General features: G+C 40.5%; 1 protein-coding gene across 3 annotated transcripts; it reads left to right on the top strand.

The window, feature by feature from the left end:
* Positions 1-76958: 76958 nt before the first annotated feature.
* TRIQK (triple QxxK/R motif containing) lies at positions 76959-119559 on the top strand. Of its 3 annotated transcripts, XM_080646377.1 has the most exons (6): positions 76965-77084; positions 82590-82749; positions 96585-96666; positions 108130-108215; positions 116170-118875; positions 118934-119559. In XM_080646377.1, exons 3-5 carry the CDS (start codon positions 96606-96608, stop codon positions 116281-116283), a joined length of 261 nt encoding a protein of 86 aa, XP_080502503.1. In that variant the 5' UTR covers positions 76965-77084; positions 82590-82749; positions 96585-96605; the 3' UTR covers positions 116284-118875; positions 118934-119559. The 3 variants fall into 3 exon arrangements, with proteins under 3 accessions (XP_080502504.1, XP_080502503.1, XP_080502505.1); XM_080646378.1 differs by lacking the exon at positions 82590-82749 and having other exon boundaries at positions 76959-77084; XM_080646379.1 differs by lacking the exons at positions 76965-77084; positions 82590-82749; positions 118934-119559 and adding an exon at positions 77478-77504 and having other exon boundaries at positions 116170-116300.
* Positions 119560-144179: the final 24620 nt, after the last annotated feature.

Raw genomic sequence — 144179 nt, 5'->3', positions numbered from 1 at the left:
GAGCCAGACCAGTTGCTCTTGCCCGACGTCTCCCCCCCAACATCTGCCGCGCAGCTGGAGAGCTGAGGACGTGATGATTTCCATTGCCTGTCCAGCGAGGGTGGCTGGAAACTGCGACCCGTTCCTGGTGGATCAGGTTATCCCCCTCTGATCCATCCTGCCACAGAAAAATCCCTGGCAACGTCTTGTGTGTCTTTAATAGATTTTATGTGACATTTCCCGAGTATTTTACATCCACGTCTGAAGCTTCCCTTGGTAAAGCATAATAAGTGAGCACTTCATCTCCATTTTCTGGAAGGGTAAAATGATACAACAGCAGGCTCAGTGAGGAATAAATCTGCTACGACGTCATGCATGGCCCCCAGATGCTCTTTCCTCTGTCCCCACCTCCCCACAGCTCTCATATTTCTTGTCCACTGTTTTCTCTCTACAACAATGGTATGATTTTTCAAAGCATGTCCTTTATCAGCCCTTTGCTGCCAGGAAATAACACTACGGGGCGGGGGGGAGGGGGGATGGGAATATCGCAGAAGGTTGCATGGTTTCATGTATGCAGCCGTGGTGACTACAGGGTGGTCTTCCTTTCCTTCCTGAGTGGTCCAACGCTTCCTGAGGTTACCGTGGCCCTCTTGAGTTCCGCTGGGGCTGCACACCACTAATCTGGTACAGCCTGGCTCTGAAATGTCCATCTCCTGAGGTTTCCATCTTTTCTGTTTCATTTTGCACGACTTACTTCCCTTCCCCGCCCCACTCAGCCCCGCACATCACACTCTACAACTTTGCCCCTAAGCAGACTAAACAGCTTTCAGTTAAACTGAAATAAAACCTTTATTATTCCCATTTCTTTCGTGCTGGACCAGCTTAAGCGAGCAAATGTAAAACCCCTTTTCTGCTAGGCGAGGCCTACCCAAAAGCAGGCTACTGAACCAAATAATCAGAAATAAAGGCAGTGCACCCTAGATTGTCCACCTACATGTCTGTGACCACAACCGGAGTCCTTTTCAAAACAAACAACAAACAAAAAGCCCTTACTATTTAGAAAAAGCTCTGGGAAATGTTTTCATACACTATTACATTATTTGATAAGTAAACTGTTTTCCTGTCTCTACTTGACCAAGAGGAAAAGAGGAGGCAGGGATTGAAAGCAGGAAATACTAGTATAACAAGGGTCTTTTCTCGAGGGGTTTTCAGTAAGGTTACAGAGCAATTCAAAGATTAGAGGGAGGTATGGACAGCCATGATCTCAGACAAACCCTGGATGCCAACAGAGGCTCCTGACAAGGTAGAAATGTAGGTTTATATAGGAAACCATTTCTGCCTCGGAGTATCCTATATAATAAAAGGCTAATATGCAAATTGACCTAACGGCAGAACGACCAGTTGTCATGACGTGCACTGACCACTAGGGGGCAGATGCTCAATGCAGGAGCTGCCCCCTGGTGGTCAGTGCACCAGGAGCCGGGCTCACGGCTGGCAAGCACAGTGGCAGTGACAGGAGGCTCTGCCGCCTCTGCGGCAGCGCTAAGGATGTCTGACTGATGGACCACTCTGCAGGACCTGGGTGGCCCTGGGAGGGCACTGCTGCTTCAGCGTTTCACAGGAAGAGGCGGGCACAGCTCTCCTTTATTTTCTTATTCAGTAGGAAGTCCCTTTTACAATCCCTCCGTCAGGAAAGGTGAAAAGTCTATGCCATCTTCTTTCATTGGCAGCCCACGATTTCTCAGGTTACACCAGTTCTGGGTAAACGTAGAGCCACTCTAACAGTAACAGACATCTGCCAGTGTGGGACCTTGAGCCTCTTATTTCCCGCAAATGATTCCTAGGCTTTCTCTGCAAGTAGGTTTCATCAAACACCTGCTGGACAGTGTCATTGAGGAGGAGGTAGGTCCTCCCCATTTCACTAGACAGTCAGACTGCTGCTGCTCATTGTGGCTACTCAACAAATATTTGCCAAATACTTACGCTGTGTCAGAAACTGTGCTAAAATTAGAAAATCAGTGACTGTGACACAGCCTTAACCTGGGTGCCTTGTTACACTTTGGAAACCTACCTGTTTACTTTGGAAGTGACTACTGTTTATGAAAATGGGGGGGGGGGGTTAAGTTATCAGTCCACAAATACTAAAGTATGGGGATAAGAGGGTAGTTATGTACATAAATAGGCAGAATAATTAGGCTACAATGACAAGTTGCCTGTCCATTCTTAGACTTGCCAAGTCTCATCTACCAAACCATTGCAGGCAACATGATGCCTTAGTTTCACTGTGGCCAAAATAATACTCTCATTTTTTTCCAATCAAAAGTGAGAAAAAGAAAGTGTTTTAGAGAATATTAATTGTAAAACTTCTTTGTAAAGGAGAAAAAAGAAAGGTGTGATCTTCTCATTTGAAGGATGACATAATGGCTCTGGCATTTATCCTGTTATATTGGTGATCCTTTTAGCTGTATTTACATTTTCATTGCCCAGAAGCTGTGGAACCAATTGATTTAAAAAAAATATATACATTCTTATTGATTTCAGAGAGGAAGGAAGAGAGAGAGAGAGAAACATCAATGATGGGAGAGAATCATTGATCGGCTGTCTCCTGCACGCTCCCCACTGGGATCCAGCCCAGGCATGTGTCCTGATCAGGAATCGAACCGTGACCTCCTGGTTCATAGGTCAACGCTCAACCACTGAGCTAAGCCAGCCAGACTGAACCAATTGATTTGTTTAAAAATGTTTGCAACTCTGCAAACATAGTTGACTATTTCCCAAGTTGAACCAGGGGTCCTCAAACTTTTTAAACAGGGGGCCAGTTCACTGTCCCTCAGACCGTTGGAGGGCCGGACTATAGTTTAAAAAAAAAACTATGAACAAATTCCTATGCGCATTGTGGGCCTGGGTCGAGTCGGCTGCTAAGCAGGACAGGCAGCGGCACCCGGCGGGCCGGATAAATGTCCTCGGCGGGCCGCATGTGGCCTGCGGGCCGTAGTTTGAGGATGCCTGACTAACCCTTCAAGTGGCGTCAGTCCTATTGCTGCTGTGAGCCCTCACCTTCGCTCTTCCTCAGGGACCACACAAATTAGGAAGGAACTAGCTGCTGGAAAGAGTGACACGGGTGACTTACGACCAAAAGTATCCCTCAAACTAACTTCAGAAAATACTTTCCCCTGAATTACAAATGAAAAAAAAAAAGTTTGTATAGGCATATAAGTCTAAAAAGTACTTCATTTTTTAATTTTAGATGGTATATGGGGGTAGGGGGAGGATCAGTTCTTTAAGGTGATTTATGGCAATAAAACCTCAAGAGAAATGTGGACAGAAGGCCTTGTCCAAGTTTCAGAAACTAGTTGCAGGAAGAACTCGGTATCTGATCTGCTTGAGCAGGTTGGAGTTTGCTACCAGCTCTCTATGTCTATGAGGTTGGAGATGAGAATACTGTTTCTGGGCTGAGTGGGTGGTGTCTCTCTTCAGAGGCTGTGTCCAAGAAATGACAGTCACAGGGGCAGTGGAAGTTGGGGTCCTGCTCCCTTGTGTCTTGTAGGGCAGAGGTTGTTTTGATGAAAGTGAGGAAACTGTGTGTGTGTGTGTGTGTGTGTGTGTGTGTGTGTGTGTGTGTAGGGGGAATTGAAAAATAGGTCGAGAAAGAAAAATCCTGTGAAAATTATATTATCACTAATTTTGTAATTTTTTCTTTATTGAGTCTATATTTCCTGAATGACTTTATAACATTATATAACCCTAATGTAACCCAAACTTGCTCATTTTTAATTTAGCTTAAAGTTATGCCTTGGGTATGGAATACCCAAGATTCATGGAACAGGTTCATTTGCATTCAAGTCCTTAGGATGTGTAGCATTTGTGGCTTAAAAAAGTTCTCCATCTACCAGAATTTTGAGAGAGTAGTAGACTCAGCACTTCTCAGATGGCTTAGCTCCTAGGAGGAGGATGGGTGGTTGAGGGCAAGATGCTATTCTGAATTGCCCGAGATACCACAAAAAGCCACGGACTGCGAAGTCCACTCATCGGGAAGGGTCTTAGCTGCTGAGGGTCCAGGACAGATGGCTCCCTTCCCTGTCAGGAGGGCAACGTCTTGGAACTATTTCACTTACAGGTGGGACTTAAAAACACCCAATAAATAAGCAAACAGAAGAAACTAATGTTTGCCAGAAGAGGAGGGGGGTGAGGTATGGGTGAAAAAGGTGAAAGGGATTAAGTAATAATAAAAAAAGTCAACGTGATGTACAGCGTAGGGAATAGAGTGTGGAATACTGTAACAACTATTACATGTAATAATGATCAGATCGGCATTAGACTTATTGGGGTGATCACTTCATAAGGTATGTATGTGTCTAATCTCTAGGTTGTACACCTGAAACTAACAGAACATAGTATGTCACTGTAATTACAACATACATTTAAAAATATTTTTTTAAAAGAGAAGCATGAGGTCTTCTCAGGATATTGTGGAGGCTTAATTGGCTGTGCTCAGCGTACAGCTGAGATAGGCTCCACGCCAACCGTGTAATGTAAATAGTACCAGGCAGGCAGGGGCTGTAATTACCTGGTTTTGGCTCCTCGGCTTTCCACCATGCTAATTGCTGTAGAGTTTATAACACGCATAAGAAGAAAAAAAGAAAGGATAACATTGAACATCCAGACAGAATGCAAAAATTAGAGAGAGAGAGAGAGAGAGAGAGAGAGAGAGAGAGAGAGAGAGAGAGAATGCTTTTTACTTTAAGAATGATTCCAGAAAACCCCAATGGCATGGGTGAAATATTTTGAATATATTATTTTTCTCACATGAACAAATGATTTCTTTAGAGAGTGTGGAAAGGCGGGAGGGAGAGGTAGAGAGAGAGAGAAACATGGATGTGAGAGAGACACACTGATTGGTTGCCTCCTGCACATGCCCCAACAGTTGTATAAGTCAGCTTATAAACATATACATAAATGATACATTTAAAACATTCCAAATGGTAGTTTTAAAAAATTGTTCACCGCTTTGAAAGATCTTTCATATTGAAAACAAACATTTCTATTCTCATTATATTGAAAGATGAGTACAAATTATCTGCCTAAATGCTTTTATTTAAAGTTTGTATTATTCAAACATATACATTAGCAGAAAAAAACTAGTATAATAAACTTCCATGTACCCATCATCTAGCTTCTATAATTATCAACACTTCGCCAATCATGCGTCATCTATCCCCCATAGTTTTTCTTGGAATATTCTAAAGCACAAACATGCAACCCAGGTCTGTGCCCTTGACTAGGAATTGAACCTGTGACCCTTAGGTGCCTGGGGTGACACTGTAACCACTGAGCAACAGTGGCCAGGGCTAACTATCGTTTTAATGGCCATCATGACACATCGCCTTCTCTTGCTTCTTGAATCATCTTTCCTGTTCTCATGCTCTGAATTCCTCTCCTAGCCTCTCATGTTTTAGTACGTGGCTTCTGTTCTTTTCCAGATCTTTCCTTTGTTGAACATATCTAGCTTTGAAACCAGCTTTAGCTTTGGTAGCTAGCTTTATTTCTGGCTCTGATCTTGTTTTTCAATTATTACCTTTTATCTCTCCTACTGCCTAATGGACATTTCTAAGTATTTTGCTATTATCTTAAAACCAACAAGTTTATGATTAATTTATCATCCTCACCTCCCCCTTATCCCAGTCCTGGTTTCTTCTCTGGCTTCTATTAATAAACTCACGATATTCCCAGGTTCTCAGCCTCAAAACGAAGAAAAGTGTTGACTCAGTCCTCTTTATCTCTTATTGTCAGTCATACGTCCTCCGTCTCCTTTGTGTCTTTCCTTCTGTTTCTTCCCCTTTTCTAAATGCCACCCCACAATTCATCTGACAACCGAACTTTTACATTGAACCGTACGAAGCTGCCACTTTCTTTTTTTTTTTGGTCAACATGATCGAGAATGGCAATTTCAAATGGTTCATTCTAACCCAGTAGCTGCTCAGAGATGTCTACTTGGATTTATGGGGAATTAATAAAGTTTGGATTCCAGTCCTTTACGAAACTGCTCAACCTTGTCTTAAGTCTCGGTATTGGAAGCGTTTTCTGGTATTCCCAAGGGCATATAAAGATCTTGGTTTTCCAGCCATGCCGACATAGTTCCGGCATTCCTGTGGCCCTGTATCCCACCTACCCCCCAACAACCGTACCCCCAGTTTCCTGGCAGGAGGCCCTGAGACTATATTTTCATGATACTGCTTCAAACACTTTTTGCAAGTAGCAGTGGAATACATTTTTAATCAGCCAGTCAGAGCTTTGATACCTGCACTTTGTTGACTTCTGCCAGAAGGAAAAGCTCGTATAGGGAGGGGCTGCGACTCCGTTTGTTTTGCCCTCGGCTCTGGCAGTCGGCTGGCCTTCAGGGCACAGCTTCAGGCCCATCTGTTCACCAAGCTTTTGCCTGATGGACATGGAGAATCGCTCAGGTGAGGGGGCCCCTTAGATTATCTTCCCTTTGTATGTGTAACCGGAGACCCCTAGTGCTGCCTCCTCCTCCAAGCGACCTCAATAGACACATTCATAAACGATGTTTTCTGTAGCAGTTCTATCTGTTCTCATAACTTCTTCCTCAAATCCTTTGTGAAACAAGTCAGCTTCCAAACATATACATAAATGATACATTTAAAACATGCCAAATGGTGGTTTTAAAAAATTGTTCACCGCTTTGAAAGATCTTTCATATTGAAAACAAGCATTTCTATTCTCATTATATTGAAAGATGAGTACAAATTATCTGCCTAAATGCTTTTATTTAAAGTTTGTATTATTCAAACATATACATTAGCAGAAAAAAACTAGTATAATAAACTTCCATGTACCCATCATCTAGCTTCTACAATTATCAACACTTCGCCAATCCTGCGTCATCTATCCCCCATAGTTTTTCTTGGAATATTCTAAAGCACAATAATCCATTTAACCTATAAATATTTTAGTATATGTAGCTAATGGAACACAGCATATAAAGATATAGCTACTATGTTATTTTCACACCTAAATGTTTAATAGCAATTATTCATTTCGTTGAAATGCCCAGTTCACAATTCAAATTTCCCAGATTATCTTAAAGCCCCACAGACTGCAAATAGTAAGTCTCTAAAGCCCCTTTTACTTGTTAGCAATGTCCCACCACTCTCTTTCCTCTGCCATTGTTTCATCATTTATCCAACAGCTCTTCCCACTCTCTGAATTTGACTGATGACTTAATTTTTTAGGTGAAAATATTTTGTGGGTGATGCTATAGATTTGCTATTTCCTCATAGTAGGAGGCATATAAGATCTATTTGTTCCACTCAGTGTTGCTAAAATGAATCAGAGGAATTGTCAAGACCTCCATTTCTCATACTTTTCAAAGGAAGCTTTAAGTGTGTACATAATGAACTGTACCTCCCGATTCAACAGATCTTTCCAGAACACAAACTTCAGAGCCCGGTGCTCAGCACTCAAGGACAATTGAGAAACCTAGGAAGTCCAACACTGAGCATTTGCCTTTAAGAGATTTATACCCCCTATAAGAGAGGTAGGGGACAAAGATATGCATGAGACTGAGCAGGCAACATTGTAAGCCTTAGAAACCAGTACAAGCAAGGCACCATGTGATCAATAGAAGATTAAAACATATATATACATATATATACATATATGTGTATATATTTATTGATTTCAGAGAGAGGAAGGGAAAAAGAGAGAGAGAGAAACATCAATGGTGAGAGAGAATCATTGGCCAGATGCCTCCTGCATGTCTGCTACTGGGAATCGAGCCAGCAACCCATGACCTTATGGGTCGATGCTCAGCCACTGAGCATCACCGGCTGGGCGTTTATAGAAGACCTTTACAGATGCTGTTTGGTGTAGAACCGTGGTCGGCAAACTGCGGCTCGCGAGCCACATGCAGCTCTTTGGCCCCTTGAGTGTGGCTCTTCCACAAAATACCACGGCCTGGGCGAGTCTATTTTGAAAAAGTGGCATTAGAAGAAGTTTAAGTTTAAAAAATGTGGCTCTCAAAAGAAATTTCAATCATTGTACTGTTGATATTTGGCTCTGTTGACTAATGAGTTTGCCGACCACTGGTGTAGAATTACACAAATGAGAGAAAGAAATGGTGTCGGAATACAAAAATGGGAGAGGGAAATCACAGAGCAACAGGGGACATGAAAATTTAAATCTAGGTGTATTTAGTTTCAGAAGGTGGTCTCTCAACTGCAATTCTAGTTTTACCTTCGAACACACGATGACAATGTTTCTCCTTTCTCATAGCCACACACAGTTCTTTCTCCCGTTTTTGTATTCCCATTTCCCCGGAAGAAGTGCCTCTGAGCTAGAGGGAAAGGGTTTGCAGGACTTGCCCGCAGAGAGAAGAGAAGAGACAGGGTACCTAAAATGACCTCGCTGAAGACAAGCGGGAGACAAAGCACAGCGGGTTCTGGGGACAGTTTGTCCCATTAATACCATTTTCTCATTAACTCTGAACCTGGAGAGGTACCTGTGTGTGAAGGAACCCCGCGGGGATCCGTAATGACTGGCTCTGTCGTAGTTAAATGCACTTGGTGTCAGGGCCCCAGGCTGCATAGGACGGCTGAGAGGTGACTTCATTGGGAACAGTGGTTTTCAAACTTAGCGAGCCGGTTAAAAGGAGAAAAGTAAGAGATTTTCTTTCTGGCAGAGGCAAGTAAACAAAGCATCGATGCAAAGTGTCTGGGGGAAGCCTGGGAATTTACACTTTTTACAAGCACCCTGGATGCAGGTAGTTCAAGAACTACGTTTTGAGATATACGACCCAGGAGAAGGACTGTACAGGGGAAGAGCAGGTAGTTTGCTTCAGGAGCACACAGGAATTGCCTGATGAGGATGATCTTAGCATTTATATGCCAGGAGCCACGCTGAGCTGCCCACGTGCTCTTTCCCACTGAATTCCCGCCGTGGTACCCAAAGAGGCAGGCACTGTTTGTATCCCCGTTGCACCAGCGAGGCAGCCAATCAGAGACAATGTTCCTCCTCTTCCATGGCCACGTACAAGCTCTTGGTGTCACAGGCTTTACTGTCTCCTCTGGCAAAGGATCATGTTTTCGTTTGCTTGCTTGCACGTTAGGAAAAGAAGACTCCAGGATCTGACAAGAACCTACATTCTCAGGTGAAAGGTGTGAAATGAATGAGAGGTCACAGGCCGAAACCTCCGCCAGCTGCTCTGTTCCCGCCTCAGCCCCCGCAGATGTGCCAGTCTGTTGTCCCTTCTACTTGCAACAGGAGAGATGGCATGATTTCTGCAGGGGCTCAGTAGACAGTCCAAACTGCAGTGTTTCCAAAGATTAAGCTTGCTTTTCTCACACATGGCTTTTAAAGAGATGGAGCCGGGGGTGAAAACTGGAACTATTTTAAGAAATAAAATACAATTTTATATTTATATGATGTTTATAAAATACTTTATGGCATATGTATACATATATATGCCATAAAGTATTTCATAAAATACTTTAAAATGTATTCTATACTTTCATTGGGTGGAAGCTAAAAAGAAGAGAAAGGAATCCTGCACCTTTGCAAACATCTTAAGTTCCAAATAAGTGTTTAATAAGACTTTCTGTGATGTCAGTATCTGGGAGGTTGTGGGGGGAGTTGAATTACTCGTGGTAACTTCAGCCCGTAATTGGTTTTATTTATTTATTTTTTATTATTTTTTTTAATATATTTTATTGATTTTTTACAGAGAGGAAGGAAGAGGGATAGAGAGTTAGAAACATCGATGAGAGAGAAACATCGATCAGCTGCCTCCTGCACACCTCCCACTGGGGATGTGCCCGCAACCAAGGTACATGCCCTTGACCGGAATCGAACCCGGGACCCTTCAGTCCGCAGGCTGACGCTCTATCTACTGAGCCAAACCGGTTTTGGCCCGTAATTGGTTTTAAAATGTACCTCCGATAAAGATAACAGGGAAAAAAAGAGCCATACAGACTTGCTGGGTTGCTTGGCTTGAAAGAAACGCTTATCAGATTTACTTAAAGCAAATCATTACTTTATACAGGTACCATGTATTCTTGGTATCCAGTGAAATGCACAGGAGTTTAGGAAAGTCACTGATTTCTCAAGATGGGTTGGGTTTGCCCTTTATGTCTAATGGGAAGATGGCATTGAACCTTCTGATTCTGGCACCCCCATGCAGAGAAATACACTTTAACTACAAAACAGCATGTTCTGAGTCTGTGTTTTCTCTGGATAGTAGTAGCAGGAACACAGTGTTCATTTAAATTAAGCCAGTTCCTCCGATAATAACAAAGTAATTAAAGAAGCCACCAAGGAAAAAGAACCAATTTATTTGAATCCTGTTCATAAAAACTACAGCAAGAGCCTGGAGGTACTAAAGCATGTGGCTAGGATGGCAGATTGATGATGCTTTAAAATTCTGCGTGGAATGCATCTTGATATTAATTCAGAGGAGTATTCCTCATCTGAAAATAATACAAGATGCAAAATATTTTATCCTTCTTAAGAGAAATGACATTCTATTAAAATACCTAGGTAAGAAGTTGTCACAGAGCTTCAAGTCCACTTGACCTCTAGTAATACCTTAACATAAGAAAATTTCAATGTACTCATATTTTTTTACATTCCCATTAGAATTGAGGGGCCGCTGTCTTTAATGCTGGCAAGAGTTTGAAATTCATACTGCTTTATCCTCAGTGTTATTAACTGAATCACAAGGATATATTTGGAGGCCTCCACGAGGTTTCTATTTTTTGTCGGTAACAAAAACCTACATGGAGTTGAAGATGTGTCACATATTTCCACATTGCCGTTAGACACTGAAAGCGATTTACAAGGAAAAACACACGAGTGAAATACCTCTCGCTTTTATACTCGATAGATGCAGCAGCAAAACATTAATTCTAGGCCCTCACAGCACAATTTGTCGCCGTGCATTTTAGCAGAATGGCTGCTCCTTTGTGCAAAGCAGCGCTCTGCCACCTTTCACTTCTCCCCCTGAAACACGGGTCACGTGGACGGCATCTGTCGGTGAAGGAAGCAGAAAAAAAAGCAGATACATTGTAGGGTCTATTGACTAAAAGATGGCAACCCTGTCTTTCAAGAACAACTTATAGAATAATATTAATTTTTTTTTTAAAATATATTTTATTGGTTTTTTACAGAGAGGAAGGGAGAGGGATAGAGAGTTAGAAACATCGATCAGCTGCCTCCTGCACACCTCCCACTGGGGATGTGCCTGCAACCAAGGTACATGCCCTTGACCGGAATCGAACCTGGGACCCTTCAGTCTGCAGCTCTATCCACTGAGCCAAACCGGTTTCGGCTAGAATAATATTAATTTTGAGGAACTTGAACTGAACTAACTTGAGAGAGAAAAAATATCCTTAAAATATCCAACTTACCCATTAATAAAACGAAAAACAAAAAACTTAAAACTATTCCATGTCCATACAGTAATATAAATGGACCTCAGCTCCTTGTTATAACCAGTGAAGCAGAAAGAAAAGCCGATAGGAAAAAAAATTATACATGGAAATGAAGTAGAGAGAGGGGAAAAGTGAAAAGAAGGGTTGTGGCATGGACAAATGGAACAAAAGAAGAAGGATAATGGGACTCAAATTGTGAAGAAATAAATCTAAGAGGAAGAGGACCCTCTCACGGGGCAGGAAGAATTCAGTGCACCTTCTCAACCAGCCCCCTGCTCCCTGCAACTCCATTTCCTGAATCCCATTTGCCATCATCTGTGCGATTGATGGCCCCCCTTTGAGATATTAAACTCTTCATCTTCTGAGTCTCTCCTGCCGACTGGCTTGCTCAGTCAGAACCTGTATCCAGCCCCTCCTTCAAGCAAAGTGTGACAGAAGGAAGACTTTTCAGAAGTTTGACCTAAACGCTGTGTTTTACCTATGGAACTTTTTCCATTTTAGTGGGTCACATTGTTATCTTAAATCAGGAACAGTTAAGACATTTATTTAAAAAAAAACAAAAAACAAACCAACAACAACAACAACACACACACACACACACACACACACACACACACACACACACACACAATTGCCCCAGTTAACATTGCCGCAGTTAACATAAAATTCAACGAAGCACAGACCTAATATGGTTGCCTGCTCATTCTCTAACACTTTTATACATGTTGAGGGTTTGAATTTTGTAGCTATTTTACTAAAAGAAGTATTATGCTGGAGATCTCTCAGTTTTCTGGAAGTAATGTGTGTTGACTTACAAACGTTCATAAGAAAGAGCTTGGAGGGCCAATGCTCTTGTCATTTCTGATTCAGTGTACTGGGGCTGCCTTGGTTTTCTGCATCCTAGGACAGTGGCTACATCCACCATGGAATAGATAAGCAAACGGAACAATCTGCTATGCTCCTGAAGATTCTGATGAAACAACATTATGCTGTGCAGGCATGTCAACGTTCTCTTGTTGCTAAGAAAGAAAATTACAGAAATAAGCATACCAACCTTTAATGTCTCAGTTGAGAGAGTTAAGAGCTATATTTTTTAAGACTAAGGGAGGGAAAAAAATCCCAGAGCCTTCAAAAGAAGCTCCTGAACAATTAAACAATGTTCATGAGTTCTCTTTTCTGAATGATATAATCAATCAAATTCTACTAAGTTCAATGAGCTGTACTAGATTCTGGGGACTGAAAATTGAATTTATACATACTCCCATGAAGGCTTATAGAGAGAGAAACTCTGGAAGAATGTCTATACACCAAAAAAAAAAAAAAATGGTAACTGTTACAACTATTACTTCTCTAGGATAGAAAGAAGACAATTAGGTAGAATAGTACTCATTTGAATCTGTATTTTTTAGCATTTATTATATGCATACATTACTATCATTTGTTCATTCACTCATTTGTTCAACAAGGATTTGCCCTAGCAACTTGACTTCTTTAATTAACCAAATCAGCTTCCTTCTCAATTAAACTGCAGAATCAATAAAGTAAAAATTAGCATCAGACCATTATAATGACTCAAGATTTAGTTCCCTGTCAAAACAATTCAAGAGCTTGAGGATGGTTCTTTTATGTTGTGCATCTCTGTTGCTAGGAAATGAATTTGAACTGAAGAAATCTGGACCAAACATCAGACCCTCTGACTTAAAAGTGGAAGACATTCCATCTTATCTGTTTAATAGGTTTCACTTTGGTATTTCCAAATCAAGCAAGTATCACCTCAGGGAAAGAACAGCACACCCCGGTTAACTTGTGTGTGTGCTTGGATTTGAATGCTAGAGTGCTTTATTGGAAGAATGAGGGTGAGAAACCAGTTATGGTTACACAAGCTTCAGGAGGTTGAGGTCCTTAATACAGGTTGGGTGTGGTTTGTATATTTTAATCTTACCTTAAGTACTAGCTCAATAGTTTTTGTTTCAAAAATATATATATAGTGGTTTCTACTACCCGGTTACCCTTCAGTTGCTTGGTGCTTTAAGAATTCAGATGCTCTGCAATATAATTTCAATATCTGAATTAATTTGAATAGGAAGAACAGTTAAATATGGATTGTTCACAGATTATTTCAAAAGGCAAGACCTTATTATTGCCAGCCCACATGTCACTAGCTGCTGAGTGACACCACGCATCACATTAGATGGAAATTAAAGGAGAGTTCCTTTGTTGTAAATTAATTCATATACTCTTGGGAAATTAGGACACACAGCAGATGTAAAGCAGCCTTTAATCCAAGTCCCAGTGTGAACAGTGCAGAAGAGAGAGGTGGCAGGAGTTCGGGGGCTAAGAGACTACAACGGTGCCAAAGATTAGACGAGAATATCCTGTTTCCTGGGTCAGGTTGGACCATTTTTATTGGTTCCCAGACACCAGGTTACCTCTACAGTGTTGAACACTCTCCTTCTTTCTCATTTACTGAAGTTGGAGTGGAGGCTGACCTTAGCCAGGGCCTTCTTGGTTTAAAACACTGGGCCTTCACCTCACAGAGGCACTGGTTCCCAGGCTGTTCCTCTGGGGAGGCCTGCCTACTAAGTGCAGGATTCCTGTGGGGCAAGACCCTTGGCGGGTTGTAGAAGGATTATTTGTAGACTTTCTGAAAAGTCTCTAGCCTGGCCGGCATGGCTCAATGGTTGCGTGTTCATGGATGAACCAGGAGGTCACGGTTCAATTCCCGGTCGGGGCACATGCCCGGGTTGCAGGCTGGATCCCCAGGGTGGGGTGTGCAGAAGGCAGCCGATCAATGATTCTCTCTCCCTCTCCCTTCCTCTCTGACATTAATAAAAATATATTTTAAAAAATAAGAAGTCTCTGAGTCTGGCCCATTCAAAGGTACACGTTTCTCGCAGACAAAGAAGCCTTTGCGGCCTCGGTCTGCAAGGGAGCACTGTCTTCCCATGTCCCTCGGGAAGCCTCCTTCCCCTCTCCAGCTGCCTCCACACGAGCTGGCGTCTGCATGAGCCTCTCGCATGGGCCCGGCCGGCGGTGATAGTGCTGCTTTGCTGCTTCTCCGGAGCTGCTTGCTGGATGGTGCGTCTCCAAGGCAGTGCCTCCAGATTTCCAATCGCGTTCTATCAGCCCCATCACAGCATAATCCCACTTGGGTGCAAAATTAGCAGCCGCATCATATTTTACTTTTCGTTTCTAATTGGCAACCATCACGTGCTTTTATTAAACTCTTCCAATCAAGCCTTCCCAGCATCAGACATTCGGCTTATCACGGGGCCCACCTGCAGCCGGCTCTCCTCCTGTCTCTTATCAGCAAAGCCCCGTACTCTCTCCGCTGCCTGCTTTCCCGTTTTGTTTACGGGCGCCTTCACACCCCACCACTCAGCCCTCAGGGTATTTAGGTAAATTCTATTCCAGAGCCGCCCTCTTCCCTTCATCGGTCGCTACTTGGCAGGGATCAGTGAGTACTTGTGTCTTCCTGTCTACAAAGTGATCACAGCATTACCGTTATTCCAACGTTTTCTTGTTTTTCTGGGTCTCTCTCTTGTTTGACCTCTTCTTCATGATGCCTCCTCTGACTCCCCACCCCCGCCTACTCTTTAATCAAGTTTGCAAAGCCTTTTCTAATCCTCAATTAATAATAATTAAAAAACATACAATAATTGCTTACAAATACCTGCCCCGAAGAACCCCACTTTTTTATTAATTGGTATGTTTCTCTGGAGACGGTATTGAGTAATGAGAAAAGACAGGGGTTTTGGCATGGAACAGAGTTGGTCCTGTCGTTTTCTAGGCGGATAAATCTGCTGCTGGGAGCCTGCCTTGGTCTCAGTTTCCTCATCTCCCAGGTGAACTGATCATGCCTGCTTTTGAGGAAGAGGGTTACCTGAGCTCTGAGGTGAGGCCTCTGAGACTTGTGTTTACTGTTGGCTAACCCTTCAAGGTTTAGCAAGTGATTTTGTTTGCTGTTTGTTTTAACAGTCAAGTAGACCATAGACTAAGAAAGTTTGGAGGGATGAAAAGTGAATAAAATGATATGTGAGTTGAGGAGTTTATCTATAGTAATAAAAGCATAATATGCTAATTAGACCAGACAGCTGAACAACCTTCCGGACGACCTTCCAGATGTCCTTCTGGATGACCTTCCAGACAAAGCCGGGGTTGTGAGGGCTGAGCCCCTTGCACAAATTTCATGCATCAGGCCTCTAGTATATATATATCCTCACCGAGGATATTTTTCCATTGATTTTTAGAGAGACGAAGAGAGAAGGAATGATAGAAATATCGATGTGAGAGAAACACATCGATTGGTTGCTTCCTGCATGAGTCCCTGACCGGGGCCCAGGTTGGGGAGGAGCCTGCAACCGAACCGAGGTACGTGCCCTTGACCCGAATCAAACCAGGGACCCTTCCGTCGACAGGCCAACGCTCCACCCACTGATACAAACCAGCTAGGGCTGGAGGACTTCTTAATGGAATGAATTAAGATCAGAAGAAGCAAAGTCAAAACCAGATCTAAGAGAAAAGGTCAATTATGAAACAGGCTTGTAATTGACTTAAACTTCCAATACATTGTAACAGAAAAGAAATAGCGCCTTCTAGTAGTAAAGTCATACAGCTGATTACTTGCCCCTATTTCTCCTCCTCTTTACTGGGTATGTCCCCCTTCAGAAAGCATACAATTAACAGTAATATTATCAACAGTAATGTAATTAATATTAGTGAAGCAGTCTGAGGCAATAAAGTGGCATAGGAAATAAAAATGGTATCCATGCAATATTCATATTACATTTAATAACTATTTAAATATTTATAAATTATCTTACATTTTGTATTTGTGAAATGCTTCACAACCACTTTTTATTAATTATTACATACCACTTATCCCTTGGCACTCAGGTTTCCAGATGCAGCACTGCTGGGGTTTTATTTTTTATTATTCTTAAAGAAACATTTAGCTTTATCAAGCATTTTCCTAAGTTCTCATATCTAAAGTATTGGGTCACATAGAAAACCATTTTTTAATCATAACAGAAGTAGACATTGTTTTTGCATCATCTAATACCGTTCTTTTACAGCTCAGGACAGTGAAATGACTCATCCAAGGTCACAGAGCTAGTCCTGTTAATGGCTGGGCATATAGAAGTCCTGATTAGCTTAATCCTTGGATGGAAACCAGAAAACTGTAGCTGTGCTAACTGGAATATGTAGAACTAGAATTTCATGACCAAATCTGAGCGACATGCTTACATTTTCCCAGAGTTTGAATAAATCAGTCCTGTGTGACTAGAGTAGCACCTACAACTGCCGAAGGTTAGGTTCACTGAAGCCATGAATGTTTTCATACGAAATGCGCTTTCTGGTATAGGTTCTGATGCCATGAAATGGGGATCACTCATGACTTTCCCCAACTGCCTGTGATCTCCAGTGCCTTTGTTTGTGCTTTAATAGAATATGCATTACTAGAGGCCCGGTGCATGAAATTCATGCACTCGAGGGAGGGGGGTTCCTCAGCCTGGCCTGCACCCTCTCACAGTCCGAGAGCCCTCAGGGAATGTCCGTCTGACAGTTTAGGCCCACGGGGAGCGGGCCTAAGCTGGTAGTTGGACATTCTTAGCGCTGCCACGGAGGCGGGAGAGGCTCCCACCATCGCTGCTGTGCTTGCCAGCCACGCATTGACCACCAGGGGCATCTCCTGCGTCGAGCGTCTGCCCCCTGGTGGTCAGTGCACGTCATAGTGACTGGCCGTTCAGTCGATTTGCATATTAGCCTTTTATTATATAGGATGTGATCGATGTCTGTTTCACGTTCATCTCTCGTTAACATCTTCTGACCCCTTATAACAGCAGCCACTCTCGGAAGGTTATCAAGTCATCTCAATCTTGGAAGGTTGACATCTGCCTTTGCCCTTGGTTACTCTAGAAAATATCAGACATTAGAGGAAGGGGAATAAAAGGCATGATCAGTAAGTGAATAAAATAATAAACATTAAAAGGCAAGACTAGAATGAGACTTGAAGATTTGTTGATGTAACAATAGCTAAGAGCAATCTTTCTCTGCTGCAGAAGGCCACCCTATAGTCTCACCAGACTTTCCTGTGACTGCAGTCACATTTCTTAATTTACCCTTTTTGAAATATTTAGGTCACATCTACTCTCCATCTTAGATGCAAGAAATCAGAGGCCCCTGAGTAATTTTCACAGAAATCAAATGGGATGTCGCTTATGGGGTGGAGGCCAGGATTACTGACCTTTAATTTGAACTCAAGTAACCTTAAGTTCTTGAGGGTAGAGGGAATAAGAAATCTGGATGGGGACAATCAGTTTCCCACATACAATTTGGTGTTCCTTTGCTGATGGGCTATTTCTGCTAATAATGATCTATTTTAATTTTTTAAAAAAGCTAATTTTTGAATTTTGGGGTGCTTCAAAATGCTATGCACTTTACTGATCCTTTATTAGAACGCTGTGAAGTGGGTTGGGGTTTTTTTTCCATAGTATCTTCTTATAACCCTTTATATTTCTGTGGTGCCCGTTGTCACTTCTTATCTTTCATTACTGATTTTATTTATTTGGGTCCTCTAGATTTCTTGATGAGCCTGGTTAATAGTTTATGTATGTATTTTTTATCGCTTCAAAGAATCAGCTCTTGGTTTCATTGATCTTTTATATTGTTTTTCATACTCCATTTATTTCTACTCTGATGTTTATTATTTTTATGTCCCCGTGTTACAGGAGATTGGTTTATCTAACTTAGGCTATAAATATGAAAAAGTTACAAGATGGTAGGAATACAAAAACAAGCATTCACCATTGAACTTTCCTGAAACGGTTACTGAAGGCTGAGACAGCATTGGAAGTGCTGGCACTGTGGGCAGCAAACCCATTAGGCTTCTTCTCAAACTGGGGTCCTGAGATGACTTGCGTTAGAATGACCTGGGGGGACCAGAAACATGAACATGCTAAGATTCAGGTCATATGCAAGCTTAAACTTGCAAAGTATTGGCCCACGCAAACATGGCATTGAAACTGTAAACCCCCGAACAGCTGCGGTCAGGAGGGACGTTGAATGTTGCCTCGCAGAAAGCATTGTAACTTCGGTCACTGGCATCAGCGAGGAGGATTGTTGTTTCTAACATGAGATTCAATCTAAAAGACTTGCTCCTGGTCCAAAGCTTACTTCCATCGCTGCATCACATTCAGGAGAATAAAGAAATACCGTGACAGAGCTATGGTTACAAAGAGAGACAAGCGAGTGATGGAGTGTACCCACTTCTATGGTGCTTTATTATCCCCTGCGGCCACAGCGCGGTCCTGGTTAGAGAGACTTCGATTCTCAAAGAGCTGTGACCCAGTAGCTCTAACCCAGGAAAAGAAACAGAACGTTGCCAATACCTCAGACACCCTCTCCCCACCCTTGAATGGCTCTTCCCCATCACCATCTCCTAACTTCCTCCCCACCACAGGTGACCACAAACCTGCCTGCCATGGTAACTACTTTCTGCTTGTTTTGGATGATGTTACCACCTAAGCAGTCATCCCTCTCCCCAGGAGGCAGGGTAGTGGGAAGCTAGGCAAATCCCTTGACAAGTGGAATAAGGGAAACTGAGACATAATAATTAATCAAGGCCAAACGGTCTGAGCATCTATAGTCAGCTGATGAGCCACAAGGTTTTATCTTCTCTAACAAGGACACTTAAGAGCAAATGGTTTACACATTCCAGACAATTCTGGGATGGAACAGTCTCAATCTGGGTCCCTCTTCAATAATATTTTTTTTAAAATATGTTTTATTGATTTTTTACAGAGAGGAAGGGAGAGGGATAGAGAGCCAGAAACATCGATGAGAGAGAAACATCGATCAGCTGCCTCCTGCACACCTCCCACTGGGGATGTGCCCACAACCAAGGTACATGCCCTTGACCGGAATCGAACCTGGGACCCTTTAGTCCGCAGGCCGACGCTCTATCCACTGAGCCAAACCGGTTTCGGCTTCAATAATATTTTTGATGATATTCTTTAACAATGAAAATAACCAGAAAATAACCCCTGACCCCTCTATATGCACATTTTGATGAATCAACGTACTGAAGGACACACCTGAAAAGTTAATGGATATTCTGTTAAGACCACACCTGAGACCTCTCCTAGGGTTCCGGCTGCCCCGAGAAAGATAAAAAGCCTGGAGACAAGGAGCCATGATGTGTTCTTGCTGGAGCACACCCACACCTTGAATCTCTTCTGTTTTTCTCTAACCTCTAAGGCAGTGGTCGGCAAACTCATTAGTCCACAGAGCCAAATATCACCAGTACAACGATTGACATTCCTTTGGAGAGCCACATTTTTTAAACTTAAACTTCTTCTAACGCCACTTCTTCAAAATAGACTCGCCCAGGCCGTGGTATTTTGTGGAAGAGCCACACTCAAGGGGCCAAAGAGCCGCATGTGGCTCGTGAGCCGTGGTTTGCTGACCACTGCTCTCCGGGATCCCACAAGACTTGCAACTAGGGGAGCAGTGGGCAGCGGCTGCTCTTCCCAGGCTAACCTCCTGACGCTGTCTCCAAGGCCCCCCTGTTGTCTGACTTCCCAGTGAGCGCACTTCTTTTACTGTGACTGGCAAGGATGCAGACAAAGGGGAACCCTAGTGCACTGCTGGGGAGAATGCAGACTGCTGCAGCCTCTGTGGAAAACAGTATGCAGTTTCCTTATAAAATTAAACATGGAACTGTCATTTGATCTAGGAATTCCACTTCTGTGAATATAGCCTAAGAATCCTGAAACACCAGTCATAAAGAATATATGCACCCCTATGTTCATAGCATTATTTACAATAACTAAGATCAGGACACAGCTCGAGTGCCCACCAGTAGATGAGTGGATTTAAAAGCCGTGGTACATTTACCAGGGGTCCTCAAACTTTTTAAACAGGGGGCTAGTTCACTGTCCCTCAGGCCATTGGAGGGCCGGACTAAAGTTTAAAAAAAAACCTATGAACAAATTCCTATGCGCACTGTGGGCCCGGGACGAGCTGCCTGCTAAGCAGGACAGGCAGCGGCACCCGGCGGGCTGGATAAATGTCCTTGGCGGGCCGCATGTGGCCCGCGGGCCGTAGTTTGAGGATGCCTGATTTACACAATGGAATACTATGCAGTCATAAAAAAGAAGGAACTCTTACGCTTTGCCACAGCATGGATGGACCTGGAGATTATGATGCTAAGTGAAATAAGCCAGTTAGAGAAGGATAAATATCACATGATCTCACTTATATGTTGAATCTAATAAACAAAATAAACTGATGAGCAAAATAGGTCCAGAGGCATAAATGCATGGAACAGAATAACATATCTCAGAGGGGAGTGTGGTGGGTAAGAGATTAGCCAAAGAGTATATATGAATATATGTATAACCCGTGGACACAGACAATAATGTGGGGAAGGGTGGAGACTGGGTGGAGGGTGGCAAGGGGGGAACATTGGAGATATCTGTAATACTGTCAACAATAAATTTATTAAAAATAAAAAGTATTTAGATTGATTTCCTGTGGTTTCTTTAAATATTTGAGTAATTTAAAAAACTGATAACTAACCCTAAAGAATTTGATATAGAAATGATTATGAAGGTCAGATTTACACATTAGATAACAAACAAATGCAATTATATTTGAAAATCTATTAATGGTTCATTGAGTTCATAGATCAGATCATTAGACTGTTGTTCATTCATGATAATCTCTGGGTGTGTGCTATGCCTGTGTGTGTATTGTGTGTGATGGAAAAGTCACAGCTTTTTAATTTTTAAATGACTTAGGATCAAGTAGAGTTGAGTGTATATTTTGTTGTAACATTTTTTGTATTTTTCAGTTTGAATATGTACAATAATTTGGCTTTTTCCAATTTCTCGCTTGTAAATAACAACATTTTCTGAAGTGCAAAAGCTAACACTTCACTCAAAAGCTCTCAGCTTTTTCAAGAAGAAACATGTTTACAAAGATTAATAGCCTAGAAATACCCTTATTAAAAAAAATTGTCAGCAAAACTTTTCTTTATAATCACTAACTTGCTTTTATTACGGAGTAATTTGCCACTCGATGAATAAAATAGGTTATTTTTACTGTAAGATTATTTGTTGCTATTTTGATATAACAGCAAAATAAATGGGGTGACTAAATTTGCCATCTCCTCATAGTTACTATATCCCTATAATATATTCACAGTGTCCCAACAATGCATCTGTGAAATTACACGCATCGATTGGCCCCTGATACAGAAAATTTTAGAATGAACCTAGGAGGGACCCTCCTTGTCTGCCTGTGTAACTGGAGATTACACGCACTTAGCTCTTCTAGCCCGAAGCTCTTGATGTTCTTTGTTCATCACTCAAGACAATGGCGAGTTATTGTCAGAATTCTGCTGTAGTTGGGGAAGGGACTCACTAACCACAGTAGTCGGAGGGAGGTGAGAATTCTCTCCAGCCTAGTGAGTCTGGGAAAGTTTCCAATCCTGCAGTGCTATAATAAAGCCCAGAAGCAAACCGGATCTTACAATGTAGGTGACATTAAATTATACTTGGAGGTTCACGGACAACGTTCTTCTCAAGAAACTCATTGCAAGAAAACATTTATTTCCCCAAACTGGTTAAATTCTACATAGATTTTTAAAATTCCTTTCAGTTAAAGTTCTCACTTTTTCAGAGAAAATTATAACAAAATAATAAGTCCATATTATTATTAAGAAGAGAACTTTTGTGATATAAATATTCTACAACCATCTGGGAAAACAAATGCATAATTAAAAAGTGTAACTAAACTAAACGTTGTTATTGATGTTACTAAAATTGATGAGCTTGTGCTCTCAGATTTGAAAACTTAAGTGTTTTTCTTGCTCAAATGGGGGATATTTTAAACTTTATGATTAAAAGTCAATCACAAACTATCATCAATATTTTCCAACCCACAATCAGACAATTTATTCAGGATGGTTTTACGCATTTTTTTCTGTTGTATAGAAAATTGAAGTCGAGGGGTCCTCTACTTCATTTATCAAAGATATTTATTTTCTTCTAGGGAAAACATTTGTGAAAATTATTTTATATCCGATTATTTTTTCACTTTAATATATTTTGCATTTAGACTTGCTACAGTTTTAGAGTTGTAAATCACACGTGCTCCTCCTCCTTCTTCTAGCAAGTTTTCTTCTCTCTTTTTTCTGCAGTATATTTTTATATGATTATTTCCTGTAACCCCCTTCAGGTAATTAACTGGGATTTTCTTCTTAGCATAAATTTTTTAACATAAGACCTTATTCTTCCTTTACAATGAGTGTTTTCTTTCTTTTTCCTCCTTTCATCTTTTTATAATTCTGTAGCCTTTTACCTAAGTGATGCAGCCCCAATTTTTCTGTGCTCTATTGTCTTTATACACTATCTAAACTATTTTAACTTGTTTTGAACTCATTACACTCCCTGATCTTCCTCCTAACTGTTTGATCAGCCCATCAAAATTTACTTATTGAATATGAACAGTAGTGTTGATAGGAGATGATTCCCAATATAACCTTGCTTAGTGAGATAAGAAAAATGCACACCAAGTCATTAAAAAGCATCAATTAATTAAATACTAAATGATAGTGGAAATTCCCAGAGAGTCAACATGTTTGTTGTGCCAAAAGTGCTTTTCTAGAAAAATTGCTCAAAAGTAATTTTTTTTTCTACAATTTATCACTTTTTAATGCCATGGGATCTGACTATCCTGGTCTACAACTGATCGGGCCAAAACCTCTACCTGAGCCAGCTGCAGGCTAACACGAGACATCCACGGGAGGTCAGCAGGGGGCCTGGCATGAACTCTGCCCCACGGAACATCCCATATGAACTTCTACATTGAACACAATCAGCTTCTTCCTTTTGTGGCGTTGGATACAGAATATATGGGGGCATTTTGGAAATTACAACAGCGGTAAGAGAGAAACAGAATGAAAGAATTAATTACCAATGGGAGGAAAGCAAAGTCTCCCATCCCAAATGATGCCTTTTTGGGATATTAATTATTTTAAGCTGATAATTTTGGAGAAACAATAGACTCAGGAAACACCTTGGACCTCCTCCTGAACTGCCTAAAAGGAATTTAGATAGAGGACCTGAGAAAGGGAGATTATATATATATATATATATATATATATATATATATATATATATACCATCATTTTCTGGGAGTGAGAATTTCATGGAGATTCAGAAACACAACTGCATTGTGGAGTTGTTGCTAAAATGTGTTATTGGGTAAAAGATGTCTATAAAAAGAAACCAGAGTCTTGAAATAGATGATTAATCTATCACTGTGATTATTGTCTTGACTCATGAAAAGACAAAGGAGTGAATAGAGTTGCATGTAGCCATGTAGGAGTCAGGGTGGGAAGTGTTAGATTTTTTTTCTCCTTATTTGAAAACATGAATCTCACCCTCCATGGTCCATGCAGACATTGGAGAGTCTGAAAGGTGCAAAGGACCCTTGTACTATAGATATACTAGAGGCCCAGTGTACGAAATTTGTGCATGGGGGTGGAGGGCCCTCAGCCCAGCCTGCACCCTCTCCCAATCTGAGACCCCTTGGGGGATGTCTGACTGCCAGTTGAACATCCCTTTCATAATCCGGGACCATTGGCTCCTAACTGCTCACCTGCCTGCCTGCCTGATCGCCCCTAACTGCTCACCTGCCTGCCTGATTGCCCCTAACCACCTCTGCCTTGGCCCCTGCTGCCGCAGCTTTGTCTGGAAGGACGTCCGGAATGACGTCTTGAAGGTCGTTCAGCTGTCTGGTCTAATTAGCATGTTATGCTTTTATTATTATAGATATGTCCATATCCTATGTCTCCTACTGGATTTTATGGTGCAAAGCAAGGACCATTGCGTTCTCTATGCTGTCCTGCATAGAGAAAAACCTCAATAAGTAATTATTCAATAAATAAATATTAGGATCTTCTCCCTGTTAAATATTAGCAGTTAAATCAAGGTGAAAGTATTCCAATCCTCCTACTCCTTGTTATCACAATTAAATTATTTCTAATATGTATAAATATCTATGACCTCATAGTTTCAGAGGGTGATGCTCAACTTTGGCCACACATGAGAATTACCTGGAGACATTTAAAAACCTCTGATGTCTGGATCCCATCCCTAGAGTTTCTGAGAGTTGACTAGAGATTCTGATTTAGTTCAGCCTGAGCCTAAATTTTTTTTGTGTGTTTTTAAAACATCTTTCCAAATGAGTGTAATGTTAAGCCAAAGTTGGGAACAAGTATGGAAGAACAACAATGGCAAATAGACAACAGAATTTAATACTATAAATTACTTATGGGTGAAAACCCTGTGGAGAACATAAAGATAAGCAAAGCCTCAAGAAATTTACCCGTTGGGACATGTGTGAATATTATCACCACCGTCATCAATACAAAGAATGTATAAAGTGTTATTATCACCTACTAGGTCTTGAGTTAAAAAGATGCAAAGATTCGGTCATTTTGCATCTTTAAGTGACTATTTTAAGGCATTGGTTATTGTCCCTCACACTGCAAAACATACAAAGTTTCTTCAAAGAAATGGAGGTGGAAAAAACCCAAGTATTCTTCCACCAGTAAATTTATGTAAAAAGAGTAAGACAGCCACCTCTCAGACCCAAAATGTCAAGCTTGTAAAAATAGTATTCTTGGGAATTATATTTGATCATTTGTTAAATATGGGGATATAAAATGTAGAAATCCATGTGTAATGCTTCAAATCCCTAATCTGGTTTAAAAGGTCAGTTGAACCCTAAAAGGACTTGACATTTTACCTTTAAAAGTCTGACTTTTGGACGTAAGAGTTAACATTTCAGCCTGAATGACCCGAAGGATAAATACAAAGCTGGTTTCAATTGAACTATTTAGAAAGCAGGGGATCTTCTAATTTGTAAGATAGCATTCAGAGAGCTTTTCCCATTAAGAACTCAATCGACTGAAAAATTATTTCCTTGGATATTCCACAATCTTCCAAGGCTTGTGTAAATTTTACGCAGGAGGTGGGCAGTGTTTGAGGCTCAAGATATAAAACACCATGGTACAAAGGAAGAAAAACACCTTATGAGCCACAGAAAACTGCTAAACCTGTAAGCTATGAACATTACCTCTATTTACCAGCTTCTCCTTCAGGTGAAGCACAATTCACATACTAGATATTGATTATAGTTTCATTTCTTCAATGGCTGTTTCAAATGATCATTATCATCAATTAATGTTTATTGATCAAGTAACTATTTTGTCCTTTTGTGTGGTTTAGACTAAAAGATCACTCATGTGAACACAATCAAGGCTTAGAATTGTAATTCTAGAAATACTTTGTGTGTGTGTGTATAAAGCATAAAACAAAACTTAGATCAAGATTTTGGGGGACAATGTTAGTTCTGTGATATCATTTAAAAATAAAATTTAATTTTTTACCTCATTGATAAGGTTAGCAAGTATTCTTTCAACAAGTAAAAATGTAGGGAAAATGAACCAAATATGATGGTCATCTTCAGAAAATTCATTTTATAAAATAAAAATGGAGTTCTGAAGAGTTGGAGTTTCTTATCTATAGGGACACTTCATTTTTTTTTTTTTTAGGCCAGTAAAGTGCATTTAATGAACTAGAACAATACCTTAAAAATAGAACAAAGGTAATTATGATGACAAAAGTGAGAATGTCAGTGTAATTCATTTGATTTCTTTTAAAAATATTTTTACTGAATTATTTTTAAATTACAGTTGACATATAATATTACACTAGTTTCAGGCATGTAACATGAGGATTAGACATTTATATACCTTACAAAGTGATCACCTGTCTGGCAGCACACATAGTTATTGCTATATTATTGACTATACTAGAGGCCCGGTGCATGGATTCATGCACTGGTGGGGGTGTGTAGCTTGCGGGGATGGCCCACTGTGGGAGCACCGCTCATCCCAGTCAGCTGAGCGGCTGCGGACCCTGAGTGGCTGCTGAATGAGGAAATTAGTCTGAGCTGATATTTCAGGGTAATGTTTTGTGTTTGGGGTAATGTGTTTTGTTTTTGGGGTAATGTGTTCTGTGTCCTGGAGGAACTTGGAGGAGAGCTTTGCACCCCAAAGCCACTCAGTGAATGTCCTTGATGTGTGATGCCAGGCCAGTGACACCATCGGGGATGTTCAGAGCAGCTGTGCTCCAGAATCCTCAGCCATCAGGGCAGCCTCCCCAGGGGGTCCACAGTGACATCCCCTCTTGCCATTCGCCTATGCCAGCTCCCCACACTCTTTCTAGAACACACGTTAGAGAGCCTGCATCAGCTGGTAGGGTCAGGCCAGAGTCTGGATTGTCTCAGGTATTTGATAGGTGCAGAAACTTGGCCTCACCCTGGGCCTGCAGGAGCAGCCGCTCATCCCAGTCAGCTGAGTGGCGCTCCCACTGTGGGAGCACACTGACCACCAGGGGGCAGCTCCTGCATTGAGCATCTGCCCCCTGGTGGTCAGTGCGCGTCATAGCGACTGGTCGACCGGTCGTTCTGGTCGTTCCGCCATTTGGTCCCTGGGCTTTTATATATATAGATTCCCTATCCTGTACTTTAAACCCCTGTGGCTGTTTCTTTTTTTTTTACTTGCAATTTGTACTTCTTAATGCCTTTTACCTAAATCGAGGCTTCCATGAAAGTATTTTCAAGGATTATTTAAGTACAGATCAGACTTTCAGACATGTTTGTCTCTTACTCAGAGATTCGCCTAGGCTACCAAGGAAACATTTCTTTCTTCTTACTTAGCATCATGTCCCTGTTGGAAGAGAAGTCCGAGATGGTCAGGATCTAAGGTAGGTTGCTCAGATCTCATGAGATAATAGAATTTTCATATTTTCACGTTTTTTTGTTAGCAAATGATTATTTATTGAAAATATACTATATACAAATCCTTGTGTACTAACTGGTTGATAATACAAAGAAAACGTAAACACAGCCTGCCTATAATGTGATTTCCCTAAATTGCCAATGCTTTATAACTTCCACTTTTTTTTTTTAATTGTAAACTCTATTAATCTGGCAACAATTTATATAAAAAGGCTTGTAGAAAACTATAATCTTTCAAGCATGGAAACTACTAAATAATAATTTGTAGGGAAAAAATGCAAAGTCTTGAGTTGTTGGCCATGTGAGACTGTTCTAAATTTTTATGTTTGTATTGTTATATTTTCAGCTGTACAATGCCATAGGGGTAAGAGTGAAGATGGAGTATTGTGCTTTTTCTAAACGCTAGTGAGACAACCATGAATGTTGTTGCTGAATTCATATTTTCCAAGACCCTATTCAATGAAAACTGAGCTACTCATCTAATAATGATGAGGAAAATTCACAGGCCAGTGTCATGTCCTTCATGGGACTCAGTAACAAGCATAAAGGATATTAAAGTTCAGATGCTGGGATAGGAGGAAGAATGACAGGTGTATAGAGGTGCTATGCTCTTCTTTTATTTCAGGCTTTGAAAATGCATGTAACAGTGCTAAAGGGAGGAACAGGTTGCAAATAAATCCCTAGAAATAAATTGGACTACAGCACATCAGGTTCTGTTTTAAAAAATAATTATGTCAAATTCAGTCAACAGAAGTAAAGTCATTTTAATAGAACATTATCACAGGATCAATGTCTCTAACTTAGAAAAAAAATCACCATTTTCCTTTCACTGTGACACTTATTTTTGATAAATGCTTTTGCTTTGCCTCAATATTAATTTCTCAGCCAGGTACTATTATACTGTGACAACCTTCTATTCCATTGTCATTGTGTCAGGTTATTTAAAAGGATTATAGGTAGATATATTTGCCTTTAGAATGCAAAGAAATAAATGGCTTTCCTATTTCTTATTTATCTAGAGTACTTAATTTCAGAGAATGGATCTAGTGATAATTACTACATGTTTACAATGGTAGGAAACTGAAACATATGTTTATAATAGTACAATAAGTAGTTATGAATTGTTTTATTCTAAAAATATAGGAATTTAGTAACCATTAGTAAGATTACTCTATTTATTAAAATCGGAAAATAACCCATTATCTCTTTGAGTAATCTGATCATATCTCTTAGGTAATATAAACAGGTATTAGAATTCTGTCTTACAATTGTAGAGCAAATAGTCAATTTTTATCAGTGATATATAGTTTCTACATAATAAAGTTTTTCCATTGTGTTTCCAACAATTTCAGCAAAGAAGAGAATAAATACAATATGAAACAACCCTCAAGGTACTGCTTAGTGTGTATCTGAAAGTTGTAGTAAACTAAATAATTGAGAGATGTGACAAATGTTTTGATCCACAAATAGTTTTGGGGTTATGTTCTGTTATGTACTTGAGAAAAATGAGCAAGAATAACATTGAGTTATGCTGTCAAAATCTATTCAACTTTTGAAACAACTTAAAACAAAGAAAAAAATTCATAGTCAGAAGATTTGCAAAAATTTTTAAATTTAACCGTAATGGTGATGAGGATGTGAGGAAATATAAACTCAGATATATAGTTTGAAATTTAAATTTGAGAAATAATTTGGAGAGTAATTTGGCAAGGCATAATATAGTTGAATATATACATACTATTGAATATTCTATATAGGTTAAAATAAATTAACTAGATTTATACATTTCAACATTAATACATTAAAAAAAACAGGTATAAAACACTTTGCTGAAGGATAACTACAATAGAAATACTATTTAGTTAACTTTTTAAACCGTGCAAAATAGTACTTCTTAATCTCTTTTACCTAAATCAAGGCTATAAGTTATTTGTGGAGACATTTTTTAAAAATAGCTTGGAATGATGCATACATATAATAAAACATCCTAACTTTGGAATAATGGTTATTCCAAGTTCTCAGGAAGAAAGAGATAGTGTAATTGGTGAGGATAAAGGAATTTCAATGTCATTTTAATGTTTATTCCTTAAAGAGAAAGGTTTTTAAGGGAATAAAGTAAAGTATTAATATTTCTAATTCTTTGTTGTGAATACATGTTGTAAGTTTTAAAAATTACTATTTGCTTTTTTCTTTATGTTTTAAATACGTTTGATACTAAAAAGCACCATATTAGTAAAATGTACAACTTGCATCTTTTTACATACACCCACCACCAGTAAGTTATCCAGGTTAAGTATTTTTATTTGTTTATTCTTTCATTAAATATTCACCGAATAACTGTATTTCTCTTATTTATAATTGGTGATCATTCTTCTATGCTCAAGAATAGTAGCTTCACTTAGTTAAGAAATGCATTATTCTATTCTAACTAAAATATTTTTCTTATCTTTGCTCATTTAATTTATTGAACTAGAGCTTTGCTAAGAACTAGAAGTTACACTAATACAAAGCTAGGCTCCTTCGTGTCTATAAGGTTCATTTAGGATGAATAAGTGGTCTCTAGGATGATTTCTGGAGTATCAGAAAGAATTTCAAAGAACATGAGCTACTTAAAAGAGGATGGCTAGCATATATTTTGCTGTAATAATGTAACCACCTACTAACACAAGTCATTTCCCAGAAGAAATGACATTTTAATATAAAAACTATACTAATATGGGCCTTTAAACTAAATGCACTTAGCTTTTTGATAAACTTGCTACATTGTCCTTCTTATTTATATGTTACTATGAACCTGTGAAAGTTCTACCATGTACCAGCCCTTGAAAACTGCTACCCTCAATGATCCCCATGCTGTTGACCTTGTGTAACCATATGGAATGTGTGAAATATTGGGAAATAGATATATTTTTTTCTGAAAGCTTATTGCTGGTTTAATAGGGACTTCCTCTCTTAATCACTGATACAAGTTGCTATAATGCTTGCATGTATGCTTATCAGTGAAGGGAGATGAATTTGAAGTGAATATGTATTTTTAAAAATATATGATTCACTCAAAAGTTAACATGGACACTGATTAACACTTTGCTTGTTGTAAGACCTGTACATTGTCTCTCTGTCATGCACAATGCTAACAATAAAGCCAAAAGGAGAAGAACAGGTGGAATCCACATTAGGTGTGAAGTTCCTTGTGCCCTAGTATCTGCACTGAGCTCTATCCAGAATCCAAGAACCAGTGTAAACTCTCTTGGAAAAGACCCTAATGGTCAGAACGGTGTCCCTACTGCACCTGGATGGACGCGCCTCTGACACAGACATGCATTAAGGCCTTCAGAGCCGTGGCCCCACAGATAAGCTTGTTTCCAACAGAATCATTTGTCTCGTTGTATTTAAAGAATATAAATATTCTTCCTCTCCCCCATGAAACCAAGCTTTCAATAATTAGGAAAATTAGAGTGGTCTCTTGACATGTCCCTGCTTGTTTTCTGTTCTATAGGTGCTTCGAAACACCCTTGGAAAGTTACAGGTTGTGCATAACACGTAGAGCAACAGGACCCATAGACTCTTGTTTATTCTCTTTCATTGGGGTTTCCGAAACCTGATGGAAAGCTGTGGAATTTCAGGGGCATGACAGTCATAATCCTTAATTCAAACAATGCAAACAATGGTAAAAGCAGAAGGAAGCGCATTCCAAACATCTTAATAAAAATGTGGCAGGTATATAATATGCAAGACTTAAATGTCTTTGTAAAGGGCCGACACTAAAGCAGCCGTTCACGTCTGATCCTCTGCCTCTTCCAGATGTGGTAGGTCGGGGTGCTATCAGGCACTTGGTCCAGATGCATTTCATTCCGAAGCACTTATGCTCAAGAACTTTTTAAAGTTTGGCTGGTACTGTTTTATTCATTGACTCATGTTTAGATTAGAGGAACAAATGATCAAGCTGAAACTCATTCCGAAACAAAATTCCTTTCCTCCCACAATAGAGTACAGAAACCAAGCTGCAGCCTTTGCATTTTTCGCCATCTGGCCCACAGTGTGGGATGATATTAGTAGCATGTCGGGAAATTCTTTCCCCTTCTCTCTTCAAGAAACAAAAAATAGGAAAAGAAAAAAAATATAATCCCAATCTATAGTATGAAGAGTATTAAATGAAACATCTGTCTCACTAAATGAGTAGATGAACTTTGCAGGCTTCAAGCTGCTGGCATTCATCAAGTACATGTTTTCATTGCTGAATGCTGTAAATTTTCAAGATGGTGACATGAAATTGACTTACTATTTTATTGAAATCTCAAAATGTTTTATTTTTTTGTCTTTTTTTTTTCTCCTTTGATAACCTTGTTCTTTCTTAAAAATATTTTTTATTGATTTCAGAGAGGAAGGAGAGGGAGAGATAGAAACATCAATGATGAGAGAGAATTATTGCACCCTCCCTACTGGGGATCGAGCCTGCAACCCAGGCATGTGCCCTGACCAGAATCAAACCTCAACCTTCTGGTTTACAGGTGGATGCTCAACCACTGAGCCTCACCAGCAGGGCTGATAGCCTTATTTTTTATGAAAGGCAATGCCCATTGAAATGGTGAGAGGTTGCTGAGATTCTAGTCAAGCTGAAGCCATTGAATAATTAAAGAGAAATTACATAATAATATCTGCCAAGAGCTAACACAAACCTTTTGCTAATACCAAACTAGAATCTTAGTTGCTAAAAGAGCCAATAAAAGCGTCAGAGAATTTAGGCAAATGTCATGAAAAAGAGCCAAGATGAAGCTTCAAATATTTTAAAGGAAAGACACTTTTAAAAAATACATATCTGCTTGATGGATGATCATACACGCGACTAAATTCAGTACTGTTTAGTGAATACAGATAAAAGGGAGAGTGTCTCTCAAAGTCCTTCTAAAATATTATCACTTTGGACAAAATATTGCATAGCCCAGTTAGGGATTTGAGCTTTATTAAGGACTAGAGGCCCGGTGCACGAATTTATGCACAGGGTGGGGGGCGGGGGAGGGGGAGGGGAGATGGACCCCACAAGGTTGGCCGGCAGGCCTCCATCTAGCTGTGAAGATGTGCTGAGGTAGCGGCAAGCAAAGACCACAGACAGAGTGCTCCAAAACGGCCTGAACACCAGCTACGCTCCTAGGCGGAAATACAGCTTTCCTTCACTGCCCACGTGGGCCGCCTCCCTCTCCCGGGGGCGGAGTTGCTGACAGACAGACAGGTTGTCTCTCCTACCTCAGCCGCACATTTTCTTGGGGCTTCGCCCCCAAGCATGATAGGTAGCTGACTTCGGCCTGTGGTGGCACACCACCATAGGAGCGCTAGCCAATCAGTGATTGGGAGCCTGGAAAGGCGCAGGGCCGAGCTGGAAGTGGCTGACGGGGGCAGAAGGGCGAGCGACACGGTGCGATGGCAGAGGTAAGGTGGCGGTGCTTACTTTATGTCTTTGCTGTTAGGCGGCTGCCTTGCCCCTTCTGCCCCCTCCAACCTGCTGCTCTGTCTTGATCAGTATTGGGGTCACTGTCCTCCTACAGGCTTTCCGGACCCAGATTCTCCAGTGCCCAGAGCCTTAGCTGGGGTGAGGGACCGAGGGAGGTTGGCTGGCCGCTGGTCGTGGGAGGTTGGCTGTGGGAGTGCACTGCCCACCAGGGGACAGCTCCTGCATTGAGTGGCTGCACCCAGGTGGTCAGTGCACATCGTAGCAACCAGTCATTTGGTTGTTTGGTCGTAATGGTCACGTAGGCTTTTATATATATACTAGAGGCCTGGTGCACAAATTTGTGCATTGGCGGGGGTGGGGGGGCCCCTCAGCCCGGCCTGCACCCGCTCACAGTCTGGGAGCCCTTGGGGGATGTCTGACTGATGGCTTAGGCCTGCTCCCCACAGTCGGACATCCTTAGTGCTGCGGTGGAGGCATGAGAGGCTCCTGCCACTGCCGCTGCACTCGCCAGCCATGAGCCTGGCTCAGGGCTTTTGGCTGAGCAGTGCTCCCCCTGTGGGAGCTCACTGACCACCAGGGGGCAGCTCCTGCATTGAGTGTCTGCCCCCTGGTGGTCAGTGCACAACATACGACCAGTTGTTCCATTGTTCAGTCAATTTGCATATTAGCCTTTTATTATATAGGACTAGTAGCCCTGCACACGAATCTGTGTGCCAGTAGCTTGCTGCCACCCTCCGGTAGCTCTCTGCCCGCTGCCCCACCCTCCTGTAGCTCCTCCTGCCCCGTCCTACCCCCCCTCATAGCTTGCTGCCCTGCCCCCTCCTGTAGCTCTCTGCCACTCACTTGTAGCTCGCTGCCCCACTGTCCTGCTGATCTGTGATCTGGTCATTATGTGGTCGGTCATTACGCTTCACAGTGTAACGACCATTTGCATATTACATCTTTATTATATAGGATAGATAAGTCTTAGTCTAAGTTTCAAGTTTCTTTTTTTCCTCCATACAAATACCATATTTTCTCTATCAACTCTAATGTCAATACACCAAACACATTTTTTAAACTTGTGCCAATATTCATAACTCACAAATATTTACTCAGCTATCCCTCTAGAAAGACTGGAAAACTTGCACTAATATTGAAAACAACAACACTATATAATAAAGAGCTAATATGCTAATTAGACTGAATAGCAGAACAACTGTCCTGATGAAGCCGGGGCTACAAGGGCCGGCTGGGGCTGTGAGGGACTGAGAGGGCTGGCCAGGGCTGCAAGGGCCAGCTGAGGCAGCCGGGGTTGTGAGGGCCGAGCCCCTTGCATGAATTTCGTGCATCGGGCCTCTAGTTACCATATATGGTCTAGAGAAGAAATTTAAAGCAAAATGATGAGAGAGAATCATTGAATGTAGAGAAGCTGACCTGCCAACTAATTTCCAATGAAATATAATTTTCTGCAGAAGACTGGTATTTTATTGATTGCATTTTTCCAGAGTCTACTGCTGTCATATTATTCCTACCTTGTCTTTAGATAAGGGGGTGTGGATCTCATTTCTACTGCCCTACTTCCTTCTTTCCTTTCTTTTCACCTTCCTTCTCCTTTCTGCCTGCTTTCCTTTCTCCCTCCCTCCCTTCCTTCCTTCCCAAAACACCCTCAGTCCTATAGATGATATAGATAAGTAAACAAGCAAATATAACGCAGGGTGAAATGGGCTGCGATGGGAATAATTAAAGGCTGTGGAAGTGCATACGAAAGGAGTTTAAGTCACAGGGGTCAGAGGAGGCCTCTAGAAATAAGCAGCATCTAAACAGGGACCCGAGAGACCCATGAGTTAGCCAGTAAAGGAGAGAAGTGGACGAGCAAAGGTTCCAGGCAAAGGTCTAATTCAAAGGAACAGAATTCAGAAAGAGCATGAATCATTGTGAGACTAATAAGCAGTTCAATGCAATTTTAACATGTGGTGTGAGTGGAGATATGGCATGAGATAAGTTTAGAAAGCCAGCCACCTAGGGATGGGGTGAGAGGTCGGACAAGCTATGCTATCCAGAGTTTATTTGTTTGTTTGTTTCAGAGAGCAGTTAACAGACATTGGAGGCTATAGTTGTGGTACTATAGTAAGAACACTTCTCAGTCATTGTAAATGCTATTCCATTCCAACCTGGCCTCTAGTGGTACGTCTCAGAGAAGGTCAAGGATACTAATTTGGATGCTATTTATTTAGAAACTCTTCCCATAACTAGTTTGACTATTAAGATTATTCTTATAGTTGCCGTAGTTTGGGGAAATGTGGAACTTCATTTTCTGAATCCCTTTCAAGTTAGTGATGAGGAATAAACTGATATACCATGTGCAAGCTATGCTAAAGAGTTTGGGTCACACTTTCTTTTCATCACTACCACTCCATCCCCCATCACTTCTTCTTTGGGTCATTCACATTTCTGATTCAACTTTACTAATTTTCACATGGTCGACAGCAGTAAATTCTAACATTCTTCTAGAGCATATTCATTTTTCAAGATAAAAGTTTTGTCTGTTTTATGGAATACTGTATTCTTAGTGCCTAGAACAGTGAGTGACCAGAACACAATTATAGCTATTGAATGAATGAATAAAATTTAACATAAACATTGGAATGGAAGATAAATGCATTCTTCACACTATCTGTAAAGAACTTCTGACTTCAATAAGAACAAAAAATGCACAGTGTATAAATTGTTGTTTTTAGAAAATAAATAAAAAATAATATGCATAATTTCTTTATTTTTATTGTTGACACTATTACAGATGTCCCCACATCCACTCCACTTTGCCCACCCCCACTTAGCCCCCAACGCCCCCCCCTTCTCTCTGGCCATCTCCACTCTGTTGTTTGTGTATAGGCTATGCAGACATGTTCTCTGGCTAATCTCTTTACCTTCTTTCATCCAGTCCCTCCTCTCCCATCCCTTCTGACCTCTGTCAGTCTGTTCCATGTAGCCATGCTTCTGTTTCTATTGTGTTTGTCAGATTATTTAGTTTATTAGATTCCACATATATGTGAGATTATATGGTATTTGTCTTCCTCCGACTGGCTTGTTTCACTTAGCATACTACTCTCCAGGTCCATATTGTTGCAAAGATAAGAGTTCCTTCTTTTTTACGGCTGCGTAATATTCCCTTGTGTAATTGTAGCACAGCTTTTTTATTGACTCACCTACTGATAGGCACTTGAGCTGTTTCCAGATCTTGGCTATTGAAAATAACACTGCTGCCCTGACCGGTTTGGCTCAGTGGATAGAGCATCGGCCTGCAGACTGAAGGGTCCCAGGTTCAATTCCAGTCAAGGGCATGTGCCTTGGTTGCGGGCACATCCCCAGTGGGGGGTGTGCAGGAGGCAGCTGATCGACGTTTCTCTCTCATCGATGTTTCTGGCTCTCTGTCCCTCTCCCTTCCTCTCTGTGGAAAATCAATAAAATATTTTTTTTTTTTTAAAAAAGAAAATAACACTGCTGTGAACATAGGGATGCATATATTCTTTCAAATTGGTATCTCGGGATTCTTAGGGCATGTTCCCAGAAATGGGATTGCTGGGTCAAAAGGCAGTTCCATTTTTTATTTTTTGAGGAAAGTCCATACTGTTCTCCAGTGGCTGCACCAGTCAGCATTCCCACCATCAATGTCCTAGGGTTCCCTTTTCTCTACATCCTTGCCAACACTTGTTTGTTGATTTATTGCGAGTAGCCTTTCAGGCAGGTGTGAGGTGATAGTTCACTGTGGTTTTAATTTGTGTGTCTCTGATGACTAGTGATGAGCATTTGTTCATGTCTGTTGGCCCTCTGTATGTCCTCTTCGGAGAAGTGTCTGTTTAGTTCCTCTGCCCATTTCTTAATTGGATTGTCTTCCTGGTGTTGAGTTACATGTTTTGGAAATTAACCCCGTATCAGATGTATCATTGGAGAATATGTTCTCCCATACAGTGGGATCCCTTTTCATTTTGTTGATGGTTTCTTTTGCCTTGCAGAAGCCTTTTAGTGTGATGTAGTCCCATTTGTTTATATTTCCCTTTGTTTCCTTTGCCCTAGGAGACAAAATTGGCAAAAATATTGCTACGAGAGATGTCTGCAAAAGTATAATTTTATAAACATGTGTGGCTTTTGAAATATAACATTCTTAGTCAATTCTTAATAGTAACATAATAAAATAATACATATTTACAAATTTAATATTTTGAAAAATAATCCATATGATGTGACTCAAATGGGAACAGAATATTAAGTTGTTAAGGAAAAAAATGTTCAATTTTTTCAATCCCTCTGCCAGTCATTATTCCCTTCCAGTTACTAGAGTTAGAGAACACCCCTGATAGTTGCTCCCTGCAATATTAATGCTTCTCTAACAGCTTACACACATAATATTAGGTGCTAAATATTTCACTAAGGGCATAGTTTCTTAGCATGCTTCAACCAAGTGGCTCCTGCTTCAATCATTTGTCTGCAAGATGCACGGTGAGAACCCTCTTCTTTGTACGGGAATTTTCCTGTGTAGTTTGCATGGGTATCACAGAGTGAGGGGCTTGATATGAATTTGTTTCAGTTGGAAAGAGCTCTGCCAAAGAAAACGCACAGGGAGTTGTTTGCATAGTGCATACAACATTTTTTTTGTGTGTGTGTTAAATATGGCTGCACCTGTGTAAACACAAACTTTATTTCCAAGAAGGATCCTTGCAGCTGCAGAGCTTTCAGCTGTAGCCAGAGCAGCTATTTTTATTGTATCACGTGATCTGTATGGAATAGGTTTTGGTCAGCTGTCAATCTCAAAACTCAAATAAGAAGGTTCATTTATTTTAATGTGGACATTTTACTGTAGTTTTTCCAAAACCTTCATAGGAGGTTGACTTTATTTTCTATTTATGTTTCATATGGACTTACTATCAAAGTTAAAATTAATCAGGGAACAATGTTTTCAGTCATGCAACGTACATCAGAGAGAGCAGTTTTTCTTCATCCATTCGTTCACTCATTCATTCTTCCTTCACTTGTATGTTCTTGTATTTGGTCCAAAGTATAGCCAAGAACTATGGTAATGTTACAGATGACTTGATGCAGACCTTATTATTCTTTCCCCCAAACAAGTGCACTGTTATTGATGGAGCAAACTCTAATTACAGAGCAAAATTATCGTCATGAGATACCCCAAGCACAGAGAGAACATTCTTTTCCTTACAACACTGCTGAAGTGTGGTAGGCAGTTAGACAGACATGAGCAGAGCAAGGACAGTGGGCCAGGTGCACAAGGTCACCAGTGTGAACAACACTAGGTGCCTCGAAATTGGTAAAATAAGGGAAACAGACCTTGACAATCCCCCTTCCCTGTAAGCTGCCCCCCTCCCCAAGCATATCTCTGGTCATGTGGTTTAGACCCCTTCACCTTTCCTATTGCTGGTCATGCAGGTGGGACCCTCCCCTGGCATGTTGCTAGTCATGTGGTAGACCCCCAATGAGGAAGAACAAAGAGCTGAAAAGTGGCCTCATGTGGCTCCCACAGAGGCCCTTGTGCGACCACTCTCTTGAGCCTGAATCCCTAGTGATAACTTCCAGGCCTCAGCAGTAAGACCAGACAGCAATGTCAAGGTTGACATCAGGACCAGCTGCATTGACCATGACCCCCTGCCCTGGTGCCAACCAATTAGTGGAGAACACAACCCTGAAAGGACACACCTGGAAAGACGATGACTATTTTCTTGAGATCCTCCCCTGGAGCTCCCCTGACGTCCAGGCCTTTGAGAGGGACCCAGTGCGGTTGTGCCTCCCAGGAGCACGCGCCCCCCGCCCCCCCCCCTTCTCCTCACCCCCAGGCGCATTACCTTTACCTTTCTCTCCCCTCAGCTTTCAGGATTCTTTTGCCTCTGAGACTGGTTTCCTGGCCCCATTCCTCTACTGCTCACTTCTTCCAGCTCTGTGACTTTCTAAATAAGCTTTCTCTTAGAGTTTGAGTCTTGGCTCCGAACACTTTCTTAGCCAGAACTCCAGCACTGAGGCTGCTGAACCAAGGCCAGGTGTGACTCCCGTCAGTCTAACACCTGGTGGCGTTTTCACCACTGCCAGCAGAAGGGCTCCCACAGCTTCCTAAACATTATTCATACGCCGTGAGTTGTGCATCAATCCTAACGATATCAAAATAGTAGCAAAAAGCTGTCATTTTAAGTTCACTGTATTTACTTACTAAAACCATTTTAAGTATCATCTTCTTAATGTGCAATTTCATCCTTTATATACTTTTGTTGCTGTTGTTGTTGTTAATCTTCACCTGAGGATATTTTTCCATTGATTTTTTAGAGAGAGTGGAAGAGAGAGAGAAAGATAGAGAGAAACATTGATGTGAGAGAAACACATCAATTGGTTATCTCCTGCACACGCCCTGACCAGGGCCTGGGCCGGGGAGGAGCCTGCAACGAAGGTATGTGCCCTTGACTAGAATCGAACCTGGGACTCTTTGGTCCACAGGCCGATGCTCTATCCACTGAGCAACCCAACTAGAACTCATCCTTTATATACTTTTAAACTTCCCATAGTCACATTCACATAAATTAAATGAAATCTCCTAAGTCTTTGTTTAAGAAAATCAAGAAAACACTATTTTTGCCCTATCTGGTTTGGCTCAATGGATACAGCATTGGCTTGCGGACTAAAGGGTCCCAGGTTTGATTCCGGTCAAGGGCATATGCCCGGGTTTCGGGCTCAATCCCCAATAGGGGCGTGCAGGAGGCAGTTGATCAATGATTCTCTCTCATCATTGATGTTTCTCTCTCTCTCTCTCTCTCTCTCTCTCTCTCTCTCTCTCTCTCTCTCTCTCTCCCTCTCTCTCTCTCTCTCTCTCCCCCCCCTTCCTCTTTGAAATCAATAAAAATGTTAAAAAAATTAAACACTATTTTTAATATTGCAATGAACTTTTGATATGGAACGACTTAAAGCATTTATTTAAGGACTGCATGCACTCTGTAGGAGATGCCTCCTGTCTGAGAGCCCAGATCTCTGCAAATCCACACGCTAGCAGAAGAGAACATTGGAGTGGGACAGAGATGTGCCGTTTCTTCCCTCAAAGGCTATTTACAAACCTCCTTCATCCTGAGAGAAGGATGTCGATTGCCATTTATTGAATATCACATCTACTAGTACAGTGGTCGGCAAACTGCGGCTCGCGAGCCACATGTGGCTCTTTGGCCCCTTGAGTGTGGCTCTTCCACAAAATACCATGGCCTGGGCGAGTCTATTTTGAAGAAGTGGCGTTAGAAGAAGTTGAAGTTTAAAAAATTTGGCTCTCAAAAGGAATTTCAATCGTTGTACTGTTGATATTTGGCTCTGTTGACTAATGAGTTTGCTGACCACTGTACTAGTACAATAGGCATTTTATATTTCCAAGCTCTATAACAGTATTAAGCACTAATAATAGTCTCATTGTGTAGACTGCTCATGGGATAAAATGGCTTTTAATGGGTTTTCAGTCTTTTTTTTAAAAAAAATAAACTTACTGGAAATTGAACATTGTAAATGTAGGGTCATTTCTTTTTATAGTTTAAAAAAATGCAAAGGTGTGTCTCTAAGCTCACATTTCAGGGGTTTTAAATGACTCTTTGTATCTGATTTTTATTGCACTGTGAATGTTACAGCAATTTTTGGTTTCAATATATAAACTGGAGCCTGTTTTATGTATAAAATCATGTAGTTCCATCTCCAAATACATTGCCCACCCGTGCATGAAAATTAATTTTTTATTGAGCAAAGCCTTAAAATATAAAGCATTAGTTGATTATGGGTAACCAAATGATCTTAGATGTCCAAGGGCCATTATGATAAAATATTAAAGTAATTTTATATCAAGCAAAAATTAAAATATACAGCCACATACTCTTGATTCCGTTCCTTCAATTCTTTTGCCCATTAAAAATGTATCTAAGCGCTGGGCTGGCAGCTCCATTGCTTCCAAGATGCAGTTACTTTCGTTTTGAAAACCCCCGATTGTTGAAGTGCATTTGAAACTTCAGGAGTCCAAAATAGTGGTTGCCACTAAGCCTCCTCCAACCCAAGACGAGCCCCTGATTCTCTCTTCCATAATAAATTTAGAAGCCTTATTAGAAAGTATGCCACCGTGTAGCACTCAGAGATAAACTCTGCTGCAACCGTCTCTTTTGAGAAAAAAAAAAAAAAAGATAGAAATAAGTTGCTTAATAAAGTCTAAATCATCCCTTAGGTTCACTAATAGAAGCACCCATGGTTATAAAATTAATCAGTCTCTGCTATTACAGGAAATTGGTGAAGATTGTATTGACACATCTTCATCTGCATGTCTCATCAGAGGGGCCGGTGCCAGTTAGCTGCGAAACCCTGGAGGCTTTCCTGCGCGCAGAATCTTACAGCACTTCAATTAAGGGACACTAAGCTGCCAACCAGACAGCAACACATTTATTTCTTGATGACTCTTTAAGTTGTGCCACAGGCTTATCATTAAGAGAATATTTTTCACAGCAGGTTGCAAAGATCCTTGTGCTATTAAGAGGAATTGAAAAAGCATCACTTTGTTGCTTCCACCTCACACAGATATTTTTCATTGCTGGAATAGCCATTAAAAACAATCTGTTTTATTGCATTCTAAGAGGATCGCATGAAGTACACATAATGATTTATTTTTAAGGCTGACACGAGCAGGGAAGCCACGGTGGAAATGTAGTGTTGCAAATGAATCTCTAGACGGTGGTCGGCAAACTCATTAGTCAACAGAGCCAAATAGCCACAGTACAACGATTGAAATTCCTTTGGAGAGCCAAATTTTTTGAACTTCAACTTCTTCTAACGCCACTTCTTCAAAATAGACTCGCGCAGGCCGTGGTATTTTGTGGAAGAGCCACACTCAAGGGGCCAAAGAGCCGCATGTGGCTCGCGAGCCGCAGTTTGCCGACCACGGCTCTAGGAAAACAAAGTCTCAAATACAGGTTCGCAGCACATTTTTGGTAGAAATGTATTGATACCTCGAATCAGAGTTTGCAAATGTTCCCGGAGAATGCCTTTGGAAAGAGGACGAGGAAGGGTATTATCCCAGGGGAGTGTCTCAGGAGAAGGGCATGCCTTAAAATGTCAGTGGACATTCTTTGAAAATGAGTAAACCAGAATAGCATGCTTTGAAAACATAACAGATTAGATGCTCCTTTGAGGCAATTGTGTGTGGCATTATTATTATTATTATTTTTTTTTGCGGGGTGGGGGGGAAGGGCGTTGAATGCCATTATTACACTGTATTGACTTAAAATACTATTTTCCAGTCACCAGAGTGGGAGAAAATACCCAGTTCTGGTTATTTATCTGTATGATGACAGATGCTGACTATGGGTACCTCCCAAAACTTGCAGTTTGACATAGTGACTTATTTTAAAATTTATTTTCTCAGTCCTAGAGTAGGTTGCTATTTGAGTCTGCATCCGCAATAAGTTAAAATAAGAAATAATTCCTGTCCAGGAGGCTCCTTACTGCTAGTGCTCAGAAAACTTTAGAGGTTTCCGTAAGTTGTTTTTGACAAAAACCAAAGAAAAAAAATAAGTTAATCATGCAATCCAGTAAGGGTTATACAGTATTTTTTACTTCACTTCCTAAAAACAATAATTTTCTATCATCAAGGAGGACTTTATTCTGTCTTTCTGCTTTAAAATGTTGATTATACTCTGGTGTTACCGAAGTTGGGGTGCCTTCTGTTAAGATGGACCTCATTGAAATCTACTAGGACCTCAACATGATCAGTGGGATGGGGTCTAATAAAGACTTGTAGTGGACACTGTAGGATACGGTCAGATGGTCCCTTTAGGACTCAGACACTCATTCCCCCTGATGTCAGGGGTGTTGGCCTGAGCTGACAGGTCTCAGCTGATTCTTTCTCCGAATATTGTCCTGAGCAGAAGATAATCTCTCGGTCCAAGGTCACTGCTCCTGCCTGAGGACAGATCACATCCAATGACTGATCTCGGGGGGAGGCATAAAGGCCCTGTCACCTGGCTGCAGAGCCAGACATCCCTGAAGGACCATCTTGGCTCTAGCGCAGTCCCCGTGGGGTTGGTGGGGGCCTTTGTTGTGAGTGGACGGCAGTTCACATGTTTCCTCTGTCCAATCCGACCTCTCCCACTGCACCACAGGCGTGGGCCTGGGGGGCACACCCTAGTCAGCTTCTGACATGCAAGTCTCCATCTCCAATTGGGTGCTGAAGAACCAGCCTCGAAGGCAACAGTGCCCGATGTCTGATCTATAGGAATTGATTCGTCCTAACAGATTACGTACACAGGAGCAACAATAGAAAATTGTGGAGGCATGGGGCACCTGTTTAAAAACAAACAACCATAGAGAGGTTTGGAATGCCTGAGATATTCGGAGCTCAGCTTTTGTAATATTGACCTCTGGAATCCTCTCCTCCATTCTCTCTCCTGCCACCTTCAGAATCTCTCCCTGCCCCCGGTTTTCCCCAATTCCAGTTCAAGCCTTCTCTTCACAGCTGGCGAGATGATCTTTCGAAAATGCAGATTTGATATTAGAACTCCCCTGTTTAAAAACCTCTCATGCTTCCACATTGTTACAGTTTAAACAGGGTGTTTTACCCTTAAAACCCTTCTCCTGACGTTTATGTCACTTCACTACCTGTAACATCCCTCCTCTAGTGACTGATCCCAGAGTGCCTAGTATAACCTTAGCACCTATGTTACAGAGTCTTTGAATGTTTCACTATTTCCAGCATATAGCATGTCTTTCTATATGCTGTTGATCCTTTATACTTTTTCTCTATCCCCTAATCTTATTCTATTGACCCTGCAAGACTCCTCAGATCTTCATTATCTGCTTAATTGTTCTCTGATTCTTCAATCAAAATATCAGCTCTCTATTTTCCAATTTTATGTGAGAATTCATCTAACACAAAAGTTATGTTGTATTATAATGATCACTAGAGGCCCAGTCCACAAAATTTGTGCACGGGGGTGTGTGTCCCTCAGCCCAGCCTGCACCCTCTCCAATCTGGGACCCCTCGAGGGATGTCCGACTGCCCGTTTAGGCCCAATCCTACCGGGATCAGGCCTAAACGGGCAGTCGAACATCCCTCTCACAATCCAGGACTGCTGGCTCCCAACTGCTCACCTGCCTGCCTCCTGATTGCCCCTAACCGCTTCTGCCTGCCAGCCTGATCACCCCCTAACCATGCCCCTGCCAGCCTGATTGATGCCTAACTGCTCCCCTGCCAGTCTGCTTGCCCCTAACTGCCCTCCCCTGCAGGCCTGGTCACCCCTAACTGCCCTCCCCTGCTGGCATGATTGCCCATGATTGCCCTCCCCTGCAGGCCTGGTCTCTCCCAACTGTCCTCCCCTGCTGGCCATCTTGTGGTGGCCATCTTGTGTCCACATGGGGGCAGGATCTTTGACCACATGGGGGCAGCCATATTGTGTGTTGGAGTGATTGTCAGTTTGTATATTACTCTTTTATTAGATAGGATAGAGGCCTGGTGCATGGGTGGGGCCAGCTGGTTTGCCCTGAAGGGTGTCCCGGATCAGGGTGGGGGTTCCCTTGGGGCATGGGGCAGCCTGGGTGAGGGGCCTGTGGTGGTTTGCAGGCTGGCCATGCCCCCTGGAGACCCAAGCAGAGGCCCTGGTATCTGGGATTTATTTATCTTCTACAATTGAAACTTTGTAGCCTTGAGCGGAGGAGACCAAGGCAGGCCAGGGCTGCGGAAGCTTGGCTTCCTCCATCGCCAGGGGCAACTCAAGCCTCCTGCTCTCTCGAGCTCCGTGGCTGCCGCCATTTTTGTTGGGATTTATTTATTTTCTATAATTAAAACTTTGTAGCCTTAAGTGGAGGCCAAGGCAGGCCAGGGCAGGTAGAAAGCTTGGCTTCCTCCATTGCTGAGGAAACCCAAGCCTCCTGCTCGCTCAGTGGCCATAGCCATCTTGGTTGGGTTAATTTGCATACTCTCTCCTGATTGGTTGGTGGACGTGGCTTGTGGGTATAGCAGAGTGATGGTTAATTTGCATATTGCTCCTTTATTAGATAGGATGTTTACATTTCTTTGTATTCCACTAAAGAAAGCATTTTTCAAGGGCAATGAGATACCATTTAATTTGCACTCCAGTGCCCAGCTATGCTCATATTAACTAGAGAAATAAGGACATGGGCATGTCTTAATTTAGGTTTCCCCAAAGCTGAACCTAAAACAAGGGCTTGGGTATAGGCAGTTTATGTGAGAAGTGAATTTAACAAGCAAGAGTGAGTGAGAAGGAGGAATGAGACAAGGAGGAGGAGGGAAATTCAGTAATGATTTAACCAGTTTTTGATCCTGTCACCACTGTGGGTAGGGGCAGAACCTCTGGGAACTGCCTAAATTCAGTGCGCAAAGTATGTCCAAATTGTCACTATGGAAGACAAGATGGTGGAGGCATTTGCTCACTCATTCCATCACACATTGGTTGGCCAGGCAATATGAACTCCCCCTCTCTCAGATTGTTCCTGTTCCATGGCTGGGTGAGACCTGGGCTTTGGAAACAGTCTGAAGGAGAGAATATTAACGATTCTGCAGTGTGTACATAAATGCCCACTGTAGCTGCAGATGAAACCACAGGTAGGCTAAACAGACATAGTCCAGGGTACAAAAGCATATGCTACTGGGCATTCTAGAGCTAATGTTTTGAGATTATTAATTTTAAGGAAGCAGTGTTGGATAATCAGGTACTCTAATCTAAAGTGGAAAATGTAACTAAATACATTTTCAGTGCAATTAAATATAAACCAACATTTATATTTATGTCAAGGATTCTTATTCCCTTTAAAGAGTTTTCCTTAGTTAAACCTGGCTTTTTTCTTTTATCTTCTTTGTTATCTCTTCCAGAGTTAATGGGGCATATATTAACATGGCAGTTTAAGCTCTCTGAGCCTCAATTTTCTTATAGATAATGAGAGTATAAGAATCTGTTTCACAGAATTACTTTTTTGTCTATCCGTTCACTTATTCATGATACAAATACCTATTGAGCATCTACTGTATGTCAGTCACTATTTTTCTTATGACTATGGATCTAATGGAGAGTAAAAACAAAACAAAAACAATACAAAGATTCAAACTAACAAATTATTTACCAGTCTTTGAGAAAATAAATTTGGTGAAAGAGAGACACTGAACAAATATATATAACATTAAAAAAATATTAGTTAATGCCAGAAAAGAAAAGCATAATTTACAGTTTTCACAAGGGTGTATAGTAGGGGTGCAGACTTTACTCAATGGCCTCAGACTGTCCATCTGTCAAACTAAGAACTGCCTGAAGATTGATCGGTTTGTGAGCTGAGGAGCAGGAGTGTTAAGGAGAGCACTAAGTGAAGGCTATGACGCATGACATATGCTAATGGAGATGAGATTTTTCAAAAGAAGTGAAAAAAGTAGAGAGAGTCAGCAAAAAGCAAGGCTGGAGAAGTAAGCAGGGACAAGAACATTTGGGAGGCTGTAGGCCCACCAGTCACCATGAGTGGGAAGCAAAGGGAAGACTGTGAAAGACTTCAAGCGGAAGAGGGATGTGGTATAACACACTTGTAGAAGGTTGCTCTTCCTGCTAAGCGTGGATTGAATGTGTGTTGAGATGCAGGCAGTGTAAATGGTTGGGACCATAGTGCTATTGAAAGGTGACTGACTTCGTAAAGCATCACCTGTGTTGGGCTCATTTAGGATCTACGTAAAGTTGATAGGACTTGGTGGCTTTCCCCTTTTATTATCTTCCATTCTTCTTTGTTTTTTATTCCCTTAATTTACCCCCCTATCCTCATAACTTATTCTTAGCATCTAAAAGAGAACTTCATGAAGAAAACGAAGTTATGCCATTCATAAGCAATGGCCCATCACACATTTCTTTTCCTGCTCCTGGGCCATTTGTGCTACTGAAAAGGGCAAAAGGGGATATCGAGCCATACTACTCAGGATTTATGGGGCGAGGAGAAGGAGTCACAGTCTTCATGGTGTTGTTAGAAGTGAAGCAAAAGATGTTAGGAATCATTTGGCCGATAAAATTATGCGTAAAGAGAGGTCAAGGGTGTTGGGTAAACGAGAAGAAGTGAATTAGAGGTGTGAGTATCAGAGATACGGTAATAGACATCTGGACATATTCAGTTCCAAAGAAGCATAATGCAATCCTTTCATGATAGAAAAAGGGAAATGAGAAGAAATTTAGGTAACAAGTATGATGGTAATTTTTCGTGTGTTAAACCAGTATATCTATGAATATATATATAATGTGAGTTTTAATTCTTATAAATAATTTTAATGATAATGAATTAGAAATATTTTAAAAGCTTCCAAACAAAAATTAAATATAGTGAATTTATGTTTGATGAGAAGTAGCACAGAATCAAGGAAGTTGCTAGGCACAAATGTATACAGGAAACATTACCTAGATTCTTTTTTTTTAAATAATTCTTTATTGTTGGAAGTATTACATATGTCCTTTTCCCCCCATTTACCCCCTCCAGGCAGCCCCCTCACACTCCCCCACCCCCGCCCCAGGCCTTCAGCACCCTATTGTCTGTGTCCGTGGGTTATGCATCTATGCATACAAGGTCTTGGTTGATTACCTCCCACCCACCCACTCTGCCCCGCCTTCCCTCTGAGATTCCATACTCTGTTCCATGCTTCCATGCCTCTGATTTCACTCCATTCATCAGTTTATTTTGTTACTTAAATTCCACATATAAGTGCGATCATATGATACTTGTCTTACCCAGATTCTTTATAGAAAAGTCAAAGAGCATCTTTTCTTTAGAATATTATATCTGAGCTTATTAATCATGATTATATCACTTTGTATTTAGTGTTTGTTTTGCAACTGTTTTGATGCGTACTAAGTTTCACATCCCTGAACCACTCCCATCCCCAGGCAAGCACTGATGTGCTTTCTGGCACTATACATTAGTTTGCATTTCCTACAATTTTATAGAAGTGAAATTATACAGTATAATTCTGGGTTCTTCTACCCAGCATAATTATCTTGAGATTCATCATACTGTTGTATGTATCCTCATTTCATTCTATTCTATTGAATAGTAGTAATACATTGTATGAATATACTACAAATTATTCATCCATTTGCCTATTAATAGACATGTGAGTTATTTCCATGTTCTATCTTTTATCAAGAAAGATCCTATGAATATTGGTGTACAAGTATTAGCATGGGCATGTGCTTTTATTTCTCTTGAGTAAATACTTAGGAATGTAATGGCCAGATGTCTATTTAACTTCAAATACGCTTTCAAGATGTTTCCCAAAATGGGAGTGCCAGGCAAGATGGGGGAGTAGGAGAATGCTGTACCCACCTCCTCCCATGAGCACTTCAAAATTACAAATAAATTATAGAACAATCAACCTGGATAAGCATCTGAAGACTAGCTGAACAGAAGTCCTATTATTTTTTATTTTTTTGTTAATCCTCACCCGAGGATATTTTTCCATTGATTTTTAGGGAGAGAGGAAGAGAGAGGGAGAGACAAAAAGAAACATCTATGTGAGAGAAACACTTGATTGACCCTTGACCTGAATCAAAATCGGGACCCTTTGGTCAGCAGACCGACACTCTATCCACTGAGCCAAAGCAGCTAGGGTGCAGAAGTCCTATTATTAAGGATGTAAGGAAGAAGCCAGTTGAGACTGGTAGGAAGAGGAGAGATGTGAAACAGGCTGGCTTCACACCCACGTGTGGTGGTTGAGAATCAGGAGGTATATCCCAGTTGTAGAGGTCTCCCCTGAGAAGCAAGGTATCCCAGCCCCACACGAGGCCCCCAGGTTGGAGCACCAGGGCCAGGAAGAGAAACTCCCACAACAAGTGGCCGTGAAAATCAGCAGGGATTTTATCTGTCAGTGTGAGATGGATGGCATCTGGGAACCCAGACATTCTCTGGAAGGGCACGCACACAGACGGACTTGCGCACAGGCTCTCGCCCTGAGCTCCAGAAGTGGGGCAGTGGCTGGTGGGTGAGGTGCCAGAGACGTACAGGGAGAAACGGAGTTGTGCACCATTAGAGAGACCGCAGGAGGAACAGCCACCATTGTCCGTGTGGCAAGCCCTCCTCTCACACAGCCAGCAGGTGGGCACCATCTTTCCCATGTTGAGCCCTCCCCCTGTGACCAAAGCTGAGTCTGCATCAGCCTGGAGAGGACCCCTTGCCCCCACCCTAATGAAATGCTTACCCCACCCGACCCAACTCTTATGGGCAACTGGCAGGCCACCATGCATGAAGGGTTCCTTTTCTCCACATCCTTGCCAACATTTGTTGTTTGTTGATTTATTGATGATAGCTATTCTGACAGGTGTGAGGTGACATCTCATTTGCATGTCTCTGATGATTAGTGATGTCGAGCATCCTTTCATATGTCTATTGGCTATATGAATGTCCTTTTTAGAGGAGTGTCTATTCAGGTCCTTTGTCCCTTTCTTTTTTCTTTTTCTTTTTTTTTCTTCATTGTTCAAAGATTTACATATGTCTCCTCCTTCCCTGATTGACCCTCTCCCCCCAGCCATTCCCACCCCGGAAGAGCCCCCACCGCCCCAGTGTCTGTGTCCATTGGTCATGCCAATATGCATGTACACGAGTCCTTTAACCAAAGGACTCTAACCACCCCTCCACCTCCTCTAACCACCCCCCCGCCACCTCCTCTGCCATTTGTCTCTGGATCTACCTTTGCCCCTTTCTTAATTAGATTGTTTGTTTGTTTGGTCTTGTCTCTTCATTTTGTTGGTATAGATAATGTATTATAGAATTGTATACCCGAAACCTATATAATTTTATTAACCAATGTCACCCTGATAAATTAAATAATAAATATAAAGGGCATTCTTGGGATAATTGGAGAAGTTTGAATAATGTCTAAATTTAAAAAATATTGCATTATGTAAAATTTCATGATGTCCTTAGAAAAATATTCTCTGAAGTGTTTAGGGGTAAAGAGAAAAAAGAATGATAAAATACGTAAGACAAATGGTCACATTTAAATGGCAAAATTGGGTGATGAGTATCAAAGGGTTCTTTGTAATAGCTCTGTGAAATTTTCTGTAAAATTTAAAGAATTGCAAAACAAAACAGTAAAAACAAGAACTAACTAACTAAAATATACCATACTTACAAACACCAAGCATAAGTCTTTCTTGGTGGGACATATGGGCAAATCAAAAAGAGAAAGGTTACCAAAGCAATCATTTCTGGTAATTAGAAAAATAAGATTAAAATGAGGGACAGAAGGAATTTTTTTAGTCATCTCGATCACAAATTAGACATGTAATATATTCATGGAGTACTGGGGGAAATAATATGGCAAATTTGACATTTGGAGATTTATTCATTTTTTATTCATTCATTTACTCATTCATTAATGGTTCCATAAGCATTTCTTGAACATTTACTGTCCATTGACTTTATGATTGTATCTTGGATAAAACAGTTGTTTCAAAATATAATCCTTGTCTTTGAAACTAGTAGGCCACAGAAACATAAATTATTACAATACGATTTGGTGAGTGCTCTGTTAAAGGTTTATGCAGTCACCTTAGAATGCAGAGAGGGAGGCCCCAAACCCACTCAGAGCAGGGAGAAAGAGAGGTAAAAAAGCTGTCCAGAAAACTTTTTTTTCTTTAAATTTAAATAATAATTATAGTAATCTAGAGCGTCAAAGACCAGAATATTTCCTTATCATGAGCGCTGCATCGATTACAATTACCCATTATTTGCACATGCTCACATGCCTTTCCCTTGACTATGTCATCAGTCATGTCAAAAAAATGGTGGTCACCACCTTTCCAGACTATTTCCAGAAATGCTCGCCTCCTTCTCCCTTCTTGTGGCCAGTGGGGTTTTCCAGGAATAAATGATGATATGGTCGCATATACTTAATATATGAAACTGAGGGACTATTCCTGGAAATACTGCATTCAGGTATTGACATATTAACCAGAAACCTGAACAGGCAAAAATTTGACTTGTTCTACTTGGACCCCTGAAAATGATCTTTCAAAGCAGGCACAGTCTGTGGAGGGAACTTGACCAGACTCCACAGAGAAGAAATATTTCAACTAGTTTATAGGGTACAGTTGATTGCTACAGTGATTTCCACCTAAAGAGTGGATGAGCATCAATAAAGGCTCATTCACGCTGAACTTTCAGTAATTGACTCATAAGGAGCTTAAATGTAATTTGTTCTTATATAATGCAGGCTCATAAAATGCATCATTTTTCTCACCCAGTGGAAGATTTATCATTAAGAGGTTTTATTCAAGGCTAGACTCTTTTTTTTTTTAAACCTGAACTTCCCCCTGCCACCACCCCTTTCTAGCAAAATCCTCCAGTTAAAGAACTGAAGTGCTTCAAGCACCCTAGTAATGGTACAGTAAATTACATTTTCTCATTTGGAACATTGTAAAAGATTTCTCTGCAGAGTGATTTATCATGCAACAATTAGGAACCCAAGGGAATTAGATGACCATTTTAAATTTTATCAGCTTGTTTCAATAAACTGTTAATGTGACCCTAATGTTTGGGAAGCACTTTAATATAATCAGATTTTGGTTGTTCAGTCTACTGACATTAATGGCTACCTCATTAATCATAGCATTCTCACTGAGACCTTGGAGCCTGAGCTAAGTTCAGTGAGCCAATTCTTGCAATAATAAAAACAAGCAATTTTTGATCGGGAAATATTCTCACTTTAACCATGAAATGCATTTTGTTATTTCTTTGGAATTGACAGAGGTAGCTGGAAACTCTAAAAGCTTACAAAATAACAATTAAAAACACTTTAGGCTTAATTCCCAAATTGGCCCATCAAATCAAGGCCTCTTATAATCATTACCTGCAATGATTTTCTATTATTGAAAAGTATAGAGCTTATATAGCAAGACCTAACAAATCCTATCTAATAAAGAGGGAATATGCAAATTGACCATCACACCATCACAAAAGATGCCGGCGCCCATAGCCACAAGATGGTGGTGCCCAGTCCCCACAGCCCCGCCCGAGTCCCCCACTCCTTTCAGCCCTGCCAGGGGAGGGAGTGGCAGGTGCACGGTGTGGCCGGACCCGCCCTCAGCCCCCCAGCCACCCAGGGCGGGCCCAAGGCGCAGGCAAGCCTTGGATGGCGGCTGCCCAGCTGCCCAGGGCCGCCTGAGGCTCAGGTAACCAGGGCCAGCCGAGGCTTGCGCTGCCTGCCGGCAGTGGCAGCAGCAGAGGTGTGATTGGGGCGTCACCTTCCCCTTATTGCCGGGTCACCTCCCGCCCCTGAGGGCTCCCAGACTGTGAGAGGGGGCAGGCCGGGCTGAGGGATCCCCCCTCCAGTGCATGAATTTTCATGCACAGGGCCTCTAGTACATAATAAATGTCCATCTCCCATGCCTGGGTAGCATCTGATGATTTGCACAAATCCCACAGAGCCTTCAGCTTTTAAAACCCTGGAGTTGATTCCTCAGTGGCCTTTCCAGAGAGGTGTGAAAAAAGGTACCGTGGCGTGATTTACAAGATTTCAAGAAGTTATGTGTAAAAGTAGAGCTTGATTTTAGTACTCCTGGCTTTTTTACATTGGGATAAGAGACACTCTCTCAGTCTCTTAAAAGTCTATAGAATTGAAAGAAATAAGATTTTTTAAACCACGGTATCGCTGTAGTTTCCTGCTTGGGTTACTACCATAAAACGCCTTTGTATTATATGTCATGACTGGAAAAAAGGACCAGTGCCATCTGTTTCTAAAGTTATGGTTTTGTTTTATTAATTTTTCTTAGTAAACTTAATATAATATGATCTTATTAGAAACAGAGTTTATAAAACCATACAGTGAGCTGGAAACTGAAAAATCAGGTGTGTTTAAGTCAAGCTAAAAAGCCCTTGTGCTTTAAAAATATTTCATTTTGGGGTTCAAGGAAATCTCATTGTTAAGTGAGTGGTTTGTATTCTGGGTTTTAGATTATTCTCAAAGATTAAACTATAGAAAATAGAGCCTTAAAATCAAATTTGAAAATTCATAAAAATGCAACCAAACATTTCTTCCCAGAGTAGATTTTTTTCGGGGGAAATGTAACATGACTGAATCACTGTTCATAACTATTTTAGTTCCCAATTTGTTATAAACTTAAAATACATGATTTTAAATAAGGATTCTAAGGTAGTGATTATAGGTCATTGTATTGAAAAGGGAGTATGAGACCGCTGAAAAACTGTTCTGGTACACTATGCCTTCTCAAGGAGACTGACTCGCATTGCACAGAATGGTGCCAGTTCGCCCATTCAGTCACCAAATACTTGTGGAGCATTTTCTAGTATATAGGATTTTGAAATTAATTTGCTGAGCGCCTATTTCAGGGTTGGGAAGAAATCGTGTCTGCTTTGCCTTGCATTCAGTAAGCACTTCCTTCATTTCTTTATGATCATCAGATAGATAAACATATTACTAGAATGACCAATTTTGCAAAATGTGAACGACATCATTCTCCATGCAGTCAGAAGTCCTTCAATGGAAGGCTCCCTGTTCAGGACAGATTCCTTAACAGGGAGAGATTATGCTGAGACAGCAAAGATAAAGACACATTTTTTTCAGGTTAATGCAAAGGCAAAAGTGAAGGTATTGTCTTTATATGCCAGGGTAGGATTTTTATGAGTTTTCCCCAAATGAAGGGTTTTCCTGTTTGGAAAGTGTGGCAACTAGGAAACACACTGCTCATAGCTGCTGCTGAGGGAGCAGAGCTGACCAACAGCCCCAGCTGCTGCCCCTGTGGACCTATAACCCGTGGGTACCCCGGGCGCTCTTCCTCCAGGCCGCCCCCAGGTGGTAATGTGCAGGGATTGGCAGGGAACAGGACTTCTCGGGCGGGCATCTTTGGCTTAGGGACTCCATGGGACTGGCCAAGTTTTCTTAAGATTGCATCACAGTCTGAGGACTTTCTACCTGTCTCCTTTAAAAAAAAAAAGTTATTTATTTATTTTTTATTGATTTCAGAGAGGAAGGGAGAGGGAGAGAGAGAAACATCAATGATGCAAGAGAATCATTGATGGGCTGCCTCCTACACGCCCCCTACTGGGGATTGAGCCCGCAACCGAGGCATGTGCCCTTGACCGGAATGGAACCCGGGACCTTCCAGTCCGCAGAACTACGATGCTCCATTCACTGAGCAAAACCAGCCAGGACTCCCCGTCTCCCTTCTAGCCCTGTGGTGTGCAGGCTGTCCCTTCCTAGTCCTGCTTCCTCCCTCATCCTTCCCACCAGCTTCCTTCCTTAAATCTCTGTACATCCAATCCTTCCTTGGCTTCTACTTCTCAGAGGACCCGAACAAAGAAAATGTGTTCGGTAATCCTTGCAAGCTCTTTTAACATTTATGACAGGAAATCGGGCACTTATTTTATTTGAAAGAGTATTAGCTGCTCCTGGAAGGTTACAGTCGTAATGACTGCTCTCTCTCTTCAAACATGTAGAATCTTTTAAAAAGGCCTACCTTAGACCTTTGTATCCCATTTTTATTGGTGCGAGGCATTTTTTTACTATAAGCAACCTGTAAATTAATAGCTTGTGTCACGTCACAAGCTTCGACTCTGTGGCTTGGTTTCAAGTTATGGATGGGTAATATACATAGATGCCAGGTTGTAAAACCATGTACTCTTGTGCAGTCTGTGGTGCAGATTATGCCTTAAATTATTCCTTAAATTCATCTTGCAGAATGCTGTAAACAGATGAAAGTTTATTCTCAGTAAACACTGCCTTATATTCTGCTAATGCTTTAGTACAGCGATTTTCAAACCTTTTTAAGTATGGATTAAAAGCACAACAACTAATACTTATGTATTAAGCAAATAAAAATATTAGTATACACTGAGTGGCCAGATTATTATGATCTCTGAATGCATAATAATCTGGGCACTCAGTATGTGTGTGTGTGTGTGTGTGTGTGTGTGTGTGTATGTATATGTGTGTGTGTGTGTGTGTATATATATATATATATATATATATATATATATATATATATATATATATTAGAGGCCCAGTGCATGAATTCATGCATGGGTGGGGTCCGGCCAGCCTGGCCAGGGGGAGGGGACATGGGCGTTTGGCTGGCCTGCCTGCTGGTCGAACTCCTGGTCGAGGGGACAATTTGCACATTAGCCTTTTATTATATAGGATATACCCTGAGTGGCCAGATTATTATGCATTTAGAGATCATAATAATCTGGCCACGCAGTGTATAAGGGCCCAGAGACCCAACTGTTTAACCTCTCTTCCCCAGAGACTCCTAAAATTTCACCTTGAATTTTGAAAACCATCATGTAGATTATTCCAATCTTTGGGATCACAAACTAAATTTATAGCCCCACAAGCTGTAGGAAGGTAGTCACAGACCTTGTTCCATATGGTGTCTTTTTTTTTTTTCCAACTGTGACAGAACTTTCTATGAATGACAGGGAAAATTACATAGCGGAAGCAGGTGAAAAATTCATCTCAGCTGGCACCAACATTTTTCCTGGGAGATAATCGTCCTTGTTTAGTACAATACTTAGGTATGCCTTTTAGAGTTGCACCTGAGACCTTCAAGTCATGAGCTTTGAAGACAAATTTTAAAATGATAACTAAACTGCTCTGCTGAACAAATGTGCAGGGAACGGAGGGCTGGAAAAGAATGAAACGGAAGAATTGGGGGGCGGGCGGAGAAGCAATGAGAGTCAGGCAAGAGAGTCAGGGACAGACTCCTGAGTTATATATTTTAAAATAAATCTTTATTGTTCATATTATTACAGATGTTCCTCTTTTTTCCCCCCATAGCTCCCTTCCACCCAATTCCCCCACCCCCACCCCATGCCCTTACCCCCCGCTACTGTCCTCATCCATAGGTATAAGATTTTTGTCCAATCTCTTCCCGCACCCCTCACACACCCTTCCCCCCAAGAACTGTCAGTCCACTCCCTTTCTATGCCCCTGATTCTATTATATTCACCAGTTTATTCTATTCATCAGATTTTTTATTCACTTGATTTTTGTTTTTTATTTTTTTAAAATATATTTTATTGATTTTTCACAGAGAGGAAGGGAGAGGGATAGAGAGTTAGAAACATCGATGAGAGAGAGACATCGATCAGCTGCCTCCTGCACACCCCCCACTGGGGATGAGCCCGCAACCAAGGTACATGCCCTTGACCAGAATCGAACCCGGGACCCCTCAGTCCCCAGGCCGATGCTCTAGTCACTGAGCCAAACCGGTTACGGCATTCACTTGATTTTTAGATTCACTTGTTGATAGATATATATTTGTTGTCACTTTGTTGTTCATAATTTTTATCTTTACCTTTTTCTTCTTCTTCTTCCTCTTCTTAAAGAATACCCTTCAGCATTTCATACAATCCTGGTTTGGTGGTGATGAACTCCTTTAGCTTTTATGTCTGTGAAGCTCTTTATCTGACCTTTAATTCTAAATGGTAGCTTTGCTGGGTAGAGTAATCTTGGTTGTAGGTTCTTGCTGTTCATCACTTTGAATATTTCTTGCCACTCCTGTCTGGCCTGCATAGTTTCTGTTGAGAAATCAGCTGACAGTCATATGGGTGCTCCCTTGTACGTAACTAACTGTTTTTCTCTTGATGCTTTCAAGATTCTCTCTTTGTCTTTTACCCTTGGCATTTTAATTATGATGTGTCTTAGTGTGGTCCTCTTTGGATTCCTCTTGTTTGGGGTTCTCTGCACTTCCTGAACTTGTAAGTCTATTTATTTCACCCAGTAGGGAAAGTTTTCTGTCATTATTTCTTCTAATAGGTTTTCAATATTTTGCTCTCTCTCTTCTTCTGGCACCCCCATAATTCGGATGTTGGTACTCTTGAAGTTGTCCCAGAGGCTCCTTACACTATCTTCATATTTTTGGATTCTTTTTTCTTTTTGTTTTTCTGGTTGGGTGTTTTTTGCTTCCTCATATTTCAAATCTTTGGTGTCATTCTTGGTGTCCTTTGGTCTACTGTTGAATTTCTGTATATTATTCTTTGTTTCAGACAGTGCATGCTTAATTTCTGACTGGTCCTTTTTTCATTTTTTTGGCATTCTCATTAAGATCCTTAAAGGTCTCACTAAGTTCCTCGGAGGTTTCTAGAAGATTCTTGAGTAACCTTATAACTGTGGTTTTGAACTCTATATCCAGTATTTTGCTTTCCTCCATTTCTTTCATTCGTGACATGTTTCTTTGTCTCCGCATTTTGTTGCTTCCCTGTGTTGATGGAGTGGCTTTGTGTGGTAGGTGACCTATGGGGACCAGTGGTTCAGCCTCCCCAATCACCTGAGGTGGACACTCTTGGTGCACCCTTTTGTGGGATGAGTGCACAGTCTTGTTGTAGTTAAGCCTTGATTGCTGTTTGTACACTGGGAGGAACTGACCTCCAGGCCAATTGGCTGTGAAGACCCGCTGTGTCTATAATGGAAGAACTGCTGTGCTGGAGACACCCTTATGGGGCAGGACTTGCTTCAGTGAGGCTTTTGTTCTCACTGAGTCTGCCTCTTGAGTGTGTCACTTATGGATGTGAGGAGTTGAAATCTGGTGTTGTCTCACAATGAACACTAGGTACACTGGCTCCTGGATCTCCAAGGAGGTGCAGGTCAGCTGCTGTCTGAGGCCACCCACCAGGAGCTACAGTGAGATCTGCAGATTTCTCCTCTTTACTTGGAGTTTGGAAGTTTTGGAGCTGTCTGACCCAGCTGCAGTTTGTTAGGTTAAGCTGCGAAAGGGCAGGCCATTCATATGCAAAAGCCGCTGCGCACAACTCGGGTGGGTTTGTAAATTGGGTGGGACAGGGTCTCAGGGAATCACCAGGCTGTAGCAAACAGCAATGGCTGTTAGTCAGCCGTCTCGTTGTCTCCACGTCTCCGCGTCCCATGCCCCAGCGCAGTAAACAATGATTCCTGCAAGCACCTCTGCAAGAAAGCCATCCTCACTTTCTGACCCGATGGCAGACAGTCCAGCTTCTCTCCATAGGAGTCTGGGTCCCCAGAGTCTCGCTGGAAACTGGAGTTCAGAGCAGTCGGGAGCTTATATCTCCCTTTGGATTGAAAGAAACAGTGCACCCAGTCGCCAGCCCGATTCATGCGCCTCCGTACCTCTGCTTTTCTGCGCCTGTGCACATCCTGCCCAGTCTCAATGTGCTTTTCTCTTCTAGTTGTAGAACTTCTACTCAGCCAGCTTTCCCGTGGTTCTGGGTGATAGACGTTTTGTCTTTTAGTTGTAGTTTTGGTGTGGTTGTGAGAGGCAGCACGTACAGGTGTATACCTTATGACGCCATCTTGTGGGTTTTTTTTTTTCTGAGTTATATTTTTAAAAGCCAAAATATATAACTATATCCCATTATAATTTTTTATTTGTTAATCCTCACCTGATGATATTTTTCCATTGGTTTTTAGAAAGGGTGGAAGGGAGGGGGAAAGACAGAGAAACATTGATGTGCGAGAGACACAACAACTGGTTGCCTCCCAAATGCCCCAACCAGGACCAGGGATTGAGCCTGCAACTGTAGGTGCCCTTGACCAGAATCAAATCCAGGAACCTTCAGTCCGCAGGCTCTATCTATTGAGCCAAACCATTTAAGACATATATTCCATTATAATTTACATTATCCTATATAATAAAATGCTAATATGCAAATAGACCGAACAGCGGAACAACTGGAACAACTGAAAAACCGGTTGTTATGATATGTGCTGACCACCGGGGGCCGTGTGCAGAACATGGCAGGCGTTAGCCGCAGCAGGATGGTGGAGCAGGTGAACAGGGGCGCCAGACTAAGGCGGGGCGCTGGTCACTGTCATTGGGGTGAGCCTCTGGCGGTTACTGAAAATTCTTTGCTCCCGTGTGTGACGGTCCACCCAGTGCTCGTACCCACTGCCAGCGCTGGAGCTGCTGCTCACACCCTCTGCTGGTGCCTGGTGCCGGCCCTGATCACTCGGTGGTGTCAGCAGGTGCTGGCTGCGATCACCCCTCAGGGCTTCTCCACCTCCCCCTGCTCCTGAGGGGCTATCTGGGCTGGCAGCTGCCTCTCGCACCTGCTGTCGGTGACAGCCCTGCTTGCACCTGCTGCTGGTGTCTGGCACCAGCCCCGATCACTTGGCACCATCAGCGGGTGCGAGTGGCGGCTGCCAGTCCCCATCACTCCTGAGGGCTTCACCTCCTCCTGCTCCTGAGGGGCGATCAGGGCAGCAGCCGCCACTTGCACCCGCTGATGGCACCAGCCCCGCTTGCACCCAATTGCTCCACGCTGGCAGCAGGTGCGAGCGGGGCTGGCACCGTCAGTGTGTGGGAGTGGCAGTGGTGGGAGCGGGGCTGCCGGCAGACAGGTGCAGAGGACAGACCAAGACCCACCCCTGTGCCCACTGCAGCCTCGTGGCCCACAGTTCCTTTCAAGTTGCACGAATTCGTGCACTGGGCCCCTAGTATATTATAACTATGTATTGCTCCCACTTTATGGAGCATCAGTTGTTGCTACAGATGTTTAGATGCTTTATCTATTTTGTTTCTAATCCACATAAATCTTCTGTAATGCACAGGATGTTCCCCCTTTATGGACAGGTATTCATTCCATCAGGCAAATACTTATTGACAGCTTACTGGTGGATACATACCATGTTAGAGTCTGTGGTATAGTCGAGAACAACAGAGGTTGACCTTCGTGGTCTCAGGGAGTTTCACTTATTTGCTTTACGCTGGTGCTGAAAGATCCAATCCTAAGTATATTTTAAAAAATAAAATACACTCTGATAAGTCAAACTCCTTAAACAAGGCCACTCTTTATGAAGTTAGTAATCTTGGCTTTTCCAGTTCTTTGTGTTTTGTAACAGATCCAAAATGGAGAGAGAAACTACTAGAACTACACACCTTACCATGTGTTATTGATTACTGTAGGCACCTTTCATAGCTACTCACAGGTCTTGGAACAGCACTTGGAATTTAAAATGTCGTCTTCTGTGCTTGATGTGCTTAATTATGTCAGCACCAGCTGGATGGAGATATTGACAAGAGAGTACAACAGGGCTGCATTCCCTCCATAATTCAAGTTCAGTGGCAGGCTTCCACCTCGGTCTCCCCTCCCACCTCCATCCGCATAAAGTAGCTTGAGCCTAGTGCTCCATATTTAAAATTACACAAAAAAGTGCATGCAGAGACAGGTGTTGCTATGGTTTCAATCTTCAGTATCCAAGGTCTCTAATACAAAAATTATCATCAATAATTAAATTGCTAATAGCCACAGGAAGTGCATACCATGTTAGGTTCCAAATGATGTTTTAACGCCTTATTATCTTGTTCTCTGGTGACAAATTTTGATCAACTTTTTTCTCCTTCTAGGGGTTAAACTGCAAAATATCCCATTTGCTTTCATCACCTTTGGAGCGTAATGGCCTTAGAAGTCTAATAACAATGTAGGTAGATATTCAATGGAGGTATTTGGTTTCTGCCATAAGCTTAGAAGGAAATGTATCATTTGCAGTCATTTAAAAAGTGGTTTTTTTTCTACATATGTAATTTAACAAATATTTATTGAATGACTGCTATATGCCTGATGATGGAACTATAAGATACAGAAGATACAGTTCTTCTCTAGAAGTTTATCAGTTAGCAAGGAACACTGGCAAGCAGGCAAGAATTCAATAGATAGAGATTCATAGGATGCTTATGGAAGGACTTGGGGAGACAACCCTGTATTATAGTGGCTTATTTTGCTATTTAAAAATAAAATGTTTACATACTCTCCATATAGGAAAACAAAATCATCAATACCTAGAGAGTAATTTTAAGTAAATGAACAAAAACTCCAACTGTGACTGCCTAATGCAATGTGTAAAATACGCTGAGTGGCCAGATTATGATGATCTCTGAACACATAATAATCTGGTCACTCAGTGTACTTCTCTTGAGTACTACCTCATTTATTTGATATCAAAGATACTATAAATCGTGCACCTGATCAGTTTTCCCCTTTGCACTGGCTGATAGAAAGCTCAGGGCAAATAGGTGGTTGATCTCCAGCAAAAGTCTAGAATACTTTTGGTACCCATTTGAGATACAAATACACTGAGTGGCCAGATGATTATGCGTTTAGAAATCATAATAATCTGACCACTCAGTGTATATATTTTATAATAGCTGAGTAGACTAATCACTTTTTTATAAGTTAAAGCACAATAGATTTTTTCAGAAATTCTATATCCTTAAAATTCTATAATATGAACAATGTAAATAAAATAGTCATATTTTAAAATCCTATATAATAAAACCCTAATATGCAAATCAACCGAACAATGGAATGACTAGTCACTATGACGCGCACTGACCACCAGGGGGCAGATGCTCAATGCAGGAGTTGCTCCTGGTGGTCAGTGCGCTCCCACAGGGGGAGCGCCGCTCAGCCAGAAGCCAGGCTCACGGCAGTGCTAAGGACCCCTCATAGGATGTCCGACCGCCCCGCAAGAGGGTACAGGCCAGGCTGAGGGACACCCCCGTCCCAGTACATGAATGTCGTGCACTGGGCCTCTAATATGACTATAATAATGATTGTAATATTGCTATATGAAATGAATATAAGTAGCTAATTTGTTATATCTTATATAAGTGCTTAAAATATGGGCCAATTAGGAAATATACTCAGAAATTCCTCCATAGATTAGTCATGAAAAGCAAACAAAAAGATTTCGCTATAATATGTGAAGTATTAAAATACTGTAAATGAATCTTTTTCCATAATTGATCTTAGGTCCACAAATATATATCACTAGTGTGGTGCATATGTTAAGAACCACTTTTAGTGTTCTGTTCATTCTTATATAGGTTTTTTTATTTGTAAGGAACAGAGATTTATTCAGGTTTCCTCATTCAGGGAATCCTATAAAAATAAGAAAAACTGGAATTTTAGCCAATCATCAAGGAAAGCCAACCAACCAACCAACCAACCAACTGTTTTAAGGAAGAATAAGAAATCATGAACAGCCAGGCCTGTGGCAAATGGGATCCAGCCTTTGAGAGCCAATGCAATTCTCAAGTTACCTCATTGCTTTCTCCCCTGTGCGGGCCCCATTCTTCTTCAGTCAACATCTAATTTCCAGCTATCTGGGCTTCCCTTGCTACGTTTTCTCTTCTGCTTCCGCCACCGACGAGCTATTCTACGTGCCTCCCAATCCAACCCCACCCGGGAGGGAGATCTGATTAGCGTGGGTATCAGTGTCGTGACTATGTGGGTATCCATATGCCACGCATGCTATCTCAGGAGCCCGTGGATGCCTTGGAGTTCGTTGCCCTCCCCAGTGAAATCACTGTGGCCAAGTCTGCAGGGTCCGGGGGTGGATAATTGGACCACCTCCGACTGAGCTGCCACCTGGAGACCTCTGGGAAGACCTTTGCTAAAGGAATAGCACTTGCTTCTGATACGTGCCGTGTGTGACACAGCTGCTCTGTCGCATGCGGACACGAGCTCTCTTTCTGCCACGAGCTGGATTCTTCTCAAATTGCTTCAGTTTTCTCTGGAAACATGAGAAGCCTGTAGACAAAATGGAACACCAGAAGCACGTGTGTTATTTTGCAGTAGACAAGGAAATTTTAAACAATCCTCAGCATCGGGCATTATAGAAAGTCGATGAAATACAAATAGGACTTAAGGAGCTAGGCATGTTCCAGGCGAAGCTTTATGAAGACAAAATAAAACAGTTAGCTGCCTCCCTGAGTTAACTAGAAGAGGAGGTCAAGAACCAGCACTCAAACCAACGTGGTAGTTAGCCAGCATTTCCATGGTTCCCATGTGTTTTGATTTTATATACCTATCACGTAGCATAGATGTGCCGTAAAGGTGCAGAGTCATGTAGCTTACTATTAATAATTTACAATGTTAACTGGCTCATTTGTTAACAGTTATTGACTGCTTATTATGCGTTACCTACAAAATAATGTATCAAGTTATTTTGATAAGGTAACTTGTCAAACAATAACCCAATCCAATGTGTTAGCAAATTTCAATTATCCCTGTTTGCAGACGAGGAAACTAAGTCACAGAGGGGTTTAATTATTTGTTCAAGGTCCATCCACAGCTGCTGAGTGTTGGGGCCAGGATTTGGTCACAGGCACCCTGAGTCTAGAATCCATTCTCTTCATAATCATGTTTTATACTAGGTTGTAGAGAGAAATGTTTAAAGGAATAGAATATTCTGACTTTGGAGGAAAATTTAGCTTTCTTGTATGCTTCTGCTTGGGAAATAAATTTTTCTTTCTACTTTCAAAGGTCTAGTCCAGGTGATCAAATTTCAGGAACAAGAAAGGAAACTTCGCCCTGGCCAGGTGGCTCAGTTGGTCGGAGCATTGTCCAGTACACCAGAAACACGGAGGGCTCGATTCTTGGTTAGGGCACTTACCTAAGTGTGGGCACGTACAGGAGGCAACCAATCAGCACTTCTCTCGCTCTCTCTCAAGTCAATAAAAACATCATTTGTTGGTGATTAAAAAGAAGAGAAAAGGAAAGGAAAGGAAAGGAAAGGAAAGGAAAGGAAAGGAAAGGAAAGGAAAGGAAAGGAAAGCTTAAAAAGAAGGCAGAAAACACTTAGGGAAGTTGATTCTGATGATTGATTTTTAGGAAGAGTGGTTGGTCTGCCAATATTAAGACTCTTCCTGGTTTTCATACTCTAGATCCGAGGTCGGCAAACTGCGGTTTGCGAGCCACATGCGGCACTTTGGCCCCTTGACTGTGGCTCTTCCACAAAATACCACGGCCTGGGCGAGTCTATTTTGAAGAAGTGGCATTAGAAGAAGGTTAAGTTTAAAAAATGTGGCTCTCAAAAGAAATTTCAATCATTGTACTGTTGATATTTGGCTCTGTTGACTAATGAGTTTGCCGACCACTGCTCTAGATGCATATACACATTCTACCATTTAAAGCATTTATCCTCAATTTTTTGCTACTATCCATGTGTCCACTAATTTTAACTGTTGTGTTTTTTTTTAAAGTTGTCTTTTGTACATAGGAATGCCTCTGTTCCACCTGGTCTTAGTACTATGGGATTCTCTGTTCCCCAACTTGCAGAGGGTAGCTGACTGGTTAAACCCATGCTAGGTCCACTTTGAGGTGTAGGAATTGGGGAAAGTAAGAGTGAGTAAAGCAAGTGTGTGCTGTGGGGGAGGATGTCTCTATGTAGTTTTGGGATTGTTTGATAACTGGCTGCTTAATTACAATGTCAATGAGCCCTATATCAAGCACCCTTAACCTTATTTGGAAGCAAGGATAAAAGAAACTATCAAAGCCATACATTTTTTGTGACTCATCCTATCTAATAAATAGGGAATATGCTAATTTACCCTCACACCATCGCAAAATGGCAGTGCCCACAGCCATAAGGAGAGAATATGCTAATTGACTGCCCCACCCTCAAATATGGTGGCACCCATAGCCAATAAGGAGGGGATATGCTAATTGACTGCCCTGCCCTCAAAGATGGCAGCACCCACAGCCACAAGATGGTGGCACCCAGTCCCCTCAGCCCTGCCGGGGCGGCAGGCATGCAGCAAGGCCGGCCCGAGGCACAGGCAGGCCTCGGATGGCAGCTGCCCAGCCGGCCAGGGCCGGTCCGAGGCTCAGGTAACCAGGGCCGGCTGAGGCTTGCACTGCTGGCAGTGGCAGCAGCATAGGTGTGATGGGGAATCGCCTTCCCCTGATCACCGAGTCACCTCCCACCCCTGAGGGCTCCTGGACTGTGAGAGGGCGCAGGCCGGGCTGAGGGACCCCTTTCCAGTGCATGAAATTTCATGCACTGGGCCTCTAGTTTTACTATAAAAACCCTGCCTTTTTGTGGGGTAAAAGAACTCTCTCTTTTTTAAGTTTTTACAATTTTTATTGATTTCAGAGAGGAAGGGAGAAGGGGATAGAGAAATAAAAACATCAACGATGAGAGAGACTCCTCAATCCACTGCCTCCTGCATTGGGGATCGAGCCTGCAACCCAGGCATGTGCCCTGACCCAGAATCCAACTGTGACCTCCTGGTTCATAGGTCTGTGCTCAGCCCCTGAGCCACACAGGCTGGGCAAGACCCCTCATACCACTGCTGGGATAGTGGCTGTTAGAACACATTCTCCTGCCAAACTAACAATTACACAAACTGGAACCTGGCTACGGGGGCTGGTATTTTTGTCCCAACACCTCTTTGAAATCCAATGCTCTGAGGGGTGACATCCTTCTCCACTCATGGTTTTCATGAGAAGGGACTTTCCCTAAATGCACCCCAAAAAACAGAGCTGGAAGGATACAAAAATAGCACCTTTGTTTCTGCCACAATTTTTCCTTTATCAGATTTCTTTCTCTTTCTTCTCACTCCTGTCCCAAATGATTTCTCATCCTGGAAATGGACGTCAGGCTCATCAAGTTCAAAAGCAGTGTGTCTTCAATCAATTTTTGTCATGCGTCCCACCTACATTGTACCACCTACAAGGTATCCAAGTGACTGAGATCTGTTCCTAGCCTACCTTCACCGCTAAGATTATGTCTAGCCTCATGCTTTTTGTACAGATATATTCTAAACGTAAAGAAAGATAAAGCAAGTCACACTGAAGCATTTTTCATTAGGATAGAATTATGTGTACTGATTTAAAATCTCTCAGTGATATCAATACTGCAGGATACAGGGAAAAGCAAGACATTTGTCTTTTTGAATTAGCAAGTGGACAGTATTTTGTCTAAAAGAAGGGACATTGCTTTGTAAAGTGTATTTTGTTCGTTTGTTGTGTACTTTGTTTACTTAAACTCTAGTTTAAATTATTTATGGTGATGCTTTGCTATTAACTCTTTGCTAAGAAGCATTCATGATCACTATTATCAGAGAGGCTTTCCAGAATAAGTAATAGAATTAGCATGCTTTTAGCATACATTATACATACTGAATTCAGTGCTAAGGAATATGAATCTCTATGCATAGCCCAGGGAAGTCTTGTTTTATTTTGTTATTTTATTCTTTGAGAAACGATGTTTTTGTTTTCTGATGCACAAGGTGTTTTGTGGATAACACTCATTAGGGTTAATGGCATTAAGATGCAAAAATCTCTCCTGCTTTGTGAGAAGAGCAGGCCCCATAATATTTCCAGGAGGAATACTCTGAAACCTTCATAAAACATTTATATCATTTGGATAAAAAAAAAAAAAAGAACAGAGAAACCTCCTTTAATAAAACATTTGCCCCTATTACACTATGCTGCCATGAGCATTTTACTGAAGAATCGTACAATGCATTTACATTACATGTACATTTTGCAAACAATGAGAGCACACCAATACCTTCATGTTAAAGAAAATTGCCTCTGCACAGTGAAAGTGAGGGTTTGGTAAAAACGTGTATGTTTCTCCATTGCCCTGGTTTATGTGTATGCCATTCCTAGTTTGGGTTCTAAAACCGATGTTAAGCTGTGAGTCTCCAATGAACATGATAAAGAAGAAGAGAAAGCTTATTTTTATTTCATTTTCTGAGTGCAGGGGAAGTAAAACTATAAAACTAAAAATTTATAATGGGGAAAAAGTAAATAAACACTCACAGAATAACCACACACTAAATTTATTTTGCAGTATAATTTTCATTATATGTTAAATGTGACTTAGCTGAAATTTTAGCAATATGAAAAGAATTTTCAAATAATATTAAGTACTTTTTTGAGTCTCTAAATAAAAAATAAAATTTAAAATATTACAACAAACTTTATGTATTACTGCATATCCATATATGCATAATTTCATAAATTCTTACAAAGTATTTCTGGTCATTTTGGGTAAAACAGTATTCAGTTAATATTTATGTATCTTGAGTGAAATACTCCACTCATCTTGAGGAAATGTTAAAGTGTTAAACATCTATGTTCTCCACAAGTAAATAACACATTATATGGTTACATTATGACCAGATTATATCTATTAGTTACTGCTGTGTACCATGTAAATCTCTAGACTCCCCTGGGAAATGAGAAAATCACTTCAGACTTCAATAACTAACCATCAGTTATTGCTCTGGGCAATAATAAAGCTGAATGCAATTACCTAAAGTGAAGTTAGCAGTGTAGCAAATGAAACACAGATTTCTCTTCCTCTCAAAATAAATGTGGCATCTCCTCACCCCACACTATTGTGCATTATAATAGGATCTTCTAAACAGTGCATTGTCCGAGTAGTCTACTTGATATTCGAAATATATGGCATTAAAATTATTAAACTACTTTCCATGGCATCAGTTGGTTGGTGCTCAAAACAGCAACAGAATCACCAGTAAATAAATAAGTAAATAAACAAATAAATAAATAAATAATAGCCAGTGAGTTCCACAATTGCAAAATGTAAAACATTTCTTTTATATAATAGACTCGTGTCTTTAAAAATATTTAATTTTACCAATAAAAACGTTAAGACTTTTTACTAGTCTGTTTATGTAGCACAATGACTAGGATGACAAATGACAAAATCATTTTCAGAGTTAGCTATACATGGGCTTCCACGGTTAAAGTGTTTATTGAAACGAATGCTAAAAAGAAAGAAGTGGTTCAGAATAATTGCTAATTTATAAATTTAACTCAGGCTTCATTTTTTTCTATAGCACTATTTATCCAAAATTGATTTTTAATTTATTATTTGTATGTATTTCCTATTTGTCACAACAGAATGCAATTATACTGAAAGAGATTTCCCAGTAGAAAGTTAATCGTGCTGTTTCACATTTTGTTTAACCATTTTTTATGGATAATTGTAGTCTGTGTTTTGGCATAGACCATTCCGAAACAGTAGAGGTCCTGGCAATTTGGCTGTTAGCATATATTTGGTGGTGAATATAGCCTTTCATTAGCTCTGTATTCAAATAGCACTGCCAAAGTATTTTTCATGTTCTTTGCTCATTTCTGTTTATAATAAATCCTTGGAAGCTTGAAGCTGACATCTGTTTTCTGAAGTAATCCTTTCTCTTTCCTCTATATGGGCACATACTAACTTATTATTGTAGGGCTGTTTAGTAGACTTGGGCTGCTAGCAATTATTATTATTAAAGAAAAATGGATTGTTTTGTGGGGGGAAAACACAGGGAAACTGCATGAATACTGTTACAAAAGGATATGTAAAAATTGGCACCTACACACACTGACAGCATCTGCTTAACTGCATATTTATATTCTGTAGTTTTATTATATGTTGAGTAATTTGAGGGATGTTTAATTTCATGGACCACACACGATTTGAGAATAAAATTCATGTAACAGAGTAAAATCTTTATTGAATTTGCTTGTCTGAAAACCCTCTGTTAATTCCTTTATCTCATTCAAATTGGTTCCTCTTCCTCTCCCTCCTTCCCAATCTCTCCTCCTCCCATCCTTCTTCCTTTCATCAGCATGTATTGACCACATACTGTACTGTGTTCCAGGCTCTGTAAGCTGACAAAGGCAGTTCAAAGGTCAGTAAGACATGGTCCCTAACCACAAGAAGCTTACCATCTAACGAGGAAGAGAAACACATAAACAAAATGTCCGTTATTTTTAAGTTACTGAATAAAACTTTAATTAGGATGTATCCTGGTGCGCGCGCACACGCGCCCCCCCACACACACACACACACACCCACACACACACACAGATGGTAATCATTTTAATGCATAAAGTTCAAATGATCTTTGCCCTCTCACCAAAATTCTTGGCTCAAGATGTACAGGATATGATCGATACATCCAATTACAAGAGTCCAAAATCAGTCTATATTTCCTCCCACTCATTTCTTCCTCTTTTTTTAATTGATTTTAGAGAGAGAGGGAGAGAGAGGTCGATTTGTTGTCCCATTTATTTATGCATTCATTGGTTGATTCTTGTATGTGCCCTGACCAGGAATTGATCCTGCCAACTTGGCGTATCTAGATGATACCAACTGAGCTACCTGCCCAGGGCCCTCCCGCTCATTTCTGATTCCTATCTCATCCCCCTGGCTTAGAATAAAATTCTGCCTTAATAATAGTTCTGCAGTAGATATTTACTTGATCCCTCTCCAGATACGTTTCTGAAGGCTTACAAATACTTCCGCTTTCTCCCCTCAACTTCCCATCGTATACTTTTCTCTTCTGTTCTGATCATTTGCCTATATTTGGTTTGGATGTATTTGCGGTTTCAAGTAGAAGGATAGTTGGAAGAGAATGGGCTTTATATTCAGATTAAATTTGAATCCTATCCCTTCTAATTAGTAGTGTGCTACTTGAGTCAAGTTTTCTAACCTCTCAGTTCTCAGTTGCTTCATCTATACATAGGGTTATTTCCCACTATATAGTTTCGGGATAATGGTTCAATGATCAATGTTTGTAAAGTACAGCCCAGTGTTAGGCACATAGTAAATGCTTAATTGATGATGTTGCTCTTTCTTCTCTTCTCTCCCACAACTTGTGTCCACACTAGACCTACATTGCTAGAGTCTCCACTACCCCATCCCTTCCACTGTACTTATATACTTACTTACAACTCACCTATGTTACACACAAAATACCTGCCCGTTTCACAAAATAAAGATGTTTTAATGTTATAGTAGTTCTCAAGTTTCTTGACAGTCTTTGATGAATTATCAAGAACAGAAGTTTAAAAAGTATTGATCTAGTTTTATTTTCTACCTATCTACTGTGCTAACACTAACTCCTTAGAACTTTGCCAGTCTCTATCAGTAGAATGCATTCTTATCCAACAACCTTATCCACCAATTGTCTTTCTTAAACTACATATAAATACTCACAATGAAGCTTAAAACTATTTCTCTTTCTCACAACATTTTTATTATAACACTAAAAAATTAATAGAGAGATTAAAATTAATATGGAAAGGGAAGTACAATATATCAATATTAAGTAGGCTAAATATTTAATATTTGATTACATAATGTAATTATTAATCATTCATTCTTTATCTTACAAACTCCAATTTTTAACTGTGCTGAAGAGCTTTATTCAGTATCAAAGCATATCAGAGGCAAAAAGCAAACTAGTCTTCTGGTTTCTATATTGAAATATATTGCTGTAATACATTCTTTAAATATGACAAAAGATAGATGGACCCACAAAAGATTTGTTTTCAATTATTCTTATTTATAACTAGAGGCCCGATGCACGAAATTCGTGCAAGAGTAGGCCTTCCTTCCCCAGGCTGCCAGCACCGGCTTCAGACGTCTTGTCTGATTACCATGTTACACTTTTATTATTATAAATTATTTTCCATCATATCTTCCTTTTGGTGACATATACAAGACAGTTGGCCAGGAGAGAGGGTAGGGATGATAACACAATATTCAAAAATCAAAATAGAAAGACTAAAATCACAAATAATATTCTTTGTTAAAATCAATGTTTATTTTTAAATTAGAGTTAATATACAATATTATATTACTTTTAGGTACATCATTGTGATTAGACATTTATATAACTTATGAAGTGATTACCCCAATAAATCTGTTACCCATCTGACACCATACATAGTTATTACAATATTATTGGCTATATTCTATATGTTATATTTTACATCTCCATGACTATTTTGTAACTGCCAATTTGTACTTCTTAATCCATTCCACTTTTTTACCCAGCCCCTCAACCCCCCTCTCATGTGGTAAACATCAAAATGTTCTCTGTGTCTATGGTTGTTTCTGTTTCATTTATTTATTTTGGTTTATAGGTTCCACATATAAGCGAACTTGGTACTTGTCTTTTTCTCCTTATTTCACTATGTACAATACCCTCTAGGTCTATCTATATTGTTGTACATGGCAAGATTTCATCATTTTGATGGCTGAGTCATATTCCATTGTATATATGCACCACTTCTTCTTTAACCATCTATCTACTGATGGGCACATAGGTTGTGTCAATATCTTGGCTATCCTATATAATAAAAGGCTAATATGCAAATAGACTGAAGGATGGAACAACTGGACAACCAGTTGCTATGACATGCGCTGACCATCAGGGGGTGCATGCGGAACATGGCAGGCATCGGCCATAGCGGGATGGTGGAGCAGGTGAGCGGGGGCATTGGACCAAGGTGGGGCACCGGTCGCTGTCATTGGGGCAAGCCTCTGCTGTTTACTGAACATTCTTTGCTCCCACGTGCTGTGGTCCTGCCTGACGCTCGCACCTGTTGCTGGCGCTGGCCCCGCTTGCACTTGCTGCCAGCGCCTGGCGCCAGCCCCAATCATTCGGCGTCATCAGCAGGTGTAAGCGGCAGCTGCTGGCCCCGATTGCCCCTCAGGGCTTCTCCACCTCCTCCTGCTCCTGAGGGGTGATCAGGGCTGGCTGCCTCTTATTCCCACTGCCGGCAACAGTCCCACTCACACCCGCTGCTGGTGCCAGCCCCAATCGCTTCGCTCCATCAGTGGGTGCGAGCGGGGCAGTGCCATCAGCACGTGGGAGCAGTGGTGGCGGGAGCGGGGCTGCTGCCAGACAGGGGCCTGGGCCACAGAGGGAGGGGCCAGGCAGGGGTGTGGAGGATGGGCCAAAACCCACCCCTGTGCCCACCACAGCCTCGTGGCCCACAGTTCCCTTCAAGGTGCACGAATTCATGCACTGGGCCCCTAGTAAGAACATAATATAGGGTATAATCAATGGACCAGGAATTTTAAAGAATTTTGGAAGAATTCTATGTAATAAAAGCCTAATATGCAAATTGTCCCCTCGACCAGGAGTTCGACCACTCACTATGACATGCACTGACCACCAGGGGGCGGCGCGGGACCTGGCAGGTGTTGGAGATGTGGCACTGGCAGCGGGCGACAGTTGGAGGTGCTGCCAGCCCCGAGGGGCCCTTACGAGAGTGGGACCATGGCGGGATGGTGGACCAGATGAGCAGGTGGCACCAGGCCAAGGCACATGTGAGTGGGGCCCAATCGCCCCACTGATCTCCCTGCAGATGGCGACCAGCGGTGGTGGTGGGGGGTGGGGCTGCCGCCCGGCTCCCAGGTGCTGAGGAGCAGGGTGGGGTCGATGGCTCAGGCGGGGGCGGGGGGAGGCCTGGGGGCCCAGGGGCTGCCCAGGGCCCAGAGGTCAGCTGGGACCTGCCCTTTCACACCAGACGCTCACACTTCAATCACTGGCCAGGCCTAGGGACCGCACCTGTGCATGGATTTCATGCACCGGGCCTCTAGTAGAAAAATAGAACAGAAAGACAAAGTACAGGCATGGTATACACTAAGGTTGGGGAAGTAGACAGCACCTAGATCAGGCAAACTGCAGGCTATGGAAAGGACTTCATATTTAATTCCAAGTGCAATGGAAAGTCATTGAACGATTTTAATCAGGGAAATGATATAATCTGATTTGCATTGTTATAAGCTCATTCAGGGAGATTCTTGGAAAATGGCATTCTGGACTCAAGTTCAGGACACCCACATTCCCAATAGCCTACCAACTAAATGTTTCCTAAAATGCAGGAAACAGGACAAGTAGCTCAACAGCGTGGCAACACTATGTATCTGTTCAAGAGCTTGTTCAAAACCAAATCCTACAGGTGGGAGTGGGGGCACAACAATTCAGGATCTTCCGGGACCCAGAAGTACTGCAAAGAAAGACACACAGACGAACTAAGGTAATTCTTATGCCCGAGACTGGAATTGCATTAAGACTTTTAACTGAACAGAGATCGGAGAACCCTCCTTCTGGTGCCTCCTCACAGTTGATAGTTACACATCACCTGTTCACAGGAAGCCAATCTGTGTACCTACTATTTAGATTTTCAATCACATGAATAATTCAGGAAGCCTGGCCTAGCCAGCAGAGTTGAATAAAGACATGTGTAGGTGAAGAAAAACATTTGTGCTCTCAAAGAGACCAAACAGAACCTTTAAAGTAGATGGGCCCTGTGAACTAAAATGGCAACATGTACATATTAGGACTTCTAAATTAACAAAGGTAAAAACAGGAATAAGAGATCTAGGAAAAAATAAGAAAAAGGAAAGAAAAGAAGCAATAAAGTAAACATTTATTCTTCTAAATATCAGCCTGGGAAGAAAAAGATGTTTTGTAATTATTTTATATGAAACAATAGAAACAAAGGGATTTTTAAAAAAGGTGAAAATGAAGGAGTGAGCAAATAGATACCAGGGATATACAGACACAGCAAGGGCAGTCACGCCTACAAGAGACTCAATTGAGATCCAAGGACACAAAATGTTTGAAAGGGAAAGTATGGGGGAAAATGTTTATGGCTTTAAAAACCTTTTAATATGAAAAAAATTAAATAAGAATAAAGGAACATTCATCTCAGTAAATTAGAAAAAAAATAAGACTGAAATGAGAAAACTGTAGGCAGAGATTAATAATTTTAAAAATTGAAAGCAAGTTATACAGAAAGACCACTAAAATAGCTAAATCCCCTAATGAGCCTGATTAAAAACGTTCTAAGAGTAAAAATACATGTGATTTGAATATTAAAAACAGCATCAGAGATATGTAAACAATCAAAGATTTAAAAGAAAAAATGGCAACTTTTGGCAACAAATTTGAGAAATTAGAGGAAATGCATGTTTTTCTAGCAAAATTTAAGTTAATAATATCAACCCAAGAGGTAGAAAGTATCAGTAGACCGGTGACAATAAAATAAACTGGAAACCATATATAAAAGGGCATCACACTCAAAAGAACTTCAATATGCTGTGTAACTTTCATGTGCTTCGGTTTTCTCATCCGTAAAATGTGGATAATTATGTGTCCTTTATAGAGTTGCTGTGATAATTAACCAAATTAATATACATAAAGTGCTTATAAAAGTCTTTAACAGTCTGTAATATGTTACTCTTCATATAAATGTTGGCTACTCCTGTATTAAAGATATAATCTAAAGCTATTTCAATGATTCATGCCATAGAAAAAAGATGGAAAATCCCTCACTGAAGTAATTCTTAAATTTGATCACTATAAGACAAACAGAAAAATGTAGGTCAATTTTACTCATAAATAAAGCTATAATTCAAGAATATTAGCAAATTGAGTATAGCAAATTAAAAATAATCATACATTATTACAAAATATAGTTTATGTCAGGAAAGTTAGGATGAACTTATATCCATAAATTAATTTCATTAATGAATTAAAGGAGGAAATCCTTATGAATATATAATTACATGCTTTAAAAAATTTGATCAAATTTAGCTGCCCTTCTTAATTTTTAAAAACTAAAATTGAAAGAAAATAAATATAAAAAAGGAAAACTTTCTTCCAGCAACAACTAATATTCATTCTAAATAGTGAGACTCAATATTCTAAAATGAGTAATAAAATAGGTATTCTCCTTGTTATTCTTTTTAGCCACCCACAACGTTGTCCATGAACCTCTATGTTTTATTTTTATCGTCAGCACTTAAAACTGTACAGCACTAGCTCTGGCCAGTGTGCTAAGTGGTTAGTGTTGGCCAGTGCACCAAAGGATCTCGGGTTCAATTCCTGGTCAAGGGTGTGTACCTGGGTTGCAGGTTTGATCCCTGGCCACCTAGTTGGGGCTCATGCTGGAGACAACCAATTGATGTGTCTCTCTCATATCAGTGTTTCTCTCTTCCCTTCTCCCCCCCGCCCCCCGTCCTTCCTTCCACTCTCTCTAAAAATCAATGGAAAAATATAGTGGGGTGATGATTAACAACAATAATAAAAAAAAACTATATTGCACCCTGTATGTATATATATATTTTTTGGTTTATTGTCTGTCATATTGACTTCCAAAATCTGAACTCCATTAGAAGGAATTTTTTTTTTGTTCTCTGCTAACTCCTCTGGAGCCTTGTACAGTGCCTGGCATAAGAATTAAGTAAGTAGAAGAATTAAATAAATTTGAAATTTAATTTAAGTAATTTATTTCATTATACTTTTGAGATAATAACTAATGCAATAAGGAAACTGCGTTAGAAAAGACTAGCATTCCTGGAGACGCAGATGTTCTGGTTAATTTAATTTTGTTATTGATAAATAGAAGTTTCCAACATTTGAGAAAATCTTTATGAAATATATTTCATTTTGTTGTTTTAATAAGCAATGTAAAAAGCATAATATCTGGTTTCTTTAGTAATTCCAGCATTGTTTCAGTTTTACCATATTCTGCCACATTCTGACAAATACTGAGTATTGTTATACCAATATTCTTCTATTTTTAACCTATTTAATTTAAACATTATTTTTTGAAGTGTAATTATTTAGAAAGATACAGGAAGACTACTTTGCAATACTCATATTCCTATGACTAGCGGGCTAGTGTCCATTTTACAGGTCAGTAAACTGTTTTCAGAACAACTTGCTAGGACAGGCTATTTCATAAGGATCTGTTCAGTGGCAGAAATTCATTATTCACTGTTTTCAGCTTGTTTTTTTTTCCACTCTCGATAGAGTTTTAGGATGTATTCCTGTGCATATTCAGCACAGTATTTTCTACTGGATGATTAACCAGATACCAAGGTGTCGAGTTCCAGAATTCTGAATGTATGCTTCAAACATCTGGAGCTATACATATGGGAATGTACAGCTGTGTTTATTTCAATGATTATGCATTTACATGACTATAATACATTATTTAAACGTATAATCTCACATATATGAGAATATTCAAACAAGTGTATTTGCTGTACTTATTTAATATGCAGTTGAAAAATAATTCAAATAAATAATTCACCACTTTTATTTAATCTTACAGTATTTATTTATATAATGTACTTCTTAATATATATTATAGCTCTTTATTTTTAGTATAAAGCCAAATATTTTTTAAAGAAACAATGCGGTTACAAGTCATACAAATAAAAAAAATTTTGGATAGAGGTATTCGCAGTTAGCAAGCTTTCAGAAGAATTTGGAATGTTTCTTTTACTCCAATAATTTTATACTATGGTTAATATTTAAATCTCAAAGCAATTCTCCAAAGGTATTTTTGTTTTTCTTTCTTTCTTACTACCACTGTATCTAACAAGGTAAACACTTCTGGGTATTGGTTTATTAATACAGTGGAAAAGAGTTTTACTATTTTAACTCCACACCCAACAACCTGGTGATACTAAGATGATCGCATTTAATTGTACCTTTCTTTCTGTGAGAGGAACTGGAGGCCAGCAAATGATTTAGGAGGAGAGAAGGTAAACCTCTTACTCGGATTCAATTCCTGGCCTTGATTTCAGAGAACCTTCTTAGTTAGTCTATTCGTTCTTTTGTATAGTATTTCCTTTCTTAAGGCCTTTTTTTTCAAAAAGCTATACTGGACTGGCCTAAAGGAAAGTGACATTTGAGCAAGAGAAAAATTAAATTGGAAGTTGTATAAGTTTTTGAAATAATTTTAAATTCAATGTACCACAAGTATAAAAATAATGACTACAGGCACTTTTTCATTAGATCATCGAATACATGTAACTTTTCTGAACCTCAGTTTCATCACTTGTCGCCTGTGGATAATAATAATATATCTCGTCGTGAGGTTGGGTGTTGTGAGGATGACATGAGTACAATGTATACATTATTCAATTGTCACATGTTTTCCACCTGGTTTTGTCAATGTCAAACTGGAGTCCTGGGCCTTCCTCCAAACCTCAGTGCTGGCCGTGTTTCAGGAATCACCTTTCCTGCGGTGATTCATCTTTCTGGCTCCGAGTGGCAAACAACGTTGTGTCCTGAGAGCCTGCATGCTTGCATCCAGGATGGCCCCCGGAGACAATGGATAGGTTGTGTGTGCGGGGACAAGCGTTCAGTAAGTGAAGGAACGTACTTTTGTGTTTTATATTTATAAAACAAGTAGGTGTCCTTATTTTATTTCATAAATATATTTTTATTGATTTCAGAGAGGAAGGGAGAGAGAGAGAGAGAGATAGAAACATCAGTGATGAGAGAGAATCACGGATTGGCTGCCTCCTGCATGCCACACACTGGGGATGGAGCCCTCAATCCAGGCACGTGCACAGATGGGGAATCTAACGTGGCCGCCTGGTTCATAGGCCGATGCCTAACCACTGAGCACACGGGCTGGGCGGTGTCCTTATGTTAAATGTCCACAGCCTTATTCCCAGGCAGGTGTCTGAGCCCAGGATCCATGTCCAAGGTAAGTTCAGGCCTCAGGGAAGACGCATTGGCGTCCTCCAGGACAGCCCAGAGGCGGGAGAGAGACTGGCCAATCGGAACTCGGGCTGAGGACAGGCCCCGCCCCTTCCCCGGAGCCCCGCCCCCTTCCGTCCCGCTCTCTGGGAGGGGAAGTGTGCCGGCCGCCCGCTCGTCCAGCCACTGCCTCTCAGTGACAGGGCCCTGTGCACCATTGGCAAGCCGGCCCCGAAGTTTGTCGGCCCTTGCCTCGGCTGAGCTGAGGTGTGTGTGTCCGGCGAGGGCGACTCTGGGAGGCGGGGAGGCCCTGCCCGGAAGCTCGGGATCCGGGACTGCAGGCGGGCGCACCTCCTCAGCGGGGCCCCCAAAGCGTCTTAGAGACCATCTCCCCGCTCCTGGGGGCGGCGCTGGGGCGGGCTGGGCTGAGGGAGGCTCTGGAAGAGGAGGAACCCGCACCTCGGGATACCCCGTGGGTATGGTGGTGACTTAGGGACCGCGGGTGGGAATAACCTGCGCGGACGTGGGGCTGAGGTAGGCGTGGCCGCCACGGTTGCTAAGGAACGCGCGGTTTCCGCTCTGCCTGCGTGGAGGGGCGGGGACTGCTGGGCTCTGGACCCTGGCCCCGCCCACCTCCCCAGGCGGGCTGGCGGCTGGCTGGCTCCTTTGTGCTGTCTGGTAATTGGCGTCGGTTTATTTTGTTTTTCAGTTCTCTGCGTTCTGTAGTTGAAGCTCAGGCCTTCTTTTGCCATTTCACGCCCCTCCACACTCTCCCCCCGCCTTCCTTTCTTAATCAACAAGTATCTGCAGACCAAGACGTGTGCAGGGAAGAGCTGTAGGGTAGCGTGAGGTGCTTTTATTAGGGGGTGGTGGTGGTGATGGGGCGGGGGAGGAGGGAGGCGGTCTGTCCCCGGTGCTGGATGAACCCTTGAGCCCACAAGGTGTAGGTGTCCACGTGGGTGACTAGGAATAGGCGCAGAGTAGATCTGGTTTCTGCTCTCCCGAATTCTTTTTCTTGCTGCTGCCCCTTTGTCTCAAAGAGCTTTTCAGGAAGTTGAGGCAATGCATTATTGGACGATATATGTGGGATCTCCCTTCCAGTTCCTACGGTGGGGAGGGGTGATAGTAGCGTTTGACTCCCCTTGTTGGCTTCATTGGCCCATATTAAATAATTAACTCTGAGATGGTAAACACAAATAACTGTCTCTTCTTTGCTCACCTCACCTGGGCCCACATGATTCCGCAGCAGAAACATTCCCCAGAGAAAACAAAGGAGCTGGAAGTCCGCTTCTCCTTCCTTCTGGAGGCTTACTGTCTGCTGCATCTCCAAGAAGGAAGCTTTTCCAGCGTGTGAACACCGGGAAGGACGGGGGCCTAGAAATCAGGAAACTAAGGGCAGGGTTGGGGAATGTTGGTCCTTGGGCAATAAACGGCGTGATGGTTATCTATAAAGTGAGGGTGCTTATGTGCCCTTTGCTCCTAAAATTAAGAAGGATAATTGGTTGTGAAAGTAGTTTTAAAGCAATCATCTACACAGATGGAAAGTGTTACTGATTACACTTTTAACCTCTCCTTTTGTCTATATCCGTGGGCGGCAAACTGCGGCTCGCGAGCCACATGTGGCTCTTTGGCCCCTGGAGTGTGGCTCTTCCACAAAATACCACGGCCTGGGCGAGTCTATTTTGAAGAAGTGGCGTTAGAAGAAGTTTAAGTTTACAAAATTGGGCTCTCAAAAGAAATTTCAACCGTTGTCCTGTGGATATTTGGCTCCGTTGACTAATGAGTTTGCCGACCACTGGTATGATCTGAATTTGCAAACATACGTTGATTATGATCCATCTGCTTATAGTATTTTTCAAACTTCATCTTTGAGTTATTTAGAAACGGGGAAGGAAACCCATTCATCCCTCCATTGTTGATTAGTTCCGGTTAGGTAGCACCAGAAATGTTCTGCATGACACCTTTCCCTTCTTGACATCACTAGTTTTTTATTCAAGAATATACATACCCTGCCGAAACCGGTTTGGTTCAGTGGATAGAGCGTCGGCCTGCGGACTGAGGGGTCCCGGGTTCGATTCCGGTCGGGGGCATGTACCTTGGTTGCAGGCACATCTCCAGTGGGAGGTGTGCAGGAGGCAGCTGATCGATGTCTCTCTCTCATCGATGTTTCTAGCTCTCTATCCCTCTCCCTTCCTCTCTGTAAAAAATCAATAAAATATATATATAAAAAAAAAAAAGAATATACATACCCTGAAAGTATTGCAACAGAGTACTTTGTAATCCAATGATGAATGATCTTTTTAGTATCATGTACCACTTGGAGATGCCAAGGAAAGCTATTGACTCTACTCTTAGAAAAAGACACAGTACTCTTAGAAAAAGACACAGTACTCTTAGAAAAAGACACAGTACTCTTAGAAAAAGACACGATTTGAACAGTAAGTGGAAGCTAGATTAAGAACATGTGTTTTCTATCAACTTCTTAAAACATAAGGAAATTACTCTTTCCTTAACCCCACAGAGAGACTGGGTAACTTATATCCAAAGCTACATAGCCAGGAGCAGAATTGGGTATTTTTTTCTCTACCATAGTTTACCTTAGTTCAAGGTCTTCAGCCAATCCCCAGTCTGTTTTCTTTTTCTAAAACGTTTAACAGCCCTAGCTGGTTTGGCTCAGTGGATAGAGTTTAGGCTCCTCCCGGGCCCTGGCCCTGGTCCAGGCTGGTGCAGGAGGCAACCAATCGATGAGTTTCTCTCACATCGATATTTCTCTCTGTCTCTCCCTCTCTCTTCCACTCTCTCTGAAAATGAATGGGAAAATATCCTCGGGTGAGGACTAAAAAACAAAAAAAAACAAACAAAAAAACATTTAACAAACTGGAACTACCAATGTTCAGTAACTTGTTACTGTCTTTCAAAACCATGTCAGCTGTATTTTATCCCAAATGCCCTTTGATCCTTCTCTTAAACCATATTTCAATATTTAAGGAAGTGAAGAGAGAATTTATCAAATATTTTGGGGAAAGATTAAATTGTATTTTTGAAGTAAACATGAAATACATAAATTTTCTCTAATCAAAGTCCATTCTGGACAAAGGAAAGTTGGTTACATTTAATATTTGCCATTGGAATATCATTACCTGACTCCTAAAACTCTTTTCTTAAATTTAAGTGAACAATCTTATATAACATTTTAATTTCCTGTGCCTAAAAACATATTAGGGACGGTTCCATTGTGGCCCTTTTCCTGATTTCTGTTTTAGAATAGAAGACTAAAAATAGGTTTTTTTTTTCTTTGCTCCAAGTTCCTTTATCCAGCTTTATCAATAAAAGTGGGCATCAGTAAACATGTCATTAAATATTGTTTCTTGAACACGTAATTTTATTCAAACTGTTTAGTTCGTTAAAAGATAAACTGAGAAATAGTGAAAATTTTGAGAGTTTATTTGAGCAAAAATTGGTTTGACTTGGGCGGCATTCAGTCTAGCCGATAGAAAAGGAGCTCTGGGGGCTGTACCAAATGAGACGCTTCTAAGTCAGTGGTTCTCAACCTTCCTAACGCCGCGACCCTTTAATACAGCTCCTCACGTTGTGGTGACCCCCAACCATAAAATTATTTTCGTTGCTACTTCATAACTGTAATTTTGCTACTGTTACGAATCGTAATGTAAATATCTGTGTTTTCCGATGGTCTTAGGCGACCCTGCTAGCGGTTCTCAACCTGTGGCCTAAGACCATCGGAAAACACAGATATTTACATTACGATTCACAACAGTAGCAAAATTACAGTTATGAAGTAGCAACGAAAATAATTTTATGGTTGGGGGTCACCACAACATGAGGAACTGTATTAAAGGGTCTCGGTGTTAGGAAGGTTGAGAACCACTGATCTAGGAGCTGGCAGGGGCCTGTGAGGCAGATTACCGTGCTAACTAGTTAGTGCTGATAGGTGATTCCTGATAAGAGTGGTTTAAGATTCCATTTCTGGGAGAGCTGAAATTGTATTTGTCTTGGTTTGGTGATGTGGGGCTTAGCATGAGCAACCCCATTTTGGGCCTGTTGTCTTGTTTTTAACAAGTATTTAACTATTCCTTTCTTTCCTCACTTCATTCCTGGTGGAGAAATTGGAATAGGGGCAAATGGATTAGAGAATTACAGTTTTCAGGGGATTAGTAAATAATAGCTCTTTTCTTCTCTTGGGTTTGTGAACGAACAGGTGGAGTTTGCCATATCATTTTTGTTAGCAAAGAGCTGATTGGGCATATTGTTTTAGATGGGAGACCAGAAGTGAGAACTAGTAACTCCGGCCCTCTACTGCTTCCACTCCCTTTCTCAGGACCTAGACTTTAGTCCAGCTGAGAGAAAATGTCATTGTGCAGAACAGATACACTTACCTAGAGTTTTGCTCTGAATGGTCAGCGGGCGGGGGGGGGAGGGGGGAGGGGGCGAGGCGGGCTGAGGGGATAGAGAGAGCGCGCAAATGAGAGAACAAAACTTCAGTGTTTACAGGTTTATATTAGGTTATCTCTACCTATTGGAATAATATGGGCCAATGGATTTCTGCCACCAATCTGATAATTCTTACTGGGAAGCGGTGAATAAGGAGTGGAAGGCCAGGACTGCTAATCTGGTGCTCCAGTTTTCCATCCTGGGTGATACCTCTGGGTCATTTGAAATATATGGAGGTGATCTTAAATGATAGCAGTGTCTTCAAAAAACTTTACTGGCTTTGAGTCCCAACAGTTTAGGGATGCTAAATATTTACGTAGAGATCCACCAGCTCAAAGACTTTCCTTCTACTTCAAGGCCAAAAACATCTCTAAGCACCACAGTTCTAGTGGAAGTTCCTTCATGTAGAAACACAAAGCTAGTCCTTTCCCCCTAGTGTCTGTCTGTCGTCTCTCTCTCTCTCTCTCTCTCTCTCTCTCTCTCTGTGTGTGTGTGTGTGTGTGTGTGTGTGTATACACATATACATACATATATGTGTGTGTGTGTGTATATATATATCCATGTTTTTTATATCAGTAGATTTGGCTCTAAGTGTGAAGGTCTTAGTGAACATTCTGCTTAGAATATAGTTATTTTTATTCTTTCAGAATGGCTAAAATGATAATTGAAAATAGTGATATACATTTTATTATTTTATCATATTTGATATCCTCAGGACACTTTTTACTTAACAGATAAGGATCATAGAGCCTTAGAGCCAAGTTTTTAAATACATAGTACGTACATTTAATCCTCTTATATACGATAGAAATGTTAAGTCTGTTTACAACAATAGAGTGCGATAGATGTATGTTTTCATGAAAAAGAAAAGGTGATTTCTTAGCTTACCTCTTACTTTTGAAATCTTAAACTACAATAATAGAAAGGTGATACTCTGTACTGGGAGGTTTAACTAATACTGTTTTGTTGAATCAGAAGGTGGAAACAGTTTGATAAATGATAGGATCTTGTCAGTTATGTTAAGACAGTTATGTTAACTTAAACATAACTGTCACCCTGGATTACATAAATTTAAATAGGGTTTTCTCTTCTAGCACTTCTCAAAGCCTTTTTATGGAAGTGTGTCTTGTGAAAAAAGGGGCATATTATGCAGCATTTTCCAAGTATATTTGGCCGTAGTAACTTAATTCAATTGAACATGGATCAGAATTAGCACACCTTAAAAGAGCTTTTGGAAAATGCTACCACGGTGATTTTATTTTGTGGACAATTAGGGAACTGCAGATGATCCATTTAATGTTCATATCATATTTTGAATTCCAGTAAGAGAAGGCAGCTAAGAGTATTATCATTGGTATCTGGAATTGAATTTGCGAGGAATGGGAGCACAGCTTCCTCCGTAGAAATCCTGCCTCTGGAATCACCTTACCCCTCGGCAGCTTCCCGCCGCTCAGACCTGGCAGTGTCAAGAACACAACGCAAGGTGTGTTTGTTTGATTTACGTTTGGCAAAAGGTTTTTTGACTTGTGGTTTTTTTTTCTTGTTTTGGTTTGTTTGCTTCTGGCAATGAACCTGGGTTCAGAATGTTGTTTTTTTCTTATGAAAAGCAGTATAACAATGTGAAAATGATTTTACTTGTATTATTTTGTGGTCTTTGACCGTAAGAAAAGATGAAATACTGCCATTTGTGACAACATAGATGGATCTTGAGACTATCATGCTAAGCAAAATAAATCAGAACAAAAACCTAAGAACCATCAGATTTCACTCCTGTGGATATAAACCTGAAAGCAACAAATGAGTAAACAGGAAAAACACACAAAGCTCATGGACACAGATAGTATGGTGGTTGCCAGAGGGAAGGGAAGTAGGTGTAGTTAAGGGTAAAGGGGTCAAATATATGATAACAGAAGAGGATTTGACTTTGGGTGGTGGGCACACAATGCAGTATGCGTATTATTATTAGAAATGTATTATAGAAACCTATATAATCTTATTAACCAATGTTACCCCAATAAATTTAATTAAAAAAAATAAAAAGTGACAGAACCAGAAAGGAAAAGAGTTAATTAGGCTCATATTCTCATAAAAGCAAGTTTATGGTAATATATTAAAACTCAGATTGGTTTTATTTTTTACTAGAGGCCCAGTGCACGAAAATTCGTGCCCTCGGAGGGGTCTCTCAGCCCACCCAGCGCCCTCTCGCAGTCGGGGACCCCTCGGGGGATGTCCAACTGATGGCTTAGGCCCACTCCCCGGGGGATTGGGCCTAAGCTGGCAGTCAGACATCCCTCTGGCAGTCTGGGACTCTTTGGGGGATGTCCAACTGACGGCTTAGGCCCATTCCCCAGGGGATCGGGCCTAAGCTGGCAGTCAGACATCCCTCTGGCAGTCTGGGACTCTTTGGGGGATGTCCAACTGACGGCTTAGGCCCATTCCCTGGGGGATCGGGCATAAGCTGGCAGTCAGACATCCCTCTGGCAGCCTGGGAGCCCTCGGGCATCCTTAGTGCTGCCGCGGAGGCAGGAGAGGCTCCCACCACTGTCGCTGCACTGGTCAGCCATGAGCTGGCCTCTGGCTGAGCGGCGCTCCCCCGTGGGAGCACACTGACCACCAGGAGGCAGCTCATGCATTGAGCATCTGCCCCCTGGTGGTCAGTGCGCGTCAGAGTGACCGGTCGTTCCTGGTCATTCCACTGTTAGGGTCAATTTGCACATTACCTTTTATTATATAGGGTAATAATTAAGCATAACATGGATGTTTAAGTTAACATAACTGTCTTATGGAGAATATTTACTTAAAACTGAGTATCTACTCTATGCCATATTGTTTGGATTCTTCAGTGAATGAAACAAAGATCCCTGATCTTGTGTTACTACATTCTAGTGGAGGGAAGTTAGAAAATAAACAGTAGACTAAATGTAATATGGAAAAAGCCTTTTACTTTTAAACTAATAGTTCATAGGTCTAAGGTAAAATAGCTTTTCTACTGTAACACCGATAATCTAACTGTTCAGTCATTTGTAGTGCCTACATCAAATTACAAAAAATATGAAATATTGATTGTTGTAAAATGGTTATTTTAAATAATTAATTTGAGATTAAATACTATTGACCATTATATTGAAGAAATCTCCTTCTTTCCTCCCTCATACCCTGAAGTTTCAGCATTCCAAAAAAGCAATTAAATGTCATTTATCTTTTGTAAAATAACATATATATAATAACAGGCCTAGGTGGTCCAGAGTTAAAACAGAATGAAATTGAATTTAAAAAATGTCTTAGGACATATTTTTCCTATGACGGACACACTTAAGTGCAGTCTTAGCACTTTGAGATAACTGCAAACGCTCATGACTAAGGGATTTGATTTTTTTGTTTTGTTAGTTTGCAATATAGTGGTGTGTCTTTGTGTGTGAGTGAGAAAAAGAGGCAGGAGGAGGAGGAGGATGAAATATGCCCGGGCTCCCTATGTGCCTTTGTTTCAGGAGCTTTTCAGAGTCCTGCCCCTGGAATTGAGAACATGGACTAAACAGTTTCATATATTTTAAAAACAGAGGATGTTATTTTTTTCTACCTTACGCTTCTTCTACTTTCTTTAAGCTATCTAAGTGTTACCATACTGGATATTCCTCTATGTAGTCATAGCTGGTATACTAGTCTGAACACCTCTCCTTGGATAACGCATCTCGCATTAATCCAGTTTTTTTTTATGTGTGTGTGTGTGTGTGTGTGAATGCTTTTAGGAGTTAAATAATGAATATGGTTTTGGACTTAATTATTGAAGTAGTAATGATGTGGTAGAGAAAAAATTAAAATGTTCAATCACAAGGTCGTTAACAAAGAATGAAAAATAATTAAGGGCAAAAGAAGAAAAGAAGGTTTTAAGATAAAATCCACACTCGAGTATTAGAACCCACTTTGTTGAGTGAAGCATAGGAATGATTTTTGCAGAGGATAGAATCTGTATTAACAGAAGAGTCCAGTTCTGTTAGTAACACTTTTTTGTACTTAAGTACAGTGCCATGAACGTATTTGAATGGGCTGTAATTGTAAGAAAAGTCATACAGTTGTACTTAAAACATCAACAGTGGTGGTGTGTGTATGGCACGTGACAGAGAATACCCTTTTTGGTCTTTGTTCATTACTTCAGGCAGGTTTTTTATGGAGTAAGAGTTGTTTACTTTCCTGAAACCCATTTTCTGATTTGAGGTAAACAGGACAGTTTTAAAGACAGGGCCTCAGAGTCATTCATAGCCTTTTTACTGCATTCATTTTTAAATGCCTTATTTCAAACCATGTTCTGGTTTATGATTTTCGTATGTTTTCCCTTTTAAGAAGAGGCTGATGGTATGAAAACTGGACTCCCTTGTTTAAAGGGAGTGTTGATATTTATAACAGGCTTATCTCCAACAAGATTTATTTTTTTGCAGCTGTTTTAGGTTGGAAAGAAATATTACATTAAAGCCATGGCTTGTTTTTCTTTCTGTAGTTGGGGAGGTGGGGATTGTCAGAATGTGAAAGAGTGATGTTTGATTTTTAATGTGAACACAGTGTAAACAGTTTTTTCTTTTGCTTCTGTATGTGAATTTTTCTGTTTGTATGCTATTTTCTCACGGAGCTATTTCCTAGATATATCACACTTGAGAAATAATTTACTCATCATTTTCATTTTATCAGTGTATTCTAGGTATTGCAGGAGATTCTCATTAAGAGTCAGCCTATGTTATTAAATAAACCACTTTCTAATTTTCCATTTTGATCATTTAGTCATTTTCATTCTCCCCTGAGCATCTGTTTCATTGGGAAATTAACTTTTTCTGTTCTCTTATATAATTACATTATTTACTATAAGATGTAATTTTCTTCTTTTTATTTTCTATTCTTTGCCTCTATTTTTTTTTATCACAAATGATGCTATTTTTCTCTGGATATATTTTAGAAACTTTATTTTATTATTTAACTGAAAATTAATTATACTTTATGCTCTAAACTTAATGCATGGAGCTATTTCTTTGGGCACAAGCAACACTAGGATGAATATCACACATACTATCTTTGTACTTATATGTTCTGTATATGTACTTACACATAAAAAATTTTCCAGGGTATTTTTATAATAAATATATTGATTTGTTGTGAATAAATGTGATTATGGATTTATGTAGAGATAACTTATATAGTTTGCTTGTCAAATTAAATAAAGTTTCACTATTTACATAGACATTACCTTCCTGGATATGAAATATGATTATGTCAGATTTGTATATTTTTCCTTTTTAATAATTGAAACCAAAAAACTATTATTTAAAAGTTTGTATTGCTTTTTAGCACTCAACGTCTAAATTATTTACAGTATCATCGTGAAGACCAGAATATTGCTTAAATCTGTGAAACCTACCATTAGGTTTCAGGTGTGTATTAGCTTCTATTGCCGTATAACAAATCACCATAAACTTAGTGGCTTACAACAACAACCACTTATTAAGCTCACAATTTTATAGATCAGCAGGCCAACATAATGTCTTCTGCTCAGGGTCTTAACAAACCTGAAATCAAATGCCAACCAGGCTGTTCCAGGCTCTCTGGAAGAATCCACTTCTAAGCTCATGTTGGTTGATGGCTGGATTTATTTCCTTGTGGTTGTACGACTGGTGTCCTCATTTCTGCCTTGTCTGCCTAACCTTTTCCAGGCCACACGCATTTCTGGCAATGTGGCCCCAATCAGCAGTAGAGAATTTCTTGTGCATCATATCCCTTTCACTTTGAATTTCTCTGACTTCTCTGACTCTGACCTCTAGATTTAAAGTGCTGATATTAGATCAGTCCCACTTGGATAATATCCCTATTTTATTTTATTTCTTTAAATATGTTCTCTTCCCCACACTTACTGTTGTTTAATTTCTTAAAATTTAATTGGATTTATTGGAGTAACATCGGTAAATAAAATTATATAGGTTTCAGGTGTACAGTTCTATAATACATTATGTGTATACTAGGGGCCCAGTGCATGAATTCGTGTACCTTTAAAGGAACTGTGGTCCATGAGGCTGCGGTGGGCACAGGGGCGGGTCTCGGCCCATCCTCTGCGCCCCCGCATGGCCCCTCCTGCCATGGCCCCCAGTCCCGTCTGCCGGCAGTGGGTGTGAGTGGGGCTGGCTCCAGCAGCAGGTGCAAGCAGCGGCTATTGCCCTGATCGCCCCTCAGGAGCAGGGGAGAGGTGGAGAAGCCCTGAGGGGCGATCGGGGCCAGCAGCCGCCGCTTGCACCCACTGATGGCGCTGAGCCATCAGGGAGCAGTGCCGGCAGCAGGTGTGAGCGCTGGGCGGGACCACGGCATGTGGGAGAATTTTCAATAACCACCAGCGGCTTGCCCCCATGACAGTGACCAGCACCCTGCCTTGGTCTGGCGCCCCCCCACTCACCTGCTTCACCATCCCGCTGCGGTCAATGCCTGCCATGTTCTGCACATGCCCTCTGGTGGTCAGTGCATGTCATAGCAACCAGTTGTTTGGTTGTTCCTCTGTTCGGTCTATTTGCATATTAGGGTTTTATATATATAGATATAGATTGTATTGTGTATCCAACCCCCGAAGTCAAGTCTCCTTCCATCACCATTTGTATCCCCTTTACCCTCTGCTACCTCCTTACCACCTTTCCCTCTGGTAATCACTGTACTGTTGTCCATATGTAGGAGGATTTTTTTTTTTTTGCTTAATCTCTTTACCTTTTCACCCAACCCCCCAAACTCCCTTCTGAAAGCTGTCAGACTACTCTCTGTATTTATGAGTCTGTTTCTATTTTGTTTGGGTTTTTTTTGCTCATTAGATGCCACATATGAGTGAAATCATATGGTATTTGTCTTTCTCTGACTGGCTTATTTCACTTAGCATAATACTCTACAGGTCCATCCATGCTGTCGCAAAAGGTAAGATTTTCTTCTTTTTTATGGCTGAGTAGAATTCTGTTGTCTAAATGTACCACAGCTTTTTTATCAACTCTTCTGATGGGCACTTGGGCTGCTTCCAAATCTTGACTATTGTGAATAATACTGCAGTGAACATAGGGGTGCATATGTTCTTTTGAATCAGTGCTTCTGGTTTCTTTGGATATATTCCCAGAAATGGAATCTCTGGGTCATAAGGAAATTTCATTTTTTAATTTTTTCTTTTATTATTTTTTAATACTGTATCAGAGTTTCAGTTGTTTTGCATCCTCCCAATTATTTTGTGTATAGTTAATCTTTATTTGGACCATTCTAGTGGGTGTGTAGTGGTACCTAAATTTTAATTTTAATTTGCATTTTGCTGATTACCAGTGGTGTTAACAACTATTTAATGTGCAAAACCAGTTTAAGAAAGGGTATTAAAAAAAACACACTTTCTTTTATTCCTCAACTGAGGACATGTTTATTGATTTATTTTGAGAAAGAGAGAGAAAAATTGATGCGAGAGAGAAATATCAGTTACCTCCCATATTTGCCCCATCAGGGGATTGAACATACAACCTCTTGGTGTTTTGGATGATACTCCAAAAAACTGAACATCTAAATGATACTCTAAAAACTGAACCACCCAGCCAGGGCAAAACAAAAACACTTTTTAATCTTAAAAGTTCTAAAGAGTAGAAAGTTTTAATTAAATAAGAAATTATGATTGCATTTTAATATGCAATTTTAGATATTAAATAAAATTAGTATCTTCTTCCTTAAGTATGTGTTAAGTTTCAAAAATGTTAAAATCTCTGATGATTTAATCAAATTATTCCTACAGCAAAGTCCATAAATAATAAATACTTTCTTATTCATATTTTAGTTGTTTTAGGTATCAGAGCAAGTTAGTTCCTCAGGGAATGTAGTGTTCTTTGTAAAAGAAGGTGATGAGATGTCCTCTCCGAGGAATCAGATTGTGAAAACAATCTTGGTATTGTACATGCTAATATAAATCTGTTATTCCCTTTCCACATCTATCAGAGCACATTTTAAATTGTGCTGATGCTGTATGCAAATAGATGTCTTATTAGAAACTGGGGCTGTATGTGCCAATGTCTCCCTGGATTTCTTGGGAGTTTGCTATCTAACTATCAAAGCAATAGAAAAGAATGGTGATTACTGTGAGGCTTTGAAGAACAAAGAAAAGTCAGAATATTTTAGAGGTTGTAGATGTCTGAGGCACTGACAGTTGTCACCATACACATGAATGGGTATCTCTTTAGATCATTTAAAATAGCCTCAGTGTTTTTATTAGGAAAGTAAAATTTTTTCTAACTTCTTGTGTTTGTTGTAGCTAATAAATTGTGAATCATTTGTGCATGCCTGCATTCTCTAGGCACTTTCGTCTTAAAATTTGGTAGAATGTCATTTTGCTCAAAGAATCCATAATAATAAAAGCGTAATATGCTAATTAGACTAGACAGCCAAACCACCTTCTGGACGTCATTCCGGACGTCCTTCTGGATGAAGCCACGGCAGCAGGGGCCAAGGCAGAGGTGGCTGCCACGGCAGGTGGGGGCCGAGGCAGAGGCAGTTAGGGGTGACCAGGCAGGCAGGGGAGCAGTTAGGGGTGACCAGGCAGGCAGGCAGAATGGATAGGGGCAATCAGGCAGGCAGGGGAGCAGTTAGGGGTGATCAGGCAGGCAGGGGAGCAGTTAGGGGTGATCAGGCAGGCAGGCGAGTGGTTAAGGATGATGAGGTAGGCAGGCAGGCAAGCAGTTACGAGCCAGTGGTCCCAGATTGCAAGAGGGTGCAGGTCGGGCTGAAGGCCCCCCCCCCCACACACACACACACTTCCCGTGCATGAATTTCTTCCACTGGGCCCCTAGTAGACTATAATAATTTCAAAGACAAGATGAAGATTTTACATTTTTGACATTTTGATTAGGGATTACCAACCACTAAAAAAATAGGAACAAAAATTTAAAATTCGTTTCTCTTGAATTAATTTCCTAGGTTGAAATTCTTGTAAAGTTTTTTTTTTATTAATGTCTTTATTGATTAAGGTATCACATATTTGTCCTCATCCCCCCATTCCCATCCCAAACCCCTCCCCATGCATGCCCCCACGCCCCCTGTTGTCTGTGACCACTGGTTAGGCTTATATACATGCATACAAGTCCTTTGGTTGATCTCTCCCCCTCACCCCCACCCTCCCCTACCTTCCCTCTGAGGTTTGACAGTCTGATTGATGCTTCCCTGTCTCTGGGTCTGTTTTTGTTCATCAGTTTATGTTGTTCATTATTTCCCCTAGATGAGTGAGATCATGTGATATCAGAAATACACTTATAAGAACCGAAAATGAGACAAGCAATGATGGTTATGCTGAGAGGCAAATGAATCAGTCTGTAGTGAGTTTCTTTCTGGGCCAACAGTTCTTTTGAGTCCAAATTTCAATGTCAAACAGTTCCTTATTTGTACATGTCAGCAATGATATTTCAGTTCTGGATGGTGGACAGATGGTGGTAATGCAGGTCCGACCCTCTCTGGTTTGGTCCTGGGCAACCTGCAGCGACGCACAGCTGCTGATTGCTAGTATGGCAAGGCGTCGTCAGCGTCTTCCATCTCTGGACTGTTTCTCTTCTGTCTTCATGGCTGGAGCAGTCCTGTCAATTCCTCTCTGTTGCAGGAATCCACATGGTCTTGGAGTTGTTTTCTGAAAATATACAAACATATTCTCGACCAAAAGTTAATAAAGGAATCTTTTCTATAAAGTTGACTTGGGATCCTTTTTCATTTTTTGCCCAAACGATTTTCCTTTGTCTTGTTTTGACACCATGTGTGTTTTTTATGGGTGTCTTGTTGTTAGCATTACAAATGAAAGTTAATTTTCTAAAGTAAAAATTTTCTAGATGTAATTTACTTACAGGATATTTTTCCTTACATGATATTCTTCTACTATCCCCCCTTTTTTGATTTAAATATTAGGAGGCTTTTGGAAATTTTATAATGTAGTCTTGATAGCTTTTAAATTTTAATTTTTGAATTAAAATATGACTGCTTTAGGTTCATTACATGTTATGCAATTTTACCATGAGATGAACTACCAATAAAAATTTTAGTTAATACTTTAGGAACAGCTTTTAATATTCACATAATATAAAATGTGTTTGTTCATAAATGATATGTCCTTATAAAAATTTAGGTTCTTGAGATTTTTGGGGTATAATTTTTTATTTAAAGTGCATTTTAAAATAAATGAAAATTCAATTTACATTGATGAAAATATATTGTCTGTGGATCCCTTATTTTATTGTTTATTATGTGTAATGAATCAATAAAATACCGGCCTCTAAATGTTATCTCTGGTAGGAATGTTGGTTTAAATGACCAGGAAGGAATTGGAGTAAGAATAGTGAGTGACTGTTTTAGTAGATAGTGTGAGTAATTTTTTTAAAATTTAAGTTATTCTATAAAGGTGAAAAACAAAACTAAATTGAAGAGGAAGTAATGTTTTCTGTGTTTTATTAACTTATCCTAACTTTTGAAATGAAATGATATATTTTTTAGCCCCACACAATTAAAATTAAAATAACTTGACTCCTCTTTACAATTAAGAAATACAAAACACTATGCAAATAGTTTCTATATGAATAAATATATATTTTGACATTTTTATGGTTTTTATATTAACAGTATTAATTTTTAATGTTCTGAATTATTAAAAGTGAGATTATAGGGTTAGGTGATGTCCTGGTTTCATTTCTGGAATTTTAAGGATGTGTTAGCTTGTATTTAATAACTACATGGTTTATGAGGAATGAAAATGTAATTTATTTGACTTTTGTCTTCCTTTGTATATTCTTAAATATTACCATAATACTAAATCTGAAGATTTTATGACTAGAAAATGGATTTTTGCTGAGTTTATAATTTTCTTAACACACGTGTAACAATTATTAATTTGGGGATGCCTTTTACTGTACTAGGTGGGATCATTGTTAACATTGCTCTGTGTGACCGTATACATATGTGAACAGTACATTTTGGTCTGAACGTATTCACATTCATTTGGCATTTGAGAACCTTAATACTTATTAGTAGAACTATACCTTGACAATTACATCAGTTTATATGGAGACATCTAAACGTAATTGTTTTAATTAGGGTGATACTACTTACTATAATTAATAAATACAAAAAACGACAGAGGCCCATATGCTACAATTTATTTCTTGTTCTCATGTCAGCATGAAAGAGGAAAACAAGTTGGTTGAATAGCCCTTTTCTATGCAGTCACTCCGGAGCCAGGATGTAATGTCTGCCATCTTCATCACATTTTTTTCAGTGTCACTCTGGAGGCCACCTCCATTTTAGCCAGATGAATGAGTAACATATGGAAAGTTCTTATAGATCAGTTCTAGAAGTTGCAGACATTAATTTACTCATATGTCATTGGCTGAAACTCAGTCACATGCCCACAACTAGCATCAAAAGAGGCTGGAAAATGTGGTCCGGTGTGCTCAGTAAACAAAAGAGAGAACGTGTACTTCACTGAGAAGCCAACAGTTTTTCCTATAGTCCATCTTTCTTGTCATGAAATAGCCATGCACATCCTCTTTCCTGCCTTCCCAGAAGGGAAATCCTAAAGTTCCCATCTGTCGCATCCAATAGTAAGTCAAGGATCTGAAACCAATGCAGTCTCCCCTCTCAAACTGGAATGCGGTTCCTTGAAGTTTACAGACTATGAAATTTACCTACTCTTTTCCAGTCTCATATATATATATATATATATATATATATATATATATATATATATATATATATATATAAATAATATGCTTTGTCCTTCCCTCCATCCAGGATGCCCGGTTTCCTCTCCCTAGCAACAAATAGCCTCCTTGCAGTTTCTTCATAGCCAAGTGCAAACATTTCACACTTGAACCAAATGTCTGTGAAGCGTTTTCTGTACCTCATCTCATTTGATCCTCACAGAAGTCCTGGAGTAGGTAGATAGGAGACTCGGTGGAATCCTATTTTCTTTTCATTAGCCAGAAAACAGATTTAAAAAGCTTACAAACTTGACCCAACTGAAAAGAATTAAGAAATGGTGGACCTTGAAAATGACTTCAGGTTTTCTCACTGCTCAGAATATAGTCAAACACTGCTGCAGTTAAATATTTTACCCTTTGCTCTCCCTGCATGATCTACAATAATAATCTGCTTTGTGTTGATATTTACTGCTGTGTTGCTGACAATTACCTGAAAGAGAAGTTGGGGTGCTTCACTGGGCTGGAAAAAGTTTAGCTACGTCAGAAAGCAGGTCTAATTAAGCAAGTTTATTATATATATATATATATATATATATATATATATATGTATAAAAAGTCTAAGTTGACTCGCGCATGTGCGATACATATAAAGCTCTCGCTGGCGCCAGTCGCACGCATGTGTTTCGATCTGTCATTGTCGATGGTGAATTTGGTTGACACTTCTATTATAGAGAAAGGGCGAATAGCAATATTAAAATATTTCTTCTAATTAATTTCCTGGCAATGTGCATGAATCCATGCACCAGGCCACTAGTCCCCTAATAAATAATGGTAAAGCAGAGGATAACTGCATCTTACCTCCAATAATTACTGCTGTTTTGAAAGAGAAGAATGGGAAACACACAGGAGTCCTTGATCCACCATGATGCTGAAACCTGCTGCACAGGAGACCACTAAGAAGGCCCATTATACTGACAGTAGAAGTTATTTGCTTGTGTCACGGAACAGAGAGTTTGTCTGCGCAGCACTACAAGAGCCAGACACTAAACATGGAGAGTTTCAGTGGAGAAATCAGAGTCACTTTATTTGCAGAGCTCTAAGCAAGGAGAATGGGAAAGCTAGGGCTCAAAAGCCTGAGCTTCCCAGTCAGGCATTCAAGTGAGTTTCTAGGGCAGCCGTGGGCAAACTACGGCCTGCAGGCCGGATCCGGCTGTTCTGTCCGGTTCTCTTGCTCTCCCCTCCGCTCCTTTACTTTGAATTTATATTAGTTCACACAAACACTCCATCCATGCTTTTGTTCTGGCCCTCCGGTCCAGTTTAAGAACCCATTGTGGCCCTTGAGTCAAAAAGTTTGCCCACCCCTGTTCTAGGAGGGTAAGGGGAACAGGCATGTGGAAGTGCTGGTGGGGTAAGGGGGAGGTTTTTGTTTTGTTTTTGTCCTAACCCAAAGATAGGCTTTTATTGATTTTATAGAAAGGGGTGGGGAGAGAGAGAATCGATGTGAGAGAGAAACATCCACTGGTTGCTTCCTGTATGTGCCCTGGCAAAGGATTGAATCTGCAATCTAGGTTTGTGCCCAGACCAGGGTATCAAACCCACAACCTTTTGGTATAGGGGACGACGCTCCAACGAGTCACCTGGACAGGGCTGGTGGGACAGACTTTAATTGGGAGGACCTTGGAGCTGAGCCATTTATGGTAAAGGCGCATCAGCACCTATCATCCTGGAAAATGGACCCTTTGCTTCTGAAAGGGTTCCGGTGTTGGGGGTGGGGAGGAGATTGGGTGAGACTTTGGTTCTGCGTGTAGCTGGAGGTCAAAGTTCTCTCCTCTGTGTATGCGTCGGCTGCATGACTTGTGGTTTGGGTCTGTGGTCTGAAAAGCTACTCAGTGTCGTGTTAAGTAAGATAGGACCATTTTGAGCTGGTTCTGTGTTTACACTTAGACCCTAATTCTGTGTGTGTTTTTTTGAGAGAAATTTTCTTGTCTGTTGTTGTCCATGGCTCTGCCTTCTGGATGGTTCTCCTTCCTGGTCAGATGTGCAATGTTTGCCTTGTTTGAGGGCTGCACTTGCTGCTCTAAGTTTAGAGGCCCAAGGATTGGTTTTTCATTCATAGGGTTTTTTAGACAGAATTTCTGGTTTCCTTGTAAATAGTTTGCTCAGATTTTAGTAGCCTCTCTTCTTGGCCTTTCTACTTAGTTCCATGTACCAGTAGTCACACTGCAGTTTCTGTCCCAGACATGGTTCTCTTGTCTTTTTGCTTTCTGTACTTCAGGACTTCTGTTCCTTTCTCCTTCCACCCAGTAGTGGCTGCTTCCAGGTGATCTGAAAGGATAGGATAAGGGAAGAGAAGAATATCCTTAACCTACTCTTTGTCTCTCTGTCTCTTTCTTTTTTTAACTATGAAGTCTTAATAGGCCTTTGTTCTTCAACACCTTTTTCACTTTTATTTCCTAGTATTTGGCTTTTAGAAGTTGGCTTTTCCAGCCTTGTTAGTATCCAAATTATTTGGCTCTGTATCCCTTTGCTTAAATACAGGTCAATTATTGTCAGACCTTATCTTTATCTAGTAGCATCCTGGAAGCAGAAGAACAACCTACAGGCTACTCGGAACTCTTAGGTCTGTAATAAGATCCCACCAATGTACGTAATGTGCTCAACCATAATAGAAGTTCATTCCATTTTCAGTAGAGCACTATGATGGTAAGCAAGTTAGAACTCCCCTCCAGCCCAGGCTGACCCAGGTTCTATGTTCCTGTAAATGTACCCTCCGGGTTTGTCTGGGGATCATTTCCATTCTAGCTAATTAGATGGGGAAGGAAAACTCAGGACTCAACAAAGGAGATCTTTAATGCTCACGTCTGCAAGTGACACATCACTTCCATTCATACTCTATTAACAACAACTCAGTTACATGTTTGAACTGAGGTTAGGAAATACAGTTAACTCTGTGCCAGGAAGAAAAGGAGAATATGGATTTTGGTGAGTAGCTTGTCTCTGCCACAATATTTAAACTCAATGAAAATAATAGGATTTGAAAGATATGTGGTAGATTGAATCAAACAGGGCTTATCATGTAGTAAGGAGAAGAATATTAGTAAACGGTAGTAGTTTAAACTGTTTACTGAAGAGAGGCAGAACTAGAGTTCATATTCATGTACTTTTGTTACCTATGTCATGTTTTATAAAACAAAATTTGAAGTACCTGGGATTCAAACTTTAGCCTTGTTGTGTAGTATAGTAGGTAATTGGAAAGAATCACACTGTCCAGAGCATGCCTACAGCCTCAAACCATGTGAATAAATACAGTACTACATTATTTTCACATGTACAGACAGTGCCCTCTCTGTGTGGTTTAATTGAGCGTTGATAGTTCTTGAGAAAATGAGTGTTACCAAGAACAAATGATTGGGAAATTTAATTATCAGCAATTGCATCCTTGATAATGTATGTGAAATAATTTTGTGTTCTTTACTAATATCTAATGGGAATAAGTCAAAGGCACTTTGACCCATTGCTTTAAAAATGAATTTTATGGAATAAATTATTCCTGAAGTCTGTGGACAGTGCTTTTGACTTTTTAGAATTTCATCATCATTTATTTTTTTCTTTGCAGAAGGCATTTTGGAGATCAAAGATGGGTAGAAAAGATGCCTCCACTGTAAAACTTCCTGTTGATCAGTACAGAAAGCAAATTGGTAAGCAGTAAATTCCCCTTTGATACATTTCTGCAAATTAAGATAAAGAAAAAAACAATTACAAGTTGTATTAAGAAAATAACTTTCCCCTAATACATATAACATGCAGAATATGGTTAATAAAAGACTGTATAGAGTTTTTAAGGAGCAAAAATGTGCAGTCCTGCCTACCAATGGAGAAATACATTTTGTGTAACTATAATTTTTTGAAAGCTTTTATAGTTTTTATTAATTTAATAAAAGCAAAAAATACGTTTATTTTTAAGGCTAGATGCTTTTATATAGGCAGTATTTTTAATATTATCATCTGTTAAATCTTTTTTATCCATGTAACAACTTGTAATTCTCTTGTTTGTTAATGGTAATAATTTGATAACCTCCAAATTCTCCATTAAACGTTTACCTTAATAAAATGGTGGACTGCCACTCATCAGCATAGGAAGATAAGAAGCTTATCTGTTTTAGACTATACTCTATGTAGGATTTTCTACCCATTCTTTTCAAGGATGCATGGAGTATTTATAAAAAATTACTTACATACTAGTTACAAACCAAGACCCCCAATTTTAAAGAATCGATATACTACAGCCACAACTCTGAAGATGATAAACTAGTAGTCAGAAGCAAAAAAGGTAACTTCTCCTTACCTAACCCCCTACTCTCTTTCACATTTCTTCCTATTCCACTTTTTTTTTTAATTAAAAAAAGTTAATAAAAAAACCTTCTAAATAAATAAGAGGTTGCAATGTGAAAATTTTTTGGCTAAGTGCAAAGTAAACATTGATATATTTTATACCATCTTCTACTTAGTTACATTTCCCTGTGTACATAGTAAGTTGTTGCTTGGTTAGCATTTTTAACATGATTATTTTGGAAAGTAATTTATATCTCATGAGCAACTTGTTGCTTTACCTTTGTAGCAAACTAAAGCATAGTACTTGTTTCTTAGTACTTAATGTGTTATTAAGTGATAGTGTATCCTTTGCAATGTATGACTAATATTAAGCTCTTCTGACCAAGCATTGAAAAATTATTAATTTGAGTTGCCTCTATAACATAATATTAAAAAGTTTGCATGAGATTTTTATTTATAAGCGTTAATTTACCAGCTTCCTCTCATCTGCCCAGGTATTTCTAAATAATTTTGAGAAAAATACTTTTTGCAAGTTTTACTTCTATAGATAACACGCCCCCCCCCCCTTTTTTAAGTGACTATGTGGCATCATTTTGTATGTCTTGCTGACAATAAAAGTATACTATGAATTTTTTATTGTGTTTCTGGTTTTGTTATTTTTATCAACTTGACTAACATTTTCATTATTTTTTGCCTGTGACCATGCCATTTATGATTTTATTCATCTTGTAGCTATCAAAAAGCAGACCCTTTGTTTATTGACATAGCTACTGAGTTTGCTATAGGACTCCATAAGAAAGACTATTGACCCTTGCTTTTGTAATGAGTTTTCTACAGTTATTTGTAGTACTTATTTATTTTAATATAATTTTATTGATTTCAGAGAGGAAGGGAAAGGTAGAGATAGAAACATCAGTGATGAGAGAGAATCATTGGTAGGTTGCCTCCTGCACGCCCCCTACTGGGGATACAGCCCACAACCCAGCCATGTGCCCAGACCGGGAATTGAACCGTAACCTTCTGGTTCATAGGTTGATGCTCAACCACTGAGCCACACCGGCCGGGCTATTTGTAGTTTTTAATGTAGTAACTAAAATTGTGTTCATATGGCAGTTGAGAAATTACTTTATATGCCAAATTGTACTGCCCTTTCATAAGTAATTTTGGTAACATGAGAAAAATAAGATGCCAAATACTGTTTTGCTTTTTCAGGAAGAGGGTAGGGATTTGGAGCAGTTGATGAAAAACTATTCTAAAAATGTTGAAGGAAATATAAAAGTTTTTACTGTTGATTACCAAATTTTATTTTTTTAATATTTATGGCATGCTGTAAATAACTCATCTTCCAGTAATTTCTTTGAGCAATTAAATTTAGACTGCAATTTTTTTTTCAAATATTTTGACTCATCTCTGCTTTTCTATTGTATCTTAATTGGTGTGGTCTATATAAATGGACAATAAATTATATATCTTTGTTATAGTGATCAGGCAGTGAATAGAACTTGGTATTCATCCCAAACAGAATTAGGATTGAATGTATTTGCAAGATTAAGGCACTGAGTTTACTTTTTTTCTAATTAAAGGCAATTAAAGATTTCCAGACACAAATAAAAGACAATGAATTGAGGAATAAGTGTGGGAGCAAGTCCATTTGCAGGTGAAAAGATGTGCCTCTGAAGCAGAACCAGCTGTGTTTTCATTGAAAGAATAACAGTTTAGGAAGCTTTTCTGCCTGTGCTGGCTGGATAGCACAATGTACCCATAAGCAGCTTATGTGGCATTCAGAAAGTAGCCGCGCATTAATTTTTAAAGCGGCTAAGGCAGAGGAAGAACACTGCTGCCACAGGGTGATAATGAGCGTGGTGAGCATGAAGCCCACTGACGAGGAAGAAAACACTGGTCTTATGAAAGATACACATTTATAGAACAACTAGAGGCCCGGTGCACAAAATTCGTGAATGGGGGTATGTGTCCCTCAGCCCAGCCTGCACCCTCTCCAATCTGGGACCCCTCGAGGGATGTCCGACTGCCCGTTTAGGCCCACCGGGATCGGGCCTAATTGGGCAGTCGGACATCCCTCTCACAATCCAGGACTGCTGGCTCCCAACTGCTCGCCTGCCTGCTTTCCTGATTGCCCCTAACTGCTTCTGCCTGCCAGCCTGATCATCCCTTAACCACACCCCTGCCAGCCTGATTGATGCCTAACTGCTCCCCTGCCAGCCTCTTTTCCCCTAACTGCCCTCCCCTGCAGGCCTGGTCACCCCTAACTGCCCTCCCCTGCAGGCCTTGTCCCCCCACAACTACCCTCCCCTGCAGGCCTGGTCACCCCTAACTGCCCTCCCCTGCAGGCCTGGTCACCCCTAACTGCCCTCCCCTGCAGGCCTGGTCACTCCTAACTGGCTTCTCCTGCAGGCCTTGCCCCCCCCACCTGCTCTCCCCTGCAGGCCTGGGTCCCTCCCAACTGCCTTTCCCTGCAGGCCTGGTTGCCCCCAACTTCCCTCCTCTGCCAACCTGGTCACCCCTAACTGCCCTCCCCTGCAGACTTGATCGCCCCCAACTGCCCTTCCTTGCAGGTCTGGTCCCTCCCAACTACCCTCCCCTGCTGGCCTGATCACCCACAACTGCCCTCCCTTGCAGGCTTGGTCCCTCCCAACTGCCCTCTCCTGCTGGCCATCTTGTGGTGGCCATCTTGTGTCCACATGGGGGCAAGATCTTTGACCACATGGGGGCAGCCATCTTGTGTGTTGGAGTGATGGTCAATCTGCATATTACTCTTTTATTAGATAGGATAGAGGCCTGGTGCACGGGTGGGGGCCAGCTGGTTTGCCCTGAAGAGTGTCCCGGATCAGGGTGAGGGTTCCCTTGGGGTGTGGGGCAGCCTAGGCGAGGGGCCTGTGGTGGTTTGCAGGCTGGCCACGCCCCCTGGAGACCCAAGCGGAGGCCCTGGTATCTGGGATTTATTTATCTTCTACAATTGAAACTTTGTAGCCTGGAGCGGAGCCAAGCCTTCTGCTTGCTCCGTGGCGGCAGCCATTTCTATTGGGATTTATGTATCTTCTATAATTGAAACTTTGTAGCCTTAAGCGAGGCCTGGGCCAGCCAGTGTGTGCAGAAAGCTTGGCTTCCTCCATCGCCGGGGGCAACCCTAGCCTCCTGCTCTTTCCTGCTCCGTGGCTGCCGCCATTTGTTTGGGTTTATGTATCTTCTATCATTGAAACTTTGTAGCCTTGAGTGGAGGCCTAGGCTGGCAAGGGCAGGCGGAAAGCTTGGCTTCCTCCATTGCCGGGGAAACCCAAGCCTCCCTCCTGCTCTCTGTGGCCGTAGCCATCTTTGTTGGGTTTATTTGCATATTTGCTCCTGATTGGCTGGCGGGCGTGGCTTGTGGGTGTAGAAGAGTGATGGTTAATTTGCATATTACTCTTTTATTAGATAGGATAACCAGATACTCACATGATAATGAACTTAGGTAGCAATACCAACAAAGGGCAAAGATGCAGTCTTATATGTGGGCAAAGTTAAGGAATTGAAAAGCAAATACAAAAAGCAATTAAATAATCTATTTTTTCTTTAAGCAGTGGCATAGGTGTGAGTATTGCATTAAATATCAAATAATGACATAAACATAGGTTTTTACTTTGTATCAAATAGAGCATATAAATTATTCTATCCTTTTCTAAATGTAACATACGAATAGTAAATGATAATATTAAGGTACCAACTTATGATCTTTATTAACTATATGTTTTTATAGCTATTTGTGGTTTTTTATAGAAACAGTGCCTATGCTCAAGTTAAATATATTAATTATACTGAATAAGATAGAACTTTTAACACAGATAATACCTACTTATTAGGAATTATTACTGAAAATGGCATGTTAAAATATTGTTTGAAAAGCAGATACTACATAGATTGTCTGCAAAGTATATATAAATAAAAAATATGAACATGGGTAGTATCATCTTTGCTATAAAAAAAATCCAGGCATAATTTGAAAATTCTTATGCATCAGTGTTTTCTTTTTAGTTATGATTTTGCTTTTAGTTGATACTCATACTCCCTGTTTAGGACTTGAAGCTGAAAATTCTGTTGATTATGTATGATGAGTTTTCAAGTATATCTTTTCAATCTATGTTTAACAGGAACAATTAGAGACAAACTACTTTGATTTGTTAAAGTTGGTTGCAGTGGGAACTAGACACATTGTCTTAGTCTTCTGTAATTGGAAGAAACTTGATAATCGTTTTGGGTATAAGAATAATTAAAATGACTCCAAGGAAAAGTATCCATTATACTTTGGTCTTAGTTTTAAATGGGTGTGAGCCAGAGCTGGATATAGCCATGATTCCAGAGTGAAGCAAGAAATAGAAACTGGTGGTGGAAAGAGAAAATTCTGCATAGTCAGTCAAGACTTGAATTCATGTCAATCGCAACTAAACTCCTATGCTTAACTCCTGGAATCAGTCAATAATCAGTTAATCTTTTCATCTCTCCCTCCTCTTTTCCCTCCCTCTCCCACATTTTCATGCTTATTTCAATTTGGATTTTTGTCTTTCTTTTATCATGAAAACTAGAGGCCCAGTGCACAACATTTGTGCACTCAGGGTGCAGGGGAGGGTCCCTCAACCTGGCCTGTGCCCTTTTGCAATCCAGGAGCCCTTGGGGGATGTTTGACTGACGGCTTAGGGGAAGCAGGCCTAAGCATGCAGTCGGACATCCTTAGCGCTGCTGCGCCACTGCTGCTGCGCTCACTAGCTGTCAGACTGGCTTCTGGCTGAGCAGCGCTCCCCCTGTGGGAGCACACTGACCACCGGGGGCAGCTCCTGCATTGAGTGTTTGTCCCCTGGTGGTCAGTGCATGGCATAGCGACCAGTCATTCTGCCGTTTGGTCGATTTGCATATTAGCCTTTTATTATCCTATCTAATAAAAGAGTAATATGCAAATTAACCATCACTCTGCTACACCCACCAGCCACGCCCACCAGCCAATCAGGAGCGAGTATGCAAATTAACCCAACCAAGATGGCTACGGCCACAGAGAGAGCAGGAGCGAGGCTTGGGTTTCCCCAGCAATGGAGGAAGTCAAGCTTTCCACACACCCTGGCCGGCCCAGCCTCCACTCCAGGCTACAAAGTTTCAATTACAGAAGATAAATCTCGCCCTAACCGGTTTGGCTCAGTGGATAGAGGTCGGCCTGCGGACTCAAGGGTCCCAGGTTCGATTCCAGTCAGGGGCATGTGCCTTGGTTGTGGGCACATCCCCAGTGGGGAGTGTACAGGAGGCAGCTGGTAGATGTTTCTCTCTCATCGATGTTTCTAACTCTCCCTCTCCTTTCCTCTCTGTAAAAAATTAATAAAAATATATATAAAAAAAAGAAGATAAATAAACCCCAATAGAAATGGCTGCCTCCACCGAGCGAGCACAAGGCTTGGCTCCGCTCCTGGCTACAAAGTTTAAATTATAAAAGATAAATAAATTCCAGGTACCAGGGCATCTGCTTAGGTCGCTGGGGGGTGTGGCCGGCCTGCAAACCACCACAGGCCCCTCGTCCAGGCCGCCCCAGGCCCCAAGGGAACCCCCACCCTGATCTGGGACACCCTTCAGGGCAAACTAGCTGGCCCCCACCCATGCACCAGGCCTCTATCCTATCTAATAAAAGAGTAATATGCAGATTGACCATCACTCCAACACACAAGATGGCTGCCTCCATGTGGTCAAAGATCCTGCCCCATGTGGACACAAGATGGCCACCACAAGATGGCCAGCAGGGGAGGGCAGTTGGGATGGACCAGGCCTGCAAAGGGAGGGCAATTGTGGGCGATCAGGCCATCAGGGGAGGGCAGTTGGGAGGGACCAGACCTGCAAGGGAGGGCAGTTGGGGGTGATCAAGCCTGCAGGGGAGGGCAGTTGGGGGGGGGGTGACCATGCTGGCAGAGGAGGGAAGTTGGGGGCGACTGGGCCTGCAGGGAAGGGCATTTGGGGGGGACCCAGGCCTGCAGGGGAGGGCAGTTAGGGGTGACCAGGCCTGCAGAGGAGGGCAGTTAGGGGTGACCAGGCCTGCAGGGGAGGGCAGTTAGGGGCAAACAGGCTGGCAGTGGAGCAGTTAGGCATCAATCAGGCTGGCAGGGGAGTTGTTAGGGGTGATCAGGCTAACAGGCAGAAGCGGTTAGGAGCAATCAGGAAGGCAGGCAAGCGAGCAGTTGGGAGCCAGCAGTCCTGGATTGTGAGAGGGATGTCCGACTACCCAATTAGGCCTGATCCCGGGGGGCCTAAACGGGCAGTCAGACATCCCTCGAGGGGTCCCAGATTGGAGAGGGTGCAGGCTGGGCTGAGGGACACCCCTCCCTCTCCCCCCCCTCCTCACCCCTGTGCACGAATTTTGTGCACCAGGCCTCTAGTATAGGATAAACCTGAAGAGGATCTAAGAAGAGCCTCAACAATTACCCAGGTGTTTCCCAACCAAGCCTGGGACTGCTGTTCTGTAAGACCAGGATCTTGAATGATACTGAGTGATACCCTTCCTCCCTCCCTCCCTTCTTTCCTTCCTTCCTCCTTCCCTCTCTTCCTCCTTTCCTTCCTTCCTTCCTTTATTCCTTTTTTTCCGTTGTGACCCAGCCTAAAGGAAGAAGAAGAAATATTTTTTTAAATTTGATAATGCTGATTTTACAAAGTAATTGGTTGTGTGGGGAAACGGGCATTACACTCTAGGAGCAAGCAAATAAATATAGGTTCAGGTTATCATCAGTTCTCTGGTTGGTCATCGGAGTTGTAATTTATGACCTGTCTCCTCCAATATTCATTCCAGATCTTCTTGTCTCTATTAAGTATCTTGGTTTGATGAGCCTTTTGCCTTTAGTGAGTAATCCAAATCTTTATTCCTGAACGTTGTGCTTTATAAAAGCAAAACGAACAGTGGCAGCAAATTCTTAAAAACAACTTTTTCAGATATTTGGAAATTAACAAAAGTCTTACAGCAATCCATAGAATGTTTATTCAAGAAAAACAGCTGAATTTCAGTAAGAATACTGTGCTTTGTTTCGTTTAACTTGTTGTAATTCCATTTTCCTCTCCTTCATCTTGCAACTGTAGTGGTTGTGAAAAACCACATCCTGCAGGCACTGGAGAAGGCAGAAATCCTCCGAGAATTGTCACTGTCTGACCTGTCTGGCAGCCCACCGAGAAGCCCATTCTCAGAACGTGTCTTTATTTGAGCCGATTTAGAGCTCAGTCTTTGTGAAAAGCCCTTTTCCCATGTCATTTGACCAAAACAATGAGTATGGGTATTTAACATTACAACTACCTGAGTCAGCATTACTAGTTGGGGTTAGTATGTGGCTGACCTAAAAAACGTAAAACAAGACAAAACTGGGCAATAAGATGTCCATAGAGTCTTAAAAATCTTTGACGTACATTCCTGGGAATCACAGAAAGTCAGATGGCTATGCACAGCTACACCACATCCAAGAAAGACAGAAAGGGCTATAATCTCCTCTCATCATGATCTTGAGGAAGCTAGCGGGAAGTGAAGACTAAGGCAGATCTATAAACTCCTGTCAGATCCAGGAAAATATATGCACCTCCCCCCCCCCCCCCCCACACACACACACACACAGTCCCTCAGTGAAGCCAGAAGACTTACTGTTCAAGGCATTTATGAAAACTGTCGGTCCGTCAGATGAAAATTAATCTAAGTGCCTGTATATGACAAAGAATATAAACTTTACAGAATCAGACCATAAAAGTAATTAAATAAATAAACCAACACTAACACCAACAAAAGAAGATTAATAGCAGCAAGAAAAAATCCTAGGGAGATGTGGTTTGCAGAGTTGCCCCCGATTGGCTTCATAGGCTTGGATTATCTAGGTTTTCCCTCAGGTAAAGTGTAATGAACAATTGCTAAATAGCTAGTTTGGTTATTGCATTATTAATATAACCAAAATCAGACACAATGTAGTCAAGAAACCATCTCTATCTAAAATCTAGATTGTGTAAGTGTATATTTTCTAAATGTAAGTACTTAGAAGAAGGTGGGGCCTTCTATATGTTACATATTTTTTTACAATCGTGAACATATGGCATCCTTTATTTCTTTAATTCTCATGAGGATTTATTTTTATTGATTTTAGAAAGAGAGGAAGGAAGAGGGAGAAGCAGAGGGAGGGTGGGGGGGAGGAGAGAGAGAGAGAAACATCGGTGTGAGAGAGAATATTGAAACATTGATCAGTTGCCTCCCATATGTGCCCAAACCAGGCATTGAACCCATGACCTTTCCGTGCACAGAATGACGCTCCAACCAACTGAGCCACATGGGCCAGGTGGTTCCCTTCTTGAAGCCATAACAAAAATAACATGTTGAAAACCCCTTTGGATATAATGGAAAGATCTGCTTTTAGTTATAAATAACTTAATAGATGGCTGCTGTAAATGTTTCACTGAGTAGACTGAAACCATGTGTTGCAGTATCTACTTTTGGATGTCAGAGTCAGCAAGGAGAATGCTGAATTAATGACAGATTCACTATGTGGAGCAGTGCCAGATGTACAATAATTTAAAAATCATCTACTTACAATACAGTTTCAAATGTTCATATTAAATGTAATATAAATCTGCAATATTATTCTCTGAGATTGTAGGATTTGAATCAAAATAGAACACATTTAACCAATGGTTATACGGGATGTGAAGTAGAGTGATAAATTCTCACTTTAACATTTACTCTTTGAGGTATATTTGAATTTGTTTTATGGCAGACACACCATCCAGAATATTGCATATGTGTATGAAAAGCGTGCCGGTTAATATAATCTTTTTTTCATTTGCTTATTTCCCCCGCCCCTTGTACCTAGAGATTATTATAGGGCACATATGAGATAGAACACGAATGCCTGCTTAACCTCAAATCTGTGATCTGTAAACTTGTTTGTAGATTCTCATTAGAAACTTGCTTTGTAACCGTGAGTGTCAGAGGCAGTTGATATGTCACCATTGTCATTGTTCTGGAAAGCTTCATATCTCAGCGGGAATGATGGCATGAGTAGTTTGACCATTGAGATGTGAAATCAGAGTGAACATTAGTCAGTGAATATTACTCTCTTTGAAAAACAGACCTCCAGCCAAACAAACACGTTTATGTGTCTAATGGACGCAACTATAGCATTTCTTCAGCGCTCCCATCCATTTGACTCCTTTCTGCCATTTCTCATTTTTAAAAATGTTATTTAGGCCGAAACCGGTTTGGCTCAGTGGATAGAGCGTCGGCTTGCGGACTGAAGGGTTCCGGGTTCGATTCCGGTCAAGGGCATGTACCTTGGTTGCAGGCACATCCCCAGTGGGAGGTGTGCAGGAGGCAGCTGATCGATGTTTCTCTCTCATCAATGTTTCTAGCTCTCTATCCCTCTCCCTTCCTCTCTGTAAAAAATCAATAAAATATATTTTTTAAAAAAATGTTATTTAGTTACATGTTTATTTTTTTCCTTTTTATTGAATTTATTGGGAAGACACTAGTTAGCAAAATTATGCGGGTTTCAGGTGCACAGTTCCACAACACATCATCTCTACACTGTGTGGTGTGTTCATCACCCCAAGTCAAGTCTCCATCCATCACCACTTACCTCCCCTGTGCCCTCCTCCATCTCCCCTCAACCCCCTTCCCCTGCAGTCACCATGCCGTTGTCCATACGAGTATCCATGAGTTCTTTTCTTTTACTTTTTTTTTGCTCATTCCCTCTACTCGCTCACACAGATACCTTAAGAAATATATCATGCATTGCATGTTCATGATGTATTTTAGTTTAGATCAACTGCTTTCAAATTTATTTTAGTGTGTGGAAGAAGTGGAAATTAAAGAAAAAAAAGAGGTGATTTTGGAAAGAACTGATCACGGAAAGGGAAGAGAGTGAGATGGAAACAAGGCCGAATAACAGAACATGAAATGGCTGAAGGGATTATGTGGTCCGATGTTAAGTCCCACTCAGAATAACATACTGTTATGTTTGAGGTTCCTCTGACCCAGTTCTTAGTTAAGAGTGTGGCTAACAAAAATATAGATTATTCTAGTCAGTGCTTTGGTTGTTATTGTTGTTAAATCGATTTTCTTTCCAGACTAATAGCTTTTATTACTCAGTGGGGTCATGAGATGGTACCCAAAAAAGATATTTGGTGGCTCTAAGTTTTCATTTTTGGCTGTGAAATGTGGTGGAGAAAATTGAAACTAATATCTAAATGTAGCTATCCCATATCTTTTATCTAGCCATATTTATTCTGTTTTCTATTAAAAGAACCAAAAGTTAAATACATATGTTCTCTAAAAGATTCAGTGACTAAAAGTTATTTATCTTTTTGAGTTTCTTACTTGGAAAACCTTGACAATATTTCTCAAGTTAATTACTTAAATACTTAAAACATCCATAATAAGATAATAAAGTAAATTTATAATGAATGTTATTCTTCAATTATGAAGACAAAGCTAGCTTTACCTATTAATGGGACCTTATGTATACTCATTTATTTACACATTTGTTTCCAAATGTTCCCACAAGGTTTACTCTCTGCGCTTTAAACATCTTATTCTTTAAAAGAAGTTTTTGTCTTTTCTTATAATCACTGCTCAGCAAATCAAAGATGCCTGTCAAATCTTCTTCCTGACAAAGTAAAGGAGGAGGAAAAGTTGATCTTAGGGAGACAAGTTTATGGTTTCCATAACTGGGAACTACTTTGCAAATGTGTCCCAATTTTACTCTATTTAAACATTCTTTGACATTTCAGATGGCTGTTAAACTTGAAGTATATATAAGCATAACTCATTGTCTGAAATTATTTCTTTCTAGGTAAACAGGATTATAAAAAAACCAAACCTATTTTACGAGCAACCAAATTAAAAGCAGAAGCAAAGAGAACAGCAATAGGCATTAAGGTACCTATATTTGATTACTTTAAAATGGATATACTCATGCCACTTTATTTTCTAACACTGGATTGCATAAATGTTGAGTTCTAAATGTTTTATGACATTTCAAAATCTAAGTCAAATGCCAGAATCTAAGGTTTTTATAAAGAATTTACTTAATGGGAAACATCCTTCTTATCCTGAGATTTTACCAGTCTTAAAATAAAACACTGTGGCACTTGCAAGAACCAGTTATACTTAATGTTGCAATTTATTTTTCCAACTACTAAATTCACATTTCAGTGATTTATGTGGCCTAAATAAAAAAATTCTCATTTTTAGCAAATTTCATTTCAGTTGTTTAAATTTTAGTTGTAATTATATATTCTGAGATCATTAATATATGTAAATTTACCCTTTGAATTGTTATTGTTGTCAGGACTCTCTATGATGGAATTCTAATCATGTTCCCAAGCTTGTCCTCTCAAAAAGAGCAACTGAGAATGATATTAGAAGATGTTAATCCGTTGTGCTAGCACAATGAAATCCAACAAAACTACGTTTCCATTATTACCCACGTTAATTCTTTGCCAAGTATTTATACTCAAATGAAACTATTAATAGAAAAGTTAATTTGGTGGCTTTACTGTCAAGTGTGTCAAATTGTAATGACTAGTACATATATTTTATTTAAATGTTAAAATGTTAAAAGGAGATTTTGGGTTTTATCTGGCAGATGAAAAATCAATTTTTCAAAGTTATAGCTTATAGCAAATGCCAAGGTATTACTACCAAGCTGGAACAGCTGTTGAACTGCCAGATGATATATTTGGTTGTCTTCCAGAATTTGCTATTATGATGAAACACTGCTTCTTTTTACTCCTGACTGCTGATTTTGATCAAGCATTGCCGTGTGATGCGATGTTTTTATAATACAGTCTCCTCAGTTAGTGCTGTGTCAGTTTTTAATGAAAATAAAAAAGTAGATTGCCTTTTTGTGTAAAAGAGAGATGATTAATCTTTTGAAGTTTTCTTCTAATTTCATATGAAATTTCATTCATTTTAAAAATGATTTCCATAAGATAACCTTTCTAAAAGTAGTGCTTAGTTTTTTCTTTTACAATTAGTTACCTGATTGTTGTCTTTTGCAATGAGAACAAAAGTCATTTTTCACCAAGGTAACATGGCATGTACTTTGACCTTTCACAACGTTGTGTTTTTGTTTTGAGAAAATATTGGGGCAGCTCACTCCACATGTGGCACAATACAATGAACAACTGTAACGTAAAATTTGAGAAATACTGCAGCCATTTGTCTATAAATATATGCCACTTTCTCACACACAGCCTCCTTTGTATTTGCTCTTATAATTTCTTTTAGTCCTCACCCAAGTATATGTTTATTGATTTTAGAGAGAGAGGAAGACAGAGAGAGAGAGAGAGAGAAACATCATGTGAGAGAGAAACATGGATCTGTTGCCTCCGGTATGCACCCCCAGTGGGGATCGAACCTGAAACCTAGGTGTGTGCCCTGGCTGGGAATGAACCCGCAGCCTTTTTATCGTGTGGGAGGTGCTCCAAACTGAGCCTCCAGGCTGGGCTGCTCTTACAATTTTTGTTGTTGTTTTAATTTAAGGAAATAACTCTGTTCCCCGTGTGAGATGATTCTACCTTACAGTGCAATTATTTGTCTTTTTAAAAAGCAATGTGGAATTTGTTTATCTATTTATGAGAAATTTTTTTCTTAGATTTCATTTACAATTTGAAGTGTGTGCATAAGAGTTTCTGACATCAGAACATAGCTTTTTAAAAATAAGCTTGCATATCATTTTGGTTTATGAGCGTATGGGAGAAAAGCCTTAACTTTAAACATTGTTTACTTTGCTTGCAAATTTATGTAAAGAGCTCATTAAGTAATAGGAAACTTTTAAGAATCAGAACCGTGGAGGTGTTTTACATTTCAAATCTGGCATACCAATTAGTTTGCCCTGTCAAAGTTTGATTACATTGTCATTTTAGCATAGGATTTTAAATAACAAAGTTTCTTTTAGCAATTGCTATTTAATGCTATTAATTTCCCCAGTGAGTCATTTTATCCATATTGATAATGTCAGAGAAGCAGCTAGGGACTAATGAACATCAAACATGTTTGACTCTTATCTGGTTGATACAGGATGGCTATAATATTACAATAGTTTACCACTTCACTACTTATTCTTTAAAATGAATTATCGTTATGGTCTTAAAATAATTGAAATCTACAGAAACTATGAATAGCTGCATGGAATAGAAAAATCACGAAAATGACAACAGTGAACACAAAATAAAGAGGCCCAGGACCAAATCCCTCTTGCCTCTTGCTCTTACCATGGTCCAGCTGAATTCCAGCTGGCACATTTGTAAGTGGAGATTATGCCATTTACTTCACGGTGTTGTTAGGAGAGTTTAATGTTAAAAGGAAAATACTTAACATTGAACCTAGCACATAGAAGTCATTTATGAATTGTTAGCAGATTGAAAAAGTATTTGTTTGTGTTAGTTATTACTGATTTGTATAAATAAGACTTTCCTTGGATGTTTGTCACTGGCCTGATGATCCCTCTATTTCAACTAAGTCTGCATTGTGTGACTACATTATAGATTACAAAATGTTCTCAGTTTTGCTGTGGAAATAGTGTTATGTAATAGTATTATTACTGTTGTAAAGTTTCCAAAGCAGTACGTAATTTTAATATACTTTACATATAAATTGTATAAATCTTAATCCTTTGTTATTAACTTAAAAATTACTATAAGTACCATGATGTTGTAGAACCTGTGGAAAGATTATTAAGACATGATTATTTTACAGGAACGTATACAAAAAATCATTTCCAGATTTAGTACCATATAAAGTCATCAGTATTTATGAGAAATCATGAACTGGAAATATAAAGAATTTTACAATAGGGTCCTTAACTTCAGAGACTCTAGTGCGTTCTGTAAGTGTATGTTTAGAAATAGAAAATGTTTTGAGGAAACAGTAATGATTTAGAATAAGATGTGATATGGCAGTCAGAATCTAGGATTAATTTCTATTGAGAAGCTATTTTTATTTCCTGTGTCTTATCAGTATAAACAAAATGTTCTAGTATATGACCCACTAATGCAATGAGTACCACCTAAAATATATCTGCACAGTAATAATGTGCTATTTGGCTGCTGTCCAATTAAAAGATTATATTTCAAAAATTACAAAATCACTAAAAATATTTATAGAATGTAAATACCTATGTTTCTTAGTATTTAAAAGGAAAAAGATAAGCTGAATTTGTTAAATAGTTTATTAAAATGTTCAGTTGAAAGGTATCCTATCTAATAAAGAGGGAATATGCTAATTGACCCTAACACCATCGCAAAGATGGCGCCCATAGCCAATAAGGAGGGAATATGCTAATTGACTGCCCTGCCCTCCAAGATGGCGGTGCCCACAGCCACAAGATGGCGGTGCCCAGTCCCCTCAGCCCCACCGGGACAGCAGGCGCATCGCCTCCAGAGTCCCTCAGTCTTCTCAGCCCCCCAGCTGCCCTGGGCCGGCCCGAGGCGCAGGCAAGCCTCGGATGTCGGCTGCCCAGCCACCAGGGCTGGCTCAAGGCACAGGCAAGCCTCGGATGGCGGCTGCCCAGCTGCCCAGGACCTTCCGAGGCTCAGGTAACCAGGGCCGGCTGAGGCTTGCACTACCGGCAGTGGCAGCAGCAGAGGTGTGATGGGGCGTTGCCTTCCCCTGATTACTGGGTTGCCTCCCGCCCCTGAGGGCTCCCGGACTGTGAGAGGGGGCAGGCTGGGCTGAGGGACCCCTGCAGTGCATGAATTTTCATGCACTGGGCCTCTAGTCTGTATCTATAAAAGGCTAAGGTGACTCATGCATGCGCGATACATATAAAGCTCTTGCTGGCACCAATTGCACGTGTGTGTTTCCATCTGTTATTGTCAATCATGAATTTAATTGACACTTCTATTATAAAGGGCGAATAGTGATATTAAAATATTTCTTCTAATTAATTTCCTTTCAATCTGCACAAATTTGTGCACCGGGCTACTAGTAATCATAATAAAAGAATAAAAAAAAATGTAGTATCAAAAACTTCTCTTTTATATAAACAAAAATATTCAAGTGTCAACCAGATCCTTCTAACAACCCCTTCAAATGAGCCAGCTGGAAACATTTTATTATTTTTTTCTTTTTTGTTATTTCTGATTTAAAACTAAAGATTGCCAGCGGGGTGAAGCCATAAATGCCTACAGGTTTCTAAGTTATAGTTAGTGTCACCAGCATCCTGAAAGAAGTATTTTCTAACTTTACCGTGTTTTAACCCTCTAAACATGCAGTTCCTATGTTACACATCTTCTTAACAGAATAGGACATTATGAAAAAAATTATTTGCTATACCTCCCCATCCGATACTTTTTAAGCCCCACCTCCCACACCATATATTGAATAGACTTAATTGAATTAATGGGTCCTCTGACCTTGTATCCTATGAATGTTCTCTGCTTCCTACCCTTAAGACCTTTTTTCATGCCTCTGGATATTCTGAAAATGTACAGTAAGTTGATATAGAGTTATTTGAAAGGACAAGATGAGGTTGAAAAGCACCAATTAGAGGCGATTATCGATGAGATGAGAATCATGGCCTCCCATCAAGAGCACAAAAGTTGTTCTTGCGTTAAATATGTGTGAATGGTCATCGCTGCTGCTGGATAGTTTTGTTGTCCACTCTAGAGAACAGATAGGCTCTGCAGATGTGTGCCACTTGTTCATACACCCTTTTAGAATTGGTCGCTGTGTAACCAGATGGGTCTGGGAGCACAGCTGTGGCTGTAAGAAAATAAATGAAACCTGTCTGATGCTACCATGCCCTTTGGAGATGCCAAAATGTTCCAAACTGTAGCAAAGAAAAATTCACTTTCATTTGACATTATATATCAGATCAAAGAAATCAAATCTTAGAAAAATAGTTGACACTGAATCTTCCAACCCCATGGCTTTCATTAGTATTTATTCTTATAGTTTGGACATCTAAGTAAATGTAATTATGAAGTTAACAATCTGTATAAGGTGTCAGTTTATAATTTCAACAGTCAGGTAAACATTAGATGTTGATTATAAACCATGTTTGTTAGCAGAGGCAGCTAGTTAGATAGGAATGAAAGAAACGGGAACAAAACTGCCCATGCTTAAGCCCGATTAAGTCTGGAAGTTACGGCTTCAGATACCATTGCTGAATCTCTGCCAAGGGATTAACCCCTCCCATCCCCTGTACTCTTCCCGCACATCCACCCCTACCCCAGTGGGGAGGCGGGGAGGGACTGGCTTTCCAGTCTCCCTGGGGGACATCCAGTTCCCTCCTGGGAAATTCTTTGCTAGGCACCTGGGCAGTAAAAACCAAGATGGCACAGGGGAGGAAGCAGGTGTGCAGCAGGAACCAGATGAGGAGGCAGAACTCAGAGGCATGCACAGCAGTAGCCAAAATAGCCCCATAAAGAGCAGAGTCTAACCTGGGAAACCTCAGACGAGGATCTGATGGGATAAGGGACAGGACACCCAGAAGATCCTGAAGAAGGATTGGTTAGGGGAGGACCCAGCATAAACCTGGGAAGGCTTAGGAAAGAGATTGGTGACTTTGAAAGAAAGCCTGCTCTCTCCCAAAAGCAATGGAATACAAGCAAAGCTTAACAAAGGCCCTTGGGAGAAGCACATGTGCATTCATTTGTTCATGTGCTTGCGCTCTCTCTATAGTACTCACATGGCCCAAACTGAGGCCCAAGTGTGGCCCCCAGTGCAGCATTGGTGCGGGGTGAGCAGATGGAGAAACGAGACATAGAGAATTCGGCAATAGTGGGCCCTGGCCCTTCTGGGCTTGGGGAGCACAGGTGCGGGTCTGAGACCCCAGAGGCGGGACTTCCACAGAACAGAGCTGTGGGTGAAACACCGACACCTGGGCACAGTTTGTTTTTGCTCCAGTAAATCTTAACATTGCACCTCATCCGCCCGCCGATGTGTGGTTCCCCGAAATGCTTTTCTCATGCCCCCCTTTTCACCAGCAACATACTCATTTTAGTGTTTTAACGTTTATTAGTTGGCATATGTTGAATTATTGCTTTTGCATTCTAATGAAATGTAAAATGCACTAATGTGAGTGCAAATAAATTACTGCTTCGTAAAATAATGCCAGGAAGGGGTGTGAGAAATGAGTGAAAATTAGAAGGCAATGGTAGGCCCTTCAGGATACTTAGCGGGCACTATTTGCTGTTTTTTGTATTTAGCCAAGTGATCTGTTACTGTTGAGGAAATTCCTTGATGTGTGCATATATTTTAAAATTTTATAGACTTTTTGAGACATAGTATGAATATTGCCATTTATATGTAATATTTTTTTTTTACTATTATTTCAACATAATTGGTTAATATGACCCACATTCAATCACCAAGGAAAAATCCAGGGCCATTCTTCACAGTTGTGATAAATTATACTGTATCATGCTTCATGAGCCAAGTGTTCAGTTTTGTCCTACCACATTATATAAGCTATAGAATTTAGAATATAAAAATTAGAGGTTCAACAAAATAATGTATCCTATATAATAAAAGGCTAATATGCAAATCAACTGAATGGTGGAACGACCGGTCACTATGACATACACTGACCACCATGCGGCAGACGCTCAATGCAGGAGCTGCCCTCTGGTGGTCAGTGCACTCCCACGGGGAGTGCCACTCACCCAGAAGCCCTGAGCCGGGCTCACGGCTGGCGAGCACAGCGGTGGTGGCGGGAGCCTCTCCCGCCTCCTCAGCAGCACTAAGGATGTCCAACTGCCCCTGAGGGCTCCCGGACTGTGAGAGGGCACAGGCCAGGCTGAGGGACCGCCCCTTCCCCCCACAAGTGCACGAATCTCGTGCACCGGGCCTCTAGTCCTATATAATAAAGAGCTAATATGCTAATTAGACTGGACGACGGAATGACCTTCTGGAACGACCTTCCAGATGACCTTCTGGAACAACCAGTGGGCTGGGCTGCAGGGCCATGAGGCAGCCGGGGCTGTGAGGGCTGAGGCAGCTGGAGCTGCAAGGGCCGAGCCCCTTGCACTAATTTTGTGCATCGGGCCTCTAGTATACATATAAAAACCTAAGAGACCATTCGACCATTTGACTGGTAGCTAGGACATGCACTGACCACCGGGGCAGACGCTTAATGCGCAGGCGTGGAAACATGGAACAGACTGATGAATCTCAGAGGATAGGGGTGAAGGGGGAGGGCGGGAAGAGATTAACCAAAGATCTTATATGCATACCAGAGGCCCGGTGCATGGATTCGTGCACCAATGGGTTCCTTGGCCAGGCCTGCGGGGATCTGGCTGAAACCAGAGAGGTCCCGGATTGCGAGAGGGCACAGGCCAGGCCGAGGGACCACACCATTCGTGCACCGGGCCTCTAGTATTTAATAAAGATCGTAAAGAGGCATAATCTAGATACTGTTACAATGGTTTCTTCCCATTAGAAAAGAAATCATTTTTTTTAAAGATCTGTGACTAAGTGCTATAACTAATAATAAATTTACTGAAACAAGAAATAAAATTAAACATAACCAAATGGAGAACAGATAAACTTTGTAGGCACAAACAACAGTTCTTGTCCCCAACATTTTGATATCCAAACTATGAAAATATATTTAAAAGTATAAATGTTACTTTTACTATTAGTGAAACACAAACAAATTAAATAAAAATAATATGGAATGACACACCCACTGATGTACTTGCCATTGAAACGGATATTGTCAAAATATGCTTCTTAATGGCAAAAGTGTTCAAATGAATGTGATTAGTAGTTTCAAAATGTTCATTCGAGACTGGAATTATGTGGTTATTTTATCTGATGAAACTGATAACATTAACCAATCTCATCTTATCAATTTCAAGTCTACTTTCTTTTTCTTCCTCAGGAAGTTGGCCTTGTCCTGGCAGCTCTGTTGGCCCTCCTCCTGGCTTTCTATGCTTTTTTTTATCTCAGACTGTCCACAGATGCTGACCCTCATCTGGAACCTGATGAAAACTAGCTGAGCAGCAATCAATGCATTATAAGAAAATATTTTATAAAAGGACCTTTTGGGAGCAATGCTTTCTGAATACTGAGACTACAACATCTTCAGTTCCTCCTGCTAGTATTTTCATTTTGGAGAAATATTTTTGAAATAGTTGCGTAGTATATCAAGAAAAGAACCTTAACCTAGCAATGTAGTGTAACGTATGCTACCGAATACTTTCATAAATCCTTCTACTTACACAGGAAACCTGTTCATGGTGCATTTAGATAAAATGGGAAACAGATCCCAAATCCTTCAGATGTTTTACCAGTCTACGTGGATAACTCCATCACTTGCAGATTACTAAACCTATTTTTGTTCCATGCATATATCAGAAGCCAAAGTATAGATCCTTATTTACAGAAACATACTCAAATCACATCCAGAGCCGAAGAAGGAATGAAAAGTCATGGGAAATTTTTCATTTTACAAAGAAGTCTTGCTTTCTATCCAGACATATTTTGTATCATTAGAGAGACTATCTTCACAGACAGCTACAGTAATCTTTTTCCTTCTTTGCCAACTGTTCAGTGCACATGTGCTCCCTCAGAAATGGCACCTGGATGGCAGAAGCGCAACGAGCCACATATGTCTCTGAAATAGAGTTCCTTTCCTCCTAGGCCGTATAAGCTGGTGTAAATAGAAAGTTCAGTTGATCTTGAATTGAATTAACTTATGAGACTATTAATATAAACTTGGAATTCTCTTTTAATTATGTTGTTCTGGCTGCTTGCGGAATCAGTTTGCTTCTCTTGTTAGGGGTGTATGCAGCAATCTGTCATACGATTATGCAGTCTTTTTCACATAACGGTGGTAGGAGAAGTCCTACCTATTCAGAGTAATTTTCGTGGGTTATGGTTATCTTTTAAAGCTGAACGATACAAAGTATTTTTCAAAATTACATTTTTTTTCTCTTGACAGATAACCAGTTAGAACTCTTTTATGAAAAACAAGTAGGAAATATATGTCTCATTACTGGCATATACAGTTTTTTGTTTATGTAATTTTTTTTAAGTATTTTGCATTTGTTACACTATAATGATAAATATATTCAATATTTTTACTGATAATGGAATTTCTTCCTATTTTTAGAACACATGAATACATAAAGGTTAGAAAATGGAAGAATATGTGTTTACTGTTATATAAAGATTTATAGAAAAGGAATAGTTTGAAACATGTGCACAAAATGTTTTATACTATATGCATTCTATTTATGAAGAATAAAATGTTAAGATTGTTTTCATACTTGTCAAGGGAAGAAAGCTTTCATAAATACCCTACATATTCTTTGAGATTTTTGCAAGTAGTGGATGTGACTATAGCATTATGTTCTGCAGAATGTTTTCGAGTTGCATAATTATTCATCAGTGTGAAAACAGCCAAAATTTCCAATATTCTCACAAATCATTCATGCCAAACATCTGAGGGCAAAATTCAGACAGTGTTATTTACTGGATTCTTCCCCATGAAATCACAAACTCAAGAGAGACCAAGAGTTCTTATACACTTACCACAGCAGACCAATCCAAATGGCATTTTTTAGGAAAGGTTACAGCATTTAATGCCATGTGGTATGTCTGTCTGTGGAGTGGGTGGCAAGGGAATATCCAAGCTGGCATTTTGGATATGATGGGCCTTTTACTTTCCCAAGTGACAGGCCACATGTCAAGAAATACTTTTTTCCCCACTCCTATTCCATTTACGTGAACAGTTTTCATTTAGTTATTTCCCCTCCCATATGGCATTAAAAACAGTCTTACTAAAGTTATTGCTAATTTCGGTGATAATTTAAATGAGAGGATATGTAGTAATTGTTTATTAAATACCAATCCAAGTGACATATAACAGAATTCATAGTATATTAAATAGATGATTATACTCTTGGAAATGTTTGAATATTATCATGGGGAAAAAAAACCCCACTAGGTAATAATAAAGTTTCATTACCTAGTTTTCTGATACCCTGAACCTGTGGCTAGTCCATTTGTATGACTGATTGACTTATGATAGCCCCAGACAACCATAAGTCCCGAAGGCTAAACTCTGATCTTAATAAATAGCAGGTGAAGTGAGACGGTATACTAGTATGCTTATATAATACTGTTTTTGTGAAGTGCCAATATGTCACACTCACGTTAACTGGGACGCAGCCAGTCCTCTGCAGAGAAATCCCAGGTCGTAGTCTGGTTTCAATCTCTGAGAGGCGGTAGTCAGCCTGCAGTTCCAGGGAACCACACGTTTGAGTAGTAAGCGGTGTTGGGCATCGATCTGCGACTGGCACCAGATACTAACTTCAAGCACGGGTTTTTTCCCCTCCAATAATTGACTGCTCAGAGTAACTCGGAAGACAAAAACAGAAAAATTATAATGACTTTTCAGAATGTTAGAATCTGTTCACATATTCTGCAGAATAAATTGCAACTAATGCAGCAGACTTAACGGATCGCCTATGTGAATGAAGCTTGGATATAAAATAAAGACTATAAAATTCATTTGAGAAGAAATATTGTAAAAAGATAACCTCATCTAGAATTTCTTTTAAAACAAATGAACAAAAAGCCTGTCTTACTAGTAGCAGCAGGGGGTTTGTTACTGTTTTAAGGTGGCAAAACACTTGAAGATTTTCTATCTTTTCAATATTTCGTAAAGATGGAAGGAGTACTCCCATCCCAACCAATGACTGTAAGATACTGGTACTATGTTCCTATTCATTTTTATAATTTCAGTAATATAATGATCTACGCGTGTTTAATAAATGCATGTTAAAATTTCAGTTAATATGTTTTAGCCCTCTCAGAGTCTGGCACAGTTTTTGTATGTATTGGATGATCAAACTTATTTGCACCTAATAAATAAAACGTAAAAATTACAATATTCATCAACTCTTAACACTTAGCATTTATGGTCATTGGTTGAATTGGGTCGTATATATATTTTCATCCTGGTTCTCTTTAATATCAAGAAACCAGCATTACATTTACTGTGGAAAAGACAAATTGCTCTTTTCTAGGAAACCAAATACGTTGTTTTTATCTCAGTATTGTGAAAAACCATACTCAAATGTTTTCAATGTAACTTAGTATGCATCTCCATTCCTAATGAAAGTAAAGCTAAATTTCCAGTATGATGTTTATATTTATATGAATGCGAAAGGACTATATTTTCCAGATTCTAAATATATAGTTAATGATAATTCAGTAGTGCAAATTATGCTTTAGATAAATAAACTTCAAAAGTAAACTTCTATACACGTAAATTTTAAATTTTAATGTGTTTTTTTTTTCTTTCTTACTAGAAGGTTGTCAAGCCAGAGACTATCTGAAATAAGTTCGTTTTCTTTTTACCAACCGTTAGTTGACACTTACCTGAGGCTTCTCTGGGCAGATTTCTACCCTTCGTTCGCCCTCAGCAGCACTGCCTTCTATCTGACTGGCTCCCACGCGCCTCTGTAGAACGCTGTTTGCTAGAGTTTGTTCCATGAACACCACACCTGGATTCACTACAACCCACAGTAAACAAACAACTGTGACAGATGCATTCAGTACCTACATACGCGTTCTTACTATTTTATACAGGGTTTAGCTTATACAGGTAAATACAGAGGGAACAGAGGGAGTCACTTAAATAACTGCAGCAGTGTGGAAATACCCACAGTGAGTCAGTAAATTCATGGGAAAAACATGGAACTGCTGCTGTATTCTGCATTTGCCTCCTTGTTAATTTTTTTTTTTTTTTATCACCAGCAACAGACTTGAGATCCTTATTTCTAGAAAAATAAGATACTTTAAATGCCAGAAGATTTTTTGATGACAGCACCTCCCTCTATTCTTTATTTTTTAAAAACAACAACCAATTTGGTGGGGAGGCAGCCAAAATTTGAGGTACCAGTGCCTCTCGAACAGATGTCACACCATTATTTTTTAGCTCGTTTGAATGAATAAACATGTTAAACTGTGAAGTATTACATTTTAGATTTTTTTCATTAAAGAAAAAAGAGACAGTCTGTTTACTGTCCTAATTGAGACAACAATCCTGTAGTTGCCAGTTTTGGCAGTCATAACAATGAACTGTAAATATTTGGGCCAACCAAGTAAATGGTGACTGTAAAGGCTACAGCGTGTGTAAAGTTCTGTTCTCACGGACACCCATCTGAGCACGGCATTTTTTTCTTCTTTCAGTGCCATCGTTTGTGTAAATCGGAAATTTCATGGTAAGCCTGAAAGAAATATATTTCAATATCTAATTTCATTCCAGTTTATCGTCCATTTTAGTGTTCAACTATCCGTCCGCTTGTAACAAATTGCGTCTGCTGCTGTTCTATGGAATGTGACAAGGCGGGTCTTCATTGGTGTGCCCGACCTGTACCTACTAGGATAACATGAGATTCATATTTACAAAGTGGGATTAAAAACATTCAAAAGTCTCTTAAATTTCAGCAATTCATTTGTTTTCTAATATACATAATTTTATTACAAAATTTTAAAAAATGCAAGTCTAGAAAACCCAGAATGTACTATTGATACTAATTCCTGTGAGTTTTGCTGTGCTACCATACACAAGTCAAGAAAGTAAAGAAACGATTAAATATTTAGAAACATTTAACAGCAGAAGCCTTGAAATCTAACTGTATGTAGGAGCCCCTCCAAAAGCTACAACCTGTAGCTTTTTCATGTTTTCATCATCATCAATTGCCTGGCATCAGGTTGTTCCTGGTAATGAGCAGATCAAGAGGTGGCGCTTTTTAAAAAAATTCTAATAAACTATTCCCTGAGCCCTCTGCTTGGAACATGGTGACCCCCTGGAAACGTTGTGAAAAGCGGAGCTGACATCATTTAAAAACCTCACAAGAAGGTTTTTAAGGTAGAAATAGAAAGCCACGCTTGGCTTCATGGCTAGATCTGAACACTAAAGAAGTAATTTCAGATCAATCTGGGAAGATTTTACCTCTGATCATGAGCAAACAGAGGCCTCTCCAGTAGGTGTCAGGAGTCATGTGATGGACACTAATGATGTCTGCGGCCTTTTATCATCTGTCAGGGACAAGTCACATCTATTTCCACACAGACCTGGAGGACTTTTAATGAAACAAAACAGCATTATTGAGCTCCATGTTTCCCAGACTTCTTTGGTCCTCGAAATGAGGCTCCAGGTTCATTAAATTGTAGCTCGTGGAGGTATACCACAATTTTATTTTACTGAGCCACAATTACAATGATTCCAACGCAAAGCCTTAATAATGCACTTACCCACTCTGTTTCAAAAAAAGTTCAAATGCAGAAATGTAGTTTTAACATATAATTGTATGTTTATTATAGAAAAAACTAGAGGCCCGTTGCATGGATTCGTGCACCGATGGGGTCCCTCAGCCTGGCCTGCACCCTCTCACAATCCGGGACCCCTCGGAGGATGTCGGACTCCCAGTTTCGGCCCAATCCCCGTAGCTGGGATTGGGCCAAAACGGGCAGTCCGACATCCCAAGAGGGACGTAGTAGTGCGTGAAGCAGCAGGCAGCCAGGGAGGAGCCCGGGCTGGGCGCTGTGCAGCTCTGGCTCATCCCGGCCCCGCTACGCCTGCCACCACTGCCACTTGGTAGTGCTGCCGTGGAGGCGGGAGAGGCTTGTGTCCCCACGGCTGTGCTTGCCAGCCATGAGCCCGGTGTCTGGTGCCTGTCAGTCAGCTGAGTGGCACTCCCGCCATGAAAGCGCACTGACCACCAGGGGGCAGCTCCTGCGTTGAGTGTCTGCCCCCTGGTGGTCAGTGCGTATCATAGCAACCAGTTAACCAGTCCTTTGGTCGCTGAGGCTTTTATATATATAGATACAAACTATAAGTTCTGGCTGGGTGGCTCAGTTGGTTGGAGTGTTGTCCCGTACACCAAAAGGTTGCAAGTTCGATTCCCAGTCAGGGTACATACCCAGGTTTCAGGTTCAATCCCTGCTGCAGGCACCTCCTGAAGGCAACCAATTGATTTTTCTCACATCAGTGTTTCTCTCTCTCTCTTTCTCCCTCTTTCCCTCTCTCCCTTTCACTTCTTTCTCAAATCAATAAAAGCATATTCTCAGGTGAGGATTTAAAAAAATACAAAAAATAATTAAAAATTCAATCCAAATCATGGTATCCAGAAATATTCCCTAATAATGTTTACATATTTGTTATTTTGCTTTTAGCCTTCTGAACTTTATGATACATTCATATTTTAAAAATATGCAATTTGTTCTTAGGCCTCAATGGCTTGTGACTACAGTAATACCCAAGTTTTTGCTATTTTAACCAAAAAATGCATACATATTCACTCAACAAGTATTTATTGTACTTCTACTATATACAGGCTATTTTTTAGCACCTGGAAATATAGTAGTGAATTAAAACTAATAAAATCTCTGTCAACACAGAGCTCACATTCTGGAGGAATGAGTAAGCAGACATGAAATAAACATGAAAACAATGCAGATATATACACATAGTATGTCAGGTGGTGAGAGGTGCTACTGAAAAAAAAGAAGGAAGGGAGGCAGAGAATAAGAGTCCCCACTCATCCTAGTTGCTCAACCACAGCACAATTCAGACTATTTTCGATTTCTTCAGACCTGCTTGACTTTTGCCCTGACTACCTCTGTGACTCTTTCACTTCTTCCTAATCTTTACTCCGATGTCACCTTCTCCATTTAAAATTGCAACCCGATGCCACCTGTCCTACCCCAGCACTCACAAGCCACTTGCTATAGTCTTAATTCACTACTTAACACTTCTTACTTTTGAACATTGTGCATATGTATTTTACTTAGCTGTTATGCATATTATCCATTTTCAGCCTCCCTCTACTGGAATATAGGGTTCAAACGAGCAGAGATTTTTACTTTGTAACGTATCACAAATGCTAAACCTAGTGCCTGGCATGTAATAAGTTAAAAATATATATATTTGTGGACCCAGCTGGCATGGCTCAGTGGTTGAGTGTTGACCTATGAACCAGGAGGTCAGAGTTTGATTCCCAGTCAGGGCACATGCCCGGGTTGCGGGCTTGATCCCCAGTAGGGGGCATACAGGAGGCAGCTGATCAATGATTCCCTCTCATCATTGATGTTTCTATCTCTCCCTCTCCCTTCCTCTCTGAGATCAATAAAAATATATTTCATATATATATATATTTGTGAGATGATTAAAGTGGAGATGTTGAATACGTGTTTGAATACCTGAGATTTGAGTTTAGGAGGAAAAGTTCATGCTAAAAATACAAATTTTGGAGTCATATGGAGTGACATTTTCAGTCAGAAAATTTGAAGAGATCTAGGGAATGAGTGAAAACAGAGGAAAGGAGAGGTCTTTGGAAAAGTCCTTGGGCCTGCCGATGTTAAGAAATCTGCAAAAAGAGGAACCTCTAGGGAAGAGGGCTTAGGAAAGTAGATAGGAAAAGGAAAATACACTGAGCATAGCTTCCTGTAATGCAAGAGAAGAAAATGTTTCAATAAAATGTGAGCAAATTTGGAATCTTTTTTATGTTTGTCCCTCTTTTGGTACTGCACTGCAAGATAACCTCTGTATTTCTAAGTCATAAATACATTTTTATTGTCATTCTAATCTTATTACCAAGTATTATATTCTAGTTGTCATTCAATTAGCCACATGCAACACGTGCACATAAACTGCAGGGTATCCCAGTCAACGAACAACGATCTCTAACGTCTTAAGCTGCACAACTCCACTTTGGAGACCATTGATCTACAAAAGAAGAGTCAAAGGGACCTCAGGGGGAGACTGTCTAAAGAAGAGTTCAATACCTGCTTTCTCGATTATCTTTGTTCTCCAGTGTCTTCTGCTCCAGTCAATGGCACATCTTTATGTGGAAGCCTGGCTGTCCAACACTGTTCCTCTTTCCTCCCTTCTAGCCCAGGGACTAGCTGTTGGCTTCACATCTTGGCCTCTTCACCTCTGCACTTTCACTTGCCTTCTGCAGACGTCTTCCAGGCCCTTCCTGTTACCCTTTCTGCCTTCTCTTCATAACCCAATGCATCTCTCTTAAGGTTCATCTGTATTCACTCACTCTCCTTTTCACTTCCATTTCTTTACTCCTCATTGCGTTCGACTTACAACCTCACATCACCACCAGCTCTGAACTAGCTGAGATGACTAAGAATCTCCTAACTGTCCAATGCAATGGACAATTTTCAGTCTTGACTTTGCTGATTGGTAGCATTTGGCACTGTTGGAAGCTATCTTCTGCTTGACACCCTTTATTCTCGTGGCTCAGTCACACCATGTTATCCTCCTTCACTTCTCCTGATTCTTTGCAGCCTCCTGGGTGTTCCTCGGAGCTCAATCCATAGTTCTCTGAGTACTCCGTAGTCTTTAATCTGCATGAAACCCTTGTCCCAATCTAATTAAACTCATTCATTCCCCAGTGTTCACTTGTGTCTTTCTTCTTGTCCTTTAATAAGCTGTCCCTATTCTCCAGATTCTTTCTAACCCACTCCAAGATCTATAGAACTGGAGGGTTCAAGACTCAACTGGAGTGGCATTTTCCCTTCCTTCCAGAGCACTTCAGCTATCCCTTTCACAAACACCACAGCTCTGCATAGATAATATAGCTGAAAGTCAAGAAATAAACTGAATGGAGAATAAATAAAGGAGAATGTACTAATATGACAATGACATAGTATAGTCACGATGAAAAGGTCATTTAGTTAGCAACTTCCAGAATTGCCTAGCACACTCCCAAATTAAGGACTGAGCAAATGAAGTCCTGGCCTGTTTTAAATACTGTACTTAACAAAGCATCTCAGTGAGTGATGGGTATGGCACAGTTTCACTTAGAAGTAGACATCTTCTCACAGCTCTAAATAACTGGATGCTATCGTATAGAAACACAATTACAAATATGCAGATCACAGTAGTTATCTTTAGTTACTTTCACCGAGCCATTTATATGTATATCAATACTGTTATTTCACATTTTTATAATGTTTTAGACATTTATTATGCATGACTCCACAGTTCTCTGAGTATCTTGGCAAACCTCACTCTGAAATAAAATTAACAGTAATGATTATTAATTATATTTTAATGGAGCATTAATATTAACATGTGAGATTAGAGCTTATTAGACTGATTACTAATATTCCTCATATGATAATTCCTTTAACAGTTTTAAAATTTATTATGCCATTATATTGGCCCCTTTCCCTTGAGCATCCCTTGGGCTTGCAACTACCAAAACCATTACATTTAATTAGCTCGGAATAATAAAAGCAACAAAAGCTACCATTTGCTGAGTACTGTGCCAGCCTAGGCTCACGGGTGAACCGTTTATGTATATCATTTTCTTTCTCACAGAATCCCTGGAGGTACATGATACTGTTTTTCCCATTTTACATCAAAACGGAGGCTTAGAAAAGTAAAGGGACTTTTTCAAGGCCATCGTCTAGAAATAATAGATCTGGGTTTCCAAAAATAAAAAGGTCTGACCCTAGAGCCAGTCTTTGGACCAGGCCGATTTCGCTTCTAAATCTGTTTGCTTTCAGCAAGACATGATTTGAGTAGGTGATACCACTTCCGTTTACTTTTCCAGTTTTCATATTTAACCTCTGTAAAGTTGTGTTGTATTTTACTCTAGAAAAAAATAAATGTTCCTAAATAGGGAACTCATTAAACATATCATGGTATGCAGTATGTTTACTGCATTTTCCTAACCTTTTGTTTGAGAAACACTAGTTTCCAAGAAAATGAGCCTGAAGTAGGTTGGCTTCACTTTAAGTGTTCTCGAGCTAAACAGCCCATTTCAGCTTCTTGACTTCAGTCAAGTTCTCTGACCTGTTTTAGAATATCAGAGCTAAATTTGCTCACCTCCAGTCTTCCAAAATTTCAAATCTTCATAATCTTGTAAGGAGATCCAAGCTAGACTATTGAACTGATATTACGTTTACTTTGAGTTCCAGATAATATTTGAAAGCTAAGAGACAGGTGCAATTGATTCGGAGAGGAATTCTTCCAGTCTTTATTGACTCCTGGCTTCCACTTCCTCTTCCCAGCATTTGTCCTACCTTTCCCATCTGAAGATCACTGGGCAACCCAGGCAGGAAAACAAGTCGGATTTTCATTACGTCTGTCATCAACTTGTCATCTGTCCGTATTCTACAGTCAGACCTGAGCAACAGCAAACCTGGACCTTCCTGGCTATTATTTGAAATATAAGTAAGTGAACCTTTTTAATATTTGTCCTCAACGATTTTCACTAACCTCAGTTCTTTAGGAGCTAAGTCTCCCTGATGGCATTTTGTAGAAATCTCTGCTACATTTTCTCCTTCAAGAATCCCTTTAACATTGAAATGTATTAGAAAGTTTCCTTTGGGGACATATGCAACTTCTAAAGAGATGGTTCTAGAACATTTTGAATGAGCAAACTATGGGAATCTGATGGAAGCTCTGGACATCCCTCCCCTACACATTCACATTTAATTTAAGTTCAGTGACTTTATTTCTATTTTTTTAAATTAAATGTATTGAGATGAATTGGTTAATCAGATTATAAGGTTTCAAGTTTACAGTTCTATGACACATGATCTGTATATTGCATTGTGTGTCCACTACCAGAAATCTAATCTTCTTCTGTCACCATATATTTGATCCCCTTTTCCCTTTACTACACCTTCCCCTCCTTCCCCTCTGGTAACCACCATGCTGTTATCTGTGTCTATGGGTTTTTGTTTGTTTTTCTTGTTTGTTCATTTGCTGCTTTCCGTTTTACATCCCACATACGAGTGAAATCATATGGTTCGTAACTTTGACTTATTCGCTTAGCATAATACTCTCAAGATCCATTCATGTTGCCACAAATGGCAGTATTTCATTTTTTCTTATGGCTGAGTAGTCTTTGTATATACCTGCTATATCTTCTTTATTCAATCATCTATCGAAGGGCACTTTGGTTGTTTCCATGCCTTGGCTATTATGAATAATGCTGCAATTAGCATAGGGGTATATATGTGTTTGTGAATAAATGTTTTCAAAATTTGGGGGTGTATACAAAGAAGAAGGGGTCATGTGATAACTGTTCTTAATTTTTTGAGGAGCCTACATACTCTTTTTCACCATGGTGATACCAGTTGACATTCCCACCAGCAGTGAATGAGAGCTTCTTTTCTCTACAACCTCACAACCGTCACCAACACAGCTTCAGTCATTGTATTCTTCTGGGAACAATTCCCATGAACTGTTTTATTCAGAACCTGTTCTACTCTCTCTGCCATGCTCTGAATATTGCTTATGATCCTCATTAGCAGATGCTATTGTTGCTGACTCAGCAGCCATTTTCTCCTTTCTCCTTTCTAACAGAACCGGAGATCTGTTTAGGTGTCCTGACATCCACACAGCCATTGCTTCAGGGAAAGTCAGGCCAGCCCCAGCCCCAGTCCCAGTCCCAGGGAATGGATCATATAATCCAATGTAGTCATATGGTTTCATTCCCTTTCCTGGTGAATGATTTTAATATGAATATGTGACTCAGTATTGGCCAATGAGGGGCATTTCTTGAAGTTTCCATGAACTGGTAACAACATAAACATAACGATATAGACCATATTATAACCCTCAGAGAACTCTAGAGAGCACTAGCATGTGAGAGCACAAGAGAGCAGCAGTGACGGAAAGAGAAACAATGAACAGATAAAAGAAACAGAGAATAAGAAGTGAACGAGAGGAGGAGAGAGAAGCTCAAAGAGAGACTGTGAGAGAGAGAGAAAATGAGTTTGAGAACAAAAGAGAGAAAAGCAAACATAAAGACGAGGTAACTGAAAAGACCTAACTCTATACTATTTTCTAAGAGGATGTGCACATAATAAAAATTTACTCTCCTATTGAGCTGCTAACAAGAAGCTTCCTACAGAAGCAGCACATTCAAAGTGAATCTTCCTAACTGCTGCTTACTACTCAATGACTATGTAAAAATGATTCCATTTATTAGATTATCATAGAGACCCTAAATATGTCTTCAAAGTACTTATTGAAATAATTTAACAAATAAGCTATATCTTAAATAGCCAGAATCCTGGAGTTTCTATGGAAATTATATTATTTATTTATTTACTAGAGGCCCAATGCATGAAATTCGTGCAAGAGTAGCCTTTCCTTCCCCCGGCTGCCGACACCGGCGTCCCTCTGGCACCCAGGACTCGGGCTTCCCTCGCAGCCCTGGCTTTGTCTGGAAGGTCGTCCGGAAGGACGTCCAGTCTAATTAGCATATTACACTTTTATTATTATAGACTAGAGGCTCGGTGCACAAATTCGTGCACCAGTGGGGTCCCTCTGCCTGGCCTGAGGATCAGGCCTAAACCGGCTCTCTGACATCCCCCAATGGGTCTTGGATTGCGAGAGGGCATAGGCCAGGCTGAGGGACCCCACAAGTGCATGATTGGATCCAGGGAGGGACCCTGGAGGTTGGTCAGCCGGGGAGGGATGCGGGAGGGCTTTAGGGCATGTCTGGCCCATCTCACTCATTCCCCATCGGCCAGACCCCAGCAGCAAGCTCACCTACTGGACAGAGCGTCTGCCCCCTGGTGGTCAGTGCACACCAAAGCGAGTGGTTGAGTGGCCTTAGCAAATCATTAGCATATTATGCTTTGATTGGTTCAATGGTCAACTGGCCAACCGGACACTTAACAAATTAGGCTTTTATTATATAGGATTTGTAATTGTCAGTATCTGCTTGAATAACATAATTATACACCTCTTGTGGAGAATGCCAAGGAATGGCCACAGGTGTCTGGCACATTCTGGCTATGGCCAGGAGAGCCACATCGTTAGGATAATGACCATGAGTCATCTTACTTGGACTGTGTGTTTGAAATCAAAATAAGAGGCATAAACCAACATAGGTGTAGTTCATTTAGGACACTTTCTATTTACTAAAGCTCATTGCAATTCTGGCTTAATTAATAATTGCCCAGAGGATTAAAAAGCTCATGTCACACGGCACTGCCGCCTGGATTTAATATTTCCCGGAATGCATTTGATTGCCTGTGAGGTTATAGCTGGAAAGAGTCTCGCTGCAAAATAAGTAGCAACAATATTTTGGCAACACCGTTTAAAGCAATTTATGATTTCTATGACAGTCTATACTGGTGTCTAATACTAAAGCGATACCGCTGGAGGCTAATTAATAGATGCAGGTGGGATGTTCCATTCTGTAAGAGGGAGGGAGGTTTGCCTGGTCCCTCACCGGCTGCTGGCTGCCACTGTCACACTGATGACATGTTGCCAGTGTTGCCACCTCATTAGAAAATTAGCTTTTAATTAACTTTGGAAGCTGTTGCACGGGGTTCAATAGGAGGCATACATTTGTACACATCTTGTTGCAGAACGACACCACCCCTTCTCCATCCTAATGGGCCTCTCCCGCCTTGCAGAAAAGCAGCAGTCTAGCCGCCTCCGGGCCGCAGCTCCGTGGATAGTGGTGGCCACGCAGCTCCAGCCTGCTCCCAATTACAAAGAGATGTTCTTTAGTGGCCTCCCGAGCAGCCACTTACTCCAAGGCCACTTGAGACATGAAACAGCAACAGAGAGGACCACAAACCCAGATGCTCCCCTTTCACTCTTCTGACCCCCAACCTGGCTTTAATGTCACCTAGCCTTGGCAAATGTGCCTTAACCTCATCTTTCTATTTAAACGTCTCTGCCTAAGCACCGTGCTGATCAACCTCCAGACAAGATAAATAGCTAGATGATTACTCTCCTCCCCAGGGGAAAGTCATGCTGTCAATTAGGCTAATGGGGGTCCTGGGTTTAGCTCTGGCATGACCTAACACCAGGGAAGGCTTTTTGCTCTGAATAGCTGCAAAGCCCAAAGATGGATTTGAAAAGTGGCTGCGACCCTAGGGTGGCCAGCCAGAAAAGGGGGAAGTCAAAAACCTGGTGATTAATCATCTGCCATGAGGAAAATGAAGCCCACGAGACCAGGTCTTTTGAGCTTTGTTATAATTATACCTACCCTCTTTCAATACCATTTGTTAGCTTAAGAAGAGATATGGGTGCTTTCTGCTCAGGAAGTGGGGCTCCATCTTTTACTGGAAGTGCGTTCTTTTGTCATACTTTTTCAAAGCACGTACTCTGACATTCTCATTTGATCTTATTACCAGTCTCTGAGGAACTTAGGGCAGGTGGCATTTTCTCATTTTGCAGCTGATGGAGCCGGGTAACCCAGTAGAGCTTAGTGATTTCCCTGTGATCACACAGCCAGCTGGTGACGGCACCAGGCTGAGCATCCGAGTCATTTAAACTGTCCTTGTTTACGGTTCTCCATTGCACCATACGTCACCCTACAACAACGGAAATGAAATTATGGCCTGCTAGCCATCAATTTTTGTAATTTTTATCCATTGTCGTATCTGTTATGCCTAGGTGACAAATCTATAACGTAACTTCACCTGGCAAATGCAATCTGCTAAACAATGAAATAGTTTATTTAATGCAAAATTGAAAAGAATAATATTAGCGCTGGTTTATTCTCCAATTGGGGGGAATCCAGGGATCATTTTTTTAGATACCAGCGGAAGATACAGACTGTGCCATGTTGGGATTTTCCATTTCAAAGACAGGCTCTTTGCAGGTTGGAGGTTGGACTATAAACAGGCTAAGCTGTAGAGTCTCCTGATTTTCCTGGGAAGATCCCAATTTTCATCTGTCGTCTAGGCAGTCCGCTGGCTTTAGCATTTGTCTTGGACAAAAAAGGCCCGGTTGGATAGCAAATTTCATGGCACCCCAATTTTAGGTCAAAAATCTATTTTCTAGTTATTGTCCCACTGAGCAAGTAACCCTTCCACAGCTTCACTGTTAGATGTTTTCAAGAAATGCTTTATTAGTTGAATACTTCCAGTGCTTTCCTGAGAGCAGAGGACAGCGGTGATTGATGAAAATGACAGCCATTTACTGGGCGATCCTTCTATTCCAGGTGTCATACTTTGTACTTTACCTGCATCAGGCTCTCCTTTAAGCACCCCCAAACCCTCTGAGGTAGCTATCATTAGTACCCACACCTTACACAGGAGGAAACAGGCTCATAGCGATCTAGTAACCTCAAGATTCAACAGTAAGTAAGTGGCAAAGCGAGGATTTGAGTTCAAGTCTTTCTGTCTTGAAAGCTCAGACTCCGAATAGCTGTGCCCTTTCAGAGGAGTCCAAGTCTCAGCCCACATCTGTTCACAGTGTGCTTGACTCCTGCAAATGACAAAAGTCCAAGCTTTTGGGCCTCCCAGGCTGTTTTCACGGGGTTCAACTACATAATGCCTTCTCGTGTTTTAAAAAGAACAAGAGTCACATGGGGTGCTTTATTGAAAAGCATCTCTCTGGGCCCTTCCTCAAAGACTCTGATTCAGTAGAATCTAGGAATTCCCCTTTTTTCTAATTTATTTTTTTTATTACAATTTGCATTAAAAATATTTTGTTTTAGTTTCAGGTTTACAGCATAGTGGATAGACAGTCATAAACTTTACAAAGCATTTCCCCTCGTATTTCAAGGACCCACCTGCCACCATACATAGTCATTACAATACTAGAGGCCCGATGCACGAAATTCGTACAAGAGTAGACCTTCCTTCCCCCAGCTGCCAGCACCGGCTTCCCTCTGGCACCCGGGACCTGGGCTTCCCTTGCAGCCCTGGCTTCGTCCGGAAGGTTGTCTGGAAGGATGTCTGGTCTAATTAGCATATTACACTTTTATTATTATAGATTATTGACTGTATTCTCTATGCTGAACTTTACATCTTTGTGACTATTTTGTAACACTAATTTGTACTTCTTAATCCCTTCAACTTGTTGAATCAAGCAGATATACAGGGTGGGACAAAAGTAGGTTTACAGTTGTTCATATGAAAAATAATACAATAATTAATAAAGAATAATACAAGAATAGACTCTGTGCTTCACATACTCACATTGCAGATATTTCTATGGGATGGTGACCCTAGTGCTGCTTAACAACAATTTCTACAAGGAAATATTTTTTTCTGGCTTCCCTCCCTCTTCCACAACCTAACAGAACTGTCAGTATCTTAACTAGCAGACACTGATCTAAGATGATTTAGCTCGAAGGAATTTCCTACCTAATTTAACTTCAGCACTTGGAAAACATTAGAAAAAAAATAACTTGCTCACGTGTAAATATATAAATAAATGAATATAAATGTTGAACTTTAGGGAAGAAGCTGAAACTGGCCTCGCTGCCTAAAACAAGTTTACCTAAAAGGAGACACCAGAGCCTGCATATACCTTTTGTTTGGCCAGGATTTTGCTTGAGTTTTTGTTGTTTGTTCATTGAGCTAGTGTCCAACATTTAAAAATAAGAGATTTCCTTGAAAAAAAAAAAAAAAAAAGCTGTCTGGCTTCTCTTAAAAAAATAGAAAAAACTAGAAAACGGAGATTGCCTCTTTTGATAGAAAAGCTTTGCTCATACTTAGTGACCGGACTGCCTTTGGGGAGGACTACAGGCTCTTTAGCTGACCGCTGTTCTTCACTACTTCACTCATTTCCGCCATCTGCCAGGCCCCTGTAGGCTTTTGAGTTTGTAGCTCCTGCTTCCGGTCTAGAAGAACGATTTTATTTCGTTCTAGCATACCCAAACACTCAAGAACTCCCAGTTATCTTGTATTTGCATGTGTCTGACTATATCAACCTGCCTCAGAATAGAGCTTTGACAATTACTTGAACTTGAAAAAGCTAAAACATCAATTAATTGAGTTGTGGTAAGATATTTTATTATGAGCATATGATTCTCTGCATATGCTTATTTCTGAGGTTTTATTTATATAGACATATTTATGCATCTGACAACTGTTGTTTTCAGGAAATTGAGTAGAGGTGAAGGTCCAGTCATCTTCAGCTGTTAGAAGCAAATATTCTCCTAACAGACGCACCAGAAATGGCTAACACTTTATCACTGTTTACACATGAATTGGGGAGGTGGAGAGGAGGAGCACATGTAAATAAACATAATGTTTTAAAGGAATATAAATGTTAAAACCAAGTGGCTAATTGCTTTTAGGGAAGAATACCTGACTGTTCTTCACATCTGACCTGGATTCCTTTTTCTTAATTAATTACGCAATAAAAGCATTAACATAGCTAACTATTCAGATGAGATGAAATGGCCTTTCTTCAGGGATATTGTCATAATAACTGCTACTTTAAGTTTGGACATGATTTACTTTAATATTTGGTTTCTTGACAACTTGGGGATAAGAAAAAAGTCAACAAGTTTAACATTTTGGGTGGTTAAGGGCAGGGCTAGAAAGAAGGGTTGATATTAGTGGGAATATTCCAACTAATAGGACACACTAAAGACTTCTTATGAAAACTAGAGGCCTGGTGCACAAAATTCATGCACAGAGGGGCGGGGGGTGTCCCTCAGCCCAGTCTGCACACTCCCCAATCTGGGACCCCACTAGGATCGGGCCTAAATGGGCAGTCGGACATCCCTCTTACAATCCAGGACTGGTGGCTCCCAACCACTTGCCTGCTTGCCTGCCTGATTGCCCCTAACCGCTTCTGCCTGCCAGGCTGATCACCCCCTAATTACTCCCCTGCCAGCCTAATCGACACCTAACTGCTCCCCTGCCGACCCGATTGCCTCTAACTGCTCTCCCCTGCCGGCCCGATCACCCCTAACTGCCCTCTTCTGCAGGCCTTGTCCCCCCCAACTGCCCTCCCCTACAGGCCGGTCACCCCCAACTGCCCTCCCCTGCAGGCCTGGTCACCGCTAACTGCCCTCCCCTGCTGGCCATCTTGTGGTGGCCATCTTGTGTCCACATGGGGGCGGCCATCTTGTGTGTTGGAGTGATGATCAATTTTCATATTACCTCTTTATTAGATAGGATAAGTGAAAATAGAAAGGCAGGAGTTGTGGGAGAGACACATCTCCGAACTGTGGTTGGACTTCATTGCTAACCAAAGGTGGGGGAGGAATTAGAACTTCTTTGGACACCATCTCTTTAGAACAGTGTGTTTAAACCTTCATTTTCTAATCCATTTGTAGGTCTTAAAATAACATCAAGAGATAATTTTAAGCAATATTTAAACTTTCTGTGGATTGGCTCTCTTGTTTTTTTTTTTTTTTTTCCTATTCTTTGTTTTTATTCTATTTTTTAAAATATGTTCTCTATGACTGTTCCACTCTCTTCCACGGTCTTTCTCTTTTCACTACACACAAAGGGATGAGGAAAAGTAAGAAGAAGGAAAAACATGCTACAAATAAACCATTGGTGGCCATCTTATCTGCTGCTCAGTTGCATTTTAAAAAATTTATTTAGCCTCATCTTTTGCCAGGTTTTTTGAATTTAAAGAGAAGTCAAACCCTCTGCCACTTCAGTAAACAGACAGCGAGGGTACACATTTTCATAAATTATGATGTCTAAAGTCTAAAATATTAAGGAATACTAAGGTGTAAATGATGTGGGCTGATTCACAAATTCCAGTAACCCATTAAACTCACAAGAGTATCAATAATTCAATAACAGAGAACCAATCCACTCGGCTTCTTTAAGCAGGAAGGAGTTCTCTACAGGGAATTCGATGGGGTGCAAAATCATCCTAAGAGTAGAAAAAATGGACTCTTGGCTGAGCTCTCAATAATGACTCTCAATAATGACCCGTGCCACAGAACTGGGTCATCAAAGACGCTGCTGCCATTAGCAAAGTAGGTGTAAGGAACTTAGTCTTTCTTGGTGTCCCTGTGTCTAATCCAGAGCCTGACATGTTATGGGGAAGGGCACTGCGGGGACTGGACCCTAGGCCTGTCTCATTCTGTCTGTATCTGTGTAGCCACCACTCCGTTTAAGAGAACTAGACCCGGCCTTCTCTGTGTTCTTTGGCAGCTGGCTTGTTTTCTGAGCTTTTAATTCCTCATTCATACAATGAACCCAATATACATGCCCATAAATTTATTTTAAGATCAAGAAAGCAAATTCTTGCGTAAGACCTGTTATGATGAATGTTAATGCCATTTCGTTGTTAAAAAGATTATATGAACATGCAGCACCTTATGTAGCAGTGTCTGATTCTAAAGCAAAGAGTCAACTTGATAGATTGGAAAAAAAATGGAAGAACCTTTTTGAATCCCAGAGTTTTTTTTATCATCATACATCCTTTAAATCAGCATGACTGAGTTGACATTAGTGTAGTTTCTCCCTACAGCAATAGTGCTGGTAAATGGCAGTGGACTAGAATCTAAATAGCTCAGAACTTCTGTTCAAATTAAACACCAATGATCAATTTGATGAGTGTGGTTTTTATCTCACATGACAACAAAGTGACCACACAGAAACTTTATTTCTTTAATATGAACTTTTCTCTTTTCCTTCTTTTTGACTCTGCCTGGCCTTATCCATCCAGCACCTTGACTCACCTCTCTCCCTCTCCCTTACATGTCCACTCACTTAAGCATTAAACCCTCAGCACAATGAGGTTCTGGGTGCTTGGGTATCAGTGAGTCTGAACTATCAAGCGAATAAAAGACACACAGCGTAGTGAATAAAAGATGCACAGCCTATATTTTCCTATGAAATGAATAGTGCCAAACATAAATATTACAGCATTGAACATAAAACACCCTATGCAAAAATATAGACTTTGTTTAACTCCCCTAATGCTTTAACAAAGCTTACATCAAGAGTACTGTAAGTACTATTTTAAGAATCTAATTCAATTTAAAGGGTTCTACACTGCCTATAAATTTCTCTATTGAATTACTGCCTGTTTTTTAATTCAAGGAATTCATTGTTCTATGCCAACAAACCTTGTTAGGTACTTAATGATAGCAATGATATATAAGGATTGATTAAAGCACTTGTTGAAAATTAGTCATTATTAGTAATTAGTTATTGCTAGCAACTTCTTCCCATTGGAGTTCAGACACAATAGTTAAAGGACTATACTTACTTTTGGACTAATTTTATGTAATACCTACTATGTGGATGGTTATATTTAGGAGCTTTCCATGTATACTTCATTTAATCATTTTACCAGTCCTGCCAGGTAGGTTTTTTAAGGAGGAATCCTTTATCTTTTATTCCCATACAAGGGGCCCGTTTGGGGAATTTTGAAGGGACCATTTCTGGCTTTATAGTCTCTACTCCATACTCCCTTCTTCCCAAGGGGGACCAATAGGTCATATGACTGTTGAGAACCTGGTGGCCAGTAGATCACATCACACGTATCCCAGGCACCATTGTCCCTCAGTCATGCCAGACATTGAGCTCAACACTGGTGAAATGATGGTGAGCTAGACAAACAGTCAACTCTGGTTGAAGTGAAATCTCCATGAGGGAAGAGGCAATGAGTCAATGTGTGAGTTAAAAAGCTGCATTAAAAAGCTAAGCCATGGGGATCTCTGGAAGTAGCTGAGGGAAGAAGATACTTCAATGTTCTATTTTATGCACTCCAATTTTTGAATTACTGGTGTAATAAAAATTGTGCATTTTAAAATTGTTATTGTTGTTTCTGTCTTCCTGACTGTGTGACTCTAATATTTGGGGATATTATTTTATTTCTAATTTTAGGTAGTTGATATTTGAAAGAACTTTTCTGAGAGAGTAGATTTTTTTTTGGATCCCAAATAAGCAAAACTTTGTGTGTGCATGTACATGCATGCACACATGTTCACATGTGTGGGGGACATGTCTTGTGTGTGTGTTTATGCATGTCAGTAGCAGAAGAGATATCATTGCCATAGTTCTTACAGCATACGGTTTTGGTAGGATTTAGATGGTGCTTATACTTATTGAGTGCTGAGGAGGCAGCGTGTGCTCTTGAACATTACTTTCTGTTTCGTAAGGATGTTCTCTTTCAGTTGGATGCTGAGAGTAGACCACTGATTTCACGCAGCTCAGTATTTCATGGTTAGAACTAGGTTTCTACACTAGGAAAGACTGCCGGGAACGCAGCTGACAGGTGGAGCCCCCTGTGTTCCCACAGCAGCCGTACCCCAAGACTATCCTGTTCCCTGGAATAGACTGATGAATTTGGGGATCTTTTAAGCAACAAACCCCACTTTTGCAGCTAAGCAGTCAGCCTCACAACCTTCAGGTGTGACCCTAAAGTGCCACGGAAGAAGCCGTTTCTCCATGCATCCATTGAAAGCAAACCCATTCTGAGAAACGCCACGCACAATCCAATAAACAATAGCCAACACTTCATTTGTACCTCAGAACTCCAGGCTGTTATTCTCGGGACTGAGGTCCCGCCTTTCCTGGAGCGGAGCAGTGTAAATAGAGTGACTGTGACAGCTGACAGGTGAGGCGGGTCTGTCTGCAAAGCAAGCAAGCTTTCTGATCTTGGGCCCGTGGGTCTCACCTGTCAGGAACTGCTGACAGGGCAGGGCTCACTGCCAAGCGCAGGTGTCCTGTGACTTTGATATGGCAGACGGGAGTCAAGTCTAAGAGCTGACAAGTGAGATGGGCAACCCACGGAACGTTCGGCTGCATTTTCCTGGGTCAGAGTGTAAATGAAAGCGCTGTGGCTCTGCCCAGCTACCCCAGTGGTTAGACCATCATCTCCTACAGTCCTAACGAAAAGGTGGAGGCGGAAAATCATCAGGACTTAGTGCCTATCACGTAGCAGATATTTACCAATATTTCCTCTGTCCTCAGAAGGACTCTCCAAGGTGAGGGTCATTGTTTTGCAGGTGAAGAATGGAGGGTCAGTGGGAGGAGCATCTCAGGGCTACACAGCTCGGAATGAGAAGAGCTCAGGTCAGACATAGTGTGCCCAGTTCCCAAGCTGGGTTGTTTCCAAGAGTCTGTTGCTGGCTTCCCAGCAAATTCCCGTTTCTACAATTCAGTCAATTATTGCTAGTTCACTTTTGTTGTGAAAGGGAGGGACTAATAATAATAGGAATATATGATAAAGTAAAAAAGGAAAATAATCAATTACAAAGGTGAGCATATGTTCACTTCTGCTGTGTATAATAATTGGTTTATGACATATTTAAATAGTATAACTTTTTCTAAACTTGACTTACCTCAGGCAACTGGCAGAACTTTTTCAAGTACCTGACCTAAGCATGAATAGGAATACGTTTAGGAATCCCCTTAGAAGTGTGATATGTCGTTTGTATGTAATCTATATATATAAAAGCTTAAGTGACTGTTATGACCGGTCGATTGAACAACTGGTCGACCAGTCGCTATGATGTGCACTGACCACCAGGGGGCAGACACTCAATGCAGGAGCTGCCCCCTGGTGGTCAGTGTGCTCCCACAACCAACCTCCCGCAGCCGGCCAGCTTCCTGTGGTCCCTCCCCCCGGATTGGGCAAGATGGCCCCGATTGGCCCCGATCACTGGCCAGGCCGAGGGACCCCACCCATGCATGAATTCGTGCACCAGGCCTCTAGTATGAATATAATTAGAAAAAAGACAAATGAAAGATGCCACTTTTTAAAAAAATGAATTACTTTTCAAATTCTAGGGACAAGCAGAATTTATTAGAGAATGAAAACTGGGTTGTTGTTTTTTGTTGTTGTTGTTTGTTTGGAAAACATTTTACTAGAACTTTAAGCATACCATGATAGTGTCAAGAATCTGTATGGAATGGGGAAGTTAAGAAAAAGCAAAACTAAATTGTGTGATCTAAAAAAAACAAAACTAAATTGTGTGATCTAAGCCTTGTTGGGTTAGGAAAGGCACAGTTTGGGGGTGTAGAAATAGAAGAGGAAAGTTTTCCTTCTCTGTAACATAATTTCCTGTGATAAACAGTGTTTTTTTGTCAGTATTCCTAACACACCAACACTGTGTTACCAGCGCCTTTGGTTGAGAGAGTGAAGGAAGGAGGTTCTGTACTTGCTCAGAAAAGGCCAGTGAAGGGACAGCAGCACAGCTCACACCCAGACTAGCATGATGCTAGCAACATCCATGCAAGAAAAAACTGGGATCCTCTGTGAGTTCCAGGAGTGACCAGCAGCCAACATCACTCAGGATTGGGTATGAGCTAGGTTGCTGTGGGGAGTGAGACAATTTGCCGTTCTTCTCTTCTCCATATAACGTACTCATTTGGTGATCTCATCCTGTCTCATGGCTTTAAATACTGTTAACGTGCTAATGATATTTAAAGCTGATGTTCATCTCCCACCTCTCCCCTGCCTACCTAGCATCTCCATGTGGATATGTAAGAGGCACCTCCAATCGAACCTCTGATTTACTAATTCCTCCCCCAACAGTTCCCTTTCTTAATGTTCCCCACCTCGGTAAATCACATCACCATTCATTTTCAGACAGAGAAAGAATCATATTACCATAGTTGACGCCTTTTAACATAGATCCCCCCCCCCCCACTAAGGTATTTCTTAAATCTGACCACTTCTCACAATATTCACTAATAATGGCCTAACCAAAGCCACTGTCCTAACTCTGGATTGCCACAGTAGCCATTGACAGGATTCTCTGTCCTCCCTCTTGCTCCCTCCTCTGGCTCACCCACCTGAGCACAGTCACACAGCAGTGAGAGGAACCCTTTTACAACCTGAGTCAGAACAATCCTCCTTCGAATGGCCTTCTGGAGGAAGCTGTTGTCTCGGGAATCCTTGTCTCTGTATCCAGCACAGTGCCTAGAATAGAGTATGTTTAATAATGCCTGCTTGTTCGCTGATTAGAAAAAATATATTTTCTACCCAAATGGGAAGGCAGGAGGCATTGGGGAGGCGTGTACTACTAAAGAAGGTGCTATGTACTCTTCAGCAGCTTTCATTTCAAGGGTAATTTCACAGCAAACATGGGATTATATTTTTACAGTTTCTGAAAATGATAGCAAATGGGAGGAAATCTGTACATTAGCAACATAGACAAATTCATGGCTCAGGAAATGAGAAAATGCAAAATTGTGATAGCATAAATAGGGGGTTTTCTGTATATATAGCTTCCACTTAGCCCCATCTTGCATTTATTGAATATTCATTGGGGTCTGTTAGAATACTGGATAGTATTTTATGAGTTTGGTGAAGAGATAAATTGCTGAATGGCTACATATTTGCTATCAAGAAAGTACCACAGCTCGGCTGGTGTGGCTCCATGGTTGGGTGTTGACCTATGATCCAGGAGGTCATGGTTTGATTCCTGGTCAGGGCACGTGCCCGGGGTGCGGGCTCAGTCCCCAATAGAGGGCATGCAGGAAGCAGCCAATCGATGATGCTCTCATGCTTGATGTTTCTCTTTCTCCTTCTCCCTTCCTCTCTGAAATCAATAAAAATCTTTTTTAAAAAAGAAAGTACCACGAAATGGGCCCAAAGTGGGTCTATTGCATGCACCAGTCAACCAACGGGGATTGAAAAGTAAATGTATTTCACTGCCCCTATCATTTCAGTCCCCTTCTTTATTTGCTGAATCCTCCTATTTTGCACTCCACAATGACTAACATTTTAAGTAAAGTTTTGTCCCTATTATATGTCCTCAAAACTCTTTATATAAAAAAACCTCAATATCTTCTAATAACCACATTTCCCTCTTCAACAACCTTTCTCCCTCCCCCCCGCAACTATTTTCTGCTGGAAAGAATTGCACTAATCGTCTCAGTTATTAGAGAATATATGAGAAAGGATTCTATGTCTTACACTAACCAAGACTTGAAAGACTTTTCTTGATATCCTTAACCTAATGGAATTTATTTTCTATGCTGAAAAAAAAAAGTCATAGGGAAAGTAACTATATATAGCCATCAGCTATTTGTTGTGGGGTTTTAAAAGGTTCTTTGCTTATGGTAACAACACTCAGTGAAACAGTAGAATAGCGTCTGGCACATGCACAAAATGACTGTGAGAATAAATGAGTGATTGAGTATGTAATTTAGACTTGACATGCTAGTTTGTAGACAGATAAGAATTTTTAATTCAATTTTAATGATATTTTAAATAGCCAATGATTTTAATATTATAATACATTTCTGAATGGTTTATGATGCTGGCCATAATCCTTTCACTAAACAGAATATGATCATCACCTAATATAGTGTTGGAAATCCTGCCAGCCAAAAGTATCAATAAGAAGTCATTTTCATCCCAATTAAAAGCTAACTTGGTTTCATAACTATCTTACCATAACTGCCCGCAGGGATACCGTCATACACACAAATAAAGCACCATTAACTCAAGGTATTTGTTGTGATTGTACCTACTGTCCGGTCTCCCTTCCTTTACTTTTGGTGCTTTCCGAACTCTCCTCCATGCTACAATAAGACTGCCCTTTCAGGAGCATAAACCAGTGCCTATCATTCCCATGGTACACCCTGTTCTGGCAACGTTCAGTGACAGGGTGAAATCTAAACCTGTTACACGGCCTGCATCTTTGACCTCCCCTTCTCCTTTCCTCCATTGTCCCTACGCTGTAGCCGGAACAGCCTTCCGAAATAATGCCATGCCTCGTTTCACCAGAGAGTCTCTCATCATTTTGATGAAAATATTCTTTCTAATCTTCCTTCAAGTTTTCTCTGAATGCAAGATGGTCCCACAAGTACAGTCCCATAACTGTCTTGTTATATTATGGAAGACGTCATGTCTGAAGGGATATTGAAAATCAGGTAAAATGGGAATAACACAATGTGTAACTTGAAAAAAAATAGCAATAATGGGAAAAAGAACTAGAGCCAGATTTGGGGCTGTAATGTGTTTGGAACTTTGAACCGAGGAAGCAGACGGTCAGGAAGCATGACAGCCCCTTCCTACACTCTCACACACAGGAGAATCCTACGAGGGTATTTCACTGTTTTCCACCTGTTGTTTATGAGGTTAAAGCATAAGATGTCTACTAAGAGATTTTCCAGATTCCTACTGCTTCATATTTATATTTGATGAAATATTTTCTTGATTCTGGTCGAAGGATGTTAACATGTCTATAAAACAATATTTGGGGTCTGCTTAATATTTTAAAGGGAATTTTAGGGAAAGTCTATCAGATGCTATTAAGCAGACTCGATTTTAAACTGGAATTTGATAACATTCTTTTATTTTTTTCATTATTTTATCTCTCTGTATTTGACCTCATGCACCCATTTTTTTAAAAATTCACAAAACAACCTACATAAAAATAAATTCTTATTAACATTTTCTATTAAAATTTTGTTTTTCTTTACCAGGAAAAACTGATGATGATTTTTAATTGTTTTTTTTTAAAGAACAGCTAATATTATTACTGTGTACTGTGATTATTCAAACAGTAGGAATATGAAGGATAAAGAAATGTTATACTAAACAATGACCACATGGGACTCATGTACAAAGGATATGAGCTCCAACCAAGATCACCGAGAATAATGATTAGGGCTATGTATTTGACCTCAGCAAGGGACTAGCACATGAAATGAACTAAAACTTTGTCAAGTTTAGGGAAGGATCATAACAGATAGAGTAAAGGAAGGATGAGCCCATTTGTTGATAAGGCTGATATACTCTAAGACTGTATAATCATAAGCAGTTGGGCAGAACTGAGCTGTTCGTTCCTCAGAGGCTGTATGGAGAAATAATGTACAGGAGAGGAGAAGAACATTATACTTTGAAAGTATCTGGTTGGTCGGATGAATCTGGGATATAACTGGGAAGCATACTGCTTTCAGGATAAATCTGAAATATATTCTTTGCATAGTTTGCATTATATTCATTCAAATAGTACGTTATATTGGTTCTCTTAATTGAAGATATTAACATTAAATACAAAATATATATGGGATCAATTGACAAATGTATTCATTTATTGTTATATGCATTTTGTTTCAAGAGGTAAAATATTTCACTTTCAGAAAATTTAGTAAAGAAGGGAAAGAAAGAAAAAGCGTGACACTTATGATTTCCCTCAACCCGAACTCTTGTGTAAAACTCTTGTTTGTGTAATCTGGAATTTTGATCTTCTCATTGATGAATTTTATTATAGCTTGTACAGTCTATAGCAAGAGTTTTATTAATAACTTTGCCTCATGTTTTCTAACCATATAAAAATTAATTAAACATGATAATATACTTAAAAGCTGTTAATTTTTCTTCTAAAGCTAAACCATCCTCATTTTAGCTTTAGAAGAAAAGTTAAATTTTATATCATTTCACTTATCATCAGAACAAAAGAGACTCAAATTAATGTTAATATTTTCTGCTACTTAAGCTTTTATTTTTTATTTTTTAAGGAAGCAACTAAATAATATTTTATTGTTATGAACATAGCTTATACATAATCAAATTCAAATTTATTTAACAAAGGCTAAATCTAAAAATGTATCAGCCTAAAATAGTGTATAATCTTCCACAATAAGTTTTTTAAAAACATAAATTCCTCTTCTATTTAAATGTAAATTTACAGACTTAATTGTAATTTAAAACTCTCATCTAGCCTTTATTAATGCTATTATTGTTTACTGGATATCAAAATCTTAGAGGAGTTCATATCCCAGTCAAGTTTTATCAACTTTTATGTGCTAAAATGTATAATTACAGTTCTACCTAAAAGGAAAAAATTTCAGAAAATTGATCTTGATAACAAAATCTATTCATGATTGGCTAATTCCAGTCTTCTTATCTTTGAACATTAATTACCCAGATTTTTGTTTGTTTGTTTGTATTCATCTTGTTATTTTCATTGGTTTTCCCTTAATGAGTTGTTTAGCATAGTGGTTAAAACAAAGGTTTTGTATTCACATTGTCCAGGCTTTAAGTCCCCATTTGTTATCTCATTCAGTAAATTTTGATTGAGTTTCTAATTTGTGCTAAGCATTGTCTGACCTTGGAACTCAGTTTTATTTTCTCATCCATAAAAGAGAGATAAAATATAACTCTTGGAGTTATTGTGAAGAGAAAGTCAGATGATCTAAAAAAGGGTTTAACAGAGTGTTCCCCACACAATAAACATAGAAGCTATTATT

This window comes from Plecotus auritus, assembly GCF_963455305.1.
Source record: "Plecotus auritus genome assembly, chromosome: 11".
NCBI lineage: Eukaryota > Metazoa > Chordata > Mammalia > Chiroptera > Vespertilionidae > Plecotus > Plecotus auritus.
Note: the sequence above shows the minus strand (reverse complement) of the source record. Positions and strands in the feature narration are given on the sequence as shown.

Bases quoted from the DNA above. Each gene is read 5' to 3' on its own strand.
- TRIQK (XM_080646378.1), top strand. From the start codon at position 96,606: ATGGGTAGAAAAGATGCCTCCACTGTAAAACTTCCTGTTGATCAGTAC. The intron at 96,667-108,129 runs GTAAGCAGTAAA...ATTTCTTTCTAG, and splicing joins TCAGTACAGAAAGCAAATTG to GTAAACAGGATTATAAAAAA. The intron at 108,216-116,169 runs GTACCTATATTT...TTTCTTCCTCAG, and splicing joins GAACAGCAATAGGCATTAAG to GAAGTTGGCCTTGTCCTGGC.